This window comes from Calonectris borealis, chromosome 21, assembly GCF_964195595.1.
Source record: "Calonectris borealis chromosome 21, bCalBor7.hap1.2, whole genome shotgun sequence".
Lineage (NCBI taxonomy): Eukaryota > Metazoa > Chordata > Aves > Procellariiformes > Procellariidae > Calonectris > Calonectris borealis.
Genome location: NC_134332.1, coordinates 12515670 through 12659848, shown reverse-complemented (window position 1 = coordinate 12659848; position 144179 = coordinate 12515670). Strand labels below are relative to the sequence as shown.

General features: G+C 45.7%; 1 protein-coding gene across 3 annotated transcripts; it reads right to left on the bottom strand.

The window, feature by feature from the left end:
* Positions 1-33628: 33628 nt before the first annotated feature.
* LMX1B (LIM homeobox transcription factor 1 beta) lies at positions 33629-137403 on the bottom strand. Of its 3 annotated transcripts, XM_075170920.1 has the most exons (9): positions 137265-137403; positions 136761-136947; positions 41975-42207; positions 38119-38297; positions 37021-37098; positions 36548-36625; positions 36102-36123; positions 35568-35708; positions 33629-33786 (listed from the first exon to the last, which is right to left on the bottom strand). In XM_075170920.1, exons 1-9 carry the CDS (start codon positions 137401-137403, stop codon positions 33629-33631), a joined length of 1215 nt encoding a protein of 404 aa, XP_075027021.1. The 3 variants fall into 3 exon arrangements, with proteins under 3 accessions (XP_075027021.1, XP_075027022.1, XP_075027023.1); XM_075170921.1 differs by lacking the exon at positions 36102-36123 and having other exon boundaries at positions 35547-35708; positions 36559-36625; XM_075170922.1 differs by lacking the exon at positions 36102-36123 and having other exon boundaries at positions 36559-36625.
* Between the last annotated feature and the right edge of the window lie 6776 nt (positions 137404-144179).

The following is a 144179-nucleotide window of genomic DNA, read 5'->3' as shown; positions in this document are numbered from 1 at the left end:
ATGTCCATCATGGCTAGAAACAAAATAGGGTTCTTCTTTCCTTCTTTTATTTCATTATTTGTATATTAACGTTACACATTCTGCATCTCTCCCTCTGGAATACAGTTTGCAATTCCTTCCCACCTACAACCACAAGACAGGTTCCTTTACCAGTGAGCTGAGCGTGTCTTCTAGGAGTGTCCAGGAAGCATCTAGCACCTAGTTTTAGGAAACTCCAAATTCTTATACCTTTCCTACAGAGATAATCAAACAAAGACCTGGCAGAGCATTTGTATGCATCACTAACTATTCAACTTCACAAGTTTCTCAAGGTTTAGCTGCAGTCGACAGTGGTACTTGGAATGGGATAACTGTGCTGGTGAACATCTCATAGGCATAGTGTTTGCTTGCTGAATGACACCTGGAGGAAGAAACCTTACACATCCATAAGCACAGCAGCAATTTCCGCGAGCATCTTAAAACAGTTCAGCAATGAAGAATGAAGAGCTACAGGAACAGAAGATCGATTATACCAAAAGAAATCTATAGGAAGTCATTTAATTTCTTGGATTTTCAAGTGCTTCTTATAACTGGGTTCAAAAGAACAGTCACAAATGTACACGAAGGTACCAATTCCTCTGGCTGTATTTGGCTCTGATACTGATGGCAAATTGAAGCTGCATTAGTAGGCAAGAAAATATTTACAGATACTAATGAGAGAGGATGACAACCTTGTGCAAAATGACACAATTGCTATCATTAACACTAGCTATACACTGCAAGACTTAAAAGGTGGTTTCCAATGTACTATTTTAAGAGCACTGTAGTAAGAATGAATGGACAGTAACCCGCTGCATGAATAAAAATGTTTTTTTCCTTTGTTCTAAAAAAAAAGTGAACAACGGAGAATTGGCAGTTTAATTGAAATAGTTTTTCTTTGAAATACATGGGTAGAGCAGAGGCAGTGGTTGGCATATAAATGGGCACAATTCTGTGACTGGGTTTCATGACATCATTTAACCAAGCATGATGAAATGAAAGGGGGTAGGAGGTGGGAATTTTCCTGCCTGGAGTCATGTTTAGACTGGTGAAGAGGTAGTTCCCCCATCTCTAAATACCACGTCTTACCACCCATGCTTTGTACCACTGCACCACATCAGTGCAAACCCTGTGCAGTCCATGGACTCTGCACAGAAGGATGTACAACATGTATGCACTAGAAGAGTTGTGCTGGCAGGAAATGTAGTAGCAGAACCAGTGTCCCAGTCCTGCTTGGCACAAATCCCTCCTCTCCTCCCTCATAGTAAAATCAAACTGTTTGTTGAAAATAAAAAAACCCCAAACCTTAAAAAAACCCCACAACAAGTCCCCAAAGCAAGCGTCCTTTTTCCTCTTTTCCTTAAGGGCAATTTACACAACCTATACCTTGGATGGGACCTCTTCCAACAGAAGCTGAGATTTGTTTTTACTCTGTTAATCAGGCGTGGCGGGAAACTGTTACCAGTTGTGCACAATGCATCTAGTTTCTTCCCTTCTCTGTTCCAAATGTGCTTGGATTTATTAAGGTACAGAAGACTTTGAGAAATGTGATGTTGTGGGCTTGCCAAAATAAACCACAAGTGATGATGAAGCAATAATGTATTTAACAAAGTGTCATGGAAAAGACAAGCTGCAAAATCTATTTGCTGGGCTGCTATCTACACTTTACTGTCTGCAGCTGCATAAAACAGAATCCTGTGTATTTACTGAGTACTGTATACACACAGGACTGCTGCATGAATTTATCCAAGTTCATGTGCTTCACCCGGCTTCTGGTCTTGGTTACAGTTCTTTAAATTCTGATACCAACTGTTAAAAATATGTTGGGTAGAGAAATCTTTGGTCATGTCCATCCTTTGATAACAGCAACAAATTATTCTTGCCAATACCTTTAGAAGAGACCTTGTGAGCAAGACAAGGCCACAGAAGGAAGAAAACCCCTTGAATTCTTCAAATGCCAGTTCAGACACTAGGACGTGACTGGACCGTCAGAAGCAGGAGATGCCTCCTTGTAACAGTTATGTTCACTTACTATGGGTATAACGTTCAGGCCTGTACATGGGTATAACATTCATCACAGTGACGAATGCTCTAACGTTCACATTTGAATGGGCAATGGAATCCACAACTGCTATTTTTAGAGCATTATTCTGGACTTGGTCAAAAGTCTAGTTTTGTCTTATCACAGCACAAGGCTTAGAGGGAAGCAAGCATTGGCACTGAAAGCAGAAAGACACAAAATGTTTGACTCCTGCAGGATAACAGACAGCAACCATTTTCTACGCCTCCTGTCGTATAACAGGTGTGTTAGTTTGCCCCACCTTGCTTCAGAGAAGATGCATAAAACATCTATGATACCTGGTTAAAAATGTGATTTCACTTATGCCAGGCCTCAAGGCTGTAAGCTGCACTTGCAATAGAATCCTAGGTTAATTCTCCTTTTGATTTCCTATAATTTTTTTTTGCTATCTGTTCCAAAGGAAGATACTGAACTTCACCACCTCATTGCTCTCTGCAGCTTCCAGAGGGGCGGACGTGGAGAGGGAGGTGCTGATCTCTTCTCCTTGGGATCCAGGGACAGGACGCCTGGGAATGGCTCAAAGCTGCGCCAGGGGAGGTTCAGACTGGACATTAGGAAGCATTGCTTTACTGGGAGGGTGGTCAAACACTGGCACAGGCTTCCTAGAGAGGTGGTCGATGCCCCAAGCCTGTCAGTGTTTAAGAGGTGTTTGGACAATGCCGTTAATACCATGCCTTAACTTTTGGTCATCCCTGAAGTGGTCAGGCAGTTGGACTAGATGATCATTGTAGGTCCTTTCCAACTGAAATACGCTATTCTATCCTTTTTCTTTTCTCTTTTCTTTCCTTTTCTTTTTTCTTTTCTTTTCTTTTCTTTTTTCTTTTCTTTTCTTACCTTTTCTTTTCTTTTTTCTTTTTTCTTTTTTCTTTTCTTTTCCTTTTCTTTTTTATTTTCTTTTTTCTTTTTTCTTTTTTCTTTTTTTTCCTTTTTCTCTTTTCTCTTTTCCCTTCCCTTCCCTTCCCTTCCGTTTCCTTTCCTTTTCCTTTCCTTTTCCTTTCCTTTCCTTTTCCTTTTCTTTTTGTTCCCTTTTATTTTTCTTCCCTTTTCTTTTTCTTTCCTTTTCTTTTTTTCTTTTCTGTTCCGTTCTCTTCTAAGAAAAGGCCCTTCTCTCCCCTATGCCATGTGTAATGCTGTGCTAAGTGGACACAGGGGACAAGTGACAGATTTCACGACTAGCCATGAGGGCTGCACGTGGTGCCAGGGCTTTTGTGGGGGCTGTGGCCTCCTGACTCTGTTATGCACAATGTTGTTGGTGATGTCTAGAAACTATCATCATGCCTAATCAGCGAAAGGCAACTGTGCCTACTATCTGATTCCTGGGGGAAATCCTTCATCTCCCACAGTCATGTCACTGCATCCACATGCATGAGCGCCCTGCTGCTAGCACTGGTAATGCCATGCCACCGCTGGAACCAAGTTTCTAAGGGAGGTGATGATATCCAGATCATGGTGGCACAGGTCCTCATGGTGCTGATGCACAGAGGCATAATGAGACATGATTCACCACTCCCTTTGGATATTGCTGTGAGATGCATGGTGCGGCAGGGATTTGAGGGGTTGGGCTGAGGAAAGCAAGAAGGACACGTTATTGAGACAGACTGTTTAATGTTGCAGTGTGTGCAGCAGCAAACCCAGCCTCTCCTCTCTGCCTGTTGATTTGTTTCTGCACTTCGCATCTTCTCTTTCAAGACTGGTTTTCTAAAAATCAGATATAAATATATGTATCTAATTCTATTAATGTATTTTTAATTCTATTTTTTAATTGAGCAGTGGAGACTGGCTGTCTCTTGCCAGCTCTTGCTGTATTTTGCCTTTTGGGTGAGAGACGTACATAAAGGGTCTTGAACAAATAGCAGCATTCTGTTGTGCTCAGTGCCCATCTGTAACTCATTTTCAGCTCATTCTAATGCTTGAACTAACTAGTGTGCTGAGGACACTTAGAGCAAAAATAAAACAAAATTCAGAAAGTTGGTGAAATGCTGTTTTTCTTGGCAACAGGAAGGAGCATGGACTGCCATGGGGAGGTGCCTGGCGAGCGAGGGAGCCATCCTCCCATCGCCGGTGGACGGGCATTAGCGGGTGAGCACCCAGGAAAACTGAGACCCATTCGTGGGAGTGGGACCAGTACATGGACAAACCCCACCTCAGCTCGGTGCCGGAGGAGCTAGCGCTGCCAGCTACATGTCACACGTCGCGTGGGGATGTGCTGCCCCTGGGCTTCACTTCCCACTCTGTTCAGCCAATGACTGAAATGTTTTCTAATGCATTATTTCATTTAATGTGTAACTAATACAGACAGTAACACTAATTTCTTAAATTTAATAATGCTACCAGGTGAACGAGTCTTAACGTAGGTGGGAATCTGTACTGCAGAAACAATGGCAAATATGGAATGTAATAATCCAGTTAACAATAATAACTCTTGTGTGAGGACAGCATAACCTCTAATCACGATGCTGATTTGAAGTGCACCTATGAGGTGAAGAAGAAATAAATTACCGAAAGTCACACAGCATTAGAAGCCCTGAATCTGAGTTACTATTCACTCAGCCACCTCTTTCAAAACCCATTTTAAATTTTTTCTCTTTTGCTGTCACCCTCAAAAAGCCTGTTACCGAAATCGGCGGCTGTCCAGGGCATGCAGATGTTGAAAGGAGGTCTGGCTGCCTTGAGTTTGCAAGGTCAGAATAGAGACTGTAATCAGCCGAATTGTTCTAAAAATAAACTTTGCTACTTGCTTCCCCCCCACCTCCCCGTTCCTACTTCTCTGTCTCTACTGTCAGTGCTGCTTCCACCCTCTCTGTAGAAGAGAGTAAGTTCAACAGGCAAGGAGGAATAGGAATACAGAGAGAGATCCTGGAGTGTCTCACAGGGAACTTTGGGCTAAGGTGATGTTTCATTATCAAAAAGAAAAGCTGCCCAAGGGTAATGAGGGAAAGGGAGAGAAGCCAAGAAAGAAAGTTCTGAAAAATAAAATCACCTTCAGGAACCCTGGGAATTAAACTGAGCTGCAAAGAACTTTTTTTATCCAGAATAAAAGGTGATAACCAGGTTTTTGTGGTAGAAGCTTTCCCAGACTCACGTTGCTTGCTTTTCTGCCATGATTGTTGTGTGCTTCTTATATACTGTTCTTTGGTCAGTGCTGTTTCAAGTCCTACCTCTACCATCAGGCTGGGCTGAGCTCCCAGGATGCCCCCACCACGACAAGAAAGACAGGGAGCCCTTTTACAGGGACAGACTTCCAGAAGGTCTACTCCTAACTCCTTGGTTCCAACTTCTTTTTGGTGTCCTCATTGTTTTCAGTGCTCACAACTTAATTTAACCTGACTGGAACTGGCTTGCTCTTTATCTTTTCTAGATCATTACCAGAAATAGGGAGAAGCAGCCAGAGCCTTAGGAAAGAGTGTGTGGCAGTAACAAGCTCTTTTCAGCTGGACAGGGAATAATAGTGGCTTCCAGACTGTGGGCTGTGTTAGTATTTGCAACGTGCAAAATGGGTGCTTTAAGTCATAACGGCTATTTGGAGATGACACACTTTTCTGATAAATTATTGTTTATATTATTAAGTCTTATAACTTTTGCCTTCTTCTTGTTAGCAAAATTAATTCATGGCCCTCTGCTGTTTCTGAGTTATTGGTATCACTGAACAGTGCAAGAGCGATGGAAATGTCAGGGTATCTTTTTTCTTTTTTAGTATCAGGGCTGTATTTTTCTTTTTTCATGATGAGTTTTGCTTCAGTATAGTATTTTCAAACTATGAGCTATTAAGTAGGAGGTTAGGGATCAAAGAGCTATGAAAAAATGAAAAATTTTCATGAAAAAATTCAAAGCAGAATTGTGGAGGAAATGGATGATGGAACAACCAATGATATTTTCAAGGATAAGCAATGGTGATTGCACTTCTCAGCAGCGGTTCAATCAAACTGATAATAATCAGACATGTGTCTGATCAGATGCAGTTAGTTGTGAGAGCTTGCAATGAATTGGAGCCACTCAGATTCCCTGCCCCTGCGCAGCGCCAGCCTGTGTCGCTGGAAGATGCCCTTCCACTCGGAACAGCCGTGGGTGGAAGCTGCTGGGCTGTGCTGGTCAAGGTCAAGCACCTAAGAAATGGCCAACTCCTATGTTGCTGTTTGAGGCTGAGCATGGGGACTCACTGGTGGGTGGTGGTAGCCAAGGGGTTGATATCAGGGCAATAAATCCACATTTGGGGCTGTTGTCTACTGCTATGGAAGGTCAGGTCCAGGCCATGGGTCAGACAGTTTTTACTAGCCTCCACTTAATTTAAGAAAAATGAATAAAAAACCATAAAACATTTGGTCTGTTGGAAGTGTTCCAAAAAGATCTTTAAAAGCATATTTCAAAGCTTTGCTTAATAAGGATGCATGGCGCTCTTGCCTTTCTTCACTGGTTTAACAGGATGAAATGAGGATGCTGTCCCTCTCCAGCCTCTGTTAGAATGACTGGGTTACCTGAATGTGGAGGAGGGTTTCTTTAAGTGTTCAGAGTAGGGGCAAGCTGGTAACCAACCAAGGTTTAAATCTTACAAGGCTGTATTCCTCTACTCTCCAAACTAATGGAAGTATTTCTTTGGAAGGAGAATTTTCCTGCACTCCCAAACAAGTGTTGCAAGAGAATATTTAAAACATTGCTGTCGGTGCCTTCTAGCACTAAACCTAATTAAGTTTCTTTCATGTCTTGGAGGACTGCACATGCTTGCTTTCAGGAGGATGGCAAAGCGCCGGCACTGCCAGGAGATCTGTGTCAATGTGTGAGGTACCTCTGCAGTAAAAAGTAAATGACAGTCAGAAATTGGTAGCTGGTGCTTATAATATAGACCTAAAAAGCTAAGATTGACATTTGCTAGCAGCAGGTTTGTTGTGTTTAAATATATTTTTTCTTTACCCAAGGAAAAATACTCACACAAAAATTACTTGATCCGCAGCAGAAGAATAGGATTAGCATCAGGAAGGGGTGTCTGGTGGCAGGCTCCATGGTACGAGCCTCCATCCCTGAATGGGATTCATTCTTCCCCAGCTGAACTAGTGGGAAGTTCTTGCTCTTACAGGAAAGGGCTCAGACCGCTGCAGTGGTGTTGTTTTTGCTCTCATGTTATGCCCTTTTGCAGGGGTCAAGAGTTCTTCCATAAAACTCACTCCAGGCTCTAGGTCCTATCATAAGTAGCTTATGTTGCCTGTCCTCCCAGAAGGGATTTTATAGATGGGGTGCTGGAGCCCTCATGAAACGCTTGTCAACCCAGCACTGTTTGCTTATTCCAGGTTCACTGGAAGGAGACCTCGCTTCACTCTTCAGCCTGTCGTGGCAATTTTTTTCACACATTTTCTCTATCTTTTTTCCATAGTCATCTCTCGGTGAGATCTCTCCACCACTGCCAACCAGCTCTTCCAGGCTGTGCAGTCTGGCACAGAAAGAGACAAAGCCAGACTGAGTCATTTACAAAAACAAGGCGCCGCCCATAATTTTAGCACGCTGGAGTGGACTACTGCTGGGAGATCTTGAGTGCCAAACAATAAATGAATCCTCTCCGGTTAATCGTCACCCCTGCCAATGAGACGGAGGTTGGTCGCTCTTGCCATAAAGGACAAAAGTCTTTTCTTCTGTTCTTTGTTGCCTGTAACAAAGCTAGTTGGATGCAGCTGGGATCAGGCCCACAGCTGATGCTCCTCTCCCCCGCCCCTGGGCCATTCCTTTCAGCTCAGCTGGGGTAGCCCGGACAATAGGGAAGCTGTGTTTGCTGCATCTTGGGATGTTAGGTCTATAGTTTGGACAGCCCAGGAATATGCCTGTATTCTCCCCATTGATGTTCAGGGCCTTGATACCTCTTTGTTTGGTTCGCTTTATTGAAAGGTAGAACGGAAGAAGGGATAATGCCCCTGCTTAGAAATATAGATGCATGGTGACATAAAAGGGACGAGAAAGGAACATTTCAGACATGAGACCTGAATCTGCACTCTTTGCAGGGGGTGGTACGGGAGGGGAGCTGTTATACCAGCTGTGCTGCCCTGCTGCAAGATTTCCTCAGGCAGGATCCTTTCCACAAAGCAAAGCCCTGGTCCATGTTCAGATAAAAGGCTGCCCTGGTGTAAGATGTCAGAATAATCTGCCAGTTCCTCCTGGCCTCTGGCAGGTAGCTCTCCATGCAAGAGTGAACAGGCAGGTCTGACTCAGCTGCAAGCAGACAAGCCATCAGAAAATGATGATCAGAAAATAGTGCTCTCCGTTTTCCGGTGTTGGAACTTTTCTTCCCCAATGTGTTTGATGTAGGTGCATTAGAAGCACAGGATAATTTTTTCCACTCTCTGTTTCTGTGTTTTTGTGGTTACCTTTCTCCCAGCTTGGGAGCCAGCAGGCAGATCCTAGCATGTCCATTTTCTACCCACTTGTGCCTCAGCAAGAGATAGCGCTAGCTGTGCAAGCTGTGTCTGTCTCGTTAGGACCTAACCTTGTTACAGGCTTCCCCACATTTTGACCTGCTGGGCCTTATAGGAAATCACAGCACAGTTCCCTCATTTCCATAAAGCATACTGCTACCAAATGCATCCCAGCATCTAGCTACCTTTCCCACAGTTTATCATATGTGGTGGCTAAATTTCATTTATTCTACCTATGAGTCTAAGAAGCTGTCTGTATTCACACCTGCACTGAACACCTGTGGGTTCAATAAAAATATGCCCTTTTCCAGATCATACCCAAGGAGCTGGAGAAAGGTCAGAACTGCAGTGGTCTGCTTCCCCCTTCTCCCTGCTGCTGAATAACTGTTTTCATGCCTTCAGTGCAAAGAGTAGCGGAGGCTGATAAGCATCTTCAAAGAGATCATTTAAGTTGTATTTACCTATGCACACAAATAAACTTGAGACAACACAGGCAACATTACATTCTCTGGCATCTAATGTTAAAGATATGAATGGCTTTTAGTCCATTTACTATTTTGGAATAATGTATTTCCTGATTTTTCAGGTGTCATTGGATTATTGATAGTTATTGTGTTCTATCTGCATATCAATGCTTGTACTCCCTCCGCAAAAGATGCTCACCTAGAAGCCTGTGGAAATCGAATACATATTCAGGACTCAAAACAATTCTTGCTTGATGTATTCAAACACAGCAGCAGAATTTCATCACCTACCTCACCACCGAATTCTTTTCTGATCTTATCTTTTCCAGTCATAAGCTAAAAAAGATGCATGATACAATATCCTACCAATGCTGCAGGGGATGTGACTCCAGAGGTAATTTGTGAGATAGATGTTGGGAGTGTCCCTAACTAAAATTGTTTGAGGATAAAATTACTGAGCACAGTGCTGAAATGGTGGATCACCCACTGGCCTGGTCTAGGATTTCCAGAGGGCTTCTAGGATCTACGTGCCAAAATACTACTGAATATCAATTGAAATTGTGTTTCTAATTCAATTCCCTGAAACTCAACTAATCCTTCCCAAAAAATTTCTTTCAGCTTTTGGATGGAGATTACATTAAAAATCCTATAGACTTTGATCATAACAACCAGCAACCAAAGTATGAAACACTAATAACTGGGCTGACTGGACAGACTGAAAAATTCAGTGGCATCCCTGATGGACAGAGGGTAACTAGATCCAGAGGAAAGTCTTGTCCCTCTGTGCCTAACCAGTTCACACTGCATGGATGCTCAGGTTGAGAGCAAAAAAAGGAACATGTCAGGCCACAAGCAATTTTTTTCCCATATGGGGTTTCTTTTATGGTTCTGCTCTGAGGGTTCTGAGAGTGGCAAAAGAGGAGGGGAGGTTTAGAGATGGGATTTGTGGCTGTAATCTCAGTTGTCATTGAAGCACTGAACATGCAATTATTTTAAGAATCAACCTCTTCTTAGTGTGCGGTCTCTCCTTGTCTGAATAATGTTAGTTCTCCCCTAGCCTTGCACTGAATTCACAAATAACTAGGACTGAAAACTGACTGAAAACCATTCAAAGTTTCACCAGAATCCAGGGAAGAAAGAATTAGTCCATGGAAGTATTAGAAGAAAAGAAAATATTTTCTGTATGGGAGAAAAAGTTTGTGTTGGGCTTCACGATGAGCTCTATTAAGTGCCTCATTTAAAAGGTTCATCTTTTCAGGTTCAATGGAACATTATATTTTTTCAGATTCAAGGTGTTCTTGTAACTCAGCTCCTTACTTATGTGTTGTCCCCTGTTTGTTTGCCAGCCACGTGGCAAGTATTTTTTGAGCTCTTTATCCTGTTTAGCTTCCAAGTGAGATCACACACAAGAGCAGGATGTAATTAATACAATGGTATCATTCTTTATTAGAATTCCATACATGCATAAAAAACTCACTGTGATTGATTATAACATACTGCTTTATAGTTTTTTATTGCAACTTAAAACTTTATTCAAAAGACACTTCTGAAAGAGAGAAAGATTACAACTACTGTCTATGGTATGTCTATCTGGTAACACTTTATTACTAGTGGATATACAGTTATTATATACAAGAGAATAAATTGCTCTTTAATAGGAAGTTATTAAACCACTCAGAATAGAATCTTAATGGGAGATTTTTGCAAATTAATATTTGAAATAAATATTTTAACTATATACTATATACATGCTACTGCACCTTTTTATTTTGGAGTCAACATTTTTGAAGTTTAGACTCAACCATTGAATTGCTTGTTTACTATTTCAGTGGCATGTGAAATAGCATGATCTTAGTGCAATAATACATCAACAGTGATCAAAGCCCACTTATGCTGATACTATCTCAGCATCCATTTTTTGTGTTCGTGCTGAAATGGCAGGAGAACACATCTTCACTCTGCCTTCCCAGCTCATTTGTTTAACACAAAATTTCACTCTTGAATAGCAGCTGTTCACAGGTTTGGCCTTTTTAAGCTTCATGTGAAATGTGTGGCAGGATAGGGACCATTGCTCTTACTTCCTCAGGGATGCTCCACTGTCTCTACCATTTCCCTTCAGCTTTGTAAAGCTTTGGAGAAGCCACCTGGCGCAACTTCATGGGCTCAGGTGCTGCTGGCAGCAGAGCCACTGCTGAGTGGAATAAGGCACAGTCCAACTACCCATTTAATACCCAGCTTCATCAAGCGCATTGCAGTCCACACAGAGCTACAGGCATGGCTGACACACATATCCATAGGTGACCTAGGCAGGAAAACAACTGATAACAAATCAAAGAGACAGAATAAAAAAGTGTTACATTTGCAGATGCAAGTGATGGGGAAGGATATCCACATGGCAGTTTAGATGCTAACCCAATGCTTTTTGAAAAATCAGGTACTTCACATGGTACGTCATTTTTAATGCGAATTGTTCATCTAGGAGCAGTCATCATAGATTAGATCACTAATGATATAATGTGAGTCTTTCTCTTGTATCCTTAGAGTGCCAAGAGACTCCTACATGCTATTACAATACACACACACAAAAAAAGTATTCTTGATGTCGCAGTACCACACTATGGTAACATGCAGGACTCAGAGTCAAAGCTCCCAGATGGCAACAGAGTTATCATGTAGGGGTTGGGTATATCCCTGGAAAGGGCAATAGGTTCAAGCGAGGTATCGCCTCAGCCAGCTCCTTGGAACAACCTGTCCTTGTGTGTAACATGCCCAGTCTGCTTCTGGCCTGGAGGATGCAAGTCCTGAGTGCTTTCCAAAGCACGTGGGACTCCTGAGCATCAGCACAGTCTGGTGAGTCAGTCCATGGGCACAGCTGCAGGCACTCCACAGGCACGATCCAAGAACAAAAACAATGCCATTAGCAGGTATAGCAGTTTACCTTACTGCTACACATTCTGTAATCCATAAAGATTTTGGGAAGAAATGCATTAAGAGTTGGGATAGTGGAGGACTGGAGATTAACAAATATTTTACTTTTTTTCAGAAAGGGCTCACTGCACTAATTGCAGCTGAGAGTATTCCTGACATCCACACAAATACCCAGTCTCTTCTCAGATTTTGATATGCTTTGGCCTCAGCTGCATCATATTTTAATGATCCAAAGTTTGAAAGAAACAAAAAATAACCTACTTTGATAGTAGAGAGAGTTATCTTGTTCTTAGCACATGTGAAGAGGATGGGCAGGTAGTGTGTAAGTTTAGTCTCTACACCAGTTTCTTTCTGTACCTGTTTAGAATGAATAAATCTAAAATTTCTAGACTGGTTACACCAAAAAATAGACCACAAACACTGCAGCACAGCAGAAAATACAAATATTTAAGTGGGAACTTTCTGCAAAGAGTATGGACACTTAGAAATGGACTTTTTTCCCCCCTCAATTTTACTCATAGAAACTAAGTACATGGAAACATGGAAATTTTATTCATGGCTCTGAGTGACACAGGATGTTCAAAGTGAGTATGATGTGCTTGATATGGTTGAACAACCACCTTTTTCATCAGAATTGCATTTCTAGAGACATCACAGGCAGCAGCTTCTAAGGCAAGATGCATATTGACTGACTGATAGTGAATACAACGGATCCTGGAACAGCAACGATCAACCATCTTACATGGTACATGCGCTTGCATTTCTGACCTGAGATCAAAAACTCATGCAGTAGTGGATGAGTTGTGTGAAGAACATAGCTCAGATATGGACTGATCGGGGTGGGATTTGGGAAGCCACCCTTTGTCAGAGGTACTCCATCCAGCAGGGCAGAGAAGCCCAAGGCTGCTTTCTTACCAACACCACTGCAATATTAATACAAGCAACTTCATCAGCTGTTCCTAAGTATGTTGAGAACTTAATGGCCAGATCATACAGCAAGTCAGAACATCCATTTTGAGGCATGAGTCTGATGCCCCCAAGATGAGTTATCCTGAAGACATGATGTTTTCTGATATTTGAACAACAGCCAAGCTTACCTGTATTTGCTTTGATGTGTTAGACCTTTGATACCCACATGAAATCAAATTACAAGAAAAATTTAGCGATTCATATCAGCTTATTATGGCAGCTATTCATAAAAATCTCTGATAGAAAGGAGTGCGTATGTGGTGTTTATATACATTCTTAGAAGCACAATCCAGGGGACAAAGGTCTGATGCAAAATCGAGGTGTTATTAACAAAAACCCAAGCACTACCGTACTTGGAAGTAGGAATGATAGAAATTATGACACTTGTGAACCCCTGTTCCAGACCAGACTGCTGGTCTGGGAGTTGCCATCTTTTTTATTTGCCACCACAGATGACAACGTGAGTCTTTTTAACAAAGAGGCAAGGAACATCAGTTGGTTTCCTGACAGAGCATCACCAACATGGATTGTGAGCCTGAGACTTGTTCAATTATGGCTGCTGGTTCCTTAGAGAAGGAGAAGATCTCTGGTACAGATTTACTTCCCGAGTGGAGGTATGCTGAGGGAGCACCCAAGTCCTAACCCTTTGGTTTCTTCATGATACTGAGAAGAGGCAAGAGTAACTGTCTGAAATTACCTGCAAAATGTATTTGCCTGAATCTGAGTTTTCCAGCATCAGTAAGGATGACAGAGCTGTTGACCAAGAACTGCTGAACTGCAGGCTGCAAGTGAGCAGAAGAGCAAGTCAGTAATACCCCCTTCTCTCAGGAGACACATGAAAGGAAAGCTAAAGAACAGTGTGAAAGGGAAGGGGAAAGAGGCACAGAAGAAAGGCAAAGGATGTTCGCAGGCTGAAAAGAGTGATACCAGAAGTCACCATATGAAAGTGAGCTAGTTCAGTCCAGCAGTGATGTCTCCAGTACCAGCTTGGCTCTCCAAATTTTGTTTTCCATGTTGAACAAAACCTTCCCTACAAATTCACCCATTGTTGCTCCTCCTGTGGTTACTTTGGCAAGTGGGTCTTGACTGGAGGGACCGTGCTTGCTAGAGATGGAGCCTCCTTGCTGCAATAAATATTCTTTCTTATTCCTGCATCAGGAAGGAAAGGACTTGCCCTGAATTCTGCCAAGCTAGTTATCTGGAGAATGAATTCACACAAAAGCCAAGCTGTGCAAGAACAGTAATGTGCCAATGATTTTTACTTCCCAGGGTCAAAGTGCTGGAAAGAAGGCTGCCTAGTGGAACACAGTGCTGCCCTCCATCAGCACCCATAGAATTGACCATAGGGTCACTAAAAGCATTTTGCATAACTGAAGGCCAAGATTTTCCTTTTGCTGGCCCCAGTGTTTGTACAAGAAAGATCTGCATGTCTGATTGGGAAGAAAAGAATACTTGTACCTCATATATTGGAGAAATTGTTCAAGAACAGTTAATCCTTGAGAAAATCTTGCTCTAAAATGCTGCCAAGAGCAGTGGCTGTGTTGTTATCTGCCATGTCAATGCCAGTCTGTGAGCAACAGCTTCTTGCCATATAGTATGTAACTTGGGCATCTGACAAAAACAGTAGGAAGTTTTTCTTCCAGATGGACACAGTGGATTCTGTTGTTAATGCTGCCGGCCTTTCCTCCAACACAGGCATTTTCTTGGATATGCTGCATAACTGTGGAAACGCTGGTTTTGTGACGTCCTACAGGTGGAGCACATGGGGCACTTTTTTCAAGTATGCCTTACCTGGAAAACCGTTTCAGACTGTATGAACATATGCATACACTGTGCATCTATTTTATCTCACTCATCTTTTCATTGATCGCAGTGTGTATCCTAGATTCATAATCAACTGTATTCTGCATTGTTCAAAGCCAGGTTCTTCTCAGCATGCTGCTGTCAGACGGGATATGCTAGTAAACTCTGCACACCTCAGTGACGATGCTCATCACTTAACATAACCTTGTGCTTTCCTTCACGTTTCACTTTTCATGCTCTTAGCAGCCATAACAAGTCTGAAAGGTAAATGATGTGAAGACTCAAGTATAGAGGGGAAGATTGTTTGATTCTCCTGCAAAATTGTAAAAGAAATGCCACAAACACCTTTTGATTTTCACATATATAAGACATTGCTCATGTCACAGCCATGGCAGGCTCAGAAAGATAAAACATGCTGTTTTCTTTTTAAACTGGCACTTCCATTTTTTTCCCCCTAGCCACCCATACAGTCCTTACATATAAACTTCTTTTCAACAAAAGAATATTTTTAATTCATTAAACATTTCCCTGCCCTTTCTATCTGATTGGAATAACCATCTATGCTCTTTGGCAGCCTTTCTGAAAATAAATCCTATTCCCTAAATCGTACTGCCTGTAAATGCCTTCTCTGATGGGAGCCCGTCATGTGGTGGGCATGACTTCTCTGAAAGTTGCTGCAGGACTTAACTCTTTACAGAGTCTTAAGGAGAATGTACTAAAGATATTTTTCTTTAATTCTTTCAATACCTAATATACAATGGCACCCTAAATACTTGCATGTTATTCTCAGATTGTCGTGTAGTGTATGAGGTGGGTTGTTCGTGGCTCCTATTTTTAGGGCCCATTTTAGGGTGCTGTCCTGTTTGCCTGGGGCTCTGTGACTCCACGCTGCTTCTCTTCTGCTCCTGAGCTGGCTTCAACTCCCGGGAGCAGAAGCCCGGGCAGGGCACAGGGAGGGCGGCCCCCACCCCGCGCTCGGCTCCCACTGCACGTGGGTGTCACTGTCTAAACCACCCAGAACCGCGTGCCTGGCGCCAAGGGAAAGCCCGGGTACAAACGCCACGGGGGCATCACGTTGGAGACCATCACTGCGGTATCAGTATGTCACTAGCGGGGCCTGAATACCCAAATGGATAAGGAAAAGCTGCCTCTTACTATTTAGTGGGAAGCTATGTACTAACTCCAGCCTCCATTCTGCCCCAGATAAGGATCTAGGTCAGACTTTGATTTGGCAAAATAAGAGATGGATATCTTATTTTGGAGGAAATAAGGTGTAAGAAATCCTCAGAGTGAAGCAAGAAGACTGCTTTTTATATGGCTGCGAGGCAGAAAAGAGACAGGAAAATCAGGACAGGTATCTGGAATGCACCATAGTTTTGCAAGAGCAGGTTTGGGGGAAAATTGGTCTTATTCAGATAGTCTTAATTTTATTTCAGAAATAATAAAATAATGGTTACATAGAAATGTCATGTCGGGTAAACTTTTTATTTAATTTTCAATTATATTAAAATATTAATGCTAGCATTGTATTTTCATTAGTAAAAGCTTTAATCACTCATATACGCATTTGGTTCAAAACTAATCCTTTAAGACTTCTTTCCCAACCTTCGGAAAGTTAGTTTTTCATTCCAGTCTGTCAGATTTTTCACTAGAATAAAAGATCCATTTTCCTCCAGTGTTATAAGGTAAAGTTTGGCAAAGCAAAATAATGATGATTGATAAAATATTATTCCATTGCTTTGATTAAACCTGTTCGTTTTTATCTACTTAGTCTGCGGAGGTTTGTTTTTCTTCCTGTGGTGTAATTGTTGCTTTTGGTACAGAAACACAAATATTCCAGACTTGCAGATACCAGCTCCAGCTTTCAGAAACTCCTATCTGACAGCTAATTGAGGCGTTGCTTCACTAGTAGTACTAGCAGGAGCAGCACTGTCTTCCTTACACTTGTGGAGTGGTTCCTTTTGGAGCAGGTAAGAATAATGTAAGGAAAAGCAGTATCCAGTAAAAGCAAGGACTGGCAAATCTGGACAGGATAGTCACAGAGCATAACCGTTCTGAACTGTTAAGTACTGGCCATCTGGAGGTGGGTTTTGATGGCCAGGCTCTTCAGTGTGCCCCTTCAAATATCTGAATGCTGCTGCATGTTTTGAGCGGATTAGAAAAGAAAAAGGTACAGCATTCTTTAATGGAAGCTGAAAATTGCTGAAAGCGGTAATAGGTTTGGTGTGCAAGTTTGAATAATAGTTTGAACAATAGTTTGAACATGTGAATTAAGGTCCAGAAATTTACTGTGATGCCCTCAGGGGCATGTATTTGCAGTAATTCTATGTAGAGATAAGCGGTACCATGAGAATGAAATCGTGCTTTTTGTAGGTACGGTAATTTCGGCTAATTAGGGCAGGCTCAGCACCACCCTGATGCAGAACAGAAAGTTGTACAGAAATTCAAAGGAACTAAGCTGTCAACTTCAGTGAGTTCCTCATCCAAAAGACCTCACTCGCAATCACCCATTGCTACTTGCACAGGCAGGCCATCCTGAAAGCATTCAGATCCACAAAAAAATATTTCAGTTCTGAAGAAGGTGAGATGTTTAGAGCTTCCTGCCAAAACTCCCTGGTGATGCTTGCAGGGTACGTAGGCTGCTGACAAGCCTGACAGTAGGAGAACTGCTGCCCAGTGGACAACCAAGAGCCTTGTGAACCCTGGGATGGCTGTCTTGTCGCAATGGAGGCAGAGAGAAACCGAGTTCACTTCTCATCTGTTCTGCCTGGCACCCAAGCCCAGCAGTGCTTGGCCATGCTTCCAGCAGTTCCTGAAAGATGAAAGGCTAAGATCTGCCCTCGGTTACGACACTTTCCTCCAACCCGGCCCAGCATAGACATCAGTAATGCCCCCTGGGGCTGCCTGAATCATCGTTGCAGCACCAGTATCTGACACTTTGCTTTGCAAAGCATTCGCTGTTTAATGCCTGTCTCTGCTCCAGTTCCCACTTTGTTGAAATGACGAAACCCTGCACAACATCAGCCTGACATGGCTCCTTTCTCTTGGAGAGGATTCATTTGCTGTATTGACAAAGTTGCCAGGTATGTGGAAGGGGAAGGGCTAGGCTGTGCTCACATGCTCCGAAAGCAGTTGAGAAACCTGAAAACACAGCACAATCTGATGTAAACAAACAAGTTCTGCATATTCTCCTTTCCCAAATATTCAGAAGTCTTAAAAGAATTGGGCGTGTAATTGAAAGTAGCCAAAGGCAGCTTTATCCTGTGCTACCAGCACTTACGCAGCCGATCACCCAAAGTTTCACTTGGCAGGTTGACAGGGTTATGCATTTTCACATGGGTGAACAGTTCTCTAACAAAGCATTGCAGCCCAAACAACACAAAAAACCACATCGTTTTCTTCCACTGATTCTTATTTCAACAGGCTGGAAGAGAAATTTTCATTCTTTCTTTGCCGCAGTCTTACCGTCAAGCGCCTTGGAACAGCTTTCCAGCACCAGAAGCCTATTTTCTTTTACCTCTTGAACCTCACTTACATTTTATTTGAGAGGCAATAGGAATAACTGTAAAAGTGAATTATGTGTAAAGTGTAAAGTCCCTTGTGCTCTTTCCCGTGTTCTCAGTAAGCACTTTTGAAGATGTCGTTCTTGATGTCACAGGATCCCACTGCCAGGAAGGGATCCTGAACCAGCAGCACTTTGGAGTTTGGAAGGCGCTTTATCAGAAAACTTGGCACTTTAAGGGGATGCAATGGTTCTGAGAAACGAGGAGCATTTCCCTGTAAACCAAAGCGCTCTCAGAGCTACTGCTCCAGGGAACAGTGCTGGCGTTGGTGCCAGAATACCAGGTCGGCTTCCTTGCATGCTAAGACCTGCACTTTTTTCTTTTATGGGCCAGAGAAGAAAATCATTCCATGAAAGGAAAACTCAGTAGGAACACATTACTGAACAAACCAATGAAGAAGGGGGTAAGTTGAGCCTCTTATAGTTCTGCATTTGAGAGAACAGAGAAACTTGTCCCTTGTACCATAGAAATTCAATAGCTCTCTTAAAAAATAGTGAATTGCCCATCTTTTGAGAAAAATTCTCACTTCTGTTGACTTTGTTCCAGGCTAAAAATAATGTTTTTTTTTTTTTTTTTACTGAAATATGACAAGATAAACAGAAAACCCCATAATATGGGCAGAAACTACACAATACAAAAATCTGTCACTTTTTTCCACCAATATCACCATTTCAGTTCAAGTATCTGCTATTTCCTTCCTACTCTGCATAACTTAGAAATACATGGAAGTAGCAGAGTAGGTGAATGTCCTGAGAGCTCCATCCTAGAGAAACCACGTGAGGTGCTGAGCTCAGACAGAAAGTGTAATTCTCCTGACTAAATTCATAATAAGCAATCATTTAAAAAAAAAAAGAGGAAAAAAGAAAGCAAAAAGAAAAAAGGCTCTTCACACAGTTGATTTCTGTTATTTAGGGAAAAAAGTGCTTTTCTCCATCGTTGCTCTTGTGAGACAGAAAAGTCCACCTACAATACAAATCATATCATTTACCAAAGTCGCAAATGAGTGCATTTCTGGTTCCTTCTGCGGCAAGCTTTGACGTCGAGTGGCATTCCCAGCATGGAGACAAATTTATTTATTCATTAATTTAATATATTCAATAAACCAACCAGCACACAGACGTATTCTTTACAAGTAATTAGAATGTATTACAAGCATACAAATGTGCCTAAGATTGAGAACTTGGGTTATAATCTAATGAAAATATTGTCGCTGAATTAATTTCCTATGTGGTGCCAGAGCCATGGAATAAAAAGTGTATTGAAAGTCTTCAGAGACCTACTGTCAACAGCCTAGCACTACCTCTATTTTAAGCTGGAGAAGATTAGATTTCAAAAGCCTGTTCTTCTTCATGCATGTTCTAGTTGTCTTACAGGAATCTTCCATGCTTGAAAGGCCTCACAAAAGTTTCAGAGATTAAGAAAATGAAGAAACAGGCAATTTCTGCTACAAAGGTCATTAAAATGCACTAGTCTCACAGAAATGCAGTTCAAATGCAGGTTTACCAGGAACTTGAGGCAGCTGGTCCTCACTGTGCTAAGCTGCAGTCTTATGAGCTGCAGACCGCATCACTGCAGCAATTGCAAATTACACTGTCTCTAGCTGTTCTTGGCTGCAGATGCAGTCTTTTTCTGTCAGAACTGCAGCAGCAGAGTCTACCAGCAGCATACGCAAGGTCACTGCTGCTTCAGTCCTTCTAAAAATGATCAGATTTCATACTTCCCTAGGATTTTCATTTTCTAAGCATTTTGCAAACTAACTAATGATGTATCAGTGAGAAAAGGAATATTTTTAAGAATGGGACTTGTAATTGCAACAATTCAACACATACATACAATAACATTTGGAGAGAACTGGGACACAGATACAGGCTATGCTTGCTGGTGTTCTCAGGAGAGGAGTTGCAAACTGAAGGAAGAAGCGTTCATGAAGTACAGCTGTTGAGACTTACTCTTCGACTTGCCGTGGGAAGTTAGACAGGCAGATGAACTACAACTGGGATATTGGTTCCAGCTTTCTGTTTCAATCAGCTGGTACAGAGGGCCAAGAGAACCAAGCAGAAGTGGCCCTGTTTGGGCACACGGTTTCAGATACAGGCCGCATCACAGTGTGAAGCTGCATCTCTGGTGCATCCCTGGAGCTGCCAGCCTATTAGCAACCTGCCTTCAAACACTTTTGTTTCTTTCTACCTAGTGTACAGATCTCGGGGCTTCTCCCTCTTTATATTAATGAAAAAAAGAGACTAGGTTATCCAGGTCTTTGTGATTAATTTTTTTTAGTCACATATATTTTGCCTGCTTTGGTAAGCAGCAGGTTTCCATTGCTGTGTCCTGCATGAAAGACTATTGCCACTGGGAGTATAATTACCTGGTTCCTCCTCTCAGTCCTAAAGCAAAAGGTTTTCGCATAGTGCTAAGGTGTAAAGAAAGATCAAGGGAATGCACAGGGTTCACTGGGAGCACTCCTGTGCAACGCTTATCAGCAGCTCCTTATCGACGTTAATCTGACAACACAGGTGTGAGGGAATGCCCCAGCTGGGACAGATCACTGGTAATCTGATCGGGAGTAACTCATTGTCTTCTGCTGGACACCAGTTTACTTGTTACCAGTTGAACAAAGGAACAAATTAAGCCAGCCTGATTAAGCAGTGTTGGTAACAAGGGAGGTGTGGTGGAGTGAGCTGCGTGTCTTGGCTGTCTGTGGGTGTGCAGCTAATAACCATTACACAACACCCACAGACACATTCCCTCAGGGGGAGAGGGCATGGTAATTATAGCATGGGTGTTTAGAAGGAAAAGGCATTTCATATCCATGTTCCTCATTTTAATAATACAGACTGCTGCATTGTGAAATACCTCCCTTAGAAAAGCATTAAGTGCTGTGACCCATGTCCTCACTGAGCCAGCGCAGCAGCGTGCACTTTCACACTGTACCTGGGGAAAGGTCCCTGTCCCACCCGGTGAGCCGGGCTTGTCCCCAGGGCTGGGTTAGGGAAGTTCATGGCTAAAAGGGTCAGTATCTGACTGGAGCCACGGTACAAAGCAGAGGGGTGTTCTTCCCAAGGCAGTGCCCGAAATGCCTCATACAGAGGCAGACATCAATGCGGTGTAGAGTCTGCTCCTCTGCAGGCCCTCTCTCCATCACCCTCCTCATCCTCATCCCCGCTCCCACAAGGGTCCTGCACGTGCCCCTGGGGGCCCACCACCTGAGAGGAGGAGGCAGCACACCGGGCCTCAAGAGGTGCAAGCTCCGTCCTCCTCCTGCCCTGGTCCCACCTTCTGCGGGCAGCTCCCCCGGCTCTCCTCCACCCCCTGCTTTTGTCCAGAGCAGCCACTGTCGGCGACTCTGGGCCTCCGCTGGGAGCCTGAAGGAATGCTGCCGCTCCTCTGAGACCTCGCTGGATGGAGAAAGGGGTGAATGGACTATGTGCACGGTCTCTTCAGCTGTTGCACAACGCTACGGTGCATTTCTGACTGTGGGGAGGAGGCAACACAAGGTCCCTGAAGCCACTCTCTCCTTGGTCCTGTCTCAGAGGACCAGAAGGTATCCTCATTGTGTGAGGAAAATAACTTCAGATCTCCATCGTCCTGGTCACCGTCATCTTCCTTGTGACTCCATGTCTTTTGGCCACTACCATTACCTAGCTTCTAAACTCTCCTTTGTCGCCTCTGTCTCTTCACAGTTCCCAGGACAATGTCTTGAACACTGAACTGAAGCAGCGGAAGAGCTAGAAGTATTTTTGGGAAGAACTGTGTTGAGGCTGTCATAGTCTTGATACTCCAAAAGGAGGTTGATTGTTTATGCAGGAAATAATATTTCAGGTAGGAAGCTGAAAGAAATCCTTCAGCGCCTTACCCTTTCGTACAGTAATTTGTATGGAAAAATGGCTCAACTCTGAAAAAACCACTTGAATTCTGAATAAGCCTTTTTAGAAGTAAAATATCGCAGTGTGAGGAAAGATTTTTTTGGAAGGGGAGGGACACACAAGCACAAGACAATGAGAAAAATCTGTGTGTCACTGACAGACGACGTGAGTGGCTTGAGCACTGGAGCCAGGCTCCAGCCTGTCATTCTTGGTGTCAGCTATTAAACACTTGTCATAAAAGCATTGCTTTTATCTGCCTGTCTTGCAAAATCCTTTTTCCTTCAGACGTCATCTGACTATGCCAGGGTCTAATCAAACCCTCATCTGCTGCTGCTAGGAATGAATCTCGTATTCACTACCAGTTAATCGGTGACTAGCTGGCACAAGTGGTGAGCAGGAAGATTTCTGAGCAAGCACATGTTGTGTTAGTCTCCTGCATAGTTCCTTGTGGACACACCATCCCAAAGGCATTTTAAAAATATCACCCCATTTCCTCTTTTTGGCTAAAAAAGAGAGAATGAGATGCCCTCTTGTTAACTAAAGGTCAAAAGATTATCAGTTAATATAAATTCAGAAGGTAGAGAAGAGCAAAAGGGTAAATCCAGCGGGTAGAGAAGAGCAAATACTCTATCAAGAGCTAGTAAAATGTGCGTTGCTCTAATTCATGTTGTGTTTTACATAATTGTCCACTCAGTAGTATTTTCTTTCCTCTGCAGTTTGGGGGGCAGCTCTGCTCATGTCTAATATCATGTCTTGCTCACCATGTGATACTCAAAGAGCCTGTGAACTGCAGAAGCAGCGATGCCAAAATCCTGGGGCTCAGCGCAGTGCACTGACGAGCTGGCAATGACGAGGGGAGTCCCACCCCAGCCACCATCGGTGGGAACTGTCAGGTGAGGACCTGCCAAGGAGATGGATATGTGCAGATCATTTCTGAATTTAAGGTCTTGCACAGGTACAACCGACAGTGTGCTTTCACTTCATCCGAGTAATGTAGTTCTCAAAGTATGAGAAAAAACAGTTTGAGAATGCAAATGGTGGCTGTTTCTTTGATAAATACTACAAGCCAAATTTGTTAGTGGCCTTTCAGAGAGAATTGTTTTGTTTTCCCATCATAAGTAAACAAAGAAATAGCATCCTCTATCATCTCATTTCAGAATGTACCTGCTGGTTCTAGTGCTAATTACCATGTTCCTTCTGTGATGGAAAATAGCCCCACAGCATTTTAACTGCAAAATTTGGTTTTCAGGAAAGAACGGTTTTCTGAGAATGTAAAAATGTGTTTCATTCTTACTGAGTAATTGGTTTATATTTGAATATAAATAAATGAGAAGCATTTATTGTAGCATTTAATGTACAATCATTTTATGCAGTGGGGCCATACTCATGATGTTTCTTTTATGTTATTGAAAATATTGATAAAACACTAGATATTCATTAGTTACACCATTTCCAAGTGCACAGAAGGATGAACAAATGTGTTTTCATTATAAGAGGTAATAATAATTAAGAGTGACAGCACCTTATCCTCAGGATCTGCCTCCCAGCAGCAGTTTGGCTGATAAAAAAACAGAAGTTAAGATAAGGCAGCAATTATTAAGACAAATCTTTTGAAGGGCTGTTTGAACTCCTGTGTCCAGCAGATAATCTGATTTTACAAGGTGCTCCAAGGGGGAGTAGACTGCATGGGAAGCAGTACCCAGGTGCAGGCCTTTAGCCCTTTGCACCGGCATTTTTACCTCTAGCCATTTCCCTGGTCGCTTCTTCTTTTGTTTGCTACAGCTGTGGCATATAAATCAGTCTTCATTCTGTCTCACTGACACCAAAGAGAAACACAGCACAAACAATGCAGAACACCAAGCCCCAAATGTATTAATCATCTTTTTTTTTTTTTTCGTTTTTGCTGATCCCTTTCACCTATCTTTTTTGGGAGATTCAGAAATGGCTATGGGCAACTCAGTAATTCTTCCTTCATAAATATTAGATGCATGCAGAGCATGAATATTTGAGTAGCTAACTGACTTAGGTGAAACCGATTGCTAATGGCAATTCATTTTTCCTTAGTGACATTCCACCAATAACAAGCATGAGGGGGACAGGATGATGCAATTTGGAGCTGGACAGCAAAAGGCAAAGAAGGTGCTGACTGGGACAAAGATGCTTTATTGATCAGGCCTTCAGGTCGAACTCAGGGCTATGTATCTTCCCTTACTTTGGAGAGAGTTTTAGCAGAGAGATTCGTGCTCAGCAGTTACGTGCATATCCTTAGGAACTAAATATTAAGAAAAAGCTTTAAACACTTACGACCGATTTTTATTATGTTGTTGAGCTACCGCCTCTTGATGTATTTTGCTCTGCGTGATGTTGCATGCATGATGTGCAAACTGCAGTGGGAAAGACCAGGCGGTTTTCTGACATCCTCCACCTGGGGTGCACCACACCCCCACTGGTAAACCTGTGGCTTGCCGTGGGAAAGGGCAGTTGTGGTTCCTTCAGCCCAGCCCCAGTTCCCCAGTGCATTCCCTTTCTCTCATTGACTCTTGCAGCCCTGCACTTATAGCGCGAGTCAGATTAAGCAGCTGTTCCAGGGGAAAACGCTGTCATTTTGGTCTTTAATGGACTGTTTTTCAAGCCAGATGAACTCACCCTTCTGCACAAGGGCTGCAAAGGACGTGCTGAAATGGCGTGACTGGCAGCAGGGGGTGGAAACGGGGCTGCCTCTTTTGGTGGTATCAGGTTAGCTGTAAAACTGTATGTTTTGATTTTTAATAAAAAATAGAAATTGTGACTTTATGCCTGAGGCATAGAAAAGAAATGTAGTGTCTCTGGCCCTGGGGAATGGCAATGAGTAATCAGATGTGGCCAGATCAAACCTCAGCTGAAGTTCATGTTCATGTTTACATGGCCCAAGAGACACCAGCATCTATCTATCATTTTATATTGGTCTCAAATTTGCCATTACTAGACGAGTACTTTATAATGCATTGGTAATTCTTATACACATTAGTGTATCTTAGCATGCGGCTGCCCTTGCATGCGTTTTGCTCCAGGAAAAGATCCTGTTAGATCTCTGTGAAATCACCACGGTCGCCACACGCTGTTTTGCCAGGGCTTCTGCCATGTCAGCCTGTGCCGGGGCAGTGCTGGTGGCGGTTCAGGCACAGCAGACGCTCCGGGCTTGTACCAGGGCGTGGCAGCCGTCTGTGCCGGTCTGTGCCCTACAGACAGTGCCCGGCAAGCGCCTGGGCTGGCCTGCCTGCCTGCAGCACGCGTCTGCCGCCCGCAAGCCTTGCCTGGCCGGGCAGGCAGACCAGCCATCTCAGCTCCGGCCTAGGGCCCTGCTTGTCACTCCAGACAGATCTGCTGTGGTTCAGTCGCTGGACATACCAGGTGCAGCTTCAGCAGCAGCCTGTACAGCAGCACGTGGGAAGAAGGTAATTTCTGAGGCATGCAAATGCAACATGTGCTTCTTTGGACAACGGAGCTGTCTCTGGGGCTGCTGGCCGCGCTCCTGCTGTCTGTCCTGGCGAGCCCCCCGACCGCACAGGCCTGCTGACCATGCGGGGCAACCCGGGACGCTCGGGGACCCGCAGGGACGTGGTCCTTGGACAGGGCTGCAACGCTAGCTTGGTCCCTGTGTGCTGCCTGTACAGAAACAACTGGCAGCAGAGAGGACTTTCTGAGCCCAAACACCGAGGATACTAGCACTCTGTTTTCTAGTATGAACCCTCTGTGGCAGGGACCAGCAGAGCAGCACAGTTCCTCTGCCAAGGCCGGCTGTTTGGGTTGGCTCCCTGTCCCCATGCACAGCCAGCCTGAGGAGCAGGCCCTGCTCAGGAGAGGCCCAGGGCGCCGGACAGCAGCCAGAGGATGGTCGGGCCTTCCTCATTCCCCTGCAGCCCTGCGCCTCTCTTCTTGTGCCGCTTCTCCAGGTCAGTAATACTGCTGGCTTTTCACTTTAGGATAAATGGCGTTGGTTAAGATAACAAAATAATAACCACATGGCCACTTCTCTGTCACTTAAGCAGAGAAAAAGTGGTTAAAAACCTTGGCCTAGCTTATCTGGCCGCCTAGTTCTGGAGCTGGTTTACTTTCCACACCTGCATTTGCTCTGCTTTGCTTCCCTTTAAAGAATACCTTTCAGAAAATGTTCTTTTCTCACAGTGTCTGTTGAAAACCTCGCAGGTTTTGGTCAGAAATTTTCCATTTGAGACATTTTACTTCTATTAAAAAACCAAAATTTTCTCTGGAAAACTAAGCATATGTTTTCTGTAGGTGAAAAACAGCTTTTAGCTGGAAATCATAATTCTCAGCTTACAAATAGTTTTAATGGCAAACTTTCAAGGGACCCAATTGACAGTGTCTAACTGGACCGACAGGACCAGACCATGTCTCACCGGGTGAGGATCCCATCCCTGGCTGCCGCCAGCGGGGGCTGCTCGGGGCACGGGCACAGCGGGTGCGCAGAGTCAGCCTTTCCTTGCCAGACCGCTGAGCCCTGGCAAACGGCAGGAACATCGGAGGCCGCATCCAGAGCGCTGCTGTTAACAGCAGCAAATAGCCCTTACCTCCTGGGCTGGTTTTGGCTGGGAGAGAGTTAATTTTCTTCATAGGAACTACTATGGGGCTTTGTTTTCAGTAGTTGATAAGGCAGGGATGTTTTAGTTCCTACTGAGCCGTGCTTACACAGAGTCAAGGCCTCTTCTGCTCCTCACCCACCCCACCAGCGAGCAGGCTGGGGGTGCACAAGAAGCTGGGAGGGGACACGGCTGGGACAGCTGACCCCAACTGACCAAAGGGGTATTCCATACCATATGGCGTCATGCTCAGCATATAAAGCTGGGGAAGAAGAAGGAAGGGGGGGGACATTCAGAGTGATGGCGTTTGTCTTCCCAAGTCACTGTTACGCGTGATGGAGCCCTGCTTTCCTGGAGATGCTGAACACCTGCCTGCCAATGGGAAGCAGTGAATGAATTCCTTGTTTTGCTTTGCTTGCGTGTGTGGCTTTTGCTTTAACTATTAAACTGTATCTCAACCCACGATTTTTCTCACTTTTACTCTTCCGATTCTCTACTCCATCCCACTGCAGGGGAGTGAGTGAGCGGCTGTGCGGGGCTTAGCTGCCAGCTGGGGTTAAACCACAACACCTCTGCAAGCTTATCTGGCTCTTGGACATCTCCACAGCAGACGGTGGCAATGAGTACTGAAGTCTTCTCCTGAAGCAGTTCATGCACCATCCGAAACACTGCTCATGCTCCAGACCTCCGCTACATAATGGATCAAGCAGAGGGCCAGTGAGTTGCTGTGTTCGTGGTGTAAGCTGTTTGCTGTAATGAACAGGTATTTCTCTGTTTTCTTCTATAGCTGTGCCTGTGGCCAGTGACAGAGGAATGGTGCACCCAGGCTTGTCATGACCCCAGGTATGCCCAAAATGCTGCTGGGCTTATTGCAGTTGACTAGTCATATCCATGTGCTTCAGAGTAAGCCTTCCTGGCACTGTCAGGAATAAGCAGCACCTGCCCCACACGGTCCTGACAGAGCTCCATCTGAGTGGCTGAGTGGTCTGGTTGCACCATCTTGAATTCCTACAGACTTCTCCTGTCCTAAAGTAGTTCATGCAAAAATGGCTGAGGGCTGTGATGATGTGTAAAAGACTGTCCCTATCCTTACAGAGAACCTCTCAACCTGCAGAGGCCAAAGAACAGTGTGAAAGGAGACCCTGCCATTGCCCTTGCTGTGTCTCCCCTTGGAAGAAAGAAGAGTACCCACTGAGCAGCCTGGGCTACTGTTCTACACCGCTAAAAATATTAATGCAGTGCTCAGCTGTCACAGTCCCCTGGTTTTCCTGCCTGAGAGAACAGTGATGCCATCCCCAATATACAGAGAACACGCTTTCAGTCTGCAAAAAACAAAGAACGAACTGCACACTGAAAGAAAATCCTGCTTTGTTTACAGGTTGCTTTTATTTACAAATATACTGAAGTGTAATCTCTCTCTTTTTTTTTCTTTTTCTGTTTTTGTTTTTTGTGTGTGTGTGTGTGCACGCACGCACGTGCACATGGGAAGGAGCATAATGTATGAGAAACTCATGTATCTTAGCTGCCAGGCAATGGTGACAGGAAAAAAAATGCAGTGAAATGAAATTTAAAAACACTAATAAATAATTTAACAATGACAAGTAATTAAATTAAAAAAAAAAAAAATCCGATCTACATACATTATGGTGGTTTGTTACCAATACAGAGGGAAAGGAGCAGAGAATCTATGGTGAGAGGCAGCTGGTTAAGTATGAGAGAGCATAGTCATATTTTTTACAAGTTAAACAAATTGTAACAGACAGCTACAAAATACTACATTTTGATAACATAAATACAGAATATATAAATATACAAGTAATACAGCCATACACAGCTAAAAAATAGGGTGTTCACTTAAAAACAGAGTTCCCAATGCAAAGTATCTGGCAGTCCCTTCACAGTCACTGCTGAGCAGAAACAGGGTGTGCAGAACCAAGGGGACCCGGGTGCATCCTTGAGGAGGGCAGATGGTTGTCAGTTTATTCAGATAGGCCTCAAATGAGCAAGACCGTGCTTAAATCCCACCAAAGCCAGAAGACTTCAGGTACCTGCCAAGAGGAAAGCAAGTGCCCAAGTACCCCCCTAACTGGAGAGAACAGATGCCTGAAGCCCTGGCCACGCTGCTGTGGATGCGGCGGTCGGCTGTCCCGTGCCACCGGGGTGAGGAGGGCGGGCTGGAGATGGACCCCCCCACACAGGGAGCATCTGCTGTTCAGAAATGCATGACGTGGTTTGGGCACGGGATTGTGTAAAGCACTATGCTGAGCACTTGAGACTTTGGCTCCAGCTCCCAGGGCTTTAATGTGCTTCAATAGCCTCTCTGTCCTTTAGCTGTTGTGACCAAGCTCCAGGCTTGTAAGAACCCTTCCCTTCCTCCTGGATTCTGCTGTTAATTTCTAGTGACTTTTGGGGACAACCAGAATTATTATGACACGGTTCAAAGAGGTGCTCTCGCAAAGCCCAGCTTGCAGCATCCCTAGCAGCATCACAGAACCGGGTTCCCTGGGGCACCTGGGGCAGTGGCTTGGGACATACTTCTGATCCTCAAGGAAACTGGGAGGGAGTCCTGAGCACAGTAGGAAGAGGTAAGTGGGTTCACATCATCCCTTGAAGGTTTGCCAGCATGAAGGACCTTCCCCATGCAATGACAGCACAGTGAGGTGGCTGAGTTGCTGCTGACAGAGCGGCATTGACCCCTTCAAAGGACCTGGTAATACTCATCCGACTTCTGCAGGGTGGGTCTGAAAAATCCACTCAGCAGCCATCATGAGACTCACGTGAGTCACATCTCAGGCACAGTTAGCAGCAACTGACCCAAGTGATCTGGATGTTTTTGATGACAGAGTTTAAAGAAATGAGATCAAAATGCCTAGGATGGTGTTTCAATCTTAGTGATTGCAACCACCACACTTTACTTACATCAACATAATTGTCTTCCATGTCATGACTGTGAAACACATTTACCACCAGCCCCTAACTGCTTACGATACAGGGTTTAATCCATAGTGTTTTGGTAAATGGGGGGGCTGAGAACAGCAGTGCATGGTAGGAATCATCCCCTCGACAGTCAACCATGCAATGTAAACGTGCTGCTGCCCAGCTGAGAGCCCGGCAGTGGGATCAAGGGCCACACTGCTCCGTAACCATTTCTGAATGCCGGGAAATCTCTATGTGCCACCGTTACAGATCTGGTAACTGCACAATAAAGACCTCTGAGGAAGCTAGTACCTAGCATATTCATTCTGATCTTACAATCATCTTTTTTCAATATTGAGCAAATGCTGAAACCTAATCAATCATCTTTTACTTAATTGCATCTTGTCACCACTTTAGCTTAACATGTATTCCTTGCTTAGCCAAAACACATGATTGAAACACCGCAAAGAGCTCACTTGATGCAGTTATATTAGAGAGGGGTTAATTTCCTAGGGAAAATGATCACTGTAAGGTGCATGTAATAAACTGCTGTCATGACCTCTAGCCTTCAAGCTCCCATATGTGCAATCATTGTTTGTGGTTTCCGTGGAAGTGCCAGATGCTAAGAATTTTTGGCAAGAGTTTATCAATTTGACTCAGTGTAAGATATTACTGTGATATGGCCCATTAAACATTTTACTTTCACCTGATCGGTGACATTCCCTTGACAATAGAAGAGTAAAGCAGAAATCAAAAAGGTCAGAGGTTGCTATATAATCTTTTACTGCAGGTCCCAGGTTAAAACCACAATGATCACACTCCAGTAGGGTAATTCATTCCACAAAAAAAAGTGACATTTATTTTGCTTTAATGAACTTTGGCCTCTGCCAGATATAACGGGTCCACTGGAAATCATTGGCTATGCATTCCTTCCCTTGACCAGCAGCAACCCACAGTGGCATGGGAAACGTTACGCATGCCAGAGGGCTTGACTGTGTCATGCACATGGCACCAGAGATGGTAGAACATGGGGGGGGGGGGGAACAAACAGCTAAGGCATCATCATACAACACACCAAGGGAAGAGGAGATGGTATGTACAAGCAATGAAAAGAGGAAAAAAAAAAAAAAAGCTGGCAAACAGTCATCCAAAAAATCAGCAAAAGATTATAGTTACTTCAGCTATAAAATGGGATATCTGATTCTTTCCTTGGAAATGGATTGTTTTTTCAACATCCGGCCCAGAAGCAGAGGTAGAGTTGGGACAAGGCAGTTCTTCAAACTGTAGGTCACATTATAGTTCTCATAAAAGTCCCTGTAAACACTAAAAATGCCATTTTGATCCTGCCAGTAATGAGGGATGAAGCAAGGTTATGCCTATGTGTAGAGTCTATAAACCTGGTATGTTTGAGATGGTGAAGATGCTTTTCTGACTCTAAAGTAGCACAGCAGAAGGGTGGGGAGGAAAACTGGATGAATCCATTGAGATCAGTGGTGACAAATGTTTATAATGTGCCATATGAAATCTGCTTGCCTTCTGCCCTGCAAGCAGTGAGGATCACCTGAGTTCTTTATAGATGTTTGCTATCATGCAGAGAGAAAGGAAATTGTTATTTATTTTGATACACAAGGAAAGGGAAAAATAATTGAAGGGGATGGGTAAGAAATGAAAATTCTTCCAATTTCAAAACATATCTAGGGACTCACAACCTTGAACTGAAAATCCACATCCCTGTCAGAAAACGAGAGAACGGTTGCTAGCAAAAGCATATGGGCGCAACGGACCTATCTCCCTGGGCATAGCAGCCAGCAGTTCAGGCTGCTGCCGCAAAGGGAGGAGATGGGAACCTGCAGGGAGGGGAGCGTCACCCCGGCATCCTCGCAGAAACATCCGCCCCTTCGCTCGCGAAGGGCTGTATGCGTGGCAGACAGCGGGTCTGCCACTGCGCAGCAGCGGGAAGGCTTTGCCTTGGGTCTGCGCTTTGCTCTCCTACACTGCACACACATAGTCCTCCCCCAGTGTTTTCCTCGCCTCCACAGAGTGAAAATGCACGCACTGATCTTGCAGATAAAACTTTGCTTTCTCAAGAAATCTCTAACGCGCTTGGTCCACATTTGCATGCTGGGGACGACTGTGATCTTACTTTTTCCCTTGGACCTATCGTCTGATCCTTGCCATCCACCCCTTGGGGACACAAGGAGGACCTTTCTCCGTCAGCGAAGGGGTGGGCAGCTGTGCGCGGGGCTCCCCAGCAGGACCCCCTTCAGCTGCAGCCGTAGTGCCCCCAGCACACGGTAGGGCTGCTCTCTCCCTGGGTGCTGAGGCTGCGGGGGCCCTGCTCTGGCCTCCCCAGGACAGGAGTCCAGAGAGTCCTGCGGTCCTGGAGAAGGTGCTGAGCCCCACGGGAGACTCTGCAGCACTGGCCTTGTACCAGTCCTCAGCCTGGAGGAGCTGGATTAACCAATGCTTTGGACTTGTTTTCGGCTATTATGGTCAATATATTAAAGGTATTTATTTAAGAAAGTGCCTATCCTGCCAATCTTTCCCCATGAGCTCTATTTTGAACACACCCTATAATTACTGATATTACCCTGGCAAATTTTCCCCATGAAGTTTTCTCCACTAAGAGCCATGACAGTACTTGTCTGCCTTGCCACATTATAATTATCACCAGGCAATATTTATAACTATACTATTATTATTTATGATATTTTATGCCCTACGAAAACCTATATGACATATGCTCAAACTTCAGCATCTGAGACATTCAGACTTCAGCTGGGACATTCCCTTCAATTTGTGTACTTGTTCTTCTTACATTTGCACTAATAGGTTAGTTGGACTATTTATTGTAAATACAGGAATCCCATCAGTGTGAAACCTGCAGGACTTGGGTTGGACTCCAGCTCAACACATCTAAACCTCCCATTGTGATCTCTTTCAGACTTTTTTTTCACCAGTTGGTGCATATTTCAGGACTTCCGATTGTTCAGGCTAGAACTGTATATCATAGAATCTTGCTGAGATGGGATAATTAACTAAAGGAGTGCTTAATTATTCCAGATGGACAATGGAATATAGCACATTTATGCCTCATGCAAAACATAAATAAACAGAACAGAATGAACAACACATGTTTGCCAATCATAGTCTAGACTTGAAATTTGGCACTGCAATACTTACAAACAAATGTAAATGTTTTATTCTCACACTTCAAAAAAAAATTAAATAAAACTCTGTCTTGTAAGCACCTTTAGTTTTAATTATTTAAGATCAATACTAACCTAAATGCCTCTGTCCCTAACATGCATCTCCTCTCCAGGGTCATAGACCTTTCTTATTATGAAATCGCTGGATTTCTCCACAAATATTACTGTTAACCAGTTTCCTCAGTATCATATGCATAAGGGCTATAAACTAATGAGCAGATCTAGGTTATGTAGAAAAAGTGTAGAAAGGAAACAAATGTTGAACGTCACATTTACATTAACTTCTCACAGTTCAAATGGCAATTTATCCACAACATAGTATGAATCATGCAGTAAGAAAAGGGAGGAATCTCCAGTTTCTTTGATTTATTTGTCATATGGTCGACTGATGTCAGTATCAGTGGCTTTAAAAAAAAAAGTTTAAACATCCAAAAGAAAGGAAGAGAGAAAGAAGGAAAAGGTCTAGCTTTCCGCAAAATCCATTTCCTTTACAACGATGAGCTCAAACCAAACCAAACCAAAGGCTGCTGACGAGCAGGGTCTTCTGTTCCTTCCGTGCTTGTCTTGTGGTCTGGTGCAAGCTGGGAATCAAGGGTATGGGACTGGTGGCATTTTGTTTTTATATATATATATATATATGTATGTATGTAGGTAAGTAGGTATTAATGTATATATACATACATACACATATATGCACACAGATATAGTCTTCCTAAAAATGCTCTTTGCAGTCCAGAGGCAGCAGGAGTCACTGTGAAGGAAGAGCTGGGCAACATATGGCTGTAGACTCTGCACTGGAAAAAGTCACTGGCTAAATATATGCCGGCTGTTTGTTTTCTTTTATTTTCATGAGGCGAAATACGAGCTCTGCATAGAGTACAGCCTGTCAATGGGGTTTCCTACTCTAGCCTGCATGGAGTTAACTTCGGAAGAGGCAAGAAAACAGTCGCTCAAGCTAGTTAAAGAGGTATCACTGTCGATATCATGAAAAATGGAGTCGTTTCCTGCAAATGAAACGTATACGTTAAGCTGGATTGCTGCAGCCAGAGGAGGACACAGTACACACAGATGCTCACATGTTGTGCGCTGCAGCAAAAGGGAACGCTCCTGGTTTTGTTTTGACACGTAAACGTAATTTTCGCTCTAAGGGTCTCACCTACAAAGAGGAAGGCCAGCAACCAATTCACAGAGTTCAACTGGCAGCAGTGCCACTCAAATCTGCCAGGATTTAATTTATACTTCAGTCAGCAGCACAAAACAGATGGGAGCAAATGGTGCCCAGGAGGGGAGGAACAGGTCCCTGGCTCTTCGTGAACTGGGACCCGGCATTCGCGGAGGCACTGGGGCCACTGAGGAAGGCATGACCTGACACTGAGTGCCTGCGACACGGAAAAGCGGTCTAAGAGCCGTAGCCTGTAAAGGTCTTCATTTACACACAAGGTAAAAGACAGACCTATGAATGCAGCGGGACCCAGGACGAGACCCAGCTTTCCTGGCGTCAAGTGAACTACAGTTGTAAACATGCTTCCATTTCAGAAAATTCCACTCTTTTGGGGCTGGTTTGGAACAGCACCTTTTATTTCCCTTAGCAATTAAGATTTCAGCTTAGTTCAACTCTTAAGGTACCAGAAAGAGCTCTAGCTCAAGTCCTGTGAGCACTAAGAAAGTGTTAGTCCTGCTCTTTTTCCTCATGCACTCACTGAAATGGCTTTGTGCTATCTCCTCCACTGGTTTTGGAGCACAGAACCTGCCTCTCAAGGAGTTTTGCTTAGAAAGTCAAGCAAATTGTTAGCAACAAAATCACAAGCCATCTAACGCTCATTGGCACTTCAGATGTCCTCAGATTCTTACAGGATTTATCAAATTGCCTGGTGTGTACCGTGGACTTGTCTCAGTGGGAAAAGTAATAACACAGACCCAAAGAAGATTTCTTTTCGGCCTGTGCATGCTGTGCTCATGAAAGTGATATGCACGTGGACATGAAGTGCTGCAATGAAGTGCTCCTGGTCAGCAGAAACGAGTCTGACGTAACAGGCATTTGTGGGCTACAGCAAGGCCAATAATCACAGTCTGAGAAATCCTCTTAAATTTTATTTAAATGCCACACTGCAATTGTCCAGAATCAATTATTAGGCATTTAATGCTTGTGATGCATTTGGTGTACCTATCCACTTGATGGTGTGTGGTCAGGAAATCGTGAAAGCAAACCATCATCTTGATTTTGGGCAGAGAATAAAATTACGCAGGAGAAACGTCCTGTGGTGACACATCTCTTAGTAGCTCAAGAACTGTTCTTTAACAAATCCACACATCCAATCTGAGGGATCTTAGAGGGGTGCTTATTCATTTTTGAATGAATAGATTACTTCTCTTTATTACACCACTTTTCAAGGCACTTTTTTCCCATAGCTTCTAAGAAAAAGGAAAAACTTGTGAGGGAGCTAGAATTTGGCACTGTTTATTTTTAGATGTCTATGATAGTGCTTTAAAAAAGTGGAGCAAGAGAGGTGATGTTGCTTGGTTTATCATTTATCAGAATTATACTGTGAAATAGCTCTGAAGGGAGTCCAGAGCCTCGGATGAGCTCTCTTCTACCCCTTTATGTGTACATGAAAATATACACACAAAACTGACTGGTACAAATTCCCTGGTACAAATCCCAGAAAAGATATTATAAAAGCAAGTCACTCTACTGAACCTTTGGTGTGTGAACTAGCATACGAACCCTGCTATCTCTGATGCGGCAGAATGATGCATGCCTTACCATAAGGGTTCATGTGGTCGCCTGGCATTTGTGGAGGGGTAAGACCCTGCTGAAATGGGTCTGTGCCATAACTGCTTTGATCCATTGCTACAATCTGCTGCTGTGGTGGTGCAAGTGGTGTGTAAGATGTCATCATCCCTTCCATTCGGTTGGACATTACTTCTGCAAAGCAAACAGGAGTGCACAGTCACTGCTTAGGAACAAAGAGGCAGCAGACAGTAGCATCAGTGGCAATACTGAACCCGAGCGCAGAGTGAATGCAGCTAGTTGTGTCCTGTCATTCAGAGAAGCCTTCCAAATTTTGTCTGAGAGTACAACCCTGAGCAGTAAGTTGAAAGACTTGTAATTTCTGACTATATAATTTCTGGAGCTCCTGGGTGCTGGACCGTTTCTTCCCAAAGACTGTCCTGTGCGTGACATAGCCCTATTATTCTCTAACTTCTGTTGGTACCAGTTTTTCTGGCTCTGCGTAAAGAGGAGGATTTGAGGCTGCAAGGCCTTGGGAGTTGGAGAACCTCAAGAGCATTCATGGAGCAGCAGGGCAAGCCCTGGTACCTCTGTGCAGCTGCTGCCCCAGCTGCTGGGGCACAAGAGGGGCTCCCTGTGCCTTGGCTGTGGCAGCAATGTGACGCCCTTGCAAGCAGCCCGCAGATGCTGAGCTGAGCATGGTCCCCCTTTCTTCAGGAGAAAACAAACTGAAGATCTAGCTGGAGTGAGCCTCCTGGAGATTTCCTCCAGTGAAAGCACCTCTGTACTGCACACTTCTAGAAAGGAGCTAACAGCTCCTGTGAAAGCACCTCCAGGGTCTGGCCCCATGGGAGAGCTGTGGGATAATTTGGGGTGGGCACTCAGACACAGCACCTCCATATGTTTCCACTGAGGATGGCAGACATTATCCACAGACTTGTGCATGCCCTGTATGGCTGTACTTAAGACATTATGTGGAAATGGCACTTCAAGAAACCTTGCAGATTCTTTTCCCCTTGCTTTGTCTTCATCACAAATCCCCTACCTTGCCCTAGTCGCTGTGAGTTTTGTTGCTCCTGCTGCTGCTGATGCCTTCGTGCTAGTTTTTTCATCTGAATAAAAGAGGAAGAACAGAACAATCTCATGGCTCTGAATGCAACAATTTTGTTTCCTTACAAAACTGTCTGCAAACATTGAATCAATTAATACAGACCATTTATATTCATGCACACACCACTGTGGGTTCAGTTTCATTTCTAAGCTTAAACATTTCAATTTCCAGTTCATATCTGCACGTAAAATTTACTCCCAACCTCATGTTGCTTTGAGCAACATGTCTGTGTTTGAAAGTTGCCTTTCTTGTATGGATGTAGACAGCAGTGCATGCAAAATACGTACAGTTCAGTCCCTGGGATCTCTGTGGTACGTACTACGTCTATGGGGAGGGGGAAATCTGTGTTGGAAGACAATTTGCGTTTTACTTTTGAGAACCTGACAAACAACCTACCTTTGCTCTTTGGTTTTGAAACCAGACCTGGACAACTCGCACACTGAGTCCTGTTTCAGCTGCTAGTGTTTCTCTGACCTACAGGAGGAAATGTTTAATGATGTAATATTTAGTATTTTTTAAAAAAAACTGATCAGTTATGTTAGGAGGAATATGCCTGTACTTACAATAAAAACTGCATGTACAGAATTACTTTTAAAAATTCCTCAAATTTTTGCATAGTTTGTTCAAGTTCTGCCCTTCATGTCGCTACCAGTTTCATAAGTACTGAACAAATAGTCTGAGCTGTGTAAAATGACACTAAGTCATTTCACCATTTTTATTTTACCCATAAAACAAACATATCTGTGCAAAAAGATACAGATTTGGCTATGAACATTTTTTATATTGTTGAGGTACAATTTCATACTTTAAAATGGCAAAAAGGTACATTGCACTGTCCCAAAAGACATACTTTGTACATCAGCAGGAGAATGTCACTTTTTGCAAAAATGACAGCTTTCAGGATGCAACTCCATTTTTTTCCAATCAAACTTAGGAGGAAACAGTTACCTGGGTTGCTTTTCGCAAAGATTTGATTTTCACCAGCTTCATCAGTGAAGCAATACATGATACCTTTCCCTAGCTACTATAAACAAGACCAACAGCAGGGTTAAGTTTCATAAAAAAGCAAGACTGGAAGGTCAAGTACTGGGACCAAAGCTGAGCACCCGTCTCACTCGAGAGTGACTGCCTCTGTGGTGGGAAGGAGAAGGGCAAAAGCCACTTGTTTACCTGGGCTCTGATAGTCAAAGATTACTTCATGGTTTATAAGAACCAAATATTGTTGTTCAGCAGGCATCAGTCACGGAGCTGCTCTACATACTGTGGGTGAATATCCAGAAAGAACAATGAGCAGGTCCTAAGCTGCTGATTGCTCCAGGCTGAGACGGTATTTGGGTGAGCATCGCCATATGCTGGCCTGGTTTCTGTATTCACTCCAAGGCACCTGCTGCTGTCTCGGGAAGGGGCAGGGGGCTATCTGGAGCTGCGGGCTGACCCTGTCACCCCTGTGGCCTGGTGTCAGAGCTGACTTCAGGTCCCTGATGAAGCACCCACCTTCCTACAGGGCTTGGAAGACACTTCAAAGGATGCTTTGAATGCTCGTCTCTGCTGCGTAGTAAGTATTGTCCTTGGTCGTTTAGGTCTTCTTGGGTCCTTCCCGTCATCACTTCCTTTTCCTTGGGTTACTTGTCCTTTGGTGGGCTTAACATCTCCATCTTCATCATCACTTTTAACTGGTGAAAAATAAACAGAATATAAAATTGTACTTGTTCCACCAAGATAACAGGGTGTTTGAGAACTGCTCTTCAGCTGCCAAACTAGTCAACAGGTTCAACTATTATCCCATGTTTATTTGAATGCCTAAAGTAACTACGGGCAGGAAGAGACTATCTTAGATTTCTGTGCACTGCCTCAATCAAATGCCACAAAAGCATAAAAATGTGTTTAATTTTAATTGAGGACGTGGGACTGATCAGGGGATGGAAATTCAGAATATGCTTCAATATTTCCAGGAATTAGGACAAAGAGACTTTGTGCCCTTCTAGCATCACTTGGTCCCCTGTGTGCTCACCTGCTGCAACCACACCAAGTGACACACACTTTTGCCTTCACAGCAGAGCAGCATCTTCTCCTGAAGCATTAGTTGCAGACAGGTACTACTGCCCGCACCGCTATGACAGCAAAACAGTGTAAATGCAAATATCACAAAAATATCTCAAAGTCTGTTTAGCTAAATATAATGTAGATTCCAGTTATTGTTCTGAATATTTTGAAGCTCTAGAGATAATACTAAATATAATCTTTGCCATCTCATTTCTGCGTCCCACAGAAAACATCAGTATTCTTTCTCTGTGTATTTCGATGTGTCTACACGTGCATGCACAAATTTCTCTTTCTTGCTAAATACATGCAAGTATATATGTGCTTGTGTAGACCAAATAGATTATTTGTATTTTCTATAGTTAAATTCTGAATATTTGTATAATCCGGTGATGTTATGTGTGTTAATATATTGTGCTGGGAAATCTCAATCACAGTGGCAAAAGTTGAAGAGTAAATACAAATTTTGTTGTGAAAAAAAAACTTTTCAACTCAGCATATTTTATTTCACCAGACTACTGATTTTTCTTCCAGGAAACATTAATGTACTATTATAGGGACTTCAACGTGAAGAAACACACTGCAATTTTTATATACTCGAAGATTACGTTTGGGGAATTAACAAATTAGACTTTAATTCATTTTAGGGTCTGATTATTATGCACCTAGCAATCTAATCACCTTTTACTTTAATAAGCATCTTTTGCCTAATGATTAAAGAGAAGTTCAGTCATTTTAATAACCATGACATTATTAACTTTCCAGCATGCCATTTCTAAGAAAAGGTTTGTGAGGATTAATATTGCTCATTGGAGAGTTACTTCTGTGTCCAGTGGATAAATATTTGATTGGAGAAGGACACATTCTCAGCCAGGGCTATGTGAAATCATTTGCTCTCACACAGGCATCTGGGAGATCTGCGTTTTCAATGTATTAGACAATGGGAGAGAAAACATCCCATTTAATTTGTCAACTTGTTTTTCAGGTTTGGGTTTGGCTAACAGAGAATAGTGAGGGAAAAAAAGCATCTCCAGGAATAAGAAACTACCCCTTGTGCCAAGGGGAAATGAAATCGAAACCAAGGCTGTTTTGTGCCGCTGTGGTAGCTCACTGCTGATCACAAAATACAAAACCTGGTCCCGAAGGAGAGCCCACCCGTGCCCAAAGCAGATCTCAAACGCAGCCGGCTGGCAAAGAGCAGCCACGAGTGCCCGCGCGGTGAGTGAGGAAGGCAGGGGAGGAGGATCCCCATGCCCATCGCTGCAGTGTGGGGACAGCCCCGCACACGCAGCTTTTCAAAGGGGGGTTGCCTGGACACAGACAGGTGGACAGCGGGATGCTGACGTTGGCGATGAGAGAATGACATGCTGAAGGGCAAGTAGGAAACTCACATGCCTCAGGCAGATCACAAAGAGCCCAAACCCTGCGACATGAGATTTACACAGCAGAGCACTCAAGGTGCTGCAAATACAGTATGGCAATAAATAACATGCTGCTCCAAGAAAGGCCCCGGTCCCGCACATCCTGCCGAGTCAGCAGTGACCTTTGTCTTGCAGCATTCCCGACACGAAAATATAAATTTCAGCAACGTGGAGAATATGGCTCTCAGATTAGAGATTAAGGATAATTACTGCTCCTAGCTAAATTGGAATAATGCATTTTCCCATAAACCAGAGACAAACATTCATGTCATTTGTACACTTAATGGAATGGTAATTGTTGATTTTCTTAGACATTTTCTTGGGAAACAAGTGTGCAATTATGATGGCTGGCAGCAGTTTGTGTACATGCTGTCTCTAGTCTTGGGATCAGCCAGGGCACACCGGCAGCAGAAAGTTTCCAGTCTCCTTGAGTGCATATGGCACAGGAAGGAGGCATCCCGTCTCTCCTGGAACTGCCTGTGAGCCTAAAAGCCACTGCTAGATCCCCTGGGTTTTGGACTAGAGAACCACTGTGTGAACTATTTGTCCTGTGGAGTACTGTGTTTCCAGCCCTGGACAGACAGCAAGCGGCTTTTGCTCACTCTCTTTTAAAACCTTCCCTAGGAAATGGGTGGAGGAAAGGAAGTATCTGTCTCTCCATCACCGTGAACAACTCAGGGAAGACACCCATCAGCTGCTACCAGTGTGAGGGCTCCACTGTCTTCTTCAGGAGAAGGCAAAAGCTCTGGTCACAGTACGGTGACCCTCTGCCTTAATTCCCAGGCTCAACAGTGCAGACTCTTGCAATGATACTGTTCAAACCCCAGGTTTCTTTGAAGAGAGATCACACTGCAGATTAGTAGTAGTGCATTTTAGTAAGATATCGAGCCTGTCGTCCCTTGATCCTAACAGTTTGTACTCATCAGGAACAGCACAGGACCTCAAGGACACCCTTGGAAATCTGTAACAGGCAAACTTTGCATGTCTCACTTCTGTACTATATGTAGTATACAAACCATAGTGGAGCTATCCTTGGGACAACACATAGATGATCTCCTAGGTTGACACCAGAATGGGGCTCAGACACAAAATAGCAGGTAGGCAACAGAGATGAAACTAGAGCCTTAGTAGCACAGAAGAGACATACTGCCAAGGAGAAGCATGGATGGAAGTCAGGAGAGCCAAGCATTGTACCTGGCCTCAAAGCATTCAGAGAGAGACTCCCCTAAACTCCTCATTCAAGTTCCTGCTTTTTATTTTTCTTGTTGTGTGAGCCCCCTTGCCTGCCTTAATGGGAGTGGATACGCAGGCAGCCTTGCCAAGCGGGCAGCTGCCCTGGCTTCCTGCACTGCACATGCTATTGCTGCAGCACAAATCCACTTCTCGGCTTCTTTCAGATTCTCCTCAGTACTTCTGTGTGGTACTTGTAGTTTTTCTTAAAGCTACCATTTGTGATTGGCAGAGAGAATACTCTTGAAAATCTTATTACTACTTCGCCCATTTTCCTAGCTCAGTGCTGAAAGTGTGCCTGCAGAAGATCCCCTGAAAAATATGTTAAGTGGATGGAAGAATGCCTATGGAAAACAGCACACTTTGAATGAGGCCTCAGGTAACTGAAGTCAGTCTGATTCACATTTTGTGATCTTACAGAAAAATACCTTGATGAAAACAAAAAGGTTTTGTCCTTTACTAAGCAGCAAGTTAAGGAAGGGCGTCAAGTTAGGGAGAACAGACTGCAAGTAAGGATTTTTTTAGTTGTGCCTGCTAATTTGCATGGGTGGCATGTGCATATAGATAAAGTGGATGTGTAAATGGATATACTTTTTTATAAGAAAGCTCTACAAACCCTTGTGGCTTTTCCAGTTGGAGCAGGTGTGGGAAAAGCTCACCTGAATCTGAGTCGTCTGGGCTGACCGAGCTCAACAAGTCTTTCTCTTTTTCATAGTCACTTTTGCAGAGCAACTGCCCTTCCTTAAGAACAAATTCGTCCCCTTTCCTCAGCTGTCGTTCGCAAACGCAGCAGCAGAAGCAGCTTAAGTGGTAAACACACTCCAGGGCTCTCATCACGAATTCTGTTGGGGCGATCTTTTCCATGCAGCCACTGCACTTAGCAGCAAACAGCCTGTAAGAAAGAGAGGCAGTAAAGTCAAAGGGAATGTCAAATCATACACTGCATGAATTTAAATACAGCAAATTCTTTAATTTAACTACAGATCAGTTTGGCTCATGCTTTTGCACACTGGGAGACTTGCATCCTTAGTCTTGGAAACATCACAGGCATGCAATTTATTCAAATCTCAATCCCTTTGGTCTAGAGATTCCCAAATCACCTTTGCTGGATAAAAAAAACAGTAAGATTTGTCCTTATCTTACTGTTTTGTTCCTCTTCAAAAAGAGAAGCAAAAAGGAGCTCTCAGAGTTTGGATAACTTGTTCAAAACCGAATTTATTTTAATTCACCTTTTAGAGGAAGGGCCAATTCATGCTTTGCTTTGTGGCTTTAAGTGGTGTCAGCACTTAAACCCTATTCTGAATAGGTTTCATGGCTTTCCATTTTTGGTATTGTCTGTCTCTGAGGAGGCTGATAAATGAACACAGAAAGAAGCATGAAAACTTAGTGCTATTGCTGAGGAGAAGACGACACACACACATGCAATCACACACATGCAATTGATAAAGAGAGGAGTGAAATAACACGGCTTTTCTTTGGATGTTGAGTTATTCCAGAACAACCTGTCTCTGAAGGGAGTACTGTGCATTTTAAATGGTGTGAAACATCCTTTGGCAGAGATAGGCAGTGATACAATCTGCTAAATTACCACTATAATCATAGGCTCTAGAATATACACTGTATTCCAGACTAGTTCTTATTAAACCTTTATAAACCCCCTCTTTCATCCATCATTAATTTTCTAAGATAAAGTTAGAATGATTTAGATTAATTTTATTTTGCTTTTCTAATGGCAACTGGGAATCTCCCTAAGTGAGCTTTTAGGAAGAGGGCTGCTTCAAATAAAGATGAATAGCTAAGTTATGTCCCTGTATCACACAGTGGGCTTGGTGATTTGAAATTCAGTGTCTTTTATGGCAATACATCAAAGTGCAAGGTGCATTAATATTTACATTTTGGCAATGAAATTAACACAACTGCACCCATGTGTTCACAGGAAAAAAGGAGATTCCACCTTTTAGGACGGGGTACGCTGATTATTTTTTTCATCCTCAAAATTATCCCCTTTTTTATAGAAGGCAATTATCTTTGATTTTAGAAGGCACAGGCTGTGGTAGTTACTGATGCCTCCAAAGCCTCCATTTTGTCTAAGCTGAGAAGTACAGCAAAATGGCAGTCACTAGCTCCTCAGCAAAATGATGGAGTCACAAAATGGGCAGGAGGAAAAACAAAATGTAAATACATTTGCATATGGCATCCAAAGAAAGGCTGAGTGCCCAAGAACTTGTGGGTTTTCCCCATCTGTATCTTTCGATCTAATAAAAGAGTTCTACACTATTAACCTTGCTGGCTCAGTGCGTACCTTTGCACGACCACAGCCACAAGCTAACAGATGTCCAGTGTACAAGCCGCGTGCAGTGGACTGAGTGGCTCTTTTTTGGGTACATAATGAATTAAATCTTTTAAAGGCAAACCGATGCCACACAGGACCCACAGCCGCTGCTAGTAAATAGGCCATCTTATTTCGTGCTATTGGGTTTGTCTGCAAGGTTTTTCTTCTGTTAGATGCAAACTTCAACAGAAAGAGAGAAATATGGTTTTATGTTCTGACTAGTGAACATCACAAAAATATGACAATGCTTTAGCTGGCAAATTCCTAAGCAGGAAATATTTTTATCTGTACACAATAACATATCTGAAAGGATTGAAACACAAAGGGAAAAAAAGAGCAAACAGATTTTAAGCACTTTAAAAAATTGTTTCTATTTAACTACTTAAACCTATTTGACTCAGTTTAATTAAGCATGTATCTTTTGTCTGAAGACTGTTGTTATGATGGAGCACACTTAAAGACTCCGAAGATTAGCAAATCTGGTGTGAAGGCATCTGGCTCCCCTAACTGGCATCGGTTCATTTATACCACTGTGACAGTTAACCTGTGTACGCTTCAGTGAAATTCAATCGATGGCTATCAGGAGGGATGGGACTGACCCTACGTGTGGTACCAGTTCTGACGGCTGCAGATGTAACAGCCAGACCGGGAAATGCGGCTGCTCTTGCTGTTTCTGCAGCCTCCAGGTTCCTGGCTTCGTTTGCATTTCAAATCAGTGCTGCTGGGCTGAGAAATATTAAAACATTGAAAACTCCAGAAAGTGGCCACGATCCTGCCACTACAGGCACCGCGATCTGTCTGAAAACCTTTGCAGTGCTGCTGTGATAACGATGATAAAACCCCAGCAGTGTGGTCATGCTGTTAATAAAAATAACGCTGAGTGCTCAGTGTATTTCGCACTGAGGTTTTCCTCAGAAAGGGCTAACGTAGGATGCCTGCTCCACCGGCTCGCTTCGCAGGCAGATCACAGAGCGTAAGGACTTCTCTCTCTTTGCAAGAGGGACTGGCAGAGGTGCTGGCTGCAGCAGACCGCGCAGTAGGTCCTGCTGAGCCGAGCCATCCCCGCGGCCGGCCGGCCCAACTGCGCGCAGCTCCGCGCAGGCAGCGCGGAGCGGGAACGACCAGGCAGCCGCAGGCAGCCGCAGGCAGCGTCCCACCTCCCCACCCCAGCGAGGAGAGAACGGGGAGCCTTCCCTGGGAGGGGGCTGGCGCCGGGGCGGCAGCGGGAGCCGGTGCGCTATCCGGGCCCGCCAGGAGCGGCCCTGGCGCCGCGGTGAGCGGCCATCGCCATAGGGAAGGCCGGACCGCCTCCAGTTCTCTTCCCAGCAAAACACAAAATGTGCCACCGTCCAGTGACAGTGAAAACACAACTGTAATACGCTTTACAAATAATTTTAAGTAGGAAAGCATATCCCACCCCCCATTTCTTCTAACTGGGACATAAAAATAACCTACTTTCTTCTTAGCCTTGTGCTATGGAGTGCATTGTTTAGCTGAGTAGCACCTTCGCTGTCATACTGCTTTACTGAGTGTTTCGGTTTTTCTTCTTTTTGTTCAAAATAAAAGATGTCTAACACATAAATAGAAAATATTTTGTGTTATTTATTGGCAATTGACTATTGCCAGAAAGATGGTTCTTTCGCACAATGTTTCCAAAGGCAGTCTTTTAATTATAACGAATTACATTGTCGTCAATGTGGTATTAACTCATTCAAATTAACATTAAATTGGCCTGACAATACTGCATGGACTTCATATCTTTAATTTGTCCGTCGTCAACATAAGAAAATTCCATACTCTGTACTCAGATACTCTCTGCACTATAACATGCACTTACACAAATACACATGCACATACTGCACTGGGTTGGATTTAACTCGGAGATTATAAAACCTTCATTAAATCTATCTTATAAAGTGTTTATAAGTATTTTTTCAGCTTCCAGAGAGTAACCCAAGGTTACGTACTTTTTTTGCACAAGGCAATCTCACAACAGGAAACTAATCTTGACAAATGACCAGACTTTGATATCTGTGATCTAAAACACTGCTCATTAGACTGTTCATTTTATAAATGAATGGTAATAAACCTGTTGAGAAGTGTAGGATAGCAGGAATACTTTACAGATCACCCCTTTACAGGTTTCAATCAAAGCCATAAATTTGAAGGGGAGCATGCAGATATTCTGTGCTGAGACAAAGACTGTCCCACGCCAACCACGTTTAAAGAAATATTTCTTTTGCTTTCTATACATTTTACAAATAATTTGCATAACTCTGACTTTTTACCCCCATGGCTGATTATCTCCAGCTCTCAAGTTAATGTCAAACCTCAAAATCCTTGGACTTGTTAAAGTATGTGGAGAGTGGAAATCAAATGCCTTTATTAGAAGCCCCAGGAAATCTCCGACTCCTAAGCACAACGAAAACATTCCAAAGAAAATTGTTCAAAGAGGACAAAGGAGAAAAGCAGAACAAGAAAACCTTGTTTTGAATCAACGATTGCAAGAGTTTTATAAATAAATTCTGTTGCCTGGACAATTTTGAAAGACAACTCAATAGGTTTAGGAGTTTTTATGTGTGTTTGCCTCTATGCCTGAAACACTTGGGGGATTCAGCTGAGCTAAAGCTTGGAACAATGGCCTGTCTGTCCATCTGAGTATTTGTAATAATCACTGTGAAGCAACTTTACAGTACTAGATAGTCAAAAAATCTTCACCAGCTAAAACTGGGTGAACTTAAATTAATTTTGCATATATGTTAGGGGCAATGAAAATGCTAAGACATGTGGTCCTGTCTTTAAACAGTAGATGAAAATGTTCACCAGCGGAAGAGGCCATAAAGATTTTATTTGTTAGGATATCCCTGTGAAGTCAGGCTGAATCAGTAAGCCTTAGAAACAACCACAGTTACATGATCCATCGTGCCTTCCTGCATGGGCACAACCATCTGGTGTTTAATACGTACTACAGATTTATTATCTCTCGCGTAGTTATCTTGCAGTAAGTTTGACCCTGCTATGCTCCTGAGAATCACGGTTCTGATGTTTACTCTTCTGATGTCCTGACAACCCACCCTTTACCTTTCTATTGCTCACCCAGGTCCTTAATTTCCTCCCGTCTGTGGGCAAATAGATTTTAATTGTTTTATTATAACTAATTTAATCTGTGCTGAGAGATCTCCATGTGCAGTGTGAAATTTGCTGTTCATATTAAGTGTGGTTCAAGAGGTTTGTTATACAGGACAGAGGTACAAAAATAGACTAATTCAGTCAGGTTGTTTATTTACTGGACCTCTGCCATGAAGCAGTAAATAGGAAGTTATTAAGCCGTGTTTGATATATGCAAGAGGACAGATGCTGCTGTCTACCTATCAGAGATGTTAAATCATTTCCCTTTCCTGTTATTCTGACATTATGTGTTGCAAGAAACCACAGCAGATACCTGGCTTTTCTTTATTTAATAAATATGCAAAGATGATGGTCACAAGCTTTTGTAAATATTGTAGGTATAGTCTCTAGCTCTGATGCTTTTCTTTCTGATAATAGTCTGTATATGACATCCCTATCGTGCCTATATAGCCAGCTGGGAGTTCACTTGGCACTCATATAGTACAAATTACATTAGAGCCAAAGTAAAATATATTATGCTTTTCACACAACTGAGTTTTATTTAGAGAAGAAATTAAATTACTAATGAATGACATCTGTTACTTGTTCTTTGGGAGAAATTTTGGAACTTCCGTCTTCTTTAGATGACATAGAATGGGGAAAACACTATGCATGGGGTTTTTTTCCAGCATAGGAACATTTTTGTTAGTATCTTACAGCTTATGGGTGCTTATAAAAAAGAGAAACTGTTGCTTGGTTACACTGAATTCTGAACATTCAAAACATCTCAAATGCACTAAAGCAAAACAGAAATATTATAATTTTATTATTTGAAAAAAAAGAAACCCCTAAAAAAAGAAACAATCCATTTAAAATATTTTCCCTGCAGAAAAATAATTACATAGTTTATTAAAGCCAATTTGAGAGCTGAAACTTCAGTAAAAGAAAGCTAATTCCCTTTCATCGAGTAGTAATAAAACATGCGCAAAAATTAAAAGTTTCTAGGAAAAAAATGTAATATTTAGAGAGAAACTAAAACAGAGAAACCTTTTTCTTTTTCAGGGAGAACTGAAGAAAATATTTATTAACCCTCTATCCATAGGTGCTGTAGTAAGAACACCAGCTACTGGTGAAACCTTGCGTTTCAAGCTGTGCTTCACAATCTGGATTGGATTCGCAAATTAAAATGTAGCATATCTTGGTACTGAGTTACTTTTTCTTCCCGTGAACATTTTACCTGTATTTTCATAAGTGCTGTGCTGCCATGCAAAGGCAACCTAATGGATAAAATAATGATAGAGATCACATGTTATCGCATGCTAAGTGAAATCTTGTTCTGAAGCTGGTGGGAATTTGACCATGGACATTATCAGAGCCAAAGGCTCACGTAACCGCTCTGTCCACCAAAGACGGGCCCACCAAACAAGCTCACATAACTGCTCTGTCCACCAAAGATGGGCCCGAGGCAGCATCACGATGGCTTGTGTCACAACCATATCCACAGAAATATTACCCTTCGTTTGAGTTCCTTCCCATTGGAATAAGAGGAAAAGTCCCATTTGCCTTGATAGGAGCAGGATTTGGTTCATTTTTAGACTCTGCTTCCCATCAGCGGCAGGGACAGCGGTGTTGTGCGTACCTCTGTGCCACATGGCAGTCCCAGCTGGACCACCATCGCTGGCCTCTGCTGCAACAGAAATGACAACTGCCAAAAAGTCTCCTGCCCTGTGTTAATTTTCTGTCTTTACATAGTTTAAACAAAGGAAAAAAGTCATCTGTGGACAGTGAGCTGACATGCCTTCTTGAGCAGGATCCTTGCAGCCGCTCCACCAGGCCAGTGGAGGAGGGGCCAGTCCAGAGGGACCTTCGTACAGACCAGCCATTCCCAGCTCCCTCCCAACACGCCAAGACGGGTCTCGGCTGCCGCCTGCTCTGATGGGGCGGGTGTTTGGCAGGGGAATGGACTGGGACAGCCATCCCCTCACGTGGTGACAGGTGACTGCTTGTTACCCTCTCGAGAGGTCCTCAGGCCACCGGGCACAGGACTCTCCAGGCACCTGTACCCAACCCCAGCTCCTGCAGCTGAGGCATCTCAAAATCCCTTCTGCGGGCGGGCCCAGCATTCGCTGACCACGCCAAAGCTCTGTGCACTGGCGGTTTTGGGGTCGGAACCACGATGCTGAGAGAAATGGAAAAGATCCAGCGAATGGATTCACTAAAATGCATAAAGACACACAGAATTCAAAGCAACCATCCTAATGTAACTTGCTCAAGTGGGGCCAGAATGACCTAAAAAGTTACATCTTCCTTAACTATAAAGTAAAACATAAAATGTAAAGTGCAGAGGAATTTCTCGCTTCAAGCAGAATGTGACAGAATGGATTCTTCTCCTTGCTTAATTTTCATCCCCTAATTGACCACTTTGTTCAACTGTCTTCCATCACTGCCATGCAGTTCTATTTTATAGCATTTTTCCTTACAACACTTTGATGGAAAAATTTATGAAGAATCAAATTATTGCTGTTAGAAGGGAATTAAAACAATTTTTCATTTACAAAGTCACTGATATTGCTCTACTGTGCTCCACCTTGGGAATCCAATTGCTCTTCTCAGCTACTCCCATTCCTCTTTATAGCACGGCAATTGCACTGTACAGATTATGGCTGCAATTTTCTCCTAATCTGTTCTGTAGAATAGAAACTGTTATAAAAGTTAAGGGCGCCAATTGAATTGATAAAGCCAGGGCTGCAATTAAGAAGCCTAATGGATTAACAAAATATGATGACTTTGTTAGAATTATATTTTTAGGCAGTGCAAACATTTGGGAAATAATGTTATTTTTGTCTACGAGTTTAAAAAAGGCTAAATGGGCTTCTGCTGTTGTGCTTTTTGTATTGCTTCAAATTATACTGAAGTGCTATAAAAGCATAGTACGTGTTTGGGAGTTTACTTCTGCTGCAACTCTGCTGAGCGAGGTCATTACCGAAAACCAACATGTTTTTCATTTTTCTTCCTTTGGATTTTTATTCAGTTATTTACACATATTAAACTAAATCCATCTTTATTTCCTACCTGCACAACCTCACTGATTTCCAGTGGGCGAAATGGCTCACGCTTTCCGTGGAGAGGGGGCCTTATTTCATAGCCCAGCTCTGTGTGAGGACTGCCTGTCTCCAGCGTGCTGCGTATTCACTAGTCTGATGAGACATCTTATCCTTCTTGTTCACTAAGTGGCATACTGAATTTACAGTTGCCTTTGAATTTACATCGCCAACAACACAGGGAAATTCTTCTAATATAATTTTTATATGAAAATTCACCCTAAAGGCCCTATAAGCAGGAAAATTGTACTGTTGGTGATTCACTGCCCAAGCCTTCACTTTTACAGAAAAAAAATAATCGTGTGTCAAAGCAATTCAAATGTAATTTCTAAGTTATTTCTTGGCTGGCAAGAATGACTTAGGGAAAGAATTTACACGGGGCCTTTCCTCTCAACTAAGAACATTAAGAGGAAGAAACGTTATTTGCCAGTATAAAACAAAATAACTTCCTGTGCCTGCTGCACTGATGCTGTACAAAAGCTTGCGCCCAAACCCATCAGCACAGCCAATTTAGCAACTGATTTGCAAGGGAAAGATACCTTAGTCCTGTGGTGTTAATGTCTTTACAGTGGGGGGTCTATTGCCAGCTTCTCCAAACTCATCAACACAATCTATTATTAATACCCAGAAAGGCTTTATAGTATCTTTATAGCACAAGGCAATGAAAGCTCTGTGGTGTAATCTGTTATCTATATTGCAAAAACATGTGAAATAAAACAAAACATAGACACTTCATAAACAAAATGTTTCATCTGTTACATCTCTCTGCCTCTCCTATATATAAAGCAGTAGGGTGCAGGAAAGGCATTCAGCGAGATTTGCTGTTAGATGTGGGACTGGCTTCTTTTTAAATTTTATTTGTAATGTGACAAACTAAACTGAATGAAAATTTCTGCTTCATTCACTGAGATGAAAATGTTCGGACCTTTGCAAAATTAGGCTGCATTTGATCTGTAGAGCAAAGGGTTTTAGGAGCAAAATACAGCATCAAAAAACCTAAAGGTAAGCTCTTTATGATACAGCAATCTGCGGCTCAACACAACGTAAGGACGCAACTTGGTGGGGTGAGGAGGGAGGCGCAGTCTCCGCTCCCGCGGTGGCTGAGCACAGCATCCAGGCAGAGGCAGGACCAGGTACTTATGTCAGGGGCATTGCCATGGTAAGAGCAGAAGAATTTGTCTCCAGTAAACAGGAGCAAAACCAAGTGCCCACTGGCATTTTCCTAGAGGCAGTTATTTCTTTGGAAAGCATTCAAGAACAGAATTTGAGCAGAGTTGGATCTTTTCTTCTGTTATTGATCTACATGTCAATATTTTATATAAAAAGCCCAGAATTACCCTACACTTAGTCCCTAGGAACAGATACAACTAGAAATATCATTTAACAGCAAATAAGTAAACAGTTTAAACACAGTTTAAAACCCAAGAAGATTTTGTTTTGAATAAACAGATTGTGGCAAAGGCGGAACTAAGAAGGGGCTATGGAGAAAGTTTTGTATACTTGATGCATATATGTTTGCAATACAGTAAGAACCAAAAAAAGCCCTCAACACAGGCCTGTGTCTTATTTCCCAGATGCCCTTTTATTTTCTTTGCCTGTTGAAAATAAATTGTGCTTTTGTAGTGTTTCTCTTTTCAGTCCGACTGTCAGCTATTATTTTTCTATTTCCTCTTTTTGTCACTTTGCATTATTTTTGGTGCTGTAATTCCCATTTGTTCCCACTCCTATCTTCCTGTCTCTCATTGTTCCATTTTTTAATCCCCAGTTTTACTCTTCTTCGGCTCTTTTTTGGCCCATTCTCAGTAGGGTTTGAGAGAATACCCAGGCGTGACTCCCTGCTATAGCAACCACACCTCCCCAGGAAAGCCACAACAATCTCTTCGGGAGGAGGAAAGTCTTTCACAAGCTGGCAGCAAAAGTAAATCCTTCTTCAAGGAACAAGAAGGATTAGCAAAGAGCAGTGGGCTGCAGACTTAACCCTACCCCTCATTTCTTTAGAGCACCAGTCGCTCAGAACCCTGCTGTGATGTACAATTAAACAGAACCCCAAAAAATCCTGAATGACACAAGAGCCGGATTGTGTAAAGGTTTAATTCCACTTTAATACCTTTCCAAGTTCAGAACTCAAAGATAGCAATTTAACCCAAGAATCCCCATCTGAGCATGAAAAGTTGCTGTTTGTCTTACAAAAGTCCCCGCTATATTCTGCTCTAAATCATGCTTTATTAGCCTGACCTTTAACGGACGAAAATTTTTTTCCCCCAATCATCTCACATAGTTCCTCTTTACTGTCCTTTTTTCACAAACCTTGTTCTTCTGATAAGACAGAAGAGTCTTAACAGGGGTAACAAAGCTTTGGGAGAAACTCTGTAAAAAGGATCACTGAAAAAGGAAAAGGAACACTAAAAATAAACCAAACCCAAACACTTGGGCAACTAAAGGCGTGTCCTGCAACGTCTAGGAATGATAATTTATTCTTGTAATGTGGAGTCACTCTTATTAACATCATGACAATTACTTATTATTAATATTATGATGGAAAATAAATAGCTCTCTTAATACAGGCTTTTTTGAAGACTCCAAACATCTGATTCATCTTTTTTACGTTAATGAACAGACATCTGATTCATCTTTTTTACGTTAATGAACAGACTAGCCTAGTTATTCTAGTACGGATGATTACTATAGCTGCTCTATAAACTGAGTTTTTAGATTAACACGGAACTACCAAAATCTCCTAGCTTCTGTAAAGAATGGTTGATAGACTCCTAAAGACTTAGCTATCAGCATCTGTGTTTGTATTCAGGCTTTGGTAAACTAGACTCTAAACCCATACAAAAAGATTTATCAATAAGCAAGGCTCTATAGCATGCCCAGACCCTCCTTTTGCCTGGAACATTAGCACAGGTTTTAAATTATTCCAGCAGTTAAACATATATCACACAGGACACTTCCACATGTGTGAAAATGAAATCCCATTCGACACCAACAACATTATTAGGCATGCAAAGAGGATTATTCCCTTAAGCTCACAAGACTGAAAGGTTTGTCTAAACATTTTATTAACTTTTTCAGAATTTTTTTTTAATTAAATGAAAACCTGTAAGTAGGTCAAAGCTGGAAAATACTACTTAACTTTTGGTTATGTGTATGTATATATATTATATACACACACACACATACACGCATACAGAGAGAAAAAATAGAGATGCCTGTTAGAGAGAAAGCGTACAAAATCCCCACCACATCATATCAGTACGGCATTCTTTTCTTTTGGCGAGAAAATTTGTACAGCTTGGAATTGTTCTATAAAAGCACAGAAATATCCCACAGTATTCCTGAGGGTTCCATAAATGTTTCCAAAAACTAAGTGCTTTGTTGAATATCTGGCTGAAAAAAAATCCGGCTCTGACTGTACTGTCCTTTCTACAAAGTTGACAAAGCACTTTTCTTTTTTTTGTACAGACTATTTGCTGAAATAGAATGAAGTTTGCTCACCAGTAACTCTGAGGTTCTTAAGATTATCTGCTAAAGATAAATAAAGGAGGAGAAGCTGTGTCAAATAAGTGAAATGAAGAACTCCTCTGACACCAGCAGGAACAGGATTGGGTTCTCATTCACAGGTAAGACGACTTTGAAAACGCTTAGCTCCATTGAGAGTTCGGACCTAAATCTCTTTTCCACCACTTCCTCACAGAGTCCCCAGCTTTGACATTCAAGTGTTGTTAGCAGTGTCTCAATTTGTTGTTGGAAGGAAAATGATTCCTTTTTTGGATCTCACATCAACACATGTCACAATTCACAAAACCGCTTGCACTGGAAATTTTGCGAACACCATAGGCGACACTCCAGCACATGCTTGTCTGTGCTACCTGCTGGCCGCGATGGACACGTCAGATGGTCACCTAAGGGGCACGGCTGATCTGCACATTTCTCTTGTTCTCATTTCACTGACAATAGGCATTAAAATATTCAAGATTTGCTTCTAGCACTGCACCAAGCAGGCAGGAAATGTAGGAGCTTGGGTGTACAAGTTAATGAAATATGGTTGGGTGAACATAAGCTCTTCATTTAGACAATAACAGTTACTGCTGCAGTTTCTTTGTACCCGCTTTATGAAAGTCATAAACTCTCCAAAGAAAAGCATGAGCTATTTTACCCTGATGGTCTTTGACTCTCTCTCACTACCTGCTGGCGCAGTTAGAAAGTATGAACTGCCTTTGAACAGATTAGGACCAAGTTAAAGTGTGACAACATCTTAAGCTTTCTCCACATGTTGCCAGTGATTTCCAACTAAAGATGTTACCCTCATCACTTCTGCCACAATGATAAGAATCTATAGCCCACTCACTTGAGGAGAGAAAAGCGGTTTAGCTGGAAGTATAAAGTACTCTGACTTGCTAAGCTGAGTGCCTGGCTGTCCCAACCTAGCTGAATTTTTCCTCTACAAAGCACAAAATCCTTATCATCAGGGACTTAAGCTGCTTTTTATTTTGAGACAAAAAGAATACTGTTTATTGGCATCCAACTCAAACCAGCTGTAAACAGTTGCTTTGATGAAGAAGCAGCTACAACTTCAGTATGCCCGAAGGCACATACCCACTAAGTGTCAATCATTAAAGGAAGAATGTAAGGTGTATACAGGGTCAAAAGAAGGCCAAGGGACATTTAAGACCTCAGGGATCCTGGATAGTCCGGTTTGCCTTTAGAACCAAAAGAGGATTTTAAGCTATTCTGCTGTATGACCTTTATCTCGAGGGGCAGCTCTGTGGCTAGGCTCAGCCCTGAGTTTACCCACAGGAACAGCAGACGTGCAGTGTTAGGTTTTCTCGCCAATGTGACTGTGGAAGCAACATGGTGAGCTTTGATTTGACAGAGCCTAACAGCTCCAGAATGCTGCACCTCGTGACAAACTCAGGATCCACTCTGACAGCAGAAGTCCTGCTGGTGTCTACAGATATTTGAGTCACAGATGTGCAGGGCACTCTAAGTAATTTTAATTCTTGTATTCAGCCTTCTCGTAACTTATTTCTTTCATCAAGAATCACTTGACTGGCTGCAGCAACTATTTGAGTTAGAGACGCCCCACCAACCATTTTGGTGTGAGAAGTATAAAGTTGTTACAGAATTAAAGATGGAATGGCAGGAAGATAACAAATTTAATTAAAAATAAGTTTGAGAACCAACAGCAATAGCTCTGTCATGAAACATGTCTCTATAGTTATAAATCCTCCTGTAATCAGATACTTACCCCCAAACCTCAGGACAGGAGTCTTGAGAGTGCCTAGGCAATTCACAGATTCTGTTTGGAAAAGAGTCGCTCTTGGATGTGGACTTGGAAGGGGTTCATAGTCATCATAAGAAAGCAAAATAGTCCCATTTTTGTCATGCTGTTCACTCTGAAAGTGCCAACTCTCTTCTGTTTCCTGGAGTGGGCTAGTCCAGTTACTACTGCCACCAGAATCAGATTAGGTCTCAAGCGAATAAATGCACAAATGGTGTGGGCTTCTTACATATCCCTGGTTTTTCACATTACACTTCAATGTCTTTATTTGGAGAGCAGTACCTCCTAAACACTTTCTAAACACAAAGAAAATATACAAATCCTGGCCCCAGAAATGCAAATTTATGACAGAAATGGTCGTGGTTTGAGAGGTGAAATGGCTCAGTTGTTGATGGGCCCCTGATTTCTCAGTTGCAAAGTTCAACACAAGTGGGAAAAAAATGCCCACTTCTTACAGATTCCCCATAATGAAGTTCACACTGTCTCCGTTCACACCATTCCCTGATACAGACAAATAAAAAAGGCTAATTGAGGGGGCAGTAAATAGGTATCATGCTGCCTGACACTGGGGCTAGCTTTGGGTGCTGGCACGGCCTTCCTCACGCCCTGTGCACAGAGCGAGCCGCGGGCATGGAGGCTCCTACAGGACCCCACCTCGTGGTGGCAGCAGCTGAGGTGGCTGCTCCAGGCGTCCTCCCAGCCGTGCCCTGCAGACCGCCATCCCCCAGCAGCGACAGCAATACCCATCTGATGCACAGCCACCTTCCTGGCCCCGCGCATTAACGCAACCTCACAGCAGTGGCATTTACCCAAAAAATGCTGGTCTGAAACACGCAGCAACGCAGAGTGGAAATGCATTCACTGCTCTCCAGGACTCAGGGAACTGGCACTCCCCAGTGACAGCCAGCGTGCAGAGAGGGGACACGGTGCCCGCAGCCCCACCACTGGCTTCAGGGTAGCCAGGGGTGAGCCTCACACACCTCGTGTTGCTGTCTAGGAGTCAGCTGCGTAATTCCAACGTACGTGGAATTAAATACTGAGGCCAACCTGAGGCCCCCTTCATGGAAGACTCCCTCTTACACTCCCAAGGACCGTTTTATAACATTTAAGTAGAAAGAGCCAGTTCTCTGCCACCCCATCCCCAGTCCAATACTGAAACTATCTGTAAACCTGTGTCACGTTTCAGGCTCAACCACCTCAGCAAGGCACCATGTACAAGAAGCACATCCCATTCCAGCAGGGAATAAAGGACTGAAGAAATGTGCAGATGAGGCTGAGGAAGGGCATAAGAGAGCATCACCGACAGAAGTGACGCCTGAGGAGGGATCTGCAGAGTAAAGACAGCCCTGGGGGTTGGTCTCCTGCAGGACTCCAAACCTGGGGGAACTCTGGAGCATGGACAAATCCAGCACACCCGGCACTGTGGCGGGGCATAGCTGGGACAGACAGCGCTTCAGGCAGTTGGTGCCTCACTTCTGCATCCCTGCAACATGCTCCAACTCCCCTGATGTGGCTCCATTTGCAGCCCTGCTTGTCTTGTGTGGCTGCCTGCAGCCTCCCAGCGCTCACGCAACTCCTCCCTGCGGGAGCTACGTAAACATTTGCAGCCTGCACAGTTGTAAGAGGCCCAGCCCATGGCCCACATCTGCACGCATGCCAGTCTCACGGCCAAGACTTGGCTCCCATAGCCAAGAAACACAGAGGCCCCAGGCCAGTCCTAAGCTCCACTGCCGGTCTCCTGCGGGTGGAAGGAAAGCAGAGCGCCTGTTCTGTGGCGTGCTGGAGAGAACAGGCTTTTTAAAGACCAGACGCATGGATGCAGATGTTCCCTTGTCATGGGAGCAAAGACACTCTGGGGAAGCTTGGCCACTTGTGCCTAGAACTTTGTGCTGCAGACTGACACAGACCCTTACAGAGGTTAAACGCCAGCTGCTCTGGGCAGCCCATGAAGGTGGGCTGGCATCAGCTGCTGGCCCTCCGGCCACCTTTCCTCCTCATCGGACCCTCTGCCTCGTGGACACTGACGTCTGACAGTTGCTCCAGGCTTCCTCCCACTCCCCATCCCTGGCACAGCAAGAGAGTCCTCCCAAAAGGAGCAGCAGTACAAAAGGTTTCAGCACTGAACAGCAGTGCTGGTCATTGGGTCGTGGAGTTTACGCTCCTTTAGAAGACCGGAGCGACTGTTTCAGCGTGAATTCAAATGCTAAGTTAACTTAGCTACTAGGTGGGCCAGGCTAACCAGATCTCTAATGAGCTGGAATAGCTACATATTTTATAGGAAAGTGTTATTTCTGTAGAAGGCCCTGGTGCCACCAGAGATGTGGCTCCTCCAGGCACAGGCTCAGCACCTCCTCCTCCTCCCATGGCTGGGAAGATACACACCAGTTTTACCAGTTCCTCTGGCAGATGCAGGGTGCATCTCCCTGCCCACATCCTCACAGATACCACAGATACCCTTGTTTTGGGGATTCGGTTCAAAATTGCTGCCCGGGCTTGGAAACCTCTCCTGGCCTCTTGGCAACCTCACAGCCTCTCCCTGTCCCTGGCCATATCTGTACCCACAGCACCATCCTCCCACTGCCCACTCACATGGCCAAACCCAGAGCCAGGCTTTCCTGCTGCCGCTGCTGCTGCTCTCCCCCACCCTTTCACAGACCGCATCCACAGAAACATCTCCAGCCCTTGCTGCGCTGGTACCTGCCTGGCGTTCAGCTTCTGAACATCTATTCAATGCAGCTGCTCCTCCCAGGTACACCTCACACTGCTGGAATTGCACGTACTATTTTGTGCTTGCATGATAGGCAAAAGACAGTAGAAAGTTTGTGGCGCTGTTAGATTACACAACATTACATACATAGTATAAAAAAATAAGTCTTCGCAATTTATTCTGATAAGAAATTTTCCTGCATTAAACCTCATAAAATCTTTTTTAAAAGAGACAGTAGTTCATCTTTATTGTCACATTGATATCTTTATAAACTTACTCTAGTGATCTATAGGAAAAGCAAACCAGACAGCTCTGTATTTATGGGCATGTTTAAAAAGCCTCTTATATTTAACAACTGCATTTAGCTGCGTTAACTGCAAGTTGCAGTAATAAAGGCTCTGCACACTTCGACGCTAAATTAAAAAAAGTTCTGCTGTTCAATAATACATAGATGCTGTTTTTTTCATTACTCTTTAATATCATTTCCATTTAGTTTATAAATAATTGTAGCTAGCTAATGAAACGAAATAAAACCTGCCTCCAACCCATTCCCTAGAGCAAACTAACCTCCTCTTTTTAAAGCTTCTTAATCACCGCCCAGTTCTTACAAAATTAGCATAGTAATGGGCTTTAAATTGAGCCTCTTTGTTTTTTAATTAAGCTCCCAGCAGGTAAAAATAAAACAGATTATTGAAGAATATGCCAACACTAATAGCCTGAAACTCTTTTGACAATTAAAAAGATCCCATGTTAACCCTTTTGAGGAATCCTGCATGCTAATTAGTCACTCTGAGGCCCAAATCCATCAATATTCCATCTAGACACCTTGTAAAGTTGAGATGGTGAAACTGATCTCCGTCAATACCCACTATCATTTCCAACAGGAAGGTGAGGCACAAACTCTCGGTGGCAGCAGGACTGTGCGGGATGGCAGTTATGGACCCACAAGCCATCGCCTTGTAGGCGCTAACACAGCGGTTTGTGCTGGACACGTGTGGGGCAGCACCCAGAGAGCCTGGGCTCGGGAAGCCGTCGGACGATGCATGCTGTGATGCCATCCGCTGGAGTCCCATGGCTGGCTGGGCTTGCTGACTCGCAACAGTGGGGCAGGGAAGAGCTGTGTGGTGGCCGCGGGCGAGGGGAGGACGGCACAGGCATCGCTGGAGCTGCTCCTTGCAGCGGCGGCTGCCCTGCGCTGGCCGGTGCCCACTGTGCCCGCAGCCTGGGCAAGGCCGCAGCCCCGGGGTCCGCACCGGCAGCGTCCCAGCCCCCGGGCCTCTGCTTCAAGCTCCTGGCTCCCTTACAGCTCGCTCCGGTGCTCAGACAAAGAGCCCCTCTCTCACTCTTAACTCCAGTGCTCACTGTTTGGTGATGCCTCCTTGGAGTCTCTGCTGCATTTTGTACAAAAAAATTAACTGGATGCCAGAGGTAGCAGCCCTAGTCGGCATTTCAACCCGAGGCTTATTTGAAGTGTCTGCCTAGCAGCGCGGGTGCCCCAAACATGCCGGAGACACAACTACTCTTTTTTGCTTAGCAACATGAAACTGCCCCAGAGGCAAAGGTAAACCTTAAGCAGAACAAGGGGGTTAAGAAAGAGCAATGTCGAAGCCATGTCATGGACAGCAGCAGTTCTCTGGGAAAATTTACTAGATATTGCTGGCAGCCTAGAAATAGGAATAGCATTGAGTTTCACTGGTAGTTCTCTGGTAGTTCACTGGTAGTCAAATATTTGGAAACCCCTTTCCGAGTCCCACACTTTATTTTCAGTGTCTGATTCAAGCATCAGTGTGTGAAGTGCTGGCTGCACTCTGCTCGCACCCAGCCAGGACTATTAATCCCTCGCTTTTGGGAGTGCTGTGTCCATCCCCAGAAATGAAATCAACAACATAAAAAAACCATTCATTTCCAAGAACACTGATCACTCTGCATCCTTCAGAGACTCACAATAAATGGTACCAAATGCTCCTGTGTACTCGGTAAAACCCTGTCAAGTCTTAGGCAGCTGCAGTAACTACTGTCAGTTGCTGCTTTATATTACACCTTATACCACGAGGGTCACAGTGATGGAATTAGGGGCCAACAAAGAACGTGATCACATTTAAGGGCAGACTCTAGCCATGAATATATGCTGCCTTCTTTCACTGAAGCATTTGGGAGCCTGTGACATGTCCTAACGTTTCATTTTCAAAGATAAATGGCATTTCTTGTGTCTCTCAAAGATGATTTGGAGAAAGAAGGTGCACTTTGCTTATAATGGAATATAAATTCATTAGGCAAAGACCTTCATTTACCCTCTGCGCAGGGACAAGCATTACAAACTTCATTGGGCATCTTTGGACTGTGCCCTTTCACAAATAAATATCATCAGCAGAATCATTCAAAACAACGTAAATCCACCATAACTGAATTAACTTCCCCTGAACTACCCTGGAGTAGATCACATATAATTTATATAAGAACTAGAGAGGCCGGACTGCCAGATCCTGCAAGAAGATCACTTAGAGTTTCTTAGATGGGATCCTCAGTCCCACAACCCCTCTCCTCATTGCCTCTGCTGGGCCTGATGGAGAGACAGCTTATGTGTACAGAAACGCTAATTCCTTCTGGGACCATTTCAATTATGGGGACCTCTCCAGGAATATATTTTCTTTAAAGCAAAGAGCCGCAACGTTGAGAATAAGCTTGCAACATTTTCAGCACATCTGGTTGAGAACAGCTGGAGAGGCAATATTCAGTACAAACTTCTTTATCCTTGTGCTTGACGTTTGTCAGCTATTGGTGGGGCTCCAGGGGGGCTGGAGAAGAGAGCAGCAACTCGTGAGTGAGGCGTTTCTCAAGTTCCCGCAGAACTGACTTTAGAGAATGCAGAATCCACTGCAGCAAATAACTGAACTCCAACCATTTCATACTGAAAACTTCCCACCAGACTGAGGGTAACAATTCCCTATGCCTACAAGATTTATACTACAGATGTCAAGCTGGAAAGCGTGCATACATACGTTTTGCATTACATACCTTGTGCCATGTCACATTAAACAACCTATTCTATGAAACTGTGCTAGCATAACCATTTTGGAGACATGCGTTCATCCCAACGCATCTCAAGAACATAGAAATACAAGAAGAGCTCAGCACAATGGTGCATTTAAAAATACTTCTGCCTTTTTTGACAGTTTTTACCAGGCGCAGAGACATTCCTTACTATATGAATAATCCCGCTCCCACCACAGAATCAGTCAAAATGTAAGAAACTTTTTCCCATGTCTAATCCTGATTGGTTTTCAGCTGCGGCTGCAGATGGAACTACAATGAACCTACTAACTTTTGCTCTGTGTGCACAGGCTGTTATCTCCACCAGCGTCTGACCTTTTGCAAATGTGATCCAAGGTGACCTTTTACTATTATTGCAGCAGTAAAGCAGTTTTTCAAGGAATTCTCACTGGAGCATGTTTTACATTAGTAGTTGGTATGCATCAGAAAATCTAACTTTTCTGCTGTATAGGGTTTATTAACACAGCTATCTCTACAGAGGTGTACAATTTTATATGAACCTTATATGAAACTAGTATTATTATCGCCAAGCCACTATCAAGCAGCACCTTTCAATGGGCAATGCAGCTGTCCAAACAGTGCCTGTTGTACCTGGGCGGCATATAGGCACTTGTTTACTCTCTTCCAGCAGAATACACAGAGGTAATTCTTCTGGATTTCATCACTGTCCCTTGTTTTATGCTTTATATTCAACCTCTCAGGAAATCAGAGAAAGGTATTATTTCCTAACAAAAATATCTGTCATCTGATCAGGGCTAGCAGCTTCAACCTCCCCTCCACCCCCCAAATGAGTGCTTTTGTTTAATGTCTCCTTGGCAGGAGTGTGTTTTATACTGGCAAAGTGTAATACGGTTTCTTTTGGATAAAGAATATCCAACCATTGCTTGTTGAAAGTTCACACCATCCTTTATCTCATAACGAAGCTGGACTTACTGGTTGCTCAATAGAAAAAAAATTAATAAAAGGCTAACACATGGATTTTTTGTTTGAAAATTAGACTCTCAACAGATCAAAATGTCAGTCCAGAACTAACTCTGCTGACCTAGGCAAGGGGCTCTCAAATAACTTGGAAGCACATTCAGAAGTTACCAAACCCAAATAATAACATGAAAAGAACGGTCTTTTAAGAGTTCAGGTATTGGGAAAAACGTATGTGCAAAAGACCAAGATCAGAAATGGGACAGCAATGCCACACACTTCAATTTTTCACCACACCGTCATTCCTGCATCCATCTGGTTCACTAAAAAAATTGCACAGCCTTGTCCATGCTAATCCACATATTCAAAAATGGGCATAGAATTTATTTCTTCATGGCGCACTTTTTTAATTATTTCCAGATGGCACCTGTGAAGCCTTGTGGGACCCCAGAAGTCCTCGCAGAGCTTCGCTTCACTCCCGCTCCACCAACCACTGTGGGCTGCCAGTGACAAAAACTGTTTCACCCACCACTTGGGGACAATCGTATTTTCCAGGGGCCCGGGGGGGGGGCTTTGAAGAGCAGTTTCCAGGCGTGTGCCTGCTGCAGCCGTCAGGCACTGCTGCATACAGCTAGCAGGTGGGAGGGATCCTACACCTTTAGCAACTCGTCATGTTTTCTTACCAAGAAATAAATGAAACTTGACAGCAGCAAGGAAACAGATAGGTCAGGGCTGGCTTTGAGCTGGCTGCATTTGTTCCTGCTGGTCTTCTCCAGAGAGCTCTGCGTACTGCCACTGGTTCTCCCCTCATCTGGAGAGTGGCACCTTTAATGCCTCTGAGCGGGTTGTGATCTAGTACATCTGCTGTTCTGGCCCATGCATCATCTGTGCTCAACAAGGGAGGGAGATAACACTCAGAGAAAGGCTTATAAATTTCTGGTGGGGATGACCCCAGCATTCCCAGTGTAAGAGCCACCTGTGCGTAGACAGACACAAAAAACAGTGAAGATGACACAAAAAGCAGTGAAGATCAGATAGGGACCTGGGAAGAGACAGTTGTCACCTTGTGAGGGACTGAGGTGGGGCTATGCAAGAAAACAGTTATTGGCAACTTAGAGATTATCTGAGGACAACTGATGATCTAAAGATCCCTGAGCATTTACTTTGTTCGAAGAGAGAGCAGCTACCGATGGCATTGCTTCCTGCTTTGAATGCCTTAACCTGTTGAGGGACTCTCCCTTCCAGCTCCTCATCTTGAGGACGTTTCACAGTAAGACACAGGCATTTCCAAGGAACATTTGTATTTCCTAAAAAAGTGCAAATTCTTTGGCTAGGAAGACATTGTGTTACAGTTGTATGCTATGAAATCCTTTGTTTGCCAATGCAAACGACTACATTTTACCATTGACTAAATCTATGAGCTTTAATGAAATCCGTGGCTTTCATATGAGTAAATCGATATAATCAAAGAAATTTGGCATGAAAATGCTAAGAACAAACCCAATTGGCCACTCTTCCACACTCTTTGAGACACATATCTAAAGGAGATGACAGACCTGTTGAACCACTAGAGTTGCAATCTCATTTGGAAAATATACATGCATTTTTATTTCCAACTTCTATCAGAACTGGGAGAATGACTGTCCAGGTTTGGTAGTTAATAGCACGGCAGAAATCAGCATTTTCCCAACACAAGGCTCTGGAAAGAAGTTGAAATACCAAGACTGTGTGCAATAGTCACCTGTTCAGGAACTTCTGGGTTGGTCAAGAAAAGTTCATGCCCCTTTGTGAAAAAGTACAGGATGAACAGATTAACAGGGCGCCTTTCCAAACGAGCCCTTACTGACAAACATTACTGAATTTAGGAGAAGAATATCATTAAAGCTACCAACGATCCCATCAGCAATCATACATACAGAGAAGTCTTGAGATGACACTGGCAGAAAACATAAAACAAAAAGGGGAGTACCTGATTCAGATATCATGAAGATGCAAGCAGCTCAGTGCAAGTCTGCATTTGCACTCTAAAGGTGGTGCACACCAGATAACAATCTGCCTTCAGTTTCTATCAGTTGTCAGTTCATGAGAAATTAGTAAAAGCTCTCGTCGGTAACTTTCAACAAAAGCCCTAGCCTTTCTTGATAAGGCTCTGCTCCTGATTTTGTTATATCAACTTATAGTAAAGACTATAGGATTAACCTATAAATGCAAAAAGATGCAAAGCAATTAGAGTGGTTTCTGTAGTAACACAGGGATGCAGAAGTGAATCTCGCACAGCTGATGGTGTTCTGCGTCCTGGCATTAATATGTGCTCTGGAGCAGGAGAATGGCCCCAGTGCCGAATGGCGCAGCCTTTACGTATAGGAAAACTGGAACGTTTCTGCCATGCTATGTTTACACTGCACCAAGAAAGGGGAGATCACAAAGCAGAGGAAAAAAGTATGTGGGTTGGTTTTGGGAGGTTTTTGTTTGTTTGTTTGGCAGGGGTTGTGTGTTTTTCTTCTGTTTTGCCCCTTTGTGAGACTGCAGAGACTTGATGTGCTGCTGTTCTGTTCATTTGTACCGAAATGATGCCCTTACTGTCGATATTTGTTGAAGGGAGGTAGATAGAAAGAGGGAAGGGGATCGGTTCTAGTTTTCTGTGTCAGAGAACACCAACACAGATGAGATACTGCAGGAGAACCCTTCAGAGTGCCCTGCTGAGGGTGATGATAGCTGACATTAAAGTCAAACTGCATGGAGAGAGAGAGCACCTATACAGCAGTGGCTTACACTCCCACATTAGGAAGGGGCAGGGTCTCAGCCTAGAAATATTAAGAGGGAATAAATAGGAAAGTGAAATTTTGGTCAGTTCAGGAGGAGAAACAAGAGACAGACCTTTGTATTGTATCAAATATTATGTTACCTGTATAGGTTTCATACATATTCATAGTGTTTAATTGCACACTTTTGCAGACTGCACAGATCTATAAACTTTGAGGTATTTATGTGTGTATGCATATCTAAATTGCAATGCACTTTCTGAGCCCTGTGATGGTAACTGCAGAGAACCTCCACTGCAGGGAGCTCCCAGGCCCGCAGCGCGCTGCAAAACCTCAGGCCATTCTGCAGTGGTGCCCACGGGCTCATCAGGGCAGGCTGCTCTGCAAGTCTGTTGTTAGTGAGCAGGGATCATCCTAGTCCTGCACCTCTGTCATTAATTGCTCACAGAAGATGTTTTTTTACTGCCCTTTATTTAAGGATCACCTACCACACCCCAGGCAGGCACAAGGGTAAAGGTGTGACTTGTCAAATTTCTGCTGTTTAACTCTATTCAGAAGAAATCTTTAACTCCTTATCGCCACATCATACTTTCTCATCCCACCATTGTGTCCCCTCTCGTTTTCCTTTCTGGCTGTGCTCCACCCCATAAGGCACTGTGCCGCTAGTGCAGTATTTGCCTCTTGTTCACTGCATGCTCTTTGCCTTTGCCTGGCTTTTCCATGTATGCTGTAAGTTCTTCATGACAGCAACTCGCTGCCTTCCTGTGCTGTACGGTACCAAGCCCAGCAAGCTAGGATCACTTTTGTAACAGCCGCGACTAACAGTACTGATCTAACCCAGCAGTGAGTATGGGAACACCAAGGCTGAGGAAGCAGGACTGCTGCCCATGTGTTTCAGAGCAGCGCCCAGAGCTGGGGAAGGGCTGGAGGAGCAGCTCTGCAGGAGCCTGCCCGACTGGCTTCCCGGTGCACAGGGGCCAGCTTCACTTCTCCCACTGATCCGCAGGTGTGCCCCGCTAACAGTTACACAGAGAGCAGGGTTATGGCTCCTATATTTTTCTTGCTTATTATATAAGCTGACTTTGGTCATCAGCTGCCAAATGGCAGAAACAGAATGGGATAAATGTACATGGAGCTGAACACCAAGCCCAGAAGTGTCATTTAGCCCTGTGGTTTCTTTTGCTCTCACGCACGCTTCAGTATTTGACATTTCACAGAATGTATCGGTCAAAACTATCACCTAATTGCAGTAACGATCTCTTGGTTAAGAGCGAACTCTTGGCAAAGCTTCAAGCCCTAATCATTTCAACTGAATCCAACTGCAAGAAAACAACTACCTTTAAAGCTGTCAGTTCTTATAGCATGACCGTTACTGCCACCCCATGAAGCATACATGCCACATCCTCTAAGTCCATCCTCTAGCTGACCCACATCAGCCCTCGAAATTCCAGTGGTTTTGTGATTGCCATTAAAAAGACCGAACTCTGGACAGTTTTGTGCATAGGGCAGACTTTTAGCTGGCAGTAACTCAGCAAGCAATTTTGTAAATCTGAAAAAGATAATTAAATAAAAAGTAGCAAAATATCTCCTGCACTCAAGACATTGTCTTCAATTTTTCTCTCATATTTTTGAAGCAATAATTTCCAATTTAATTTTTATCTTAAATCATGTAAAAGTGACATAAGCTATCCATGAATATTTTATTAGACTTGGCATTATGCAAATTATAGAAGTTTAACCATAAATTAGCTCTCAGCCCCCCAGAGGGCTGCTCACATGATTTCCCACCTACTAAACACTGACCCTCAGCATTCTTCTGCTCTGGAGGAGCTGAATGCAATTCCTGACTTGACCCTGCACAGATAGAGAGTGAGATAGGTTAGGGCTTTAAAAGCCAGTCTGGAAAGCAGACCTCCTTCGGCTGTTGATGGAAGCGTAATTATTTTTAAAAACCTTTCACTGTAAGTGACATACAGAAAAGAGATATGGACACTATCTATATGATTTCTGCACTCTGAAACAGTGATTTTGATTGGGCTTATAGCACTGTAGCGGTTTACTTTAGCTCATCTCACAGAATAATAGGGAAATCCATAATTAAAGGCAGATTGAAATGCTGAACTCAAAGTCTTGCATGTTCCTCCCCTGCAATGTACGAACATGAATTAGAGCACCTAGGTGCAAGTACAGCCCTGCAATAACCATCTAAATATGCCTCTTGATCCAAAAGCGGAAGAAACGAAAGGTATTTCTTAGGGAACTCTTAAAGTGATTATTACTTACAGTATACAGTTTATTTGCAACTACCAAACACTACAGGCAGGATGAATCTCCAAGCTCTTCTTTTTGTTACCCACCAGAATTAGAAGTATGATATGCTTAATTTAAACCATATTTCTCAAACCTCTAAGTCGTTTAACAAAGCTGAAAAGCTTGTCAGCCTGCAGAAAACAATTTTATGTCATTTTTCTACCAAAAATTCACAAGCTCTAATAAGCAAACTGAAAAAATAAATTACGAATGTGTTCTTCCCAACACATATATACTTCCTTTAACACACATTTTCTTGAGCCTGTGGCAGACTTTCTATACAGCATGTTACAGCACAGCAAGATGCATTTGCTACAGGTATGTAACTTAAAACTGTTTGTAAGAAACATCCTAAACATGTCCCTTGCTGTAAATGTGACATCTTTACAGCATATGCTTAGTAAATGAAAGCCCTGGGAAAAGGAGGAAAGTCAGGATACCTCCCATATAACTGATTGTAAATTCTTGGGCACCAGGTTTATATTCTTAATAACCTACTAGTTAGACTTAGTGTGTCTGTTCCATCTAAGTCAATTTAAATGAGGTGTACCAGATACAGTACATAAAGTGTTTCATACTTGTGGAGATATGTTTAACTATTGTTTCTTTAGGAAAATCTAATAGCTAGCTCCATTTAATCACTGTCAGATGTTCTACATGTTGCAAGTGGTAACTTCCTTGACACAAACTGCTTTTAATCAGGAATCTCCGACATATCTTGCATACATCTCAGACTGACTTTTGTGATACGTTAAAAACTTTTTATAGTATTTATTTTTTGGTCATGTTACCCTGGTTTACTTTTTGCTTTACGGGGTACTTAGGAAAAACCCTACAAGGTAACTTTTTCTTTCTGTGGAAATGGCCATGAATTCCATGGGGTTTCATAAAAATTAAAACACAAATGCAACACCCCCCACTTCCCCCTCCCACAAGCTCTCACCACACTTACTTAGAGTCTGGGTTCATACAATCACGTCTGTCAAACTGGTGCAAAACCCAGCCTCGGGCCCAGTGCAGTGTTACTGTTCTTCCTGATCTCTATGGTTGTTTGTAAACACATCTTGGCTGAGAGCACGCGGATGGAGCACCGATAATAAGAGCCTTCAAACTATGTTCTTTAACTTCTCTGACTCTAAAAAGGCAATCAAAGCCACCCCCCAATGTGTGATTAAATATACGCAGGGGATAATCTCACCTCCGAAAAGCTGGAGGAAAGGTGGTGTCGAGACTGGTTTGAAGTGGCCTCCTTAATAGAAAAGGACGGTCCCTTTCTGTGTACATCATGATTTGCTTTGGGATTTCTGTTGTACCCCGTAAGCCTACAGGATATTACAGCAGCTTTTGTGTCGCTGGTGACCCAGCTGTTCATTATTGAAAAATTCCACTGCTTGATGCTGAGGGCAGGAAGGCTGACCCCTCATCTTATGGACGTTACTATCTTTCAAAAGATACAGGATTAAAGGGCCGAGCAAAATCTGGAGGAAAGCTATGTCTGGTTTTCTGTGTTTTCGTTGTCTTTCGCTATATTGGCCCAGAGAGGGATGTTTGTACAGGATTTAATTAGTTGGAATCAGGCTGAGATTATTGTTGAGACTATTTACTCAGCAAATCTCCAGTCTGAGCCGGAGCTCGAAATGAGTCTGAATAAGAAAATCTAGGAGCACTCAGTCTTACTGCTCATATTCTGTAACGAGCAGCGAGACACGGATGTGAAGGATCTGATCATGTGAGGTGCTGAATGCCCTTCGTTCCCACTGGGATCAATATAGCGTAGGGGAACTATCATTATATCACATGATTGAGCCTTAATCAACTATAAATAGCAAGTGAGAAGATCACAAAAGCCCCTGAGGTTTAAGAAGAACTTTTACTGCATTCTCTTGGGGAGCATGGCTATAACACTAGTGCATGGTACAGCAACAAGAAGCAATAAAAGGCATGTTGTTATCACTACTACAATTGTGGGGATCCAGTCATTCCATATAGATCAACTTTTTATTATAAAAAAGGTTAGGAATATAATTTATTTTTACATATTTATTTTTTAAAATCAAGCATCAAGATTTGAGCGTCTCTGAGAACATTCACTGAGCGCATTCACTCTTGGGCCTCCCCTGCCTCTGGGAGGGAGGAGATTCTGGCAGATTCCCTGGGATTCACATCTTAAACTCCTCAATAATTCAAGTCTCTGAGCTCTCTGCATTTCAAGGGGAGGGTAGTCACTAATAGGAAAGGTTTGTAAAGGTCAATAAGCTGCTGTTCATACTTTGTACAATAACACAGGTGCTTCAGTCACCATGTCCAAACACAGAGATACTGATGCACTTTCTGGGGCTCTGGAGGGAGCAGAAGCAGTCCCTCCACCTGCCCTTCCAATGGTGCTCCTCTGTGCAAGCATTCAGGGGGAAAGGCACTGCAATACACATAGTTACCGGACTACATTTCCTTGTAGGAGAACTTCTACCAAAATTATGAATAGCTACTTGCAGATGCAGGTGGTCATTGTCCAGTGTATTAGAGGAGGCACTAAGATTGCTAGAGAGGAGAAAAACGCATGGGGTCAGCTCCCCTTAGCCAGGCACAATCCTCATCAAAAAATTACTCCCTGTGATTTATTAGGCTTGAAATCTTGATGATGACCCAGAGCTAGCTGCCAGGACCTCATGTCTTGAACACTAAAGTAGCCCAACAGTATTACTGCAGCAACATCCCATCATTAGATGAGAGCGCACAGAAACCAAAAGATTTCTGCCACATAGAAGGATGTTTAAGGTGAGGCGGCCGTTGCTTGGGTTGCACTGGTTACTATGGCATGAACCTGGCCCTGCCTACGAGGGGACAGGGAGCTTTGCAGGCACGTTGGTCTGCAGATGTTACCATTCATGAAGCTGCTCACTGTGGAGGGAGGGGAAAAGCCCTTCCCGGAGGCGCAAGGCCCCTTGTTGCCTGGCTGCACTATTTCAGTCCAAATAATATTGTTTTAAAGTCACATTCGCCAGACTGAAGAGCAACAGATACAGAGAAAGCAAACACACAAACTCCAGCAGATCCTCACCAGTCAGACACCAGTGACTGCCCGTTTCAAAAGACAAAAGCACGCTCTGACCCATTCCTTAAAGCAAAAGGCAGCAGGCATACTGAACATCTCCTCAACGACTGCAAAATTGAAATAAAGCAAGGAAGTAGAGGAAAATTCTGTGCTGCTCTCAAATCCCAGCTCTGCCTTTTTACCAGTTTTGAGCAAACTCTTGGCATTGGCTCAAAAGGCTTTTTGTGAGCAAGCATGTTGTCAGCATTTTTCCTTTAAAGACATATAACCTAAAGTAAAAGAATAAAGCCAGATTGAGATTTATGCTGCAGCTTTCTTTCACTTCCCCCCCTCCACTATTGGTAAATGACTGATGTTGATGTATTAGTCAGCTCTGCAAGCTGTGGGCATATGACTTCAAAGGCAGAGGTTTACCCTGCCAGGAAAGACGGCAGGATGGACTTCTCCAGTACCGGAGGTGTGGATCCTGCAGCTGAGCAAGGCAGAAAGGCATCTTATCTGTAGCTGCTGTGTAGCACTGGGAACTTCCCCAGATCTTTGCCAACTGTTCTCAACATGCCTGACAGATCACAGGGCCTAAGGAAATTATTGCCATGTTTATATTACATGGTTATGTTATCTGCTTGCAGAAACCATAGCCCCCTTGTGCACTCAGACTCTTCTCCCTAAAGAAAGGAAGAGAATTTGAATAGAGTTTGAATAGCAGTGAGATGCAGCAGACAATGAACAAAAAAACCTCTTTCAAATCTCTTTTTGCTAGTGATCCTGTATGAAACGGCAAGTATGCATTCCTCCCTGAAATGCACTATAAGCTTTTCGTAAATTTTTCTGAAAGTTAGGATTTTATAAATTCAGAGTATGGAGGAAGAGCTGCATGGCTCAGCTCACAGACAGAAGTCCCCAGGCACTGTGCAGAGCGTTCCCGGGGTGCCTGATCCAGCTCTGCAGTTGAAGGCGGTCAGTCTGCAGCTCCAGCAGACTGTAGCTCAGGCTTCGGGAGAGAGATTGCTTGACTGAAGGGCTTGCCGCACTACTCAGCAAGTACTGAACATGTAACATGTCTTGTAAAAGCAGGTAAACTCTTTATCTCCTCCAAGAGGAAAATCGTATATATTAACTAAATTATTAGTTCAGAAATTAACCATGAAGGTTTCTTTTTTCTCTAAGTAGTGGAAGAAACCTGATAATTTTAAACAAGGTAAAACTCCGTGAGGAGCAACCCATTTAAAATAACCATGCCACAGAGGTTTACCTATGTCCAAGCTGCAGTGAAACTCAAACCCTTCTGTTTCAAACCTTGAAACACAAAGGAGCGCTGCAGTAACACAGCACAGACTGTGAGCATGTCCGCAGCTGGTGCTGGACTGCCAGCACAGGCGCTCACTGGACACAGTGCCACCAGAAAGTGAACTGAGAGCAGGTTTGGGGCTGGAATATACATGGGACATGGGGTTTCGAGGTGCTCTGGCAGACACGGATAGATCTGTGGACACACAGCAGTAACCCAAGGGCAAACCATTTGAATCCTTTACTACTGATGTAAACAAAGATACCACTGAGTATCCATGAAGCACACAGCTACATCTCCAGCTACAGGCCAACGGGACGTCAGACCTTCACAGCCTCTCTGACAGGCAAATCGCCCCATGGCACAGGCAGCACCAGGACCCTTGGTAGTTTTGGGACCCCTGCCCAGGCGGGTTCCCTGTGCACGCTCCAGCGCAGAGGAAAGGGGCTCTGCGGGGGGGGGGGAAGGAAGGGCAGTGCAGGCAGCTGCATCTCTCACACCGGCACCTGATGGGCAGGGGGGACCCTGCAGGGTACCAACACCCACATTTGGCACAGCGTCCACCCAGGACCGCAGTGCTGCAGCAGCATGGATGCAGCAACCTCAGCCGTGGAAGAAAGTGCAGGCTGCGAATTCAGTGCTGTGGCTGCGTGGTTATTCATCAGATGACCAGAAAAGCACCGCAGCAAATGCTCATTTGTTTGGCATTGCAGCCACACTTGCTCCTTTGTTGAGCCGACATGCAGAGGAAAAGGGCGTAAAATGACAGCTGAAGGCGCCCAGGCTGCAAGCGCCACGCTCTGCCCCTCGTGAGCCCTGTCACACTGCACAGCCAGGCAGCCACACACGGCGTGCTGTGTTCACCGGGAGCTAATGACAGCCCTTCCCCCTCTTTTTTTCCTCTCTCTCCTTTCTCCTCCTTTTCACAAAGAGCGGATGGATGGTTAAAAAGCCCTGATCTGATAGCTTCGTCCAAGCTGTGTTGCACCTTGAGAGAATCGACATCCGAGCTGTCGACAGCGTGATTTCCCTATCAGCTCATCCTCCCATGAAGAGTGACCAGGGCCAACATTTTTGGTGATTTATACAGAAAACTGTTTTCACAGACAGAACATGAAAGACACCAGCTCTAGATTACCTCTAAGATTAGTATGCAAAAATGTATTTGAATTTCTGATCAGCAGGAGGCTTCAAAGGGACCAAGTGCAGATTAGCAGGTGTTACGTGAAAAAAGAGAGAGAGCTTTTGTGCTACAAAGTTGCGCGAGCAAAACAAATATGTCTTTCACTTTGAAGAGCTGGGGAGGAATTTGTGGCCATTGCCATGGAAACTCAACAGGCCTTACGCTGTAAAGCCAGATTTTGGAGACAGAACTGCTGTTATGTATGCTGAATACAACGTGTCTTTATCAGAAGACTGGTGGGGAAAGTTAAATGAAAATGCGACACGATTATGACACCTTTGTTTGTTTCAGCTGAATTTCCATTATCTGAAAAAGGAAAGAGCACAGTAGGCACTTGCTTTCAGTAACGGACCCCCAGAAGTTACATTAATTTGGAGAAAAATTTCAAGGTTCCAGAGGACCGTCATAATCATTAACATCTAGCTAAATTTTCCGGGCTAACACGGTCCTACCCAAAAGTTGTGTAGGGTCAGTCTTTGGCTACATGTTTTTAAATTCTTTTTCCACTTCTTTTTTCAGTCATCTCATCTCTGCATCTTAACTGAACAGTGCTCATGTGAATCACTGGGCCCTGATTAGTTAGCAATGGTCTTCAACCGAACCAAAGCAGTCATTTGGAGAGCACGCTAGAGCTGTTTTCAATACCCTTGGTGACCACGCTCGAGCCGTTACAACTCCACCTCCTCAGGCCCTCCGAACGGTGCTTTGCTCTGCTGCTAGCAGCAGACACAGGCGGCCGCCGCAGCCCCTCGGGGGTATCCCCATGCACCCGCCCCCAGCTGCCATGAGCAGCTGAAACGTCCCCAGAAGGGATGGGAGACCAGTCCTCCTCCAGGGCAGGAGCAAACAGAAGAGAAAGACAAGAAGTGGTGAGAAAGACCCTCTCCAAGGAACAGCGATAGCAGGGCAACAGGCTCAAGCTGCAGAGCTTCTCCTGCCTACGTGTCTCTGCTTTTGGCCGCCCAGTGTACCCGGCCCTGGTTACAGGTATTGTTTTATAAACAGAACACGTCCACAGTTAACCAGTTAGTCCACCACTAACTCATCACCATCAGCACACTTAAAATACACAATTAATTAACTGATGCCAAGATATTACACTTAAAGGTCACAGTATCTCACAGCTCCCTCTGTACCATTTCGCCTTTGCTTACCAAGCAGCCGGGCAGGACTGATGGCAGGCTTTACGACAGGGGAGCCTGCTTGTAAACTGCTGCTGTTGGGGGCAAGACCAACTCTGAGGCCACAGACCTGCGCTGCCACAATCTTCCACGCGAGGAGCCACCCCATGGCCAGGTAAGGTCTCCTGCTTGCCCCAGCCGAGGCCCAGCAGGACACTGCTTCCTCGGAGGGAGCGACCAACAGGGCACCGCAGCTGTGAGGCATTCGGGGCACCTCTCTGGTGAGGGCTGGGGACAGCCGGTGCTGCCGCGCATGGAGCCGTGCAGGCAGCGGGAGGGAGACGCGGACAGGGGGCAATGGCTGGCGTCAGGCCAGCGCCTGGGAGAAAGGTGCTGTGTCTCCTGCCAGCCCCCCCAGCCCTGGCAAGGGGCACTGTGCCAAGGAGGCCAGCGCTCTGCTGCGGATTTTTTTTAAAAAAAAAAAAAAAAAGACTATTTTCCCTGTGAAAACGTCTCTCCCTCAGTGTGGCTGAGGTCTGTGGTGGCCAGCGGCAGAGCCACTGGGGCCATAGGGCCTCCTTCCCCAGAGGGCACACAGCTAAAGCCCTGCAACCACAGGGGAGGTCACTTCATGCACATTGGAAAGTGAAGACGCAGTAAAGGCAGAGGCTGTTGATTTTCCACTGGTTTGGATTCCTCCACGGGGAGGGCATGGCTGCTGACACTGCTACCTATGACTGCCCTTACGGCCAGAGAGGAGCGAGCGCTCAAGGGCGCCCGGGAGTGCCTCACATGGGGTATGACATATAAAGGAAAGAAAAATTATGGAAGACTTGAAAAGGCAGGATTCAGAAACTCCTCCAGGGCCAGGGGTCAGCAGGGGACCAACACAGTGCTCTGTCTGCTATGTTTGTGTTTCCAGAGCCAGAGGATCCTGCCTCCAGGCACCCCTCTGAAGTGCGTTCAAGATTTTGTGCAATCCCCTTGGAGGACATTTTACTTCACAGGTTCCCTGGGGACTTTCTGGTTTTAGGGGGATTGGGTGGGTGGGTTGAGGGCAATAATTATTAGTTCTGCTCCACTTACAACTGGCCTTCCTAGAAAACCCTGGACAGAGGGATCCTGGCACCATGTCAGACACGAGGCCAATTCAGAGCGCCCTGGTAACACAGAGCAAAGCTGGTTTCCAAGTTCTCAGATAGCAGTCAGAAGATACTTCCTGGACACACTGGGTTTTGGTTAGTTTTCTTCCTGTTGAAAATCTGAATTGTTATTTTAAAAAAATAACTCACTGGTGCTTGAGTGAGAGTGAGCCTTATGTAACACCTTAAAATGCCCTACCACATTAAATTAAGAACATATTCTGTATGAGGTAGAAGGAGCAGCACTGTCCAGACATTAGATATCAACTACTTGTGAAAAGAAATGAGTATAACAATAGTCACTGGGAGTGCTTGAAACCCAGCATACTTGCTAGAACATGTATTCCCTGCCTTAGATCTCATTTTTAACTTCCACAACTACTTGCATAAGAATACCGACTTCCTTTCCAGCTTGACTTACCTTAGCCTACTTCATTCATATTTGCAAGTATGCATTTTGCCCCCAAGAAATCTGGCAGAAAACGAAAGTGCTGTCCTTTTCTAGTTGTTGGCTACTTATGAAAAACTTACAGTGTTAAAAGCTAAAGAACTGGTTCCACAGAATTCCACAGAGATAAAGCATACAATCTGTTGCAGATACTGACTGAATTTCAGTATCATTTGCATTCAGTTAAGAGGGAGGAAAGACTTTTGTTTTTAATCGCTAACTAGTTACATGCCTGTATACACAAAGTAAAAGGCAAATAACACTTGCATGTGAAAAAAGAAGCATGCTTTAAAATAATAATCCTTGAAGCATATTTCATATGGATCAAGCACTTTTAAATTAATTAGTTACATCCAGGTATTTTTTGAAAGCTAGGAAGGGAATACTTAAATCTTTCTCCATGCCACGGGTTTCTGAAAAACTACTCCTTTAAGTGTAAGGATACAAGAAATATGCAAACACATAATTTATCTAAGTGAAATAAAAAATGTAGTCCTTACATTTATAGCCTGTTTACATTTCTAGTAAAAAAATATTTAAGTTCATATTTAATTCTAAGATAGATATGACACAATAAAGATAATCAATTCAAAGCAAATGAATATCATGTCAAAGTATGGGTTGGAAATGCCTAAAGATTATTCTGAACAAATGAAGAAAGAAAGAAATTTTATGATATAGATCTAGAAGTTGAAGGAATAACTTACAGTCAAATGCCAAGGTTTTACACTGTCAGTTATGTAAAACAGCATAAGACAAGGCAGCTGAATTTGTAACTCACAAAACCCTGACAAGTGTGGTCAACCTCCTGAAAGCAATAATTTATTATCAGAAATGTCACGCCTACACAATAGCCTTATTGTTGATTCATTAGGTAATTTCCCTTGAAGACCAGCTGTTTCTAGTGTGGTAGGATGAATAATGAGGAAGATATTCAATGTTCAGGGTACAAATGACAGACATAAGGAGGTTCTAACACCACCAGCGTCCCACCGCCTACGGCACCAGCTCTGTGCTAGAGGGTAAAGGTCCTACACCTCCCACTTGCACAGAAAACCTCCCAGGTGTCAGATTTGCTCAGAGGGCAGGTTGCTGTGCAATACCTTCAATAGAATCAGGAGACCCATGTGATATGGCCAAGCAGGCCTTGGGCTCATTGTCACCTTCTATTTCCATTGACATGCCCCAAGGGTAGATACTTTCTCCTCCCAGCAGACTCAATTTATTCCCAGGTGCTCTAGTGAATGTCTCGCCACCGGTATAGCTTGCAAAAGATAGTCCCGATGGCTGCGCTCCAGGCAAGCTTTTATCGTATTTTCCAGAAGTGCCTCTTTTTTAACCTTAAGCCAAGTACTATCTAGATAATAATTATTAAACTATAATTTACTACAGCTAGTAGTACTATCTGCTGGTTGTTTGTTTTGTTTTTTTTTTTTTTAAATTTTACACAAATACATTATTTGTCCCTCAAATGATCCCTCTGAGGGCTACATCTCCATCACGTAAGTAACACCGCAATTAAAGTGAGTTAAATTCACCAATAAGCAGACAAGCACCATGTGCTGTATGGTTGGTGTTCATTATGCTCAGTACATTAATGCTAACAGTTTGTCAAGTCTTTTCAAGCTACAGCCACCTAAACTCCATTAACCAGAAAAAAAAGGAAAACTCGTCTAAAGCCTGCCATTTGATCAGCCCTTTAAAGTGAATCTGGAATGCAAAAATCAGGTGGACCTACTTCTTTGCCTTTCAGAATGTATTTATTTGGAAACACAAATGTACACTGAGCAACACTACAGGCAGAAGCATGAACACAACGCTGCACAGAGCAGGATCTGATTAGAATCGCCACTGCTTTTGTTGTGTTCCTAAAGGCTGCAGCAGGATGGAAGTCTGGACGTTGACAGTCACCTCTATAGTAGATTCAATCAACATAACTAGTGTGCAGATACTCATGGGCTGACAGAAGGCATGAAATTTTCATTGAAATTAAAAAACAAAACAAAACAAAAAAGGGAAAATAAACCCTCTCTACCTTGCCTAGCGATGGCTTAAGGTTTGAGATGATGAATAATTCAAGTTCTAAAGGCTTGTCATTTGCAAGTGTCCCTATTCCTGCTACATTTTCCTTTAAGTTGCAATTATATTAACACTTTCAATTAGACATGGCTTTATGAAAACCAAAAGAAAACCCAGACAGTAAATATCCCTTAAGTATTTTTTTCTGTAGTAAGATGCACCTACATGGCACTCTGCTAATGGTACATAAAACAGGTAATTGTTTTTCAGTGAAAGCGCTGTGTAAAATAAATAATTTAGTAAATATCTTCTGCTGAAATCTTATTTGAGCTGCAGCTGAGATCAAAATTAAGCTATTGTCCGTACCCACCTTGGGGGCGGGGGGGAAAGGAGTGTAATAAAAACCTGGATTTACAGTTAATCAGATCTGCCAACTTCTTGACTTCTGTGTGTATTTTAGTACTGCACCATAATTGAGTAACTCCGCATCCTTAGACACCAGAATAGGTGTTCTCCTTCACCACAACCACACCGTAGTAATTCTGTTGCTTTTAAAACTGTACCCTTTTACGCTTCAATTGAATACAAGATAGAATATTTTTATCATCAGAAGAAAAGATGTGTGAAGACTTTTGTCCCCTAACAAGGGGAAACACTAGTCCTTAATGCAAGCTCCCTACTCCCGAGCTCTCTGTCTCACCCCATGGGAAGACGGCCCATCGCTTTGGGTGTTCTGGCCCCACTTGGCAAGCTTGAAGAAACCTTCCTCCACATTCGAAGTCTCCAAATTTTAAGAGTGGTTTCCAATGGTCATTAAAACATTTGCATAATTCATGGCCTGATCCTGTTCTCTATAGCAGGATATAAAATTTGAAGTCACTCCTTGTCTAAATGTAAGTAGAGCTGAGAGAGTTGTTTGGGATTTATATTGCTAGAACCTCGCCCTTATATTCCCTTCAGTCAGCCTCTTTAAAACACAAATTTGAATCCTGATTTACTGGAGTCATAGGTAAATCACAGCTACCCAGGAAAGGGTGGCATTGCAGCTCCCGGCATGCTCCCTGGGCTTGCACCCTCCTCCAGGGAGGATGGGAACATGGTCCTGCAGAAACGTACTGCGGCAAGAGCTGCGGACATCTATCACTCTCCAAAGGTGTTGTCACAATAAAATCTTGCTGCAATTAGGATTTAATCATGTGCTTCTTTCTATCAAAGTACCGACATTTGTGATTACCAGAAATCCAATCTTAGGAACCTGTTTGCACTTCTGAGAAGTCTCCCACAGCAGGAGCATCTCTTCCATCTTGTTGCAAGACTCCTTTCCATGAATTACAGAGTATATTGCATTAAGATCAGTACACTTTAAGAACAACCAAGAGTTGAAGAACTCCTCCCTGATCACTTGGGTCCTACTGGGACACAAGCAGTGCCACTGACTGCTGCGAGACTTCACAGTGTTTTGGAAGGAGGGGACCCCCTTTCCTATTTTTTGGTCTATCAGGCCTTCAAGTCCCAATGTGGAGATAGGCTCAGTACAATTTCTCCATAAGGAAATTCATAAACTGCCCCACTACAGAGAGTTCTGAAGTGCAGAAGTGGTTTTGCAATTAACAAAATCTTGTCCACGGTTCAGTTTTAGAATCTGATTATTGTTCTACATTTATCTTAAGCAAAGTGGCTGACAAATAACTGCAAAATAATGTGATAAAAACCATTTATAATGCCAGCTTATTCCAGGTCTTTCTCCCTAACTAGTTATGACAAGGTAATAATGCTGGTTATGCATTTGTCTGACTTTAAATTGGTTACTTACAGCCATGATGGATGAGGGGAAAGATCGCCTTATTCTGAAAAGCAGCTCTCGATTTCTGATCTCATTTTTGCAGGTAATGAATTATATCTAATTAGTAGGTTCTAAATCTAATCAAGAGGTTGAAATGTTGACCCAGAGACAGCAAAAGAGGGTGAGCAGGCCGCCTTTTATGTTTTTTGCTTATCTTAAATAAAGAATGCTTCATAAATACAGTCTTCAGGAGAGCACTGACTACACTGGCAAAAGGTGGAATCAATTTTAAAAGTCACTGTTTCAGTTAACAGTTTAATGAAACTCATCTCCACAGATGTATTCTTTCCATTGGGAATGTAAACTCCTTATTCACCATTATAATCTATTTATTTTATTATTTAGGAAAAGTATGAGAAATTATTGTTGTTGTTGTAAGCAAATCAGGCTCCAAGTGAAAGAAATTACTTTTGATGAAATGAAAAAATTCTGAGAGTTAAGAAAAATTTCCATCAGAGTTCTTGAGAAATAAAAAATTATTAAAAAAATTCAAGGAGCTGAAGCGGAAAAAATAGCACAAGATATGGATGGATAGATAAGTAAAAAACGTTTTTCAATTTTACACCATAGTAGCTGCAAAACAAACAAAGCTACATTTCTAATCACATTTTGCTCTTTTAAGTGCAATTTTCCCCACCAGAGCCAGCAAAGTTAAGTGAATTATGAGTACAAAATCTACCCCAAAAGTCAGTCAATTAGCTAGTCACGTTTGTTATTCTTTGGCTTTCACGCTAGACCCAAAGCCATTGTTTTACACCTAAAAAGACTCATATGTATCTCTGCAATGTTAATACATGTGTTATGGTTAATCATCTCCCTGTAATCTGCACAGACCTGCATCTCCCAGTGATTAGACTGCAGGAGGTTTGATGACCACTATATTAGGCCCTGAAACGCCAGTGTTCCGGCATGTAGAATGACCTTCTTTCACAACTTCTCTCTTACTTTCCCGTTATGATTATTTTTAAAATCTACGTTAAGATCTTTTAAGGAACATTGGTTATTAAAATAAAATGGGCATTTAAAAGACAAATATCCTCTGAATTAATAACAAGGACCTATGCTACATGGTTTATGTCCATTAAAAAAGACAATATATCATATAATTCCTTGAGATGCTGCAGCTAAAGCTAGAATAAATCCCTTTTTTAACTGAAGTCCTAAATAGACCTAAAATTTTCGTAAATATTCCTCAAATATCGATCCAGTCTGTCTACCTAAAACTTACACAACTCCTAAGTCTAGCAAAATAGCGTAGTCTAAAAAGGACAAAATCTTAATCCCTTATTTATAACTTGTGGATCTATCCCTATCCACAGAAAGCTGAACATAATTAGAGAGCACCAACCCCTGCAAACAAGAATTCTGCCCCTCGCAGCCCACCAGGCACACAGGCGACGGCACATTTGGCAATGCAGTCTGCAAGGGGGAAAGCTAAGGAAGCCAGGGTGGAAGGTAATTTCCAGGAAGTAAAATGGCATCAGGAAAACCCCACCAAGTGTTCAGCCTGATTTTAAAGCGAGCTGGTGTACCATCATCCGCAGGGCATGCAGATTGCCTGTTCTGGAGGGAAGGTGCGTCCACATGAACGAAGCCAGCCGTGCAGCAGCCCACCCCATCTGCTGCGCTTGCATTCAGGCTGGTCGATCCTTCGCCCTGCTCGGAGGGCATGCCTGTACCAGCTCCTCCCGCAGGGCAGGGAGCAGGAGGAGCTGTGTACATATGGGCAGCTTTGGATGTTTCACTTGGATTCACAGCTTCTGCTATGCACCCCAGAGCAGGCTCAGTCAAGGCTTTCTCACTTCTCCAAGGGCCTTTTGCTGTGTGGATAAAATGATTCCCCAGAGAAGGATTTTGAGTGCAACAGCCACGCTTCCCCAAGTCTGAGGCAAGGTGAGAGAGATAAAAGGGCTAAACACAAACTGCAGCTCAAAGACACAACAGGGGTTGTGCTGTGCCTGCAGTGAATGCTTTGGGGTAATAAGCCATCAGCTTTCAAAGCTTGCAGGGATCAGAGGATGCGAGACTAGAGAGCTAAGGCAATATACTTCTGATTCATTACAGCAAAACTTTTCTGCAGCAAAACAGAGATGTTCTTGGAGGCCTTAAAGCATACCAGGGCCATGTAAATTCCTGCTTTTGTGTGGTGACACTGTGGGCACATAGAAGCTCAGAGGACACAAACTCCCTGCATGACCCGTGCAGACTGCGTGCACCAGTCTGAAAACTGCTGACCAATCTTTGCTTTCCCAGGAGCAAGCAGAATTTTATGTGATCTATTACAAGTGAAATAATCATCAGTGTTGTGGTATTTTTACCTGCCAGAGTCACTACATAACTCTTGTTTCTTGCTTTGATCATAATTTGGGAGTCTCTTCAGTGCTCGGCACACTGCATTCAGATCACTGTCCTTTCTAAGGACGTTCTGTCAAGCCACAAACCAGCTTTGTGCAGTCAAGCTCAATGCAACGAGACACTTAAAAACCCTAATGACTGCAGAGGGAGAGCTGGACTGGAGCCATCCAGTGTCCTGCTTATGCTTAACATTGCTAAGACGATGCTACCTCTTGATTAGTATGCTACTGAAAGGAACAGTACTTTATTTTTTTATATTGGAGCACCCTGAAAACTCTTGGTACTTTGCTTGGATTTGCCAAGTGTAAAAAGAGCGGAGAACGTGCTCTTTTAAAATATATTGGTAAGACACCTGGATCAGGAAGTCCCTGGGCCACATATTTACTGAAAGGGAGACATTATTCCATGTTGCACTCACTTCATTACGTGCCTGCCCTGCTCTTACACTCTTCCTGATCCTGCTGTCAAGCACTTTAGATCCTACAGTAGAAAATGTGATGAAGGAACATTGTTATAATTTATAAGCACATATTGTACAGCAGTAGCCGCTAAGGTGTTGTTTACTGTAATTCCTTAACTAAAGGAACAGCTTAACAGACCATTGCAGTGTTACGGGTAAGGCAACGGCAGCTCTCCTGTTATGAACCTTAATTTTATACGATTTATAACTAGGCTGCAAAAACTATTATTGACTTAAATCCATCTATACAAAGTCTCAGCATGGAAGCTTTCTCATGCATCTGAGAAATCCAGCAAGATAGCCATAACAAGCTCTGTTAGGTTAAACCGGACATTTTGAAAAGAAAAAAAAAAGCTGTAGCGAAGTCTCTGGCAGATAATGATCGCTTCAATTCCATCCTTTGCCTTTTACAGTTACTTTGACAATGGCTAGATAAAATGAATATTCCCCAAAAAAAGAGGATTCAGACATCCTTTCAGCTCTGTTTCTAACACCACGTTTATATTGTTTCTAAAGAAAAATTTCTTTCTAGGCAAGTCTACTTCCTTCTCGTGTCTTAATGTGTTAAACCATACTTAATGGTCCTGCGCAAGAACGGCAGTTTTAGTCTCAAAGCTTCTGCAGGTAGGCAGATTCATCTCCATGTGCTCTAAGCAGCTGGCTACCCCAGTGCCCAGAGGTGTCCTGCACAGGCTGTGATGCGCACACTCATCTACCCGACAAAAGCCTCTAGATTTTGTGGCCTGAAGTCAGTTCTAAGAGAAGTATTTGATCTGCTGAAGCAAGTGCATAAGCAAAGGATAATCTCAGGGGATGTAGTGCTGTTTCCTGACTCGCTGCCCCACCACGGGCCGTCCAGAGCCTATGGCACTTCCCTGGACCGCCCGACCAGCAACGCTCCTGGCCTTCAGTCCAGATGCTGCTGCTTCAAAGAAATCTGCTCATCTCTGAGCACATCCACTTAAAGTGAAAAATCTGCTCTACCTACCACTGTTTTTGAGCGCCAAGGATAGGCTTGTAAACTGTGTGGGTAAGAGTAGTGGAGTCTTTAGGCAGGGACAAGGAGGACTCCGAACTGCTTGGTTAAGTGGATAAATGCATGTGTGTAAAAGGCATTGAGCACTGTCACTATGAAGGGTTTTAAAGGAATTAAAATGAAGAAGTGTCAGGACAAAGGAATTCCAACTACATTGTTGGGAACACTCAGGTTTTTTATTTTAAATGAAAAGAGGTATGCTTTAAAAATCTGTCAAGCTATTAATGCTTATTTTCTGGAAACGCTCATAAGACTTCCCAATGTTTACCTCCCGGAACCTAACTATCATGGAAGGGCTGGCCCTGTGCTCCCAGGCATTAAGTTTGCACAGCTCACCTTGTTACAGGGCACTGCAAACATGTACTGCGCAATACCTGTTTAGGAAGAGTAGCATTTGCTTGCCAGGCAGACTAGTAAAATGATGGATTCATACAACTATGTCTTTCATCTAAAGAGGTTAAGTGACCAGTTCCAACTACGCCTGTTTCTCAGGCAATACCAGTTCTAAGAGCTCATTTTTAAAGCCAGACAACTCTATTTTGTGTATTTATCTATTTATTTATGCATTTCCAAAGATCACCACAATATTTAGTCTGTTATTAAACTCCATGTGTCAAGCACTAATGGCCTGTAATTATCTCTGAAACTGGATTTGATGTTGCAAAGTTACATAGTGTAGACAAGTGTCTTAATGATGAATGTCAGTGTCAGGGCTGTTGTTGGAGTTTCATCATGAGAAACACTGTTCTGCTTCTGCAATTTACTTAGAAAACACACCTGCCATGCAGAGCATATGGAAACAGATCAACAACAAGCCTTACTTAAAAACTAAACCAAACCAAAACCCAAATACCCCAAACCTGTATGTCAATCAATTTCAAAATGCCCTAGAAGAATAACGTAGGAAAGAAAAACTACAGTTACCAATGCTCATATTCTGCAGCTTGTACTCAACTGCACAGGCCTAGGCGGACATATTACTACTTATTCAACAAAATAGTTCACAACATAATTCCACAAAGTTAGCATAAAATCAGATGTTTGTGAGTGGTATTTCCTTTGTTCCCCTCGAGTTTGGCCAAACCAGATTGTTCTATGTCACTCTGTGAACAAATGGCTGAGAGCTATCGCTGCCAATTCCCCATTATGTCCCTTTGCCCTCACTCATCCTGTCTTCATAGAGAACAGAAACCCCCCAGCAGCAGGAACACACTGCCATTAATTCAGTTACCCAGGGAATTTCACACCTTTGCCAGGCCCTTTACAGTTCTCATTTTAGTGCAACCTAATCTCAAATGGATGCAGAAAGCTGTGAAGAAGGGCAGCTCAAGCTGAAGGCAGCAATTAAATGATAATTAGGGCTTTACTTCATCTTGTGATTGATAGAGGCTTACTGGGCCCAAACTGCATCTTGTCATCTACTAATAGGCTAGGCAAGATACTCCACTCGAGTCTGAAGGATTTTGTCTTATCTCAAGAGAGATAATCTACTCAACAAGTAATCTCCTGCCTGTGGTAAAGTGCCGCTGTATATTTACCAGGCCAGTATTCTTCATGGTTCAGCGCTGAATGAGCCTTAGGACTTCCTTAGGAGCAAGGAAGCTGGGGATTTTCTTTCCCGTTTTCAGGTTTTCGGATGTCTCTCCCAGTTCAACTGCCAAACGGGAGTCGTCTGCTTTGCCTCCCCTAAGCGCGGTTCCTCCCAGCACGGACCCTTGCAAGAGCCACCAGCTTGGAATCTCAGCAACGGAAAACTTTTGAACTGTTTTTAATCTTTACTATTCCTGAGAAAGTTAACTGCATTACAAAGATCAGCCCCAGCATCAGATCCAAGCCAAACACAATCTGAGCAGAGGCATCGCAGTTGGGAAGCAGGAGCTAATGCACATGATCCAGGGCTGCAGCTCCTGTGCCTCTAAGCTTGTGTACTCGTCTGTGTCATTTGGGCCTTTGTAGACCCAATTACTTATTATAAACAATTCCGTTTATCTTTATCAGAATCATTATCTAAATTGGCTACATGACACATACTGTTTTCCTAACTGCACTCCTGGGAAAATCTGCTATAAAATCTGTGATTTTGTACTTTGTAATTATCCCTCTATGGGCTATAAAACATTACACTTGTGTTTAAAATAGGTATAGCTAGCATTTTCCACTGCTCAAAATGGAACATTTATTCTACCTCAGAAAATAAAATGCAGCAAAATATTTGGTGCAAGCAACGCGAAGAGTTTTTGCAGCAGCCATGTTGTGGCTGCTGATCCAATTCCAAACGCAAAGGAGTTTCTCGTGATGTGCTCCATTTTTATTACAGAGTTTCGATCTCTTGCCTGATGTTTCTTTTTCTCTGGGCAAGGCAAAGATGACCTAAGTTAGTGTCAAGTGAAACACAGCCTTAGCTGGCATTTTAGCCTGGAAATGATGAGGTGTCGACAATAACAGCTAACAGGATCATACTCCCAGTGTCATTAATTTTCTCTTTTCAGTATCCTCCACATTTCCTGTTGTAAAAACGCTGGCCAATTCTTCCCTGTTGCTGACTTTTGTTTTCCTTACTGTTTTGAGAAATTCCTCCTTCCTCAGGATTTCTAAATCTATTTCACACAGTGCCAAGCCAGCAGCTCCCCCCATGATTAAAACAAAACACTTTAGTTCTAAAGAGCAAAGACCTAACCTCCCATCTCGCACAACATGAGGTGTCCCTGGCCTCCCTTTTTAGCTGATTCTGCTTGCTTGACGTACTTTCAGAAGTTCAGTAACTAGCAGTGGAAGGGTCATGTTTGCCCTCAAGTTGCTGCTTTTCATGCTTGACATGTTTTTCTACTGTCCGGTCCCTTAGCTGCAGCAGGGTCACGAGGATGGAGAAAAGGGTGGGGGTTACAGAAAGGGTATTGTATTACACAAACCCCAAAAGGTTTCGGTTACAGAATGTATATTGTCCATGCCTATTGGGCTTGTGGAGAAGTATCAAGTTCACCACATTCTCATTTGGGCACTTTGATCCTTTCAGTTAAAAAGAAGCTGCTTAGAATTACTCTGCAGAGCAAAGAAATGAATCAGTTGTACTCACTCACCCAGCACTGAGGAATGCCAATATTTCTGTTAGCCAGCCCAATCCTAGGGAGATTTACCCAGCTGCAGAGAGGCTGGAAGGGGCTTAAGTCTATCAACACAACCACAGGCTCCCCCCCTCCTTTCAGAAAGGCCCAAGCACCTTTTATGTTGCCTGACTCAGTGATGTAGAGCCCCTTTACACTCCTCTAGAAATGCATGTAATGTCACGCTGGGTTTGAGTATTTTTATGCTCCTTTCAAACTTGAGTATTCTTATGCTCCTTTTGTAGCTAAAGCAGCAATGGGAATTGCAGTCATGCATCTTACCTCCTCTCCCTCATCTCTATTTCTCTAGGTTATCCATGATCACCCAGGTATTCCTGCTTAGGTAATTTATCAGACAGATAAAAATATATATGGAATCACCATAGCAGTTGATTCTGCTGCTCTAACTTTCCTGTCCCCCTGAGAAAGGCTGACATGTCTCAATGAACTTTTATTCTCCCAAAAAGCATGAAATTCTGTAATTGTCTTTTCCTATAGCAGTCCCTATATTTTTGCCTGGAACATGTTTATATACATACTGACTATGCTTTTTTTTTTCCATTTACATATACAGTTCCTTTACTCAGTAATCTTTATTAACCTATTTTTTATGGCCTGATGAGCTATGTGATGTGCATACTATCATATTCTTTCTCATTGCTAAATCAGGGAGACCTTATATATGGGGGTTTTGTCTGTATTTTACTAAAAGTAGAGAGACACAGAGCCATGAGGTGTTTAAGGGTCCATGCCTAAGCTTTAAGCATCAGGGTAGCACCTAACCATGATTTAGACAGGGCCCTCAGAAACTGCCATAATACAGGTAATAGGAGGAGCGATAGAAACCGGCTTTCCTTTTGCTATGTAACATGTACTTCGCTGCTTAATGACTGGGAGCCTGGCTCCCAGTTAGCATGACACTGCAGGTCAGCACCCAATCCAAAGGACAGTGTTTTTGCCAACCCAACATAAAACTATATAATCTACCATAAGATGAAGCGTATTACTGCTTCAGCTACAGATTCGCCTCTTACTGCGGTAGCTCAGGTGACTCCCTTAGCACCGACTAAATGGCCAAATAACGCCTGCACAGAGAACATGCCGATGCCAGCACCTGTTGATGACCCTCTCTCAACCCCCATGCATTCCTCCTTCAGTAGCAGCAGCCCCTGCAGAAGGGCAAGGGGAACAAAAGGAACACTGAAGATCCTGCAGTCTTTCTCCTCTGGGTTCCCCCTGACCCGGACATTAGACTGAGCTTTGCTGAAGAGTTGCTATACCCAACGCAGCATTTTGTTGAATGACTGTAAGAGAAGCTTTTTAGCATTCCTTCTTGCTGCAAAAGCACACAATACCAGGGAGGGTCCGCGGAGGCAGCCACAGCAGACATCCAAGCAGCGCCTCCGAACTGCGACTGTTCTGTGGGAAGTGATGCTCTTGTGAACGGGGTCAAAAGGGACCCAGGAAGGCATAATGAAGCGTTAGCTGATTTTTCAAGGGGCTCTGTTTTGTTGCATTAGCAATTTTCTACAGCATTAAGCAGTTTCATGGTACATTGTACTATGTTGCCTGAAATGGCACACAGACTATTTTCAGCCCAGAAAGCTGAAGGATTTGAGACTTGAAACATTGTGCTAGGCAGGGAGACTAGTAACAGAACAGCAGTGACCCACCATAAGCTTTCTAGTGCAACAAAACCGATCCTCCTTCCCAGGATTGCAACCCCATCAGGAGTCCTGCTCCAGCCTTTCAGCAAGCTGCTGCATCAGTGCCTGAGAAAGAGTCTACGTCTTTATTAATCACTACTTATGCCTATCTAACCTGTACTCTCTCCTTGCTCCAACCCTCCATCCTTTGCCTTCTTTCTTCCTTCTTACCTTTTCTCTTTAAACAGTCTTCCTGCCTATTCTTTTTGTCAGTGAAATTGTCCAGAGATAATAATAATAATAAAAAATAGAATAGGTTAAATAACTATGGGGTCAAGAACTCTCTTTTTATATAAGAAATGCAATATATGTATTTCAATCACTATGTTCAGTTAAATTTAGATCTTTACTTCTCCCTTCCAGTTACACAAGGAAAATTTATTGGCATGCCCACAATGAGAGGGGCTGTACAACAGGTGTCTTAGGATGGTCACACTAATTTTCAGAAAAAAGTTAGGACACAGGGAAAAAGAAAATGCTAAAAAAGGGCTAGATGACATATCACCTGTACACCATAAGCAGCACTCTTGGCTTTCAAGAAACAAACTGAACCACATCAGTCATGGCATTTTAAAAACACAACACTCAAGAGTACCAAGTGACATGATACAATATGCACAATACATCTGCACTCCACTAAATGGTGTATAACGAAGGGTCGCGTCAATGCATAGGAACTCCACTGCACCTGGCTGAGCCTCTTCATATAGGGCATGGAGGACAATTTGGGAGTATCTGCAGCTTGAAGGGAGATGACAAATTCTGCATAGGTATTGGATTGAATTAAAATCTTGCCCTTTAGAATCACATAACATTTCTAATAGTAACAACATAATAGTAATTTTTATTGCTTCTTGATTTCCAGTATTTGAATCAGGTTGGAATCAATGTCTTTGGCAAGGAAGAATTCCATAAAATGTTCTGCAATCTCTCCTTTTTATTTATGACTATAATCCTAAAATCAGAGTCAGCTCACATTGGGAGAGTAAAGGAGCAAAAAGCTGTAAAGACAGCTTGAAAAAAAAGGAGAGCTCTCATCTATGACAGGGAGTTCTGTCCCACTTAAAATTTCATGAATATTATTAGAAATTATGGTTATATATTTGTCACTGGAATATTTCTCAACTATTATATTAAACTTCATAGATCATGTAGTTTTTCAAAACAAATCTCCAAAATAGAGCCCAACCAAGGTGCTCGGCACCCTTTGCACATGCTGCTGAGGGATCTGTCCTGTGCCCTCTGTGGCAGCTGAACTCAGACTGACTTCAGCCATGGAGGAACCTGCCTAGTAACTGCAGGATACATCCCTTTGGATTTACAGCAAGAGAGAGAAGGACCTCTTTGCTGAGCACGCAATGGTCACAGCCAATGTGGCTGCTGTGGGGGAAGTCCCTTCATGAACCCCACCACCATGCGGACACTGCTGGGGTCTCCAGGACCCTGCCCTGCCTGACACCCATGCTGAGATGCTCCTTAGCACAAAAGTATCTCTAATATTGTGACTAACGTGTATTCTGATGCTACCCCTGCCACCGATGGGGACCCACAGAAACAGGAATGACCTGGAGGTCTGGATCCATTTCCAAGACTCCTCACTGACCTTGTGCCAGCCATCCACTACCTCCTCCCAGAGCCGTGCCTCCTTGCTCCCAGAGGCTCCCAGTGCTTGTGTGGAGGGATGTTTGTGGGAGAAGGTCAAAGCTTGGGTCCGGCAGCACAGAACACAGACCAAGGGGAGGCTGGGAGGAGAGTGGAGCAGGACTTCAGTGACTCCTGCCTGTTTCCCCCAGATACACACTCTAAAAAAAAGAAGAAAGTATACACTGGAAGAATGAGATTGTGCGTCCCAGAAAAACAGAGTAACATCCATACGCCAGGGCAGTGGAGGAGAAGGAGGAACCATGTCACAGTGTCAGTGAACTGCTGAACTGTGTAAAATGCCAGGCATGGCATTCAGCACCATGCCGAGAGCAGAAAGGAAAGCACTGCTCATGGAAGCTGTGCCTATGTGGTGGGATGGTGAGCTCTCCTGGGCCTCCATGGGGCTGTGCCTTGACCGTCTCCCGGGACCTGGAAACAAAGCATCCTCCTCTGCACCCTGATCTCCTTTAGAAAGGAGCCCAGACACAAAGAGGAGATGCAGCCTGGCTGCTCCAGGTGGGGCACCACCAGTCCTAGCCACGCAGTGCGGGTGCAGCAGCACTCTGCTCCCAGGGACACGCTCCTGCACGTGTAGAGGGCTTCCCCTCCACAGTATCCCATAGAGTCTGCAGGGGAGTAACCAAGCATGAAAGCTGGCCTAGCACCATCAAGTCACCAAGGGTATGTTCTGGTCAGGGCTGAGCTGTATGAAAATTTCTAATTCAGAGTGTTTTCTGCTGAAGCACTGAGTTAATCCTCCGGGTGCACTTTCTCCAGCCTCAACATCCATCCTGCAAACCTCTATTATAATGCTGAGGAAGTCAAGGTGCTTACACAGCTGATTGCCTTCTCACAGCAAACTGCTGTGCATTCAATTGCATCTGCTAATATCCTCTGTAATTCAAACTATGTGGGTGAAAGCAATCAGGAAGGCTCAGATTAAACAGCAACAAAGCTTGATGTTGTTTCTGGGCTGTCCTGTCCTACTTATTTACTCAAAACTGCACTTCATTTAACATTCATATTGTTGTTTTTATCCTTAAGAGAGAACTTTTCTGCACCTAAAGACAGCAAATTCTCCATTTCTTGCTGCCTTCTAGAAAACAACTTGACTAAATGGAATTAACCAAAACTGAACTTCCATTGCAGAGAACTAGAAGGCTGCCTTTTTTGCTAATTTTTGCCAATTCTTACTGAAGGGACATTTTTAACAGGCAGCCTACCCTTCGCAGTGAGATAAAGTTTGAATAAAAGAACACATTAAAAGTAATATAAAAGTACACGTATGAATGAAGAGCTGTTCGCTGGAAACAGCCACAGATAAAAATCCCTGGAAATGTCATCATGCACTGTTTGTAGATACAGCTGTACCCATATCTCTAAATTACAAATGATAATGAGGTGTAAAGATTTTATCAGATACCTAGCCTGCTTGAAAGGCCTTTGTGTGTTGACTGGTGTAGTCTCATATTAGGTGGTAGGAATTTTGTTTTCTTTTCTAAGTGGAACATCAGATTACACAGGTCTTATTTCACTGCTGATTGCAGTCGTCCACTTAACATCTTGACAGATATTCAAGAATGGAGCAAGGCTGGTGGTGCTGCCGAGTGAGGTGCACATTCATCCATCATCTGCTAACAGATCACTTTGAGGGCCAGGCCTTATGTCATTAGCCTGCTGCACTCTACAACTTGGTGGCTTTTTTTTTTTTTAATTCCTGCTAACTAGGTTTCTCAACAATTTTGTGACAGCCTGTTAGCTTTCATTCCTACAAACAAAAACTTCAACTTAAAACATCATAGGCCAGAGCTTGAATAATACAGGAGTTTTTTTGATATATTTGCTGGAGATAACACAGTTGTGTGATGTTTTGGCCTACTTCCAGCGAGCATTGCCACTGCACAGTCTGTGTATTGCCAAGTATTCTTCAAATGCTTTGTTTATTTTTTCACAGCAGCACGACTGTGATCGCCTGTTGCGCCATCTCCTGCGCTCCTGTCCCAGTCCACTCTGGCCCCTCCTGTGGAAGACGATGGGCTCCTAGTTGAGCCCGTGGCTCTGCTGTCTGAGGGTCAGGCTGGCAGATCTTAAAGTAAGTGTCACTTTGGGGCCCAAATGGACGATGGGCACCGGCTCAGAGAGAGGAATAACTAACCAGGACCCAAATGCACCGCCGAGCCCCAGGCACTGCATCTCGGGGTGCTGCAGCAGAGCAAGCCCCGGGCAGGACAGCGTGCTCAGCAGTCCCGATCCCCAACACTGAGGTCCAGCAGCTGCTCTCGCCTGCGCTTCGGCTCGCCTGAAGGCTAAGGTGCCCAAAGAATAATCGCTGCCTGTGATCCAATCCCATCCGATCCTCAACCAGTCTTCCTGAAAAGTGGTTTCCCAGAAGGGTCTGGCAGAGGACCTCTATACCACCTCTGGTGGCACTAGCAAACCAAATGCCCAGCCTTGCTGTGAGCCAGCAGCACTGCGTATCAGTATGGGACAAAACGAGGACCCTGAGAAAAATTTTTGCCCCATGGAAGGAAATGTGCCAGTTAACAGTTTCTCCTCTACATGATCGCTGTTGCTCTTGCCATCTAATAAGTTCAGAGAAAAATCTTTTTTTTAAGGTAAATTTATCTGGGGGAAAGAATCGACATGAGTTACAAATGTAATCGATGCTTGTTGCTGTTGCCAGGTACAGTGCAAGTGGCAGGAGCATCCATACCACCACGCTGCGGAGAGGCACTGAGAATCTGTGGGTTGATACGAATCTCATCCAAGAAGCAAACTGGTCCCTCAGTCCAACACGACTGCTGAAACGTTTTGTGAAACACAAAGCTGATTGTTCTATATCCATTCATTAGCGCTTTTGGCACCTCGTTCAGCCTCCTTTATGACTTCTTATTTTTGTCGGTTTTTCTACTTGGTTACATTAAAAGAGGAACTCTCTTGAACTTCTTTAATGTTCTTAAACTCATAAACCACAAAGCATGTTCTATTTCTGGCAGCCTGTAAGATTTATTACACTGACTGGGCCTTGTGTTCACACCTCTGTTGAAAGACAGAAACAAACTCTTCAGCATTTGAGAGAGAGAAAATTGTTGCTTGTCAACAAGCCACTGCGCAGTTTGACTTCACTGGACGTACAAGGAGAGTAAGGTTTCTCTCTAACACTGTTGCCTGTGAAATAGTCCTTAAGACGCAATGAATACAGAAACTTGAAGCTACCTGTATACATGAAATGGTTATCATCCTGCCTGCTTTCATGTAACAGTCAGTGGAAAAATGCATTTGCTTCTATTTGGGAAACACTCAGTAAAATCATTAAAAGCCATGGATGAAACCATATAAAATAGATCTGTGTTTCCTTGTCCCAGTATACTCGACATAACAAAGGGCATATACTTCTTTATGTAAACAGATCATGCTTGCACAACACTATTCTAAATAAATCTGGGGCTAATGTAGTTTATGAGATACACTGAGGAGGTTAAATCGTTTCTGACTAGGTGGTTAATTAAAGGATTTATTTTGCAATTGCAGAGGACCCATAACTCATGAGTTACTGCACAATAAAAGTGTTGTAGATGTGTAAAATAACACCACAATTAACTCCCCCAAGCCACCTAGCCCCATGCAGTTCTATGTGCCCCTTCTTTGTGCCAACAGCCCCAGTCCAAAATTCAAGAACAACTACCAAACTGTGGCTTGGGGTTGGGCTTTTGTTGTTGTTGTTGGTTTTGGGGTTTTGTTTTGGTTTGTTTTTTTTTTTTTTTTTAGTGAAATGGATGCATCTGATGAAGTGGTTGGCTCAGGGCTTCTGCCAGCTACATCAGAGGAAAAAAAATATACGGAGGATTAATTATCAAGCAAAAGTGGTCTGGAACAGAAGAGAGAAACAGCCCGATAAGACTTTTTAATAGATGGTTCTCATTCTGTTTCTCTCTCAGAAGACTCCTGAGGATCTTTGAGCTCTACGGTGAAGCTTCCATCAGAAGACATATTGCATTTGTATTTCATTCGGCAAGGTCTAGCATTTGTTTTACCATTTCCTCAAAGTAATCTTAATGTTTAATGAAAAGTGACAAAGAGGAAGTGTGAAAAAAAATAGAACATGGTTTTCCTTTTAGTTAAAACTCTGATTGTTTTGGTCCATAGTAAAAAAATTATTTTCCTATATATTTAGCCCTCTAAAATCCATGCCATTCGGCTACCAGCATTAATGATGTTAGGCTGAATTATAAAGAGAAATCAAATTTTCTATAGCATTTGAACGCCATTAAAATGCCAAACAATAAACTACCAGACTGCAAATTAGATCAGTGGAAATATCAAACACATTGTGGTATAAAATCCATAATTGCATTTAGCGCTTTGGCTCCCAGGGGACAGGCTGCTAAAGATCATCACTGTGCCACATATGAGAAGCTATTGACAGAACGATAAAAATCGACAGGCTAACCAAATAAACACTGCAGGCTTCATCAAATATTCAGCAACTGAAATTTGACTATCATGCGCCTTTTTTCCCACTAGATGTGTCCTGCTGCAGCGCTCAGAATTTTTACTGTGACAGCAATATGGGATGCTGTGCCCTGCAGGCCTGCGCAGCACCGAGCGGCAGCAGGACACGGTCAGTGCCGTCAGGTACCAGTGCCATCAATAAACATGCTGCAGCTCAGACAGGGTTATTATTCTTCTGAATACATTATTAGCCTTGGCCCCAGGAATATCTGGCTCCAAAGACTTTAATTACAGGAAGTGTAATATCTACAAAAGTTTAACACTTCTCCTATGAGGATAGGGACATCTCGTCCCTAACAAGGCGCTCTTTTAAGGAGCTGAGTGCTAAATTACCTTCTGCTGGGTGGGGTGGTGCAGTGACTGCGTGATCCTGCTCACCCTGAGAAAGGAGAGGGTCAAGCTGTTCCAGGCCAGCGAATGCTCAAATGGTCACCGGTGTTTGAAGAGCTGCAGAGCAATGCTGTTCACTTAAACAGCTCTCCACCAAGGCCAGAAAGTGCCTGCTGGCTCAGGCTCTGGGATGCTCGCCTCTGCACGGCTCTGACCTGTGGGAAGGGTAGTTTGCTTTATGTAGCTCTGGCTTTTACACTGCAAAAGGGACACACAGGGAATGAGCGTCCCTGGCAGAAGGCAGGATGGTGCTCATTTTGAATTTTATTAACCACTTACTTTGTGTTACTCTCCTGGATTACCTGCTGCCAGGAAGAGCACGTCTGTGGCTTACGCAGCCGTTCCTTCTGGTCACGGTGAGATAAATGGAGCTACAGGAGAGCCTGGTACAGGCAGAAGGCACAGAACCATGCCATGTGCTTGTGGAAAAAAAAGGAATCTAAGAAAAGCCAGTATGTCCCAAGGAGTTCTGCAAGCAGAACAATACTTGCTGCTCGTGGACCTGGCCTGACCGAAAGGGTGAGAGACTGAGACTTGTGACAGAGTTTGGGTACCAAACTGTTTAAAATATTTAAAATATACTGGCATATTTCTTAAAATTACATTGAACATTTCAAATCCTGGAAATGGTCCCAATATCCTGTCAAGTTACACTTTAGCCCGCTTGCACGATCGTGCGTGCAGAGTGGCACACGTACTGCTGCAATAGAAAAAGCGACAACAACGAAAAGACTGCATGTTTCCTCTCTCTGTTCCTACAGGCCTTGAGTCTGAAATTAGAACAAATAAAATGTATAATGCATGCTCTGGAAGCACCCAATAGGGTTATAAGCAGCCATTCCCTCTTCATGGAGAAAAAGTTTATGTAAATGACTGATGACAGTGTTATTGTGTGAGGAATATCAATGGAGTAATTACAGTTACATAGCTTGCTGCAGCACTGCTGCTCTAAGCCTGTGTTAATTTTTCACACCACTCCCCTGGGAAAGATCGCAGTGTGCTCCTAAGAGCAGAGCTAATAATCGGAGCTCTGAGCCACTGCCGCTGAAACTAGCCCCAAGGTCTTTCTGAGCAGACTGCTAAACACTGACTGTCTCCCCAGAGAGAAGAGAACAGAGATAAAATGATTAAAAACTGCCAAATTGGACTGGCAATCACTTGGCTATACTGTCAGCCCAAGACAAGACAAATCTCAGTTATTTTTTCTTTTGTGAGCTGGAGAACTAGGATAGCACAAAGCAGCGTGGCTGCAAACAGAGCAGCGGACTACCCGCATTTCAGGTCTTCACAAGTACTGTGTCAACATCTGCAGACACAAATGATGTGTCAGTGATTGTATTCAACACCAACACAAATCAAGAATCTGAGAAAACCAATTTCTATTTAGGCCTACTGGGACCCTTATTATTATGAGTCAATTCCACTTGTTTGATCTCAGGAATAATTTCAGGACTGAGCAGATCACAGACTCAGTAACTACATCTTACTCTATATGAGCAGCTCCCTGAGGTTACATACTGCTGATACTGTTTGTCCTAAAATTTTAGACAAATGACATACTCTGGTCAGTTCTGTACAGTGAAAGGCAGTGCAAGGATTAAGTGACAGAACACATCTTAAACTTTGTTCAATAAATGTGCTTTCAGAAAGTCAGCCAAGGTATCTCTGCACCTCAGCTGTGTGAACACTGTGAAAGGATCCCAAGCCACATCTGATGATCAGTAAAACAAGGCACCACTTCACACTGGGTTGGAAGAAATACTCCATATCAAAAGAGAAAAGTGCGCCACAATTAGCCTACAGCTAGGAAACAACAGCCCACAGCAAAGCAAGCGTGCACTGCCATAAAGCACTTGGAAAGGTACATCAACCTCTCCTGGTAAGGGGACTGAGAAGAACAACAGCCTGAAATGGCTGTGGACAATCCCACTGACCTAACATACTGCTGGTCCGCAATCCCTGTGCGAGTTGCATCTCCTGTGCGTATCCTGCCAAAATCGGTCGATATAGCTCCATCCCTGTAAAGGGGCAAAAGCGTGACAGGCATAGACCTCTTCTACCTTCCAATCACAATATTTTTAGCTTGAATTAATTGCATCGTAAGTGCAGGTGTCAGCATTCATGTAACCACCTATCCAGGCACTTTACTGGAGTCTAATTGTCAAGTGGCTCATGCATAATAATGGAAAAAAGTTATCCCAGTCTGGAACTGGGGCTCGCTGACTCCCTCCTATCTATCTACAGAAAGAGAGATGACACAGGGGCTCTTCTCCCCCACCCCGTAAATTTCTCAAACATTTGTTTGTGATTAAAAATACTTCTAGCCCGTTCCATTTTGAAGCAAGAGGAAGAAATCTCGCAAGATTGAACACTGGCAGCTGGCTGGGATAAAGTTGGGCTACAGGAGGCAACTTCCTTCCCGAGCAGCCCTTCTGGAGCAGGTGAAGAACCTCCAGCCCATCTTGGACAGTGCCAGTATCCAAGCGGTTCCTGACCATAAATCCTCCAATGTTTCCCGTTTTCACCAAAACATCCATTGCCACATCTACTCCCCAAATATCTCATTTACAGGACAAGTCTGATAGAGTTCCATAGGGATTAAGATGATATCTCAGCTCTGACTTTTCCTTTATAGGACTGTACCAGTCTTCCCTGCGTGGGGCTGCCTGGGCACTGGTGTCTGCCTGGGGACTGCAGATCTGCATCCTGCCACCTACGCAGCGCCCATGTCTTCTGCAAGAACAGAGCGTACCCTGCACGTGGTACTCTGCCAGCCCTGAAAATCCTGCCCAGAGCCGTGCACAAAACCAGCTTCTTGTATAAGCAACGGGCGAGAGAGAACAGGTTGGTCCTCCTGATCCTGACAGAGATCTGCATTTTGGAGACAGGATACTTTTGAAAACCTGCACATGAAGGAGGGAGGGAAGAAAAGCAACCCCAACACAGAAACGATTTTACTTTGGTTCAGTCTCAGAACAGCCCTGTTTTAACGTTTTTGCTCTCAGCTCTGCATCATGTATGGGGTGGGTAGAAGGGGGATTCGCAACAAGCCAAGGGACTCACAAGGGGAAGGTCTGCGGCAAGTCCTCCTCTCTCCATCCTGGAGAGGGAAGCAGAAGGAAGTCTGGTGAGAGCCGTGCCCCGAGGTGAGGGGCACACAGGAACACTTGGAGGTCTGGGGTTGAAAGGCCTCCCCACGGGGCATCAGCAGGCACTGCTGAACTCCTGAGTGCAGCATCTTCTACAGGAAAGCTGTGTGCTGGGACTGGACTCTGGATTGCTGAGCTAAAACCACATCTAAGGCAGAATATCCTGCAGTTATTAAATAAGTTTTAGTTTATTCCATTGATAGCTCATTTTTAGCTGATTCTTTTTGACCTGTCTCAGTGCCTTGTCTGACATGTCCTGCAGGTCCACCCTGACACTCAGGCTGTGTCCCTCCCTTTAAACCCTATGGCTTTTGCTTTTCATCAGAATAAGACAAGCAGAATCCTTTCCACCTATTCCAAAACTGATCTCACACAGAGAAACAGCAGAAGCATGACACAGAGATCTGCAAGTCCCATTTATTACCTCCCAATTACCTATCAGTTAAAGCTAGTGTCTCCTGCCTGTAAAATAAGCTGTTAGGGTGAGTCTCTATACAAAATTCAGGAATGATATGGCCGTATCTACAACCCCTTTCCACTCAGCTACACACACTGATACATTCACACACAAACTACTCAATTAAGAGAGTCTAAATAGGCATATACTTGCAGCCTGGGAAAGTTTCAGTTACTGGAGCCCTCTCTGTAGGGTATTTATGGCATGGAGACACTTTAGGCTGCTGCAGCTCAGATTCAGCAAGTCTGGTCCGCGTGGATGTCACACAGCCCCGCTGGACAGCTCTTGTCTGTCTTCAACATAACAGACAGTCATCTTGCCAGCTGACGAACTTTTTCCAGTGGCAACAACATGGGTTTGCTTACTGTGTTTGTTTTCTCATTTCCAACCTTAAAAAAAATCCACTAGAATCTTAACTTTCATACACAAAAATATACCTTTTACACACACTAAATATATAGTCTATGCACACACAAGACGCGCACTTAACACGCACTTAAAGAACATTATTATGAGCAGAGGGTCATGTTGTAAACAGAAAAACAACTTTCTACTTCAGCTGCTATAGATCCAGATGCTTTCTCTGTTCTGCAACACTCCAGACACATATTATTAAAAAGAACATACCAGGTATTACAACTATTAAACTGTTAGATACAATTTACAATGGCAATAACCCACTTGTCGTTGGTCTTTGCTAAAGTTAACCAGAAGTTTGTCAGATATTTAACAGCCCATGGAGTGAACTGAGTTTGTGACTTGTTTCACAGAAGTTTGTTCAGTTATTTCTTACAGTCACTAGCTTTTGTTTTAACTCCATTTGCTCAAGTTAAGGAAAATGTGAGGCTAACTGATATGGGGCTTTTTACTTTTGGTCCATTTCTACAAAATGTTCCATTTCATTCGTATTCAGAGAAGCTCAGATCCGATTCCTGCTCTGTACTTGCAGAGGGCTGAGGACTGAACACCTCCTGGTTCAGGCTGACAAACCGCACCGGAGCAGTGCCCGACCCAGGCGAACGCCTCGAGGACTCGGCTCTGGACAAAACGACCCCCGAGCCTTAAGGGCAGAGGCTGCCAACACACGCCTGGGCACCGGGGTGCCCGCGACAGGGCCACCAGCCTGGCCCCTCCGGGCCACCCAGCCCCACACATGGACGGGGCACAGCCTGGCCACGTGTCCCATGGTGTGAATACGCTGGGGTAGGTCAGCCTCGGTGGCCCTCCTGGGAGTACTTTGGAAGTGTCCCAAGGGATCAATTCAGAGGCAGAGGGATGTCTGGTGGACCGTTCTCTGGAGCGAAGGCAGGAGAAGGCACCAGGCTGGCCTGTCTGATGCACTTCCCTGGCCCTCCAACAGCACCGGGAGGAGCAGCACGCCAGCTCTGGCATGGATGTCGGTGGACAAGGGAGGTAGGACAGGCCAAAAGACAGGAGGGGAAATGAGCATCTGGCAGTATCCTTGTTTTAAGGGAAATGTTACTGACTTTGGTAGAGATGCAAGGACTAGGAAAGCTGCCGGTGCTCATTCACTGAGAGTAATGAGGTTGGACAGATTTTTCTCATGGATTACAAGATATATAGGCTCCCCTTCTCATCAGAAGTAAGATGTTGTCTGGGTGGATGTTCATCTTTCCCACAAAATCTTGAACAATTGAAACATGTGAGAGCATGTACCAGTCACCATAAAGATACTCTGTTATTTGTGTCCCCACTGGGGTGAGCACTGCAAAAGCAAACCAGCCCAGCCTCAAAGCAGGAAGATGCAGCATTGGAAAGGATCAGTAAGAGCTGAAGTCGAGACAATGTCCGAACGAACATTTTCCAACTACAAGTCCCTAGGCTTAGCTTGTTGCCTGCCACCTCTGGCTGAATTCACAGAGAATTTAACCCCAAACTTCCCTGGATTTTTAGCTTAAGAAAGGATCCCTGGGCTTAGCAATTCCACCAGATGATGAGAAGACCAGTTTACAAAATGTCTTAACTTTCTAAATTTATTTCTGGGGAGCTGATAATTTAGGGCCTGACACCATGTGCAAGTCTTGCCTGAGCAGGAACCCTGCATGGTGTAATCGTTTCCTGCTGCGAGGGCACGGTGTCTGGATCAAGGCTCGCAGCCGACACGCTTCTGCCTGACATCAGGCTGGATCAGCTGCTTGTCCGTGCCATCAGCACAATCCTTCAACCATTCCTCATCAGCCAACTTTCTCTTTCAGTGGCACAAGTGTTGTCAGTGTATGAGCGGCTTTTTTTTTCTTTTGCCTCAGTTCTCGGGGGAATGAACTGGGAGGTGCAGATTTTATTATGCTAATGAAATAAGAACACAACAGCCCTCTGAAGCATGCAAGCCAGAGTCTAGGGGCAGTGCTAAAAACTTCTCCCACAGGAAAAACAGATACAAGGCTGGCTTTAAAAGTGGGCGTCTTCTACACTAACCACTGCATTGTCAGAAACCACAGCTGTCCACCACATGAGCAAGCTCAAATGTAATTGCGTTGGGGCGTGCTGACAGTACAGTGCCCACAATGCAGCGCGCCCAGGGTGCTCCCCTGCAACAAGGAGCAGCTCCTCGGGCTTCTCGTTGCTCCGTGCTGGCCTCGCAGACCAGCCCTCGTGAGGAGAAATAACAGGGCAGAGCACATACCGGGCACCAAGTCGAGCTGTGCCAGAGTGAGCTTTCCTGTTTGTCTTCCTACGGGTAAGGTGCAGAAGGGCCTCCCTGGATGTTTCTAACACAGAAACTTCCTCCCCACACACACTTTTTTTGACTCTTCTATATGTGACAGTTTTTATTGGTGCATATCTTGCAGCACAGCCTCAACATTAGCCTGCAGTGTAAATCTTCAGCTGAGAACCTGCATGATTCCTGCTGACCCCGATCTTTTCAGATGCTGGGCATAGCCCCTCTCTAGATCAGCTGTTTGCCCTGTCATGCTCTTCCAGGATATGCAGAACAGCTTGGGTCTTCCAGAAGAAAAAAAAAAAAACCGGGCCATTATTAAAATGAGTTTAGTAAACAATAATCATAGGAATAGTTAATAAGTACAGCCTTTCTGTGTTAAGTAGGAAATTAGATCCACTGCCCCATTACTATTTTGAGTGAGAAAGCAATGATGCCTTTAATTATGCATAGTCTGCTTTATTTGAACTGTGTTGGCTGTTGTGAGGGAAATAATCAATGTAAACGCCTCCTGAGGTCGCTCCTGAGGCAGACGTGAAATGAACTAAGTGAGCAGAGCAGTGCGTATAATCATATCAAGCAAATCCCCAGGTACTAGCCCAAGAATCACACATACATATGATTTATACACTCTCAACAACTCAACACTGACACCCCGAGCCATTTTAACAGCAGAGCTTGCGTATTGCTTTGAATTCTTATCTACAGATGACAAGTCAAATTTTTGAAGTTGGAATTAATTCTGTGCGTTTTAAAATGAATACAGCCTACACTGAATTCAGTGGAAATCCTGCTTGATTACAGATCGTGGAACTCAATTCCTTTTTAAAAGCAGTTTGTATTCTAGGGTTTTTAAGCAGAACTCCCCAAAGAATTTCTTCAGACGAAAGATAATCTTCAGTAGAAGTTCAACATGAAGAAAGTTTAGAACCAAGCCCTATTTTAGTGAGAGATGCAAGAATCAGTCTGGAGGTATTCTCTTTCAATTTCTATATTGCTACAGTATTCATCCAATAACAAACTTTGATCTGAATTTGTTTACAAAGCTACCCAGCTTTTTTGTTATTTTTCAAGTTTTTGAATTCAAGGAAGTATTTTAAATATGAGTATCTATTTTTAGAGTGAATTGGCAGCATGCGTGTTAAAACTGTGAAGAATACAACACCTGAAACGAGGCTTTCTGGGTAAGATTCTTTTACCAATCGTCTTTTAGCAACTCAGATACCGCGGCAGTGCCACGGCTCACCTTTATATGCACATTTCACTGCTGTAGGAAGCCTTCACCACGAAGCTTTCTTCAAAAAAAAAAAGGAGGAATTGTGTCGTGATTCAAAGAATCTGTTTGGCTGCTACAGCTTGTAGGAGAAATCGCAGTGTGCAAAACCCAGTCCTGGAATAACCGCTGCAGTTTCTTCCAGCTCTGCCGGGAAGGAACGTGCTCCAGAATCCCTCAAAACCTGACATACCCTCTCCAGCGGCTCGCCCCCCCTCAGCGCCAGGGGCTGCTCGGCCAGGCCTCCCGGCCGACCCCCGGGCGGGCTGCGGGGCCTCCCGCGGCTCCCCGGGCCCGGCCGAGCGCAAACCCAGGCCGCCGCTCACGGCCGCCGGGCTGGCACCGGCGGGGCCGGGCCGCGGGCCGGGCCTCCGGCCGCGCCCCCGCGGCTCCGGGCGCCCCCGCCTCAGCCGGGCCCGGCCGGGGCCAGCCGCCGCCCCGCGTCTCCGCGGCTGTCGCGCAGCCTCCAGCAGAAACTCGCTCGCTACCAGCCGTACCAGCTGAGGAAAGTCAGAGAAGGACAAATCCTGACTGATTTACATCCATGTGAACCTAATTGCTTCAGTTTGCACCCTGTAAATCATACCTGCCAGTGGAACAATCCGGCCACTCCCTTGCACGCAGCCCAAGTCTGTGATGGATTTGGCAACAAGACTCAGGTATCACAAGTCCCAGGTCAACACATCCATCATGTATTGGGGATGGCACAGAAGTCCTACACTAAACCATTTTTTACAGCTGCTTGCTGCAAGAACTCTTTTCAGTTAACCCTGATGAGCTTGTTTTCTCCCAACCCACCTGCTGCAGCCATGAAAACATGATGTTGCACCTGAGACATCACCTTCATTGCCATGGAGACAGACCATGACCTCAGCTACACGGAGGGCCTTCTGGAAATGCAAATTTCTGTAAAGCAGAAAGTACACATGACGCTGCTCTGCACACACAGAGGTTGGACACATCCGACTGGGAACAGAGCTGGGTCCCGTGGCCGTGGACCTGTTCTCCTGAAGAGGAAAAGGACGTTTTAGAGAAAGTCGGGCACTCCAACCTGCTATGGGATGCCAGACTGTGGCATGCCCGAGAAGCCTGCACCATATCACCTGTGAATGGCACCAGATGCTCGCTGCTCGCCATAGGCTATCCGCTGCTTGCACTGCCTATCTCAGAGAAGGCTATGCTCAGTTGACCAGCAGGTGTGCAAAGCAAGAAGTTTTCTGCCCTGTTAAATGTTCTCCTTCTGTGATAACTGCATGCTCACGCAGTTCAGAGATAGTGCTAAACTGTGCAATTTGTGTAATTTTTCCCCCCGCAGAACAAAGTTTCTAAGCTGTCTCGTGCAAGGCCTTCTGCTCCGAAAAGCACAGTGGAAAGATTGTTTTGCTCAGCACAGTTTTCTGAAATCTCATCACTGCTGGTGAAGGAACCATATCATAGTTATAAAGAAGTTTCTCAGTGCACGTTTGGATGTTTGTGTATGGACATCTGCTCTCCACTCCAAACGCAAGATTTCTGCAGGTCCCTCATCCATGTGTTAAAGGGAGTTTGATCTTTCACAGAGACATGCACTGGCGTGAACTTCACCCTAAGGAGTTAAATCAGCTTTTGCTATGGGAACTCTCATGATAAAAATAGATCCTCCTGCTCTAAAGGATTTGTACTGTGCATGATTTAAGGGGGCTTATTGAACTATTCTGTGCAGTTTGTTTTGTTGCACAGAAATCATATTTGTCAAAAATGTCTTTCTTTCACCAAGATTCATTTGAATAGGTTCTGCTGTACTGGCCATATTATGGGAAAATACTAGCATCTCCTTTTCAGATGGAAAAGGCAAGCTTACGCTTCTTAGCATTTTGGCTAGAAATAAAAGTTTTACAGAGTAAGAGCATATGGTGGTCTATAATTATTATACATAATCCTCCAACCATCCCTAAGCATGTTACCATAAATCTTTAACAGTAAATAAGTCTGAACAGAGGTATCCAGGATCATGAAGATGTAGTATTTCATGTGACTTCAGACTCTTCAAGTCAACAAGCAAAACAGGTATCTCCAAAACATGCTGAAAAAAATCCAACAAGAGACTATGGGCTATTATTTGTGGGTTTTGCTGGATTTGACCATTTAATGCTCTTAAAATCAAAATGCTGTAATGATGATTCTAGAAAAATATATTCAGTCCCATGTTTTCTGAGAGTTGGGTATCAGGAGCTTATTTTAAGATTATTTGAATGCAAAAATATTGTTGATTGATTTTAGTTTTATTTTTTAAGAGGGCTGTTCTGCTCACCTGAAAATAAATTGCAAGTGCAAAGGCACATCCAGTCACCATAGCCTTGGCAGGCCTGGAAAAAAAGTGACTGGCATGAGTTCTGAGTGAGGTTCAAGGCAATGATCAGATGAACTATCACCTTACTACCTGCCTAGGTAGCACCGCACACTTAGGATATGATCTTTTTGAATAAGAGGTACAGTATTTCTAATCCCAGCTTCTCACTTTACCCCTATATAACATGCACAAGACTTAAAAGTATTTTCTCAACAGTTTATGAACTGTGAGCACCAGTGAAACGATGCATCTCGGCACTGCAATGCTTTAGCACGTCTGCCAGAAGAACTGTAACAATGGGCTTTGTCAGTGCGCGCAACCACAAAACGTGGAGATGCTCCAGGAGTGTTGAATAAGCTCCTATGCCACACACACAGCTGGAATGACCTGAAATTCCTGTCCCCTCTCTTGAAATAACATGGGCAGAAGCGAACAAGGTTTCCAGACCGGGGTACGATCCAGAGGCCAGCCCGTCTGCGGGACAGTGTGTCACAGGCAGCGGCTGCCCTCCTCCACCTGTGGGTCTGCGCTGCCCAACTGCAGAGCAGGCATTCCCATGGGCTTATCCTTCAGACAGAACTTGGGGGATCACGCAGCCATACACACATGTGCACACAAACACATCTGCACACACTCACATTTTCCAGCCCCTTAAAGAAAATAAATTGCATGAACGTCATGCATATTTTAAGTTGATACCCTGGGGGATTTTCAGACCAAAAATGCCTTAACCAGAAAACTTTGTATTTTCCTTGCTCTCAAAAACTCAGAAGAATTCATATACAAACGATGACAAATACTTCATTCAAAGAGACAGTTACTCCCAGAGCAGAGGGAATAGGGCCAGCTCAAGTAGTTAGAATGGCTGCATGCAGCTAGCCCCTTTGCTTCAAGACCACAGGAATTGTTTATCACTGAGACTCTCCCAGGCTAATTGAAACCAGCCCTGACTTTTGAACCTGCCAGCACTAAAGAAACTTTAAGTGTTTTCTCCTACTGAGATTTGGCCTATGGGGACTGCTCATTGCTCACCCCTCAGTCATTTTCAGTTCATTTTATTTCCACCTTGAATGAATCCTTAGTCTAAAAGATGCTTAAGCAATTCTCTGGTGAAACACTTCATTTATAGAACAATGAAATTTTGAGACAGTGTTGCTCGTGTTGTATCTTTCTAAGGGCACTGATACTAAACAAGCTTGAATCCATACATTAAGGACCACTATTATGAGACAGTTTCTCATAATAGAATCTTTGTGGTTTACATTTTACAAATGTAACTTACTGACATTTGCAGCATACAGCATGCTCTCACTTAGGATTTTCACAAGCTCTTGGAAACAGAAATTTGCACAGGGAATTGGAAAGAGAGTCCAGTCAACCTCAAGCTGGTTTAACATTTGCTAAAACTAACCTGAAAAACATTACCATCTAAAGGCAGACTTCCCTAGTGGTATGTGCTCTACTAGACAGGTATGCTGGCCTGCCCTACACACAAAGGGGGAATGATTTTTTTCCAGTACACATCTTCATGTGGATGCTGCGATAACAGGACATCAATGTATAATGCCTCCCTACAAAAAAACACGTTGGAAAACATTGCAACCATGACACTCTACTGCTAACATGCAATCCACAGCCTTATCATTGATAGAGAAACCAATACAGGTCACATCACCAGGTCCTGGCAGCCTGACATCCAAAGCTCTCTTCTAGCTCTCCTAATACCCCCAGGACACTGCTTAGTGCATCACAGATTAAGTCAGGACAAGCAGGCAGGCAGCAGCACATTTATCTTCTCTGCAAACATCAGTTCCAAGAGAGATTCCACAGATAAGACAAGTTCATTCAAATTCATTCATCTGAGAATAGAAACCTGAGCCAAAACTAACATGCATTTTATGCTTATTTACAGACCACCAGAGACTAAAGGATTCACCAAGAAATTCACAGGTACCTTCTCTGCAACCGTAGTGAAATGCCACAGACTCGTTCTCCTAGGAGGTTTCACTGCACACCAGCCCGAAGTTCAGCTCCTTCCCATGACTCTTCTCCTTCTCTGATCCTGCCCGCATCCTCAGTTGTGCTGTGGAACTGACCTTTGCCCATTCAGCAGTAAGGAGGACACTCTATGCTTGTTGCTGTCTGGACAGACGATCCACCTTGTTACCACAGCACCAAACAACTACTAGCCCACAGGCCCTAAGAAATGCTTGCAACTTGATCACAAAAATAACTTCCCTGCACTCTTAGAGTTGAGCACATTCATCTGCCCAGAAGCTTTAGGCACCCTGAAGAGCAGCCCTACCCTTGCGCTACCGCCACTCTAGTCCTGCAGCCCAGCACATCAACCAGGAAACACCCCAGAGGGCAAGTCACCATTTTCAAACTTCTGGAGAGCTCGGCAGCATGTGAAGCTAATAACGAGGAGCTATAGACCTCACCTGTGCCTCTTGGGAGAAAAGGAGCAGAGGCTCAGGGAGGAGTCATAAAATGGTTTAGATCTTTGCCTCTAGGATGATTCCAAGATGCAGTGATGATACACTGCTGGATCCCTTGCTTAAAGTCCCTGCAAAGATCAGCTCCTTCTCTGGCATCTTCTGTATGTGGTACATGCAGCTATTAGTTGCCTCTGTATATGGAATACAATTGATGGATTGAAAAAAAGAGGCCAGTTAAGTTAAAAACTTTGTGCGTGTTGTGTCCAGAGGAACCCAGTGCTCAGATGTTGTCAGTTCATAGACAGTCAGTAGCCAGGTCATGTCATACATGAATAAGATAGTGGTGATGTCAATGAACAAGAGAGAGGGAAGAAGAATGAACTTTCTCAGTGAATCTGTGTCATGATCTCCTGTAGAAAAAAGGACCAACTGAATCCTCTTTTTTCTCGTTATATGCCTTTTCCCAACCTTGCCTCTTTTGAATGGGTAGCCAGTAGTCCGAGAACTTCATCAAAGGAGGACATAGAGTGGCCATGCCTCTCTTTGTGGGAAAGACACGGGAGAGCAAGCAGCATGTGACAGATGTTAGTCAGTGCTTACACATAGCTAAGATGATGTTTGGGTCTGGAGACTCTAAATGCTGAGACATTTAACTGTGAAAATCATGAGGGTGAGAAGACTATGTATCTTAGAGCTCCATGTGCCCTGAGCGTCAGCCACTGCAGCAGTGAGTGCTGGAGCAGGAGCTGGAGAGAGCAGACTGTCTGGGATGTAACAGGGCATATCAGCTGGACTGCGTGGATGCACAGATATGGCTGAACTGATACAACTCATGTGTCCACAGCCAGGGTCCTGCTCGCTGCTCTCACAGACACCAGCACACACCTTCAATGAGGCTGACGGCTGTCCCCTGGTCACCTCACCAGGACCTCTCCTAACAGGCTGCCAGTGATGCTGGTGTGCATCAGCAGGAGTAACAACTTCCAGGAGCTCTGCAGGCCACAGCACCAATATTTTCCACACATGCCAATGCTTTCAAACTGTGGGCACTCCCTCTTGACAGGATGCAGGAATGCTTGGGGGCTTTGGATTAGATCCCGGAGCTAGAGCAGCCGTGTCAGCACGGCACTGTGCCCAGGCTGAGAAAAGTGGGGGCGTAAGAGACAAGTTCACCTGGAAGTGGGACAGGGGGTAAAACAGCTTGGGAAATGCTGACAGAGGCTGGTTGACACTTAACCTGTCCCGAGGAAGCCTCAGGAATGCCTTCGTGCTCAGTATCGTGCAGGGATCAGCCTGGCAGGCTCACACGTGCACACCAGTTGTTTCCCCTGGGACCGAAGCACCAGCAGCAACATCCCATCACCCCGCGACTGGGAGCAGTCCCAGTGCAAGCGTCGATGCAAGTGGAGAGTCACACCCAGCTTGCACAAGGCCAGCCTGCTTCATCACCTCCTCACAGCCTCATGACCTCAGCCCTCATGAAGAGAAGAGCTTTACACTGTGCTACTATTCCTTCTCCACTCTGGGCATCCGTGCCCAAGCATGTGGGCATGTGCATATGCCATCTCATAATATGCAGCAAATTAACGCTTCCTCTACCAAGATGGTGTTGCCTTTGTACGAAGCGCTGACAGTTACACACAGACCTGAGCAGAGAATGCTCTCTCTGTGCTCTCAGCTGCTGCAGGACATTGCTGCTTCCTTTAAGGGACACACATTAATATATGTTATCCTACAACAATGCAAAAAGTAATTAGGACTCAACTGTACAGAGCTATGGAGAGGCCTTCACCTGAAGGCTGCAAGAATGAGATTGCGGGCTGCAAGTTCATGGGTTAAGGAAGTGGGAGATGTCAGTTGAGGGGGTTCACACCTCTCGCCACCCTGGAGAACACCCTCACCTGCGAGCTACAAGGAGTCTGGGGCAGGTCCCATCTCCACCCTCCTGCAGATCTGCTCCACTGTGCAGAGAAGGAGTCACCAGGTGAGCGTCCGGGGGGCCGGTGTGATCTGGGCAGACAAGCAGCAAGGGCACTCGCCTGGCCAAGGCCAGCAGGTGCCAGTCCCCACCCAGGGCTGCCCATCGCTGCTTCCAGGGTGCTGGCAAGAGGAGGGCGCAGGGCTCCCCGTGAGCACTCCAGGCTCTTGCAGGAAGGGGGAGAGGGAGAAGCACCACCAGCTCCTCCTCTGGCAGTGCTTTAAGAGAAGGTTTTGGCTGCCGCTGCATTCTGTGCGAAACCTGATCTTGTCAGCGTGCGCGGTGTGCTCTCAGCATGCCTACCGCGTCGAGCCCCGCAGGCCCGGGCGGAGGAGCACCTCCTTTCTGGAGCGCAGTCAGCTGGGCGCCAGCCAGAGCCCTGGAGAGGACCGGCAGCCCCAGCGCCTGTGCAGCCATACCCGGGCAGGCAGCGGGTCTGGGCGCGAGGGGAGGCAGTCCCTCACCTTGCACACGTATGCCGCAGAACACGCTGCCTCTGAGACCCCCTTTACACCTTTGGCTTGGCGTTGAACTCGGCCAAACTGCCCACCTCCACCAGAGGCTCCGCTGTAGTGGCTCTGCTGGACTCTCCCCTGCCACAGGCAGCAGAGAGGATGACAAGCCTTACTGCCCCGGCCTCCCCGCCTCCTCTAGAACGAGCTGAGTTCTAGGTGTCCGCAGAGAAAGGAGCAGGGACCGCGGTCCGCCCCAGGGCTGGTAAGTGCAGTGCCACGCAGCATAGCTCATGCTGCCCCGCGGCACCACTGCCGCCGAAACCACCCCGTCCCCGCAGTCCTGTGCTAGAGCCACAAAATAGCAGCCCGGGTGTAAGCTCAGTGTATTGGGTCTAGCTGAGATGGAGTTAATTTTCCTCACAGCTGCCCTCATAGTGCTGGGCTTTGTATTGGTAGCTAGAAAGGTGTTGATAACACACCGGTGTTCTGGCTACTGCTGAGCAGTGCTTCTCCAGCATCAAGGCTGTCTCTCCAGTAGGCTGTGGGTGGGCAAGATCCCGGGAGGGGGCACAGCCAGGACAGCTGACCTAAACAGAGGGATATTCCATACCATATGACACCTGCTCAGCAATAAAAGCTAAGAGGAAGGGGGGGGGGGGGGGGGTGCGCACATTCCTTATTACGACATTAGTCTTTCGGAGCAACCGCTACACGTACTGAAGCCCTACTTCCTGGGAAGTGGCTGGACATCGCGGGCTGATGGGAAGTAGTGAATAAATCTTTTGTTTTCCTTTGCTTCCGTGCGTGGCCTTTGCTTTTGCTTTATCGAACTGCCTTTATCTTGACCCACAAGTTTTTTTCCATCTTATTTTCTCCCCTCCATCCGACTGAGGAGGGGAGTGATAGAGCGGCTTGGTGGGCACCTGCCATCCAGCCAGGGTCAACCCACCACACCCAGTTTCTTTACATTATTTATATCAGCAATAGACGTACCCTGACTATTGCCTGCATGCACATTCTTCATGAGAATGAGATGGAAAAAGGGATTTGAATCCAACGTTTAGAATAAATATTTAAATATTGAAACTGTACAGGCCAAAGTTTCCCGGCCTGGAAAGCCCCATGTCACAAATCCCCTAAGGCTGGAAGAGGTCGTGAGGTGGCATCCCCCCACATGCCCTGTCTCACCGTCTTCTCCTCCTGAGCACCGTGCCTCTCTGCTGTCAGAGCACCTGCCCTGCTCCGACCCTCAGAGCTGCTCACACTTTTTACGTGCTTGAAGTGAATTAAGTAAATCCTCTGCCTTCAAAATGGAAACACAAAACCAGTTTCTATTCATTTAAAACAACCACACACGTTAATTATAGCTTTAAAAGCTACTCTGTATTTATACTTAATAACAGCATTCTTATGGGGGCTTGAGAGTTCACACTCATCTGATAGCCCTTTTCCGGAAGGTCTGAGCTAGATAAAGTTGCATAAACTTCACACTGGCTTTGCCCTGCTTCAGTGAAAGTATTGTAGATTTACACTGCCGTGAGACAAAAATTTGGCTCTAAAAATGTGAAATTACAAATCTAACCTCTACAAAATCCCAGTATAAGACAAATACCAGGCTGAACTCAAATATCAGGCACACAGTATTTTCTTTTAAAAATTCTTGCGATTTTAAGCACGAATTCATTCCAGCCCATGTGACTCTAGCTGGCAGCCAGCTTAGTACTGCTCCCTACTGTCAGTAGTAAAACAAACAGAAATTTACAGCCTTTCCTCCATTCAAAATTGTCACAGAGCAAATTACTAAATCCAAGTAGCATATCTGTTGATTATACAACTGCAGGTTGTATAGGTCAGGGTTCTGCAGGTCAGAGGGTTCTCTGTTTATTCATTATGGGTAATCAGAGTAAACATCCCTCTTTGTAAACTCTCTTCCTTATCAGAATTATTCTGTCTCTTTTTCTGCACATTCTCCGTATTCTAACGCCAGCATTTGTACTCTTTTTATTATCCACCATAAGTCACAGCACGCTGCATCCACGCATTGCTTTGGACAACTTCTGTTCTGAACAGAACATGGCATTTCTAAATGCACGTTGTGAGATTCATTTTGAAGAATAAACAAGAGTTTATTTGTTTTGTTTTTCACAAACACGTGTACAAGTAAAGCTTAATTGCCAGGCCGTTTCAGAAAGGATATGCAAAAGCATATTGAAAACAACAGCTTTAAAATAAAAAGTCAAGGGAAATGTTTCTCACCCTTCCCTGCTCAGAAGACACAGTGAGTGCTGCCCTAACATCCCTCAGGGAGGGAGCCAGGATAATGTCCCTGCCTCTGGTCCCTTGCTTTCTTAAGCTGCAAGTCTTTGACTTGTCTGGAAGAGCAGAGACAGTAAGGAGAGAGAGGAGAAAACTGCAGCGAAGGTGACGCACTGCAGCAGAATGGCCAAAGAGTATGCTCACATTCTTGCCGAGTCTCAGTAATACAGAAGATGCACACAGATTCACTCCGAGAGGAAGATTCAGTTATTTCCCACTTCTTGGTACAGCAACTGGCTAAATGTGGCATTGTACCTGCATAACTTCTGCTAATCAGCTATATCAGCTAATAGGAATGATGCATCCTTTAGGCAGGAAATGTAGGATCAAGATTTTGGCTTTTTTTGTTTCCTCCACAACACCGCAATTTGGGTGTTTCAGCAGCGTCCCAGGCCCCGTTCCCCTATCCAGTCGTCTTGGCAGGAATGCTAGCGTAGCTAAAACACAAGATAGCACCGATCCGAGCCGTGACTGACCCCTGCTTGATAGTCCCGTTTTTTTCATGGGGTATTAGTTCATAAAAGATTCTGCAGATCCACCTAAAGCTCCTTCCTCTCTGAATTTCCTCATGATACAATCCATTGAAGTTTCAGGATGGCCTTTATTACAGCATATGCTGAGGCTTCAAATGTAAAGCAACATTTTGAAAAGGCAGCATCTGTCTCTGCAGGCAGGAAAACCCTTTTGTTACCATATTGAACTGTTACACATAGCAAGAGATGCAGTTCAAGCAGTAAACTCTTGATCTTCACTCGAATGTCTCTACTTTCACTTATCAGCCTGACATCTCACAGTGGGGCCACCTGACCAGACTATGGGGCTGGCTCCAGGGCTCGCAGACTGGAACCAGACCTCTGAGGGAACAGGGGCGGACGGAGGTGGCCAGCTCCCTGGGACCCTCCAACACAGTTCAAAGTGACATGTTTCAAACAGTCCTTTCCTCCGTACCCCATTGCCTTCAAAGCACAAACAGCTTTATAGCCTGCAGCATGTAAAGTATTCATTCAGGGATGCACGGCAGTTGCTTTTAGCGGAGGAAGGAGCGCGGCTCTGCAGAGACGTTCGCATCCTGCGTGCTTCCAGGATTTTTTCTAAAGGAGTTTAAAGCTGATTCCCTTGCCCTAGTCCATTCTTTGATTTCTGCTATCCCATTTCTGCCAGATCCTTGCAGTTCTCTGTCAGAGCTCACGCACAGAGAATTTTAAGCAGAAATACAGTAACCCAAAAAACCAAAAAAAGAAATAAAAGCTTCCCAGCAGTTGGACTCCAAAGTTCAAGACAAAACTTCTCTGAAGTAGAAAATGAGTTAACACATAATTAGGGGTTTTCCCAAAGAGACTGAATAATTTATGGAAAGTTACTGACATGTTCCTGACATGTTTAGTCCAGTTACGCCTTTGTACAATATTAGGCTGTGACATCACAGCACTAAAAGACAATGTTTTCAAAAGAAAAATCAGTTATTGTGAAGCCAACAGAGTAGAAGCTCCAGAAACTGCTAAACTTAGATCATTTTCCTAAATCACTGTTTTATAAAAGGAAAAGGAAAACATTCCTGGCTGTGTGCAATGTGTGCTGAAGTCACAGGATCCCACTTGTAACAACTTTCCTTCCCCTTGTCACAGCTTAAATTAACTGCACTCACAAGGAGGCAAATGAACAGAACCAGAGCGCTCTGCCTAAGTCGTTTAGCAATTTGTTACCAAAATTGTTCCCGGAGCAAAGACCTACTCACCACTGGTCAAAAAGAGTCACTCTAAATTCAAATGGACAAGTTTTCCATATTGATAAATGGATTAATGGGGTACATATTTTGCAGAGAGCTGCAGGAAAAGAACTGTCCTTAAACAAAGAGAGGGTGCTTCTTTCGATGTGAAGATACAGACACTGTTTATCTAATGGTTGGAAAGTTTACAAGAAAACAGCAAACTTCGTGCTGTGGTTGTTGAACTGAAGTAGTACTTTACTAGAACCAGGTTTTTTCGGTAATTTTGCGGTTGTAACAACTATTTTCTTTACATACTGCTATAGAAAAGGGACTCTTTTTAACTTAATTGAAGACACTATCAAGAGTAAATATACTGGGGCTTTTAATAAAAACAGTATGAGGAGAACATTCAAAGCTAAATAATCAGAAGCAATTTGTGTTCATGAGCAGAATGATGTGTCATTTTTTTCCCTTGCAACGCTCTGTACTGGATCAGTTTTGAGACTGTGGCAAACTTTAAACCTATCTTAAAATAATGAACAGCAGTGAGGGTTGAAGATAGTTTGAAAAATACGCTGGAAAGAGAAAACATATGCCACAGAGTGTGGTGCAAAAGTCATATTTCATGCATGACTTTAGAGAATGTTAATAAGGATTAGAACCATACTTCAGCAGAATAACAATCAGTCAAAGAAGTGTAATTAATTTTTCTTTAGATCTCTGTTAGACAAAAATACAGGAGAGATAGCATTGTTGCCTATAGATTTCGCTCCAGCTAAGAAATATAGCCCTTAAATACACGTCGTAATTGTACACTATAACTAGAGTGTAGTACATGATTCATTTGCTTTATAGTTGTTGGTTTTATAATATTATGAATCCAAAAATATTTTAAACTTCAATTTTTTTGCTTTGGCCAATAAATATGATTAAGATAATACATCCAAAAACATATGTAAGCTGTGTATGTGGGACATATGGAAAGCAGATGTGTTCTTAATTTACATATGACCTAAAAAAATCAGCTGATTACCAGAGATGGTACTTTGTGAAGCTGTTTTGGACTCAGAAGCATTGTTGCTAGCTCAGCACCATTTTAAAGTAGGCAGTTTGCTTCTCTTGTGTCTGAAACCCCGAACTCGATGCTGCAGAAAGACAGTATCGCTGGAACAGTGACCATTTGGCGTCACACAGAACAGCCCAGAGATGGAAAACCAAGATCATTTGTTTCTAAACACAATTGTTATTGAAAACTTCTCTTTAATATTTTAAGTGTATGTTCCAGCATATGCTTACAAAACTTCAGTTGTGCCCTTAAATAATGCTCTTTCAACCATAATGATAATAAAGGCCATGCTCAGTTTCCATTATAAGCCCAACTCTGAATGCCAAAATCAAAAGGCAAAGCTGTATCTGTCTCACTAGTAGGAAATCTTGCCGAGGTAGACTCACTTTCTTCAAAATCACAACAGATCAGGGAAGCGGTTTCTTAATTATAACCTCTCGTGATAGAGGTTCTCTGGGGACCGTGTTCTAGTTTTCAGTTTTTTAGCTATACCCGATAAGAAAATAATAACTTACCGTCAGAAATAAAAGGCAATGAAAAGCTTCGCTTATGAGGCTGTCTCAGTAGCATATACAGCCAAGAAGGAAAGTTCTCGTGTCAGCATCAGAAGAAGTCAAAGCTGGGCTGCAAAGTGGGGCACCAGAAATACGGGGTTCCTAAATCTTTTTAAAGCAAAACATTTTCTAGCCTTTTTCTGAGAAGAGGTTGTTCAAATTGCAGGGGAGACTGTCAGAGGGACGAGATAGCTTTTCCAAAACATAGGCTAATTGAACACACCACTGGTAAATAAAGACACATTTTTTCAGGCAGGCATTTGTCACAGTTAGGAAATTCTCACTCTTCTGCCAGGCTCCAGCTTGGCAGCATCCACGGGAATCGCTCCAGCCAGAGTCCCCCTCGCAGAGGTGCCAAGATGCAAACTCGCCGCTGCCGCCTCTCCCTGGCGCTCACGGCGCTCCGCAGCCGGTGCCTGGAGCCGCGGTGAGGGGCTGGGCAGGATTGGGCGCTCGGGCCTCGCACTGAGGGCGGCAGCAGGAGGCAGCTCTGGCCAACTCGTGCAGCCTCTTCTTCACCCCCTCCTGCAGCATGCAGCGGACGTGGGAGCCATTCTCCTCCCAGTGAGACAGATGCCGGGAAGACCTTGCACAGCCTCTGCGCTCCCTTAAGCCAACAGACAGTATTTTTTTTTTAAGCAAACAACATTTTAAAATCTGTCTCCTCTCTCCTCCCTGCCGACATGTAATTCGGAATTTGCTGGTGAAGCAGTGGCCGCAGCAGACCTGGCGAAGCAAGCCCACGCCCAGCCCCGCTCACCCTGCTCCGGTGGCAGTGCGGGACGGGGCTTTCCTCCATGACTTCGGGGAGTCCCCCTTAGGCAAGGGTGCCCACTGCCACTCCCAGTCGCAGTGGGGACTGCCCGGCGAGGGTGCAAGATACTTGCTGCCCGCCTCGGTGCTGCAGGGAGGTCTCCTGGGCATCTTCGCACTGCACTTCCCGCCTGGGGTTGAGGCCATGGCCCCCGTGGGATGATGGCCAGGAGCCGTCCTCGAGCCCTGCACGGCCCCAAGGACCAGAGCCCTGCGCTAGGGCCTGGGCACGGGCAGGGTCTCGCTCCAGCAGAGACCCCAGCACAGACCCAAGCACAGCTGGGTCTGCTGTTTCTCGTCTATTAAGCTTTACACCAGATATAATTGGGGGTTGTTTCCCCAACTTGGGCTCCGCAGCCTATGCCGTTCTTCTGTTGCTCGTATATACATTATGTATATAATGCTGGTACACTTTTTCACAGCAAAGCCAAGGTGTAAAATTCATATGACTCCCTAGCCCAGCAGCCGTGATGCTGAGAGATGCTTTGCCCCGGCTGCAATGCGGGTTCAAATCCATGCGCCGGGGCTGGGTCTCAGAGCTCCCACTGCAGGGTTTGGTGCTGCCCTACGGTTTCTCTCCACTCCTCCCGAGTGCAGGGACGCTGAGACCAACAGGCAGGCACCAGGCAGAGAGAGCCGCTGTGGTGAGCGGCCAGTGTCACAGGCACTCGGCAGACCTACTGCTGAGTTAGGATCCTGAACGATTTCTCCTCCTTCTCCTCTCCGCCAGTATTTTTCTTTCCTTGTCCCAGAATCTGTCCTCTTTCCAGGAAATCTCTGTTTATATCAGACAAGGCAATGGGACATGCAGTTATTATTGGACTCTTGTCCAAAAACTATTGCTCCTCTGGCTCTGCTCCTCTGCAGACAACCCTCCTCCACGGGCCACTGCCAGGGCTTGCAGCACATGCAGCCAGTCTGGGTACCCCCTGCCACCACCAACACACACGGGGCAGAGCTTGTAACAGACTCCCCACGGAGAAATTAAAATCCCACCCTACTTTTCAGAGCTACCTAATACAACAAACACAGAGATTCTTCCATGATAAATCCTAAAAACTTAATCCTGTCAGATGTGGCATCACTACACCAAGGAAAAGAAAAAAGGGCTGTAGAGAAGAACCCAGCCCATAGGCTGTTGGGGGCATTTTCTCATCATCATCAGAGACCTCATGATCCGAAACATCTGCATTGTCTTACGCTGGTCATCAAGACCCACTGTCCCTGTGAACTCCAAATGTTTCCCTTCTCTGCTGTTCGATGCCTCCCTGGGTCACAGGCCCTCACACACAAATCATTTCAGCCTTCGAAGGGGGCTGAGAGGAAGGCAGGGAGGCTCTGAAATTCAATCCCCAAAGGTTTTTTCTTTCTTTTTTTGGTCCAAACAAAAGTTATTTTTCTTTCAATGAGAACACTTTAGCATCAAGGGCTGCTAAGACAGAAACAGCACCCCGGACTCGCTGTGGGTGGATGGTTGTTTCCCCTGTTTACTGACCCTCTTGCTCAGAGAACGGCAGGACGTGTCAAGAGGAGCTGAGGAGCTGTTGTGTAAAGCTTCAGGGCACCCTGTGAGGACAGGGTTTGGTTGCTTCTGAAGATGCAGAACATGCTGCATTGCCTACGTCCTTCTGAAGCAGACCTGTTCGTTGTTACTGCAGGACGCCCTACACAGGCACCACTGCTAACGGAGCTACTGCCTCGTATGCACCAACTGCAGCGGTGAAGAGCCCCGAAGTTTCACAATGTTAAACCCATGAGATTAATGGGATCCCAGATTGCTTTCTGAAGTCACCTTTTGTGAAATACACACAGCCTCGTACCGCATCACTTTGGTTTGCGTTTAACATTTCCGATGTGTTAAAACACTCCTGTTCTTGCATTTCAGTGAGGCTTTCTTTGAGAAGTCTGATGCTTTGACGGCCATTTACAGTTTTACTGAACCTTATCCCTAAGCTGACAACCTGACATCACACTGTTTGCTGCAATTCTCCTATTACTTAACTGACCTTAAAAGTTTACAGACTCCTTCACCAGCCTCACTGGTTAGCTGGATATCTAAAACTGTTTTCAGCTCACTACATTCAGTCCTGTCCTTGCAGCAGAGACTGCTGCCAAACAGATACCTGATAACTGATTCTGAGATTCGTACAGATCTGTGCGTTTAAAGCAAACATGCTCTGCCAAAGGAAAGCCACTACCTTGTAGATTCCTTCGCTTGCTGTTTTTTTTTAAATAAGGCAGTGTGTATATTCCCTTGTTGGCACTGTATGAGGGCAGTCGTGGTGCTTAAGGCGGAAAAACAAATTCAGGCGAAGCAGCAGCGAACTGCTCTGCACACCCCAGACATGAGAACTTTCCCATCCCGACTCCTAGTGCAGCCCGGTCCTCAGAAGACATGGGAAGAAACAGTGTGTCCCAGGCATGAGCGCGCCTGGGACAGGCCCCAGCCTGCAGGAACCCTGGGCAGGTCACTTTGCAAAGGACTTTGATATCTGCTGGAGGAAAGTGCCACGAGAGATGCAAACATGTCCCGAAGATGAGATGTGTGCTTGAACTGGGGAGCATGAGGTCGCCAGGAGACTGGGTGGGGGGACGGGGAGGAGAAAGGGGAATTCCTGAAAGATAATTTCTTAAAACATTTAATTAGCACTGACTTTTAACATCTAAAATTACTTTAAAAATGTGCATAGAGATGAAAAATACAGAGGAGCTGGACACGCCTTCTAAAACTAGGACTGGTGACTAGAGCCGACTGAACCAACTTGTAGCAGATTAGTTGAAGGAAGTTTTACGTGGTATCTCTACCAGTAGTGCCAGGCTGGATGAAAGGAAAAAAATCTTAAAACTTTTCCATTCCCTTGCTTTTGATTACAGCTTGAAAAAATACTTAACACGAGAAAAAAATAATTAGTCTGTCCCCCAGAATGCAGCATTCTTTTAAAATTTCCCAGACTTCTGTTTCAAAAATTACAGCAACCAGTATAAACTTCACAAATCCACCGAGGAGGCAACTCTTCAAATACTTGTGGTTTCCCACATTTTCCAAGGAAAACAAAAAGATTTATAGTTTCTCATGTTAAATCTGAGAGGCTAAACTTTGAGAGACATACTTGCCCACCTGCTGCATGTGTATTAGTTCTAGCTGAAGAGAAGTCAATAAAAATGGAGAAAGAAGAATTTGCAGAGCTGGTTAAAGTAATAAGATTTGTTTCAGAGCATCTGATCTTTAGACTAACAGACTTCCAAACAGTTGGACAAGTAAATAAAGCACCACAGGGAACCGCTAGTTGAAATAGGTTACCGCAGGGATACGCACAAAGGAATTCCTACAACTAAGAAAGGGCCGGAGCTATGAAACTTATAACACCAGCGATTGGGATGAATTGCTGACTTCTATGACACTTAGGAGTGAATTCTATAGGTACTCACGCTTTGAGGAGGACATAAAACTCTGTTATGAGCTTCAGGAAGTATTACACCCAATAACAATTACCACTGAGCAACAACAGTATTTTGCATGTCATGTTGATCCTGGGCTTCTGAAAGGTTAGGTTTTTTTAGTTCCAGTCACTCCTTTTTCTGGGTGGAACATTTGAAGAAGCTTAGTGATACATTTCACTACATGGTCTTATACATAACGCAAAAGGAAATATTTCCTTTAACGGCCTTACTTTTGTTAGAGAAATAAAAAGAAAATCCAAACAAAAAAAGTTAGCCTATGAATCCTCCTACCATCTCCCTGGGATTTTTCTGGACCACATAGGCAGCTTCCCCTGGATGGACGCAGGACAGCAAACACACGTCACGCAGGGCAGCGCAAGACAGGATACATGAAACCCATGCAGTAGTCGCAGCTCCCAGGAATCGGGAGCGGGGCTGTCTAATACAGCAGGCAGCAGCTCTGCTCTGACAGAGCAAAGCACAGACAGCGAACAAAGCAGGAGATGTCCCATGTCCATCCAGCGACGAGGGGGTGGAGGTGACACTGTCGTAAGGTGCCATCTGATCAGGACTTCTTTTCTATGCTTGACATGAATAAGGGGATTAGGATGGCAAGTTTCCGTGAGCTCACTCCATCGGACAAAAGGCCCTGAGGTTTAGTGTCACACTGCCTGATAAAAGTACAGGAGGCTGTCAATCAAGGGCTCCTAGGTACTTGTGTCGGTGACATAATCTTATTAGAAGATAAACCAGTGAAATCCTTTTCATGATGAAAAGTTACATTTAATTGCTCCTTTGCTTTTCTTCTCTTTCTCTTGTTCATTTGTCCATTTAACTTTGTTAATGTTAGCTATTACAAGAATATAACGGCACGAAGATGCAAGCCATCTACCCTATAGCCATGCTCATAATAAATGAACAGCTAAGGATCCTGAAGGATGGCAGTGTCTGTGCAGAAACAGCACCAGTTGAGATCTTTTAAACAGAAGGTCAAAAGAGTTACTGAATTAATTAGCAGGAGTGCTCATGCACAAGGATGAAGTTAAATGTTATGTCAGTTGTTTTAATACCAAAGTAAGCTGACAAAAAGACTAAAAAATGGCAAAGCTCAGTCTCTGTGCAACAAACAAAGGGAGACTTTTAATATCCTCTTACAGAAGCAAACCCATATTAGCCTTAGTAATGTGACTGTTTCAGCCAATTTCAGGTTGTTTCTTTTTGGTTTCACAAATAGGCAGCTGATGCTGACAGCATGAATCACTGCACAGCGCCGGGAATGAATCAGGAGAAACTTCACCGGAGCCCGGAGGGGCAAGTCAGGGAGCGTCTGCATCCCCTGCGTGCCCACCGCGGCGCCCGGGACCTGCGCGCTACGCCGTGGGCTTGGCCGGGAGCAGGTCAGGATCCAGCCCCTGTCACACAGGCCAGGTGACCGGAGGAGCCCTGGCAGCATGGGAGCTCTCCCGTGCCCGAGAGGAAGGCTTGAGAGGACACACGCGAGGTCTGCACAGTACTCTCTTCTGGGGAGAGAGGAGAAGGCCAGGATACTCCTCCCGATCAGAAGACCCTGAACCCTGGTGCAGAGGAGGTGGCTCCGACGCTGCTGCCCCCGGACACCCTGCAGCTGGACACCTGCACGGCCGTGCGGCTGCAGCGTGAGCTGCCCACACACATGCACCTGCCCCAGCCACACCAAGCATAGCCCCCGGGCAAACACAGGACTCACATCCTCATCCATGGTCCCCCAATCTTCCCAAGACACCCCAGCCATCGCTCTGAGCCAAAGGAGGCCATTGTGCCGCCCGCTGTCGCATTACACGTGTTCGCCGTACGGCACGGGCACTCCCCTGCATGTGCTCGTCTGTGTGCACGTCTGCAGTCCGGCACTCAAGAACGTCAAGGCCGGGACAGAGAGGATGAGCTGCCCTCGCTGCCCTTACCGCTGGGCAGTCACTCTCTCTGCAGGCCCGGGCGGCCGCAGGCAGCTCTGCCCGCAGCCGGGGGCCCGGGGGGGGGTCAGCGCCGCCGAGCGGCAGCGGGACTGTTTGGTCTGGCTCGAACTCCCCAGCAGAGCCAGCAGCAGCAGAACAGCAGGAAGCCATGCAAAGTTTTAAAGCTATTTTCCAAATACTTTCAGTTTGGGAAAGAGAGCTTGGCTGTGATCTTGCTTTAAGAGGACTGATCCAACAAAGGCTAAATTGAAGATCAAGACGTTTGTCCTGCAAAAACCAAAACAGACACAAAGATCAGCCAAGCCTTTGCCAGTACAGAAGAGGAGAGTTGCTCAGGTTACTGTGGCCCAGATTGCCCCAGAAAATGCCTCTGGGAAGTAAATAAGCATTCGCCCTGCAGTTTAGTTACCCTAAGGCCCCCAGTTCTTCACCTAGTTGTGCATGTAACTTTTCCTTGTAAATAGCTACTGAAGAGACTGAGTAAAATTAACCACCTTATTAATGTGCAGGATCACAGTCCAAGCTAGAAGCTATGCTCTCAAAAGACATATTTTTAAAGCATCATATAATTGTCACAATTAATAAACTACAAACATATTCTCAGTAAACGCCTAGTGCCATTTAGTGCCACAGAGTCCTACTAAAATAAGTTTTACACAAAGTACCTGAGTGTGCATATTATCCAAATAATTTAGCTCCACAAATGTGAAATGTTTAGAGAAAAAATGAATTCCATTCATTTTACACATACTGCTCTTTATTTTATCCAAGTGCCTGTCTGACTGAGAACAAACTAGCACTTTAAGCTGAAATGCTTTGAGAAATTAAATGTATAATTCTCTCCCATAACTCAAATGATCTTGAAGCAAATAAGTCCTCTAGAGTTCTCCAAGAAAAACACGTTTTCATTTAAGAACTAAGAAAAAAATTCTGACAAATGTCTTAATACTTTGCTTTTTTAGAAAAAGTATGCATGAAAAATCATAAGAGAGAAGGATCAGAGGGGTTGATGGCAGAACAAAAGCAGCTGAAAAATGTGATTTAACATTGGTTAAATCAGTGGTAGTTGGTGATTTAGTGAAAAGACAATTGTTACATTACTGGGCTGCTGATCACGTCACTAGCATTCCACAAACGCTTTGCCAGTGGAAATCTAACTCCAGGTTTTGGGAAGGCAATTTCAAAACAGTGCAACACATTATAAATTAATTACCTGACTTACTATTTTCTCTCAAAACAACAGTTTCTATATTATGCATATTTACAAAATCCTTTATTACATTTTCAAACATTTAATCACACATACTTCATACCTGCCAGTTCTGTATTAGACTCTAGAGACTCCCAATTACTAAATTGAGAAAGCCTGTCAAAAATATTTGCATACAGGTTATTTGCTTTGCACCCAAATTTCCCTTACATTTTTTCTGAAATCAACATGAGCAGTGGAACAAGATCAGCCCCCTGCTCAGCTCTGTCAGGTAGTTTTCCTGGTCACCTCCATTTGAAATGTTGCTTCGCATAGGCTAATCAATGAAACCAAACTCCTACAAATGAATGTTTAAAAGCTTTCAAAGCAGCAATGAGGAAAGAACAATGGGTGAGCTAAGCGCAGAAATTTATTTTTACTGATTGAACTTAAGCAAATCCAAGAAACCATTAGGAAGTGCTGTCAACTAAAGCTTGAAATCTAAGAAAGTAGCCATTCAAAGCACAGTAGGCCCTTATAAACAGTTAATCCACGCAGCTGCAGTAGTTAAAGCAAACACACTACCCTTCACTGCACCATCAATTACACCTTCCCAGAAAAAATTACACAAACTTTGTAGGATTTTTCAGAGAGAAGATGGATTCTTTTGGAGGCTTGAGGTCAAGACTGGGCTGTTTAAAGTATATTATTAACAAATAAACATTTATTGCAAAAAAACCCTATAGGCCTTTGGGGAGGAAAATAGTGTTATTTTTGGCATCAAATGACACAAGCCATTTATGACATGAATGGCTATCACCAACAGATTGATGAAATGGCAAATGTCTCCCACTTAACTTCCCCTGGCTTCCTGAATAAACTTTTTCAAACACTTTTTTCCTTCTGAAATGGCAATAAACTCCATGTAATTTTGGTTTTCTCTCTGTTCTAGCTATTTCAAGATCCGTAGCTGGAAAGGGTTGAAGGTACTTCCAGATGGAAGCTGAAGACTCCCCAAAGACTGGTAAGGCGATGAAAATCACATTGTTAGGATCCGGGGCTATGTACTGCCCTTGTTTGTATGTATTCTTGCTTGAGTGACAACTCGCAATTGGCTTTCAGATGGCTGGGTGAAAAAGCTGAGGTTTAATTGTGGCATCCAACAAATTGAATGTTATAGCTCTTGTCATTGAATGTATCCGCTACGCGCTCAGACAAACCCCTGCCAAAATATGAGCTGAATTTTTAAGTAAGAAAAAAGCCACAAATGGAACAGGCTTCAATTATACTAGACAACCAATATTCATAGGACATGTATGAAATGAAGACAGCTTGCTTGCCTTGGGCTTGTTTTCCAACCTTTCCGTAAGACACAGATCAGCACAGCAAGCTCCGCTACTGCCCGACGCTCAGTCCTATTGCCCTGGGCCAGCCGTGGAGCGCGGTCGCTCGCGGGACTGTGGACCACCCTGCTCTGGCCTCTGCTGCGAGAGATGGTGTGGGTGGGCGGCCGCGGGGAGCGGGCACTGCCAGAGTGCCGGCGCTGCTTTGCCAAGTGCTCCCATCTCCTCCGTGGGGATCAGCGCTGGATGTGGAGGACACTGCGCTGGGCAAGACTGCTCTCCCTGTAATTGCCCTGGAATCTCTGGGGATTCTCCCACATAAAATTAATGCAGGCGCCATCAAGGCTAATTTATTCCACACCCACAAAACCATGCTGGGGAACTGGCCCGGGCATGGGTAGCGATACCGAGGCAGCACGACTCTAAGGACCAAGCTAGCAGGAGCTACACACCCCCGGAGCACCGCCTTCTCCCTCCGGCTCGGGACACCCACCCAGGAGCTCAGGGACACCGCAGAGGCCATGTGTGCCCCCGCAGCCCCCGGCGCAGGACACAAAGGAAAGCTGCCGCTGAAATACAAGCTCTGCCTCCTCCGTGCAACGCTCTCCCACGGCAGCTCCTGCCAGGGTTGCAACAGTCAGGAGCAACCAGGGTGCAGTGGCTGCAGTAGGGGATCCCCCCAGCACTGCGATTCCTCCTGTTCCTCCATTAACAACGTAGCTGTCGGTTGTAACGCTTTCTACTCCCATGAGCTGAATCACTTGTTTGTTGCAGCTCCAACCACCAAGCCTGGCAGGTTCAAACCAATGATACCAAGTAGAGATAGTATCGCTGCAACATTTCACATGCCATTTATTCCCTCAAATACTTTTCCTCCATTTGTACTTTTGCAACATTTCAGAAATTGCTCTTAACAATAACCTCTTTTTTGTACTACAAGTACTCCCATCACTGTGTCCCATCTGTAAAAAACCAGAGCATTGCTTTTCTTTTTACACGCACACAAGCCAAAAGACACACGCAGGACATTGTAATATCTGCTGCGAGCATCAGCGCTCATGCAAATGCCACAATAAGCACAAACAGCACATGGCTACGACACTGTTACTGTCACCCATTCATGACTTGCAAAGGGAAAATGTGTCGACAGCTTCCTTGCAGCTTGGCAAAATGTTGGTAAATGAAGTAATGAAGTAAATAATTTCTCATACATGTGTGTAAATAAATAAAAGTAAGAAAATATCCAGATATTGCAAAGCTTCGGCACGTTTGGCTGACAAGAAAGGGAATCCTCAGAAAAGCAGCATTGCCCCCGGGGCAAAGCGGTGCCCAGAACACGGGAGCTCTTCCTCCCTAGACCTCAGGGAAAACCAGGCTATGAAAATCCAGGCAGCTGAGGCTGTCGGTGCTGCCTCCCCCAGCCCCGGGCGGGCAGAGGCACCGGCACGGCAGCAAGGCTTCCCAGCCAGCTCTCGGCACCAGTGGGCGCCGGCGCCGGAGCCCACGCTTGTCGGCTACACACCTCCAACCGCAGGGCAGACCCTCGCCGAGCCGGAGCCTGCGGGCGCGGGGCAGGATCCGCCCGGCGCCGGGCAGCACAACGTGAGCCTCCAGCAGACGCACGCACCTGCCCGCAGCGACAGCAGAGCGGGTGCTGCCACCCATGCTCCCACCCTCTCCTTTCCGCAAGGGGAGAGCTGCAAAAGGGCACTATGGCAGCGGCAGAGCTTAGAGCTGCCGCCTCGCCACACAGGCCCGGGACAGTGTCAGACGGATGGGCTACACAGGACGTCGAGCCCGTGCTCCACAGGCCCACGCAGGGTCACTCCAGTCCTCTCACTGCAGCGTGTGCTGGGAATGTCTGACAGCAGCTGCCGCTGAGCCCCAGCAGTGCGAGATGGTTCCGGGTTCCCCGCTGCCCACCACAGCAGGGTCTGCACCCTCACCTGCAGGGCTGACAGCAATCCTGGAGCCTCTCCACTTCTCCATTCCCAGGTGCAAACGCACATTCTACTGGCAGGATAGCTTGGGGGGCTTTCTCTGTACGGCTTCAGGCCCCTGCATTTCCCTAAGCCTTCCTTCATCACCGCTGTCACTGTTACAAAGTAGAGATGCTGAGTCTGTGCGATTGTTTGCATGTAATAAAAAACAGACTGACATGTAATAAAATTAATATCAATAGAATCACTTCAGAAAAACATTTTCTCTTAAGATTTCAAGAGAGTTGCACATAATATGCACAACTCGTTCACTGGGCTTAGGGCAGACTGGCTTTGCATTGACCTCTGCAGAGAGGTAGGTCTTGCTCACTGTTCCTTTCTTCCTCTCTCTTCCCTCTTCCTTTCTCACTCTGGACTCCATTAATGATCAGAAGGTGCCTGGGAAGCACTCGAAATACAATATTTGCATTTCCCCAGCGCAATCGTAAGCCAAGTGGCTTGCAGAGGACAGCAGAGCCACCAGCGGAGTGAGGAATGCATGCTTGGCTTTCTCAGAATGCTTAATGACGGAAAGGGATTTTGAAAGCCTCACTGCTGGTACTAATGCTCATACAGGCCCCCACCACACCTTCCTCATCAGCTCTAGTGTGAGTGGGAGCTGACCCATAGAGTTATGCTCCACATGCGAAACTTTTCTTGTCATCAGATGAAGCTCATGCCAAGATCCAACTGAGAAGACAACTCACAATGTTAAACTGTGACTTCTATTTAGGGTGGGTTTCGCCTATGAAGAGCCCCATCCCCAAAAACTTCAGCGAGCTGCTCTACCGAGTTCTCTCTAGACACTTGCCGTCAGGTAAGTAAACTGACCTTGCATGACACTGCAAGCCACTGCATGCCAGGGCAATTGGCTTCAATGGCATTACTCATGGGAGCCCTGGGAGCGGGGATTTGCCGGCTCAGGCCCCCAATGGGGCCCATGAACTGGCAGCGTCAGCCCCTCCGCACAGGGAGTGTTCCCAGTGCTGGTGACTGCTGCAGGAGGAATGTGCTGCCAACCTCCGCGAGCACTCGCAGCCCACTGCACACACCAGTAATCTGAAGATTGCTCTCTAAAATTATAACAGATAGGTACTGACTCAAGCCTGCATGTACATACAAACCTTCATGGAGTGGATACTCGGTCTGCAAACCACAATTATTAATAGCAGGGGGAGGAGGAGGGAGGATCAGCTCTTTCTCTCCTGAAAGTCAGAAATGCAAAGCTCTCAACGCCCAGGCAGACCCACCGGAACAGATAACCCGCATGATCCTATCCCACATAGGAAGGGAACCCCAGCTCATCCGCCACACACCAGCTCCCGCTCACCCACTGCAGCCAGGAAGAGCTAGCCCGTGGCTTTTGACCCATGTGAGCTCATAAGCAGCGCCAGCACAGCTCCAATATCCTGAACATGTCATTCGACTGGTAGTGAGGACGGACCAGGTAACCCAGATCCCCAGCTGCTGGAAGAAGTAGCTGAGGTGGAAATGGGGCTGTGTGCCTGGCCAGGTCCAGCCTGTGCTGCCGCAGCAGGACCCTGGGATCCCCCACTGCAGCCGCTGAACCCTGGTTGCTCCTGGCTGTTGCAACCTGGCGGGAGCTGCCGTGGGAGAGCGTTGCACGGAGGAGGCAGAGCGGGACCCTCCCTCGCTCCCCCTGCTCACCACCTTCCCACAGCTCCCTGCAGCACCTGGTACCTCTCCTGTGGCTCCTGACCATCTGAAAAGCTCATGACGAGGCTCAGGAGCTGGGCAGGCTGGCCTGCCCTAAGACAAGATCTACCACAGAACCGAGGGCGCAGCACCACTAGAGTAAATAGCTGAAGAGTTGCTGCACTGGAGATGGCTTAGCACAGATCATCAACTACAAAGAAATGTCTGCAGAAGATCCTGGATATTTATGAATAGTGCTGGGGCTACCAGACTGTCATGTACAGCTGGACCTTATTGTACCAAAGCTTCCCCCTAACCGAAGGTAGCTCGCCTCTTCTGCGGTCATTTCAGTGTTTTGGTTTGCATTGTTTTTCTTAGTTTCATGATTTCCTACAGTGCTTTATTGTGATTTGCTAATAAATCTCTTTGTATGATACAGAATTAAATACCTGTCTCATTTCACATGCATTATCAAAAGAAACCTCAGCAAGCACACCCGCATCCTCCCCGATAAAACTGGATTAAAGTTGTGACATAAGAGAGAACATGAGAAACCAGAGAAGCTGCTTCCATTGGGAAGCTGCAGGAATAGCTCTATCAGGTGACAGAAAAATGCTAGCTGTGGGCAAGCTGATTGTGTCAAAGGATAGGATGCCACAGGTTGGAAACAACTGTTCTGTGGAGGGGATGTTAATGTAACCTTTCTCACTAATGAGTTTTGGCAGGTATCATGCTGCAGCCCAAGGGTCCAGTCCCACGGAGCTCCCAGTGACCCCAGCTCCAGCTGTGGCAGGCAGCGGTGCCCAGCGCCCTGCCGAGCCCCACCTCCGGAGAGCAAATGCTATCCCCAGTCATACCGCCCACATTCACATTCTGTAACAAATGTGCTTTCTCACTAATACACGAGGAATGCACCAGTGCTCAATTTGTAAGGAGAAACTACTGTAAGCAGCAGTGATGTTTCTATCAGTCTGAGAGAACGAGTAACCACTGGCTGTAATTAGAAATGCTTTAAAACAATATTAATAATTTCTTCTGCAAATTCAAATTTGCTTGCTTCCTATCATAATAATAACCTATAATAAAAGTAACAACTGCAAAAAATATTATTGATGTAGACTATTATTCTTTTTTTGGTTTTATTTTGGTTTTGTAATCAGTGAATGGTGATTCAGGTCACACAAAGGAACAAACACATTGAAAGTTAACTTCCTAACAGCTACCAGGAGGATTTGGTCCTCAGCATGTGCACATAAATTCCATTAGCTCTTACTGGGAGAGTGCATGTGCACTCTTGTACATTATAAATAAGACTCTGATTGCAGTAAAATCAAGAGCCAAATTCTATCCTTTGATGAGCAAGGATGGCTCTCATTGAAGTCAATAGGAATTGCATGTTCACAAGTTCATGTCAACATTTGCAAAGGAAAATTTTGTGCATATTAAAAAAAATATTATGTTTTGGAAGCAAAGCAAATGACCTCCACGACAAGTGTTCTCTGTAAATGTATTGGCTTGTTACAGGAGCATCAGAGTATAAACCTTTATACAGTTCCCAAGAAATAGGTTATTCCTTGTTTATGTTGATATTAAGGGCATTTAATCAATTTGTGCCGTAGCAGTTCTGCTGTATCTACAAAGAAGATCACTGTAAAATTTCAAAACCAACAAACTAACAAAATGGAATTAATCATATTAATGATTCCTTTACTGTAATACAATCTCGCAAATGTCTACTTGTTCAGTTGCCCACGGGCAAATAGTTTTTGAAAGGTGAGTAAAATACCCCAGTTCTGTACAAGCATCGTGATGAGAAGCACGCAGGTGGGTTTAGCTGGGCTGCTGGATTTCCATCTCAGTGGCAAAAGTTGGTGTAACAGATTCTGGGTTCCTCTGGTAATACTGATCTGAATGTTCTACCTTCTCGAGACAGTGGATACTTAATGTTCATACAAGATACTTCATTTTAAGGGTTTTGCTTCTACATAATCTGCATTAAAATTGCATAATATGCTACACATGGTGCTTTCTACTTATAAGGTATATTTAGCATCCAATAAAGGGCAATGGCAACACATATATTCTGTGTACGTGTTGGTCATATAAAAGGAGAAAATATCTGTTATCAGTAATTTGTTTGGTAACAACCAGAGCCTATTTTGCAAAATGGCTGTTTTGAGAACAGTCTGTTCAGGTCCAGCGAACAGAAGTCCCTGTCTACTCCTCGCATCCCTCTCACAGCAATAACTTGCCCTTACTTTTCATAGCACCTGCTGATGCCAGGGGCTGGCTCTGGTCTCAGTGACTGTGTTAGTCATAGTGATTGGACAAGTTTGTCAAGATCTGTTCAAAGCAATTGCAGACATACCAAACAGTAAAACAAGAGTAAGACAATACTTCATTTGAGGAATATCAGTCTAGCCAAAGCAAGCCCAGGAACGTAAAGTAAATGTAAGGTTAGTATTTTAAAAAAAAAAAAAAAAAAAAGAAAAGAAAAAAAAAAAACTCAAAGATCTGCTTCAATTTTATGTTGAATTTAAAGAGGCATCTAGAAATAGTGAATAATTTGCCTGAACAAGGCATGCAAGATTTAGATCTATATTAGCATGCATGTGATAAACACCAAAGAGTATTACATTTAAAACCAAAAGTCAGCTCATTTTACCTTACAAGTATTGTCCTTTTATTTCTCTCTTATGGTCTCTATTCTTGAACTCGGAAGTCTAGCTTTACTTTCAACATTTATTTTAAATTAGATATGAAGTTAACGTTTTTTTCTCACTTAGTTACTAATGGAGAAAAGTGGTGTCTCCTTCCCTAAATGTTACCAGTGCTGTTAAAGCTCCCACTGCTGCAAAATAATCTTATCTCCCTGTTACATTTTTTAAAATACCTTAACTGAGAAAACACCTCTGCTTTCTGAAAAAAATTCTAATACTTTTTTATCAAACAAAACTCAGTTTTAATTCATAGCTTTAGATATAGCATACCACAATTACATAGTCCGCAAGGTGTATATTCAATAATCATTCCCTGCCCACTTGATATATTTATTCCAATTCACTTAAAGAAAGGAAATTTCTGTTCTTATTTGCACCCATCTAAACACAAAGTAACTCCTCTAATTTCATTATTTGGCTGCTAGAGACTCAGCTGTCAAGATTCACGTCACTTTGTTACTTATAACTAGCCTTATTCTTTGTTTCAGAACAAATGTGGAGTTTTTATATTTTGTAACGAACAAAAAACTGTCATTTCATTATGAATCAATCTTTGCCTCTCATCCCCAAATCATGCCAAAAAACCTTTTCTACCACACTAAACCATCCAAGAGCAATACCCGGTTTGTTTACCCTTACTGGAGATTACTGTACAATTCACTTCACAGTTTTATTTATTTACTTGCTTGCTTTCTTACCTCACTTGAACAATATAACATGACATATCATGTGGGCAAAAAAACGTAGGCAAAGAGAAGCATTTATCCCTGTTTTTTCTGCAACTATGTCGTTTGACCCAGTACACCCTTTATAGAGGATACTGTAACAGTCTTTTTCCATCTTGCTGAGGTTTAAAATTCACAGCCTTTTTGTGAATCTGCATTTTATGCAACTTGTGACATGGTCCAAGCCAGCCCAAGCAGTAGAAAATCCCTTTCTAATACTATCACAAAATACTACTGTTATATTTGCACACCACAGTCTTCTAAAACTGCCACAAGAACTGAACAGCGCAAGGAGCATTGTGCAAACCAAACAGACAGAAAATGTACTTGCCTGCTCTTAGCCTAGCAATGATAAGAAAAACAAAGTATTTTACTAATCCCTCTCCTTCCTCCCAAATCACCCCACTGAGCACGTCAGCAGACGTCCGCGGGCTTCTCTGTGTACGTGTGCCGGGGTGGGAGGTGTACGCGCGTGTCTGTGCGCCCAAACGCACACGGGCCTCACTCCCCGCGCAGGGCAGCCAGCGCGCTGGCTTTCCGCGTGGATTTCATTACATCCAGGCAGGGCCCCGTCCGCTTTTCTTGTGCGCGGAAACCTCCCACTGACTTGCACACCGAGCATGTAGGGGACTCCGAGCTCTCGTCCAACAATTTACTGTATCTGCTGTACTGTTCATTCCAGGAGAAGGAGATATTAAATAAAACGAAATCAATTCCTGTTACAACAAGAAGTAGCAGATTTAGTACAAATTTAAATTTTGTCTGGAATGAAAAATAAAAATCACAGCTGCATTATGAAAAGCATCCTCCTTTTTCTCCTGAATATTTCTTCCCAACCATCCAACTAAATTAAGCAGCCTCTAGTTGTTACTAAATATGCGCCCACCTTTCAAGCTCACCAGAGTAGTAAGCATTTTAAGATGACCATGCTTTATAGGTTGCTCCACAACGGAGGCAAGCAAGAGGGGTATATATTTACGATTGAAATACACTAATAACATAATTAGTCTAAGAAGAGACATTATAATCCAGCTATTTTATCACGATGTATTATTAATAGTTGAAAAGGTGCGATGTATGCCTTTCAACTAGTTCAAAAGTTTAGGCCAAAAAATAATAGACGTGATTTCTAAACAGAATACAAAATGTTCCCGTTTGTTACATATTTCAGTGCAGAAATTTTTGCAGTGTATTTCACATTTATTGGTTATTTTTTCTCAGGTTAGTAGTTAAGTATTATAAATTATCCTCTTATTAATCTAATTGCATATTGCCTACATTGCAAAAAGATCCTCCCTATCATTTTCTACCATGGATTAGTGCAAATTACGTATTACCATTGCAACTATTTTGTCCAGTAAGATTACCATGACTGTAGCAGAAAACCAAAATGTCTCCCCAAATTCTCAGAACACGTTCCATTCCAGATCCCCGCTAGTATTTACTCAGCCTGACTCCTAACCAGCTCTAGGCTCGTGGCTGGCCCTGCCGGGCCGGTGCCGTTCCAGCGCCCGCGCCGTTATCTGCCCTGCAGCCTCCCGACGTGCTGCAGAGATGAATTCCTGCTGACACGGGGGGACCTGCGGGGGCTCTGCCGATCGCGGCTACTCTGCTGACGTCATTGGCAGAAATAACAGCTACGTTTCCCCAACGCTCCCACTTTTGGAATTGTTTTGAGGTGCTACGAAAGCCTGATCGTACAGAGAATTTTTAATCGGGCTGATGCGTCTGATAATGCAGGGCTGGTGGGATTTTCAGCAAAAATGCCAGAGTATTTCAGCAACTTTTAAAAGCATTTTTAGTGGATGACATAACTTTAATCACTACTCCATGTCCTGGGCATGTGCTTAGGCTACTCCTCGTCTCTAAGTTTCAATCAGTTTTTATGCTATTTCCTAATGATACAGGCACAAGGACGAGTGCCAGTCTGACACGAGAGGCAAACGAAACGGAGGGGGACACCACTGCTCTACACAATTTTGCTGAGTTCACATGATAAACGATTGCACTGATGAGCGTAACGACACGTCTGGTGCTCCTCAGTTAAAAAAAAACCATAGAACTGAAAACAAATAAAATATTCCTGTTAGCAAATAGTTATTACCCATTCTGCATGTAGCAGAAACTGGGAGCTCAAGTCACCTCTTGTACCACGGATCCTGCCTACATTCCACAGCCTGCGCTCACGACAGACATGCACTCGCTCTCTCTGGAAGAAAAATAACATTCACAAAAATAAGAGACATTTACTAATAGGAAGCTTTTGTCTTATTTCAAATATAAAATGCAACTGAACTGGGAAACATCAGCCTCAGTATTATACTCATGTGAAAGAATTTCCCAAATCTGGGGAGGGTAACATTTCCCTACAGCAACGAGACTTCGCAGCATTTTCTTTCCTTCCTGCGAGGTACATGCTGCTCTGTGCTGATTGTATGTAAAATATACGCCCAGTCACTGACAAGAAAGGACTCAAAGATGAAGAATGGTATAAAGACATACTAGAAATATACAGTAAGTCTTTTTTAATAGCATCCAATAACAATGCTAAAACAACGCCTGACATATCTTGAAGAATCTTAACAAAAATCTAAATATTTCTTTCCCACCTTAAGCAAAACTTAGAATGCATTAATGAAAAATTATGAAATAGCAACTGTGATTGTTGGCTATCCTATCCTTTGAATAAATGACCTCTTTTTACAGCCTTTATTTCCAAAGCTAGAATAGGAATATGGATCTTTCTAGAAATTATATGCATTTCTTACACATGAAATATGTAACCTGAAACAGTTATTTTTCATAGCATATCTTTTTTTAATAACAGCAATAACTAGGGCAAATCGTTACATAACACTGAGTAGTGAGATAAAAACAAACCAGAAAAGCACAATCACAAAAAAATGAAAATATACAAATGGGAAAGAAATGTAATATTTATAGTTATTAATGTTTTATAGCAGGAAGCACTGTTAGGAGTGGTACAATAAATAAATTCATTTAAGCAAAGAACTGGACTATAATTACCGCAAACCCCCTATTTTTGATAAACACTCATTATGAAGGTTTCAGTTTGTCAGAAAGAAAACTTCTTTTAAAGAAAAAAAGTGTAAGTGTAAGGTTCCAAATGTGCAACAATCCCGCAATTTGGCAAAGCTCTCATTAAAATCAAAGAGATTCTGTTTGACTTGGGCTTGCGAGAGTCAGCTTCCCTGGTGCCATTGTATTACTCTATTTTTTTTCTCTCTTAAAATCCTTGCACAAATGTACCTGTGACCCTCAAAATCTTAAATTTTAGCAAAATAAGTACTTTGCATTAAATCAAAAGATCAGGATGTACTCATGCAAAAATTTGTTGAATGTCTTGTATAAAAAGAGCCTAAAATACATGCATAGCTTGTCCCACCGATGTACCAATGATATTTTTGTGATAAATTACGCTTATCAGGCATCTCTGACTACTTCAAACTGTGCTTGGGCCACTAATCCATCTCCCCCAGGATTTATTCTAACATTCCAAGCATAGGGGTAGCTTCAAACAGCCAACATTTTTATTTATAAAAAAAAAAAAAAAAGAAAGAAAAATGTTTTCACCCTTCCCCCTAATGTGAAATGCCCTCATCCAAGGATGGACAGTAATCATTCCTGACCCAGTGAAAGGTTTAAGGTCTGATATCTGACCCATCAGAAGCTTGCTTTCATTAGAAAGACGAGACACCAGTTTTCCAAAGATATACAGACAGCACTTGATTATAGTCCTGGGAGTTCTCGAGAAATCTGACCTTTAAATTACATTACTATGTACAGAAAAATCTATTTAAAGCAAATTTCAGTAACTAAGATATTTAAGTAATCTTTATTCTCCCTCTTTTTTTTTTTTTCCCCCAGATATCTGTAAATAGGACTCAGGATAACAAAAAGCATCTGATTTTACTGATACTGTTCCATCTCACTACTCCAAAGCACACTTACTTAGCATATAGGCATTTTACATCCCGGTATGTTACAGCACAGGATGATGGCTGTAGCAGCATGCTGGAGATGACCTGCACAACTTGCTCATGGCTTCACTCCTCCCTCCACACTCTTACTGATAAAACTGATCATCTGCATTGCACAGCCCATGAGAACGGCTTACATGTATGAATAGCTATTTTTATCTTTTAGCTATCATAAAAGAATATTTCTCCAAATCTAAAGGCAGCAGACAGGGAAAGCACACAAACAATGTCAGCGTAGTTTCACGTTTGCTCTTTTGGGCTAATAAAATTTCAGAGAAAACAAATTTTGATTTACCGTGTCTCCCCTCCCCTTTCCATGAGCTGCGGCTGCTGTCAGTCCTTAGGGGCACACACAGCAGGTTACCATGTAATGTCACACTAGGTGCTGGGATTCAACAAAGACTAACATGTTGATATCTTTTTATTGCTCGTCAGCCTGGTTACCCCATTTCCCCCCTATACAATGGACACCTTTGATAATACGGAAAGTTCTGAAGCAGTGACATTTCTATTTTCAGTCAGAAAAGTATTTTTGTTTTCACAAAGCAATAGTCTATGATCTTGCTTTTTAAGTCACGAAGCATGATCCTTTATTTTACAGAAACTAAAGATGGGACTTGGAGGGTACATTTCTTTGTAATTAATATAAATATTTATATTGACAAATAATGCTTTTTTAGGTAGCCTAAAGACTATTCTGTATTCTTTCCTAATTAACAAAAATATCTAAGGTAGTACTACCTACAGAGGCAGAAGTTTCATCGATCTACACCTATAGCTACCATGAGGTGTTTTATTTTGTGTAGAAGTAAAAGACAAAGTCCGTGCATATGCTCCCTACACAGGGGTCTGAGAAAATACAGATAATGCTGCAGCCCCGGCCCCTGCAAGGGCAGGATCACGGCAGCCCAGCGGAGGCAAGCTCCAGGTTATTTTCATGGAAAGCGCGTGGGCCCGTGGAAGACTCTCTGGTAGCGTGCTGGTCAGGGCTGCAGTATGAAATAACACGTTTTGTTGTAATTCCTAAACAGGGGGACATTTATCTGGGCCATTTATACAAGAGTTATAACCCTAACAATATTTATACTCAGCATGTCATGTTAGCATTTACTACCAGTTTCCATGGAGATGGATTTTCATGCTGTAGCTATGAAATGCACATTGTTGCCACTAAGCCACTTCAGGCCTTTCTGGAAGCCTGCTGAATGCCTGACAAAAGTTGATGCAAACCAATAGTTGTTGTTCTTTGTTTGTTGCCAGACTTCTAGCAGAGCCATATTATGTCCTAGTGATTGAAGTGCCCATGTTCGCCCCCCTCCCGGCACAAAAAGGGTCCTCAATTTCGGTGACAAGCATGAAGTGGGCTTCTGCAGGGGAGGACAAACACGGCGCGGGGCAGGGGCTCCGTCTCCACGCAGGGACGCGGCGCGGCGGGGGGCCGCCTCCCGACAAAGCCTGACATTTGGGGATAAAGCCTAAATAAAATAAAGCGCGGGCAGCGCCCGGGCCGGGAGGGAGGGAGCCAGCGCCGGGCTCCTCCTGCCGCGGAGGCACGGCCGGCGCCAGTCCCTGCGGCTGGGCCCCGCGGGCATCGCCGCGGCCGCCCGCTCATCCTCCGCGCCCGACGGGGGCAGCCCCGCGCCCGGGCTCGCTCCGCCGGGCTGGCCCGCACCGACGGCCCCGCCGAGCCCCACTCGGGCGCCCGGCCCCGCCGCCGGGCAGCCGGCCCCGGCCGCCCCGCTCTGCGGGCAGGTCAGCGCCCAGGCGCGGCCGGTGCTGGCCGCGGGCCGCTCCCCGGGGCTGCGGGCGGCGGCGGGACGGGGTCGTCCCGGGCAGAAGGGCCCCGCGGGCCGGCTCCGAGCGCGGCGCTGCCTGTGCTGCCCGGACGGCGACAGCCGCAGCGGGCCGGGCCAGGCCGGGCGGGGCAGAGCCGGGCCGAGCACAGCCGGGCCGGGCCGCCCCGCCGCCGCCCCCCTCCGACGGCGCCGCAACGTCCCGGACTGTGGCGGGTCCGGGCGCTGCTGGGCGCGGGGGTGGGGGGCAGCTCCCTGCCTGGGACGGGCGCTGTGGCTCAAAGCGTCGCCCGTCCCGCCCGCTGCCGCCCGTCTCCTGGCCGCCGCGCCGCCCGGCGCCGGGGGTCCCCGCTCGCCGGGGCCGCCACACGCACAGCCGCGGGCCCCGGCGCGGCGTTTCCCCGCGCCGCCCGGCTCCGGCCCGCTCGGAAACATGCTCCGAGCCCGCAGCGCACCGCCGGGCCGGGCCGGGCCGGGCCGCCCCGCAGGGGTTCCCCCGCCGGTGGCCGCACCGCGCCGGGCCCCGCCGAGCCCCGCCGGCCGCGGCGCGCTCTTACTGTTGGTAGTCCTGCTTGCAGTAGAGCTTTCGGTCCCGGAAGTAGCAGCTGGTGGTGAGGGCTTGCTGACACGCCGCACACTGCAGGCACTCCTCATGCCAGGAGGACTCGTTCACCCGCATCAGAAACCGGTCCGAGATGGGCCGCTGGCAGCCCTCGCAGACGGCCTGGTGCTGGCAGTCCGACCCTGCGAACGGCAGACAGCAGCGTGAAGAGCCGGCCCCGGCCCCGCTCCCCCCACCCGATCCCGGCCCCGCTCCCCCGGCCCCGGGGCAGCCGGCGGGCAGCGCAGCCCGGCCGGCCCCGCAGCTCGGCGACATCGAGCTCGACGGCCGCCGCCGAGCCCGCGCCCCGCAAACGTCGGTGAGAAAGTTCCGCGCCCGCCGGCACCCGCGGCGAGGCGGCCGCAGCAGCCCCGCCGGGCCCCGCCGGAGCGCAGCCCCGGGCACCGGGCGGAGCGCGGGGGTCGCTTTTGGCGCAGCCGAGAAGCGAGCGGCAACTCACCCAGCAGCACTCCTAATGTGGCCGGACCCGAGCGCAGAGGGTGGTCTTCCATTTTAATACCGTCCAGCATCTTTGAGCAGTCCGACTGGCCCCGCGTAAAGCACCTTTCCAAGGACTCGGGACCTGTTGCGATATCCATGGGGCGGGCGGCGGCGCTGCCCGGCGCTCCGGGGCGACGGGGGCGAGGCGCTGCCGGGCGGCGGGGCCGGCTCAGCCCCGCGTCTGGCCGAGCTCGGGGACACTCTGCGGCCGGGAGGAGGGAGTCGCTTTTATTTTTATCTGGGAGACATGAGGAGCGTTTCCTGCCCGGACTTCCAGAGACGGGGGGCAGAGGGAAGAGCCGGCGCCGCTGCCCATGGGGGCAGCCCGCGCTACACGGGCGCGCACATGCCGCGCACACGGCGCAGGGCAGCCCGCGGTGTCACCTGCTCGCCGGCAGCGCCGGAGCCCCACGCCCTCCGCGGAGGGCCCTCCCGGGGCCGGGCCGGGCCGGGCGGAGCGGCGCGGTGGGGCCGGGCGGGGCGGCGGGGCTTCCCCGGCGCTCCGCAGCCCATGTGCCATGCGGCGTCCCGAGGAGCCGCGCCGTTTAGAGCAGGGGCCGCGGCGGAGGAACACACCCCCCGGCGCCTCACCCCTCCTCAAACTTGCTGACATTTGAACTCCATTGGTGCGCGCCGTATCGCTGCGCCGCGGTGATCCGTCTCCTCGACGTCAAATAGTGCCCTGGCCCCGCCGGGCCCCTGCGGCCCCCGAAGCGCAGCGGCGCCCGGGGCGCGGGGCGGGCGGGCTCCGCGCACCGCGGGGCTGCCGAGCGGCAAATCGGGCGCGGGCAGCGCGGGCCCGGGGCGCGCCCCCGCGGGCGGGGGCCGGGGCCGCGGCCGCGGGCCGGAGCGAGCGCGGCCGCCGAGGATGGCGGCGCAGCCGAGCGCTGGTCGCTCGGCTCCCCGGCCGCTCGGCTCCCCGCTCCCCGCTCCGCTCCCGGCCCCGCGGCGGCTCCTGGCTCCTGCCCTGCCCGCGGTAGGTAGCGGCGCGCGTCCCCCGCCGGGCCGCGGGCAGGTGGCGGCGGGACCGTCCCTCGGGGCGGCCGGCGGCGGCAGCGGGGACGCGGCTCTGTCCCGCGGACCGCGGCGGCGCGACCGGCCCCGGCGGGGACGCGGGACGGGGCGCGGAGGTCGCGCCGCGCCCGCCCTTCGCCGCCGGGCGGCTCCGCACCGTCGCGGCGGGGCTGCCCGCGGGAGGGCCCGGCCGCGGGGGCGGCGGGCGCGGCCCCGGGGGAGCGTCCGGCGGCCCCGCGTCCTCCCGTCCGGACGAGCAGCGGCCCGAAGGCTGCGGGACGCTCCCGCGGCAGCGGCCCGGGAGCGATCGGCGACGGTCCCGCGCCCGCTCCCTAAACGGCGCTCACCGCCAGCGCCGCGGAGCTCGGAGCGAGCTTAATCGCTAGAGCCTTGGAAGGCGCAGAGGCTGCGCTTGTGTGCGCGGTGCGTGTATTTGCACACAGTGTGCGTGTGCAGAAATAGCCGTATTTGAACACGCTGCGCTATTTTATTCCGTCTTAGGAAACAAAACAAATGAAAAACGATACCCAGCGATCTCCCCGTGCTGGAGGGAGAGCGCCTGAAATCCCGCGTCTCGGGCTTTCCTTTCGTTTTTGTTTTTTTGCCGATACCGTTAAAAATCTAAGTCTGAGGAAATAAAAATCCGGAACGGATTCCGTGCGGAATTTCTTAATGTGACCCATGATGCGCTGTGACCCTGCCGAAGGAAGGGCGTTTATTTTGTAATGCTCCCAAAATATTGATATTTAATAAGCAGGACAAGTGTTAACTTGAATTACTTAATGCTTCTTTTTCTAGGTCTTAAGATAAAGCCTTCTCATGCCGTTTTCGTACAGAAACGTCTCGGAAAGAAATTCGTGATTATGTTTTAGTTAAATATTTTGGAAAGGGTTTTCAGTAATAGAGCTTATTTAGTTTTTGTTCTGGACAGTACAAATCTGAAAACCTTTGTAGCTAATACTGAAAAAATAATATATGATTATGTAATTCTGAGATCAAGATAAAAGCTGCTTAGATTTCAGAGTTCAATCAGTAGAGAAAAAGCTTCTCGTTTACATTAATTTTTTATGTTCCTTTCCTATTTTCGCGTAAGGATTCAGTGTTCTCCATCACACAGGGCTTCCGTCAAATTATCTTCTACAATTGCGAGGAAAATTAGAGCCCCTCTTTCCGCAGTAGTTTTCCTAACTTCTCATTAAAAACAGAAGGGGGGGGGGGGGGGGGAAGCAACGCTGTGCGGCGGGACAGTTGAGAGCGGAGCGGGAACCCTCCCAAACTCGCACCCGCAACAATAATTCAATCTTTGTTCGTGGGCTTTTACTCGCAAATATCACACCAAAGATTTGTTGCTTCTTGCCATGTGTGTGTACGAACACTGCACCGGATAATTATTATCCCTGCCTCTTACCCCGAGAACAATTCGATGAGGTGTTATATTCGGTTTATATAGTACTTTTAACGAAAAACAAAATATAATTAAAACACCCACGCGCAAAACCATCACAGAAATAAAACCAAACCAAGACTAACGCAACCCCACCTCCCCGTGGCTTGGTTCTAATTCTCTATTTATTTGCAAGGCAAATCTTTTTGTTTTGAGGTGTTTTGTTTTAATTTTGAGACTCGAGCAAGAAATGCAGCCAGTCGCAATTCTGCATTTCCTAAACAAGGCAGGGAAGAATGAAGCACCGGAATAAATAACGGAGGGCTGCGCCCGCCTGATGAGCCTCCGCGGCCACTGCGGAGGGGCTGCGTGCTCGCCCGACCCCCCCGCCGCGGGCGGCAGGGCCGCTCCGCCGGAGCGAGGCGCCCCGGTCCCTTTTCCTCGTCTGTCTGTCCTGCCGGGTGCACACGCACGCGTGTGTGGGGCGCTCCGGGCAGCGCTGCGCGGGCTCAGCTGGGGGTGCGCGGCGAGACACCCTCCTCCGTGGGTCTGCAGACAGACGGGGTGACGGAACCGCCTTGCTCGCTGATCGCGCGTGTGCCTGCTCGAGACAGCGAGGGGCCCCGGGGCGCTCGACAGCGAGAATAGAGGAATTCCCCGATTTCTCTGCGTAAGCATGCCGTCCGCGGTCGCGGTGCGTGGGTGTCTGTGCATCCTGGCTGCCTGCATGCGTGTGCAGCCCCGTCTCCGCCCGCGCGTGTGCATTCCCGGCCGGCTGCCTGCATGCGGCAGCCCCGCCGGGCGCAGCGCGGGCGCCCCCCGGTACCGACGTGCACTGCCCGCTGCCCCGGCTGCGGCGGGCGCGTCCCCGCGGGGTGCCGGGGGTGCTGCCCTGGGCGCCGTGCCCGCACCCCGCGGGGTGCCGGGGAGCTCCGCAGGGTGCGGCGTTTGCTGCGCTGGTGCGGGGCGTGCGGTCCAGCCGTGCAGTGCGTGCAGCCCCGCGGGGGTGCACCCCGGCCAGGGGAGGCGGTGACCGCGCAGCGCGCACGGCCCGGCTCGGCTCAGCGGGGAACGGCCCGGCTTGGCTGACCCCGGTCCGGCTCGGCGGGGACCGGCCCGGCTCGGCTGACCCCGGCCCGGCCCGGCCGCCCGGTGCGGCGGGGCCTCGGGCGCAGCCTGCCCCCTGCCGGCGCGCGGCGGCACGGCCAGGGCTCCGCGGGTGCGGCGGGGCAGGGAGCGGGGCCGGGGTCAGCCGGGGCGAGCAGCGCCCGCGGGGCCGGGCGGCCCGGGGCCGGCGCCGCGGCTCCGGGCGGGCGGGAGCGGGGCCGGCCGTCCCGGGTGCTGTCCCGCGGGGAGCCGGCGGTGCTGCCCGCCGCTAGACGGGGCGGACCGGCCTCCCGCCTCCGGCCTCGTCGTGCGCGGCTGCCGACCCCGGCCCCGTCTGCGGCGCGGGGCGCGGGGAGAGCCCCGCGGGGCAGCCACGGGGCACCAGCTCACGTTGTCCTGTTTTTCTCCACCCACAGTTGGACTCTGCGCCTCACTGCCCCGCGGAGGCCCGGCCTTCCCTGCCCGCCAGCGGCCGACGCCGAAGCACCGCTGCCCGGGACCCCGCCCGCCGCGGGCGGTGCTCGGGGAGCGCGGCGGCACCGGCCCGGCTGCACGGCGGACAGGGGCCAAGCTTGTCGCGGGTGTAGCCACCGGGACGGACACCGGCAGGCACCCCTCGAGCGGCCTCCCTGCCGGCGACCCGCGGAGCTCCCCCCGCGTACCGGGCGCTCCCCAGAACGGCTCTGCAGCCCGCGGCCCCGGCGCCCGCCGCGCGGTGCCTCCCTGCCGACGGCCCTCTGCCCCGGGCCGCCGCGCCAAGCGGGCCGGGCCATCGTGCGGGGCAGTCACAGCGCCCGGCCCTGCCGGCCCGGGAGCCTCGGCGGAGCGGCCCCCTGCCCGGGAAGAGCCGCCGCCGAGTGCGCTCAGTGGTGACTGATTCAGCCCGCTCTCCCTCCCTCGGAAGGATAAATGTAAGCGAGCTGCAAAGTGTAGTTACTAATAACAATAACAATAAATTATCGGGCTGTTGCTCAGTAGCGCAAACAAACGCTTGCCGTGAACCACGCGGAGCCTCCCCGCGCCTCGCAACCGCCCCCCGGGGACCGACTGCGCCCCGGCCCCGGGGAGGGTCCCTGCTCGCCCGGTAGCCTCATGGAGCAGGTGACCGGGCCGCGCCGGGGTCGGTGCCGGCCGCACCGCAGCGAGGCCACCGAAGTGCCCGGCTGGCCGCGGCCGGCGGGTGGGTGGGCTGCAGCCGGCGGGGTCTGCGCTCTGGGCCCGCCGCACTCAGTGCCGGCGCGGCCCTTCAAAGGGCCCGACCCCCGCCCGGGGAGCCGGGGAACCCCCGCGCCGTCGCGGGGGGAGCGGGCCGGCAGACCGCAGTCGGAGGCCGCGCCGCGTGGAAGGCGGCGAACACCGAGCTGGTATTTTAATTAAGCAGGGTCTCTTTGATATAGGCAGCCTGATGCTATCTCTGCGCGCTGTTCCCTTCACGGCAGCTTTTGGGTAGGAAAATTGCTGAGAAAGCTGGATCACACGGAGCGCCGGAGCCGCTCCGAGCAGCGCCAGAAAGCCCCGGGGAAGGCGGCGGGTGCGTGTGCGAGTGCGCGGCGCGCTGGGAGTTCCAGTTCTGCTGTGGTGCGGTGCGCGCTGTGTGCATTTTTGGGGGGCCTGGAGGAACTAGAGTCAATTTACCATGATTAAAGGCACAAGCAAGGAGGCGCCACACATTTGCATGCGCCTTCATCTTTCCTAAGTGGATTTTTGAGGGCAGCACGGCAGACAGACTTGGGCTCCGCGTCCCCCTCCGCCGGGGTAGCGCCTCGCCGTGCGGCCTCGGGGACTGGAGGTCTCGGACCCCGCGCCCGCCCCAGGGAGCCGCAGGACGGGCCTCGGCGCCAGGGCCCCGTCGCCCCGGAGAGGTGCCGCTCCGCTGCCCGGTCCCTCCTGGGGCAACAGGCGCGGCTCCGCGCTGTCCTCCCTCTCGCCGCGGGGCAGCGGCTCGCCCGGCGCCGGGCACGACGCCCCGTCTCCCGCTGCTTGGCCGCCCGGCTCAGCCCGAGCCCCCCCAGCCCTCCTCCACCCATCTACCCCGGCCCCGCGTCCGGGCACGGCCCGTGTTACCCGCGCAGCCCCGTCCCTCCCCCAGGCCAGGAGCAGGCGCGGCTGCCCCCTCCCCGAGCTCCTGCTCCGAGCTCCATGGCCCGGCTCGGCCGCCGCCGCGCTGCGGAGCGGCCACCGCGCCCGGGCAGGCGGCTGAGGCCCCGGGGCAGCAGTGCCGGACGCCAGGGTCGAGCCTCCCGGCTCCGGGTCCAGTTCGGACCAAACCGAAGCGCTTCCGCTCCCGAACGCCTCGCCCTCCCGGGGCTGCCTGCGCGCCAGGCGCGGGGAGGGACCCGACGGGGCGGCCGGGCAGGCCGAGCCGCGGCTGGCAGCGGCGTGGCGCGCACATGTGTCCCCGCGGCGGCCGGTGCCAGGTGCGGGGCTGGGGGCAGAGTTTACCGCCAGGCTCTGTCGGCTCCGCGGGTTTCCCAGCCCGGGGGCTGGGGGGGTCCTTTCCCAGTTCAGGGCAAATACCTTCGTTTCACTGGGAAATTTAACCTCTCCTTGGAGTTGGATCCATTATACGGGTTTAATATCCGCTCTTTTACAGCTCAGTGTTGTAAAGGCAGCAGCCAGGTCTGTGAACTCTGACATATGCACCCGCGGGGGGGGGGGGAACCTGCCGGCGTGGGGCGCGCCTGCGAGCGCGGCCTTTCATCTGCGGGGCCGCCGCACCGGCCCCGCCGCCGGTAGTGGGAAGGGGCGGCGGCGCTCCCCACCCGTGCTGCCCGGCCGGGCCCGGCGCGCCCGCGCTCGCGCCCGGGAGCCCCCGCGCGGCCCCGGGGTTCCGCAGCACCCGAGGCGCCCCCGGGGGTCCTGCCGGGGCCCCCGCCGCTCCGCCGCTGCCTGGGCCGGCGCGGCGGCGGCCGTGCCCATCTCGGTGGCCGCCCCCGCGCCGCGACACGGCAGGTGCCCCGGGGGCGCGGGCGGAGGCCGCAGCCCCAGCTAGCCGGGCCGGGCGCTGCCTGTCCCGAGGGCTGTCCCTGCCGCGGGACCCGCTCCGGAGAGCCGCCTCTCCCGTACCGGCGGGAACGGGGCGGTGCGCCGGAGGGACGGGAAGGCACGAGGCGACCCCGAACCTTCCGCGTTTTCTCCCGCGAACTGGCAGGTGCGTGGGGCGGCTTGGGCGGGGGCACCGGGCCAGCGCTGACCGCGGGGCCGGGCCGGGCCCTCAGCCCTCGCGAGCCGGGCAGGAGGGACCGGCGGTAGCGGCCCGGCTCGGCCCGGCGAGCGCTCGGCGCCGGCACTGCCGCTGGGCGGGCGGTGCTGTGGAAAGGCGCCGGGAAGCGCTCCGCCGGGGCTGCCCGGCAGGATCCCGGCACCCGC

What these genes read in the sequence shown, in the direction of transcription:
- LMX1B (XM_075170920.1), bottom strand. Translation starts at nt 137,403, where the DNA reads ATGGATATCGCAACAGGTCCCGAGTCCTTGGAAAGGTGCTTTACGCGG. An exon ending in CTTCCAAGCCCTGTAGGAAG is followed by an intron (nt 37,099 to 38,118) that starts GTGGGTGCTTCA and finishes TTCCTCCTGTAG; the next exon opens with GTCAGAGAAACACTAGCAGC. An exon ending in TTCAAAACCAAAGAGCAAAG is followed by an intron (nt 36,626 to 37,020) that starts GTAGGTTGTTTG and finishes TCTTTTATTCAG; the next exon opens with ATGAAAAAACTAGCACGAAG.